Below are 105,677 nucleotides of genomic sequence, written 5' to 3'. Positions count from 1 at the left end.
TCAATGGTTCTAGAACCAAGGCAAGCAGATGGACTTACAGATCAGCCATGATCCAACTAAGTGGCAGAGTGGAAGGGTTCAATGACCTCTTGATTTGAGGGAACCACAAAGTTTTCTCCTACTGGGTTAAAAGGTTGGCACAGTGGGACTGGAGGCAGGTGGGCAAATGAGGATGGTGAGGCCAAGTGATAGAACCGTGAGGAGGCAGATGCCTTGTGTAATGCTGAGTCTAGGAAATAACTATAGGTGTGGGTGTGGAACAATGTGTGTACAGGTTGAGTTGAGAAATCAGGTGTAATCGCTTAGGATGGACTGCTGCTTGGCTGAGAGATTAAACAGGGAGAGCAGGCAGAAGACTTTACTGAAGACATTACCTTGGGAATTAGGAGGATGGTAGGTGGAAGACTTCAGGAGAATAGGAGCAGAGGAGAAGTGAGGGTTATCTAAATGAGAAGCAGGGAAGATAGTCCGAGTCTAGGCCAGGAGATGGGGAGCCACGGTTTGGGAGGTACTGGAAGACAGGTGACTCTGGAAATCGAATTCTCTAATCAAAAAGATCAGATAAGACATGGATGCAAAACAGAAACAAATCAAGGTGAACAAAAATAACCCAACTCTGTAACAGCAACTTTTATTTTTATTGTACACATTCATTGAGGGCAAGCAATGAGAAATCAGTGATTGACTGTAGTCATTGACATTTCAAAAGTACAAAACAAAACAGTATCCCAAATACAATGCCCTTTAAAAACAGAACGAGGATTTCCATGCAGCCCCTGTAGTCGTCTCATGGCTGGGACTGTTCTAAGTTAACCATAATCAGACACTCCACCAGAGCTCAAACTGCACCACTGGAGGCACTGACAAACACCATACACATCATTCACCCTCATTGTGGATCTCATTCAACCCTCAAGCTTGAACATCCCTGAACAGGATGGCAGTGGACGCCAGAAACACAGAGACATTCTTGGGAGGAGAGAGTTTTCCATTCAGCCTGTACACAAATTCACAACGATAGTGCCAGAACAGAAAATTTATCAGGAAAGGCTGGACAACTGTTCTCTAGGAAAGAGAAGGCTGGTAGGCGGGACCTGTTAGATGACTTTAAGATTCTGAAAGAGCATGACACAGGAGTTGTGGAGAAGATATTTTCACTTGTCGGGGAGGCCAGAACACAGAGCCATAAATATAAGATAGTCATTAATAAATCCAATAGGGAATTCAGAATATGCTGATAGAGTGAGATGAAGAGGGGTGGGAGGAGGCTCGTGTGGAGCAGAAACACTGGCGAGGTCAGGCACGAATAAGTGAGGGATAGCTCAATGTCCCACCCCTGTTCTGCTGTTACAGCAAATTGAGATTTTAATGCCTGTACCTGATATTTGCTGGCAGGTGGATTCTCCGAGCCCAAGCTGATTGGCTGGCGCATGGTTATGTTTGTCCTTCATTCTGGGGAAGCAGGACAGAGTAAAGGAAGGACAGACACGGTACGATCGCTGGTCTCCTGTCCCCTCAGTGCGGCCTCCTGGTATAGTCTCATCAGTTCAAAGGGGTTGGAGAGAAACTCCAACCAAACCCCATCCCCCAACCCCTGCATAATTAGCTGGGATTTAACCTGGTTTTCTACCTCTCCCAGGAGAGGATATGGTGGGTGGGGAGTGTCTGAAATGTGAGGCATTGGACATTAGGACTGGACGACCAGGGTCAATTCTTGACTGACATTTCTGCAAGATCTGATTGCGCCAGTCAACACTTATATTCCTCTTAATTGTAAAAAAAAAATTCCAAAGGCAATTGGACTTGCCACTGTGTTTTTGATCCAAAAGGAATTTAATTATCTTCGAAAATTATTTCCTATTTTTTCTTGAATTATTACTGGGAGAAATGATTTGCTGTTTGATCTGTACGATTTTTGGCATCATTGCTGCTTTCACGGGTTCCTGATGCAGAGGTTGCACATCACGCTCCAAGTAGGAAGAATTGAGGCTACGTATTTTTAGTGCGTGTGCGATGTCTTGATGCGGTGAATTGCTTACAAGTCATAGCAGCAGAAGAATTTTTAAAAAGCTATCATTACTCAGCTGAAGATCAGAACTGAGTTATTATTCTTTCACTAAAAAAAAAACGAAAGCCCCAATTGCACCCCATTTCCCAACCCATTCTCAGTGACTGAACGGCAGGAACACCAATGCTGCCTTTTGCATTGCATAACGGTACTTTGTTTATATATAAAGGATACATTATAAAGGATACACTGAATTATCATTCCCCCAAACTGATGAGCTGGACTTTTACTGTGCACAGTGTGAACTGTAACCAAGAGAAAAACACATAAACTAGCCTCAGAAGCTTGCTCTATGAGTCACACCAGCGTGAAACGCTACGTTAATGAGCACAGCAAGAAACCCACCATATGACCCTCCGGTCCTCATTTTCCTCGGCCTCTCTTGTTCTCTGCTGAATCTTGCTTCGGCCGTGCAGAGCGTGCAAATTGCTGTAAAGTCGCTAAGGACCAACATTAGGTACAATTGAAGAGATATCAATGACAACAACTTGTATTTAAGAACTTAAGAAATAGGAGTAAGAGTAGACCATTCAGCCCATCGAGTCTGCTCTGCCATTCAATACGATCATGACTGATCTTCTACCTCAACTCCACTTTCTTGCCTGCTCCTCATATCCTTTGACCACCCAATAGACAAAAAATCTCTCTATCCCAGCCTTAAAAATATTCAATGATGGCGCAGAGAATTCGAAAGATTCATAACCCTTTGAGTGAAGAAATTTCTCATCTCAATCCTAAACGATCAGCCCCTTATCCTAAGACTGTGCCCCCATGTTCTAGATTCCCCAGCTAGAGGAAAAATTCCTCCCGGTGTCTACCTTATCAAGTCCCTTCAGAATCTTGTTTGTTTCAATGAGATCGCCTTCTGAACTCCAGAGAACATAGACCCAATTTACTCAGCCTCACATCCCAGGAACCAATCTAGTGAACTTTCGCTGTACTGCCTCCAATGCAAATATATCCTTCCTTAAATATGGAGACCAAAACTGCACACATTATTTCAGGTGTTCTCGCACCAAAGTCCTGTCCAATTATTGCAAGACTTCCTTATCTTTGTACTCCAATCCACTTTGCAATGAAGTCCAACATGCCATTTGCCTTCCTCATTGCTTGTTGTACTTGCATGCTAACTTCCTGTGTTCCTTGTACGAATACACCTAAATTCATCTGAATGAATTTCACGCCTTGTAAAAAATATTCTGCTTTTCTATTCTTGCTACCTTTAACATAGGCACTATACAGGAGCATAAGTCAGACAAAAATCTGACACTGAGCTACATGAGAAGATATTAGAACAGGTGGCTAAAAGATTGGTTAAAAAAGGTTTTAAGGAGCATCTTAAAGGAGGAGAGAGACGTACAGAGACGGAGAGGTTTAAGGAAGGAGTTCAAGAACTTAGGGCCTAGGCAGCTGAAGACATGATCACCAAGGTGGAGTGATTAAAATGTGAGAATGCACATGAGACCAGATTCAGAGGAGCGCAGTTATCTTGGAGGGTTGTGGAGCTGAAGGAAATTAGAGATAGGTAGGGGAGAGGTTAGGGAGGGATCTGAAAACAAGGATGAGAACTTTGAAAGTATAGAGAAAGCCTCTACATAGAATCTAAAGCAATTTACTCAGAGAAAGGTACTTGTTAAACATGCTGCTCTTCTCTAAGTTTAAACCGGATATGAGCCATGCACGAGTTATTCTTTGGAAAGATTATTTTTGACCACCAGATATATATCCCAGAATATCTTGCTTCCAGGCTGCTGCTGAATAGATATTTACAAGCTGTTAGCTAGCTAATGGAAACAGCTATAAAAATTTCACCCTGGAAGAGCAGTCTGTGTGTGTATAGGCCAAAATGCCCAAGTTCAGAGATTCAATTCAGCAGCTGAATGACCAATTATTCAACCGAGATCGCCAATAGTTAAGTTTCCCTGGATAATAGAAGTCTGCAGAAATAACTAACATTTGGTTAATATCAGACATATGGAATCACACTTTAGACAGCACAGATGAAAAATAGATTGAGTGATTGCAGAGCTGAAGATCTTCATACAGTCTAGAAGCATCGCCCTGTGCTGTCAGTCACTTGCCATTTTAATTCTCAGTCTCACTCCTACTCTGTCCTCAGTCTCCTACGCTGTTGCAATGAAGCTCAACACAAGCTCGAGGAGCAGCACCTCATCTTTTAATTAGACACTTTAAACAATTAGAATCCCCCACTATCAGCATCGACCAGAAACTGAACTGGACTATCCATATAAATACTGTGACTACAAGAGCAGGTCAGAGGCTCAGAATCCTGTGCCGAGTAACTCACTTCCTGACTCTCCAAAGCCTGCCTGCTATCTACAAGGCAGAAGTCATGAGTGTGATAGAATACTCCGCACTTGCCTGGATGAGTGCAGCTCCAACAACACTCAAGAAGCTTGACACCGTCCAGGACAAGGCAGTCCCGCTTGATTGGCACCCCATCCACAAACATTCACTCCCTCCACCACCGACGCACAGTAGCAGTGTGTACCATCTACAAGATGCACTGCAGGAACTCACCAAGGCACCTTCCAAACCCACGACTACTACCATCTAGAAGGACGAGGGCAGCAGATACATGGGAACACCACCACCTGGAAGTTCTCCTCTAAGTCACTCACCATTCTGACTTGGAAATATATCGCTGTTCCTTCACTGTCGCTGGGTCAAAATCCTGGAACTCCCTCCCTAACAGCACTGTGGGTGTACCTACACCACACGGACTGCAGCGGTTCAAGAAAGCAGCTCATCAAGGGCAACCAGGGATGGGCAGTAAATGCTGGCCCAGCCAACAAAGCCTACAGCCCGTGAATGAATTTGAAAAAAGCCATCCGCTCTCAACAATTTGAGATCATAATCCTCTGCCCTCATTTCTTCAGGTAGCAGCTGTTTCCATTTACACCTCCTCTAGACCCATCTTTTGTTTCTCTGCTTGCCCCATTACTATCTCCTTTTGCCTTGCACCATCATCCCTTTTGTCAATTAATCTCTTCAGCCCTCCAACCTATCATAGACCTCCCCTTTTTTGATCCCACTCCCTTTTTTCTTTTACTTGCTTAAAACCTATTACATCTGTAACTTTTCCCAGCTCTGATGAAACACCATTGAGCTGAAACTCTAACTCTGTTACTTTCTCCAGATACTGTCAGATCTGCTGAGAATTAGCAGTATTTTCAGTTTTAATTTCAGATTTCCAGCACCTGAAAGTATTCTGATTATGCAGAAGAAAAATATTTGCTATACTTGCCAGCATGATTACATCACCAAATCTACACTGGTAAAATATTAACTCAGGAATTAAAAATATTTACATGAATTAAAACCCACAGGGAAATTAAACCATGTGTTATGTGGAGAGACTGGGGAAACTGAGATTGTTCTCCTGTGGGCAGAGAAGGTTAAAGGGAGATTTAGTACAGGTGTTTGAAATTATGAAGGGCTTTGAAAGAATAAATAAGGAGAAACTGTTTCCATTGACAGGAGGGCCGGCAACCAAAGATTGAAGACAAGTGAAGAGGGCACTCAGTGGAGTGCATACCGCCACCACACTGTATTAACTCAATCTTATTACACTTACATAGCTCTTCCTTGAGGCTTTTCCCTGACTTGTGGCTCCATAGCTACAAAGCTGAAAAATTAGATCTTTTGATTAAGAGATTCCATCTCACTGAGAAGGCTTCAGGCCAATCCACGTCCAACAACCTGCTCAGAAAACCTGGCTCACATTTTGACAGCTCTGACAAGTTGCACCACAGCAGCTGAGACAATCCACAGCATTCCAAAACAATCAACAACATTCTAAATAAAAGATTAAAAAATGTCAATTTGCCCTATCTTCCAATGTTAACAGATCTTTGAAAAAAATTTTTAGGATCCGCATCGATATCTATGCCAAAACCTAATCAGTTCTTTCTTGGACAATAACCTATATGTGGACCAAGTTTCATTGAAATCTGTCAATTAGTTTTTGAGATATATTGTTTACAGATTTCCTCAGGGTAGTGTCCTAAGCCTAACCACCTTCAGCTGCTTCATCAATGACCTGAAAGGAAGAAATTTTGCAGAGCTATGGGGAAATAGCAGGGGAATGGGACTAATTAGATAGCTCTTTCAAAGTGCCGGCACAGACATGATGGGCTGAATGGCCTCCTTCAGTGCTGCATCATTCTATAATCTGCAATTGTCCTGCAATCTTCTCCTCCTCAACAATTTATTCAAATCCTTTTGAAAGTTATTACTGAATCTGCTTCCACTGCCCTTTCAGGCAGCGCACTCCAGATCACAACTCATTGTGTGTAAAAAAAATTCTCATCTCCCCTTCTGGTTCTTTGACCAATTATCTTCAATCTGTGTCCCGCTGGTTACTGACCCTCCTGCCCCTGGAAACAGTTGTTATTTTTACTTTACTCAAACAGGAAAATAATTGTGACATTGATTAATTACTGATAAGAAGTCCCATTTCCTAATGGTGCTTCTAATTCCTGTTGTTCTGTGAAAGGATACCACCACCATTGGTTTCTCTTTGAGCTCAAACCCATTTACTTCCTTCAATGCTTTGGCTGCTGCCTTCTCATTGGGAAGCCCAACGAAAGCTTGTCCCTTCATCCGCCCTTCTTTCATCAATCGGATATCAAACCTGTGAAGGCAAAACAACAGCTTTTAAAATAACCCATCGTTCAAATTCAAAACTAACAGAAGAGACAGGTGGGATTTTCCAGCACTGCCTGCTGCCGGGATCATCCGGTCCCACCAAAAGTCAATGGATTTTTGGCTGGGCCGCCAGATCTCCCGTGGCGGGTCCTGCCACAACAGGGCCGGAAAATCCCTGCTGAAATCTCTTTTTTGATCAGACAGCCACTCAACATCCCTCCCTAAAGCGCTGAACTATATACGAGCTCGCTGATCTATACTGTCTGTCATAAAACCATAGAAAAGTTATGCCGCAGAGAGAGGCCGTTCAGCCCATTGTGTCTGCACCAGACTGCCAGTCCAGTAACACCTTGATTTTAAAATTCTCATTCTCACATTCAAATCCCACAATGGCTTTGAACCCTCCCTATCTCTGTAACCTCCACCAGCCCTAAAACCCTCCCCATCTCTGTAACCTCCTTCAACCTCTACACCTTCCTCTACCTCCCCCAGCTCGACAATCCTCTAAGATATGTCCACTTCACCAATTTTGGCTACTTGAGCATCCCCAATTTTAATTGCTCCTTGGTATTTTCCTTTTATTTAATTGCTCCACCATTGGCTTCTTTAAGCTGCCTGGGATCTAAGCTCTGGAATTCTCTCCCCAAACCTCTTCTCCTCTTTACCTCTCTTTCCTTCTTTAAGAAACTCCTTAACACCTACCTCTTTGACCAAGCTTTTGGTCATCTGTTCTAACATTTCCTTACATGGATCGTGTTCTTCCTAGTCAATTATTTTGCCTGATTATGCTTCTGTGAAGCATCTCGGGACATTTCTTACTTTAAAAGGTGCCAGATAAAGTTGTAAACAGGAAAATAAATACAATATGACATAGAGGTTCTGTAACATAATAGTTAATGAAGTACTTCTGAAGCGTAGTCATTTTAGTAATCTAGGAAACATGGCAGCCAATGTGCATGCAGCAAAATTCCAGAAACAGCAATGTGAAAATGACCAGATAATCTGTTTTTGTGAACTGCTTTTCTTGAAATAAGCACTGTGGCATCTTTTACATCCACTCGAGAAGGCAGATGGGCCCCTCTATTTAATTTCTCATCCAAAGGTGACACCTCCAACACAGTAGCACTCCCCTCAGTACTGCACTGGGAGTGACAACCTACTCCAGGTGCTCAAGTGCATGGAGTGGAAATTGAACCCAAGACTTTCAGTATTTCAATAGATATTGAAATATCAACAAAGAACAAAGAAAGAGAAAGTACAGCACAGGAACAGGCCCTTTGGCCCTCCAAGCCTGCGCCGATCATATTGCCTGTCAAACTAAAACTTTGCACTTCTGGGGTCGGTATCCCTCTATTCCCATCCTATTCATGTATTTGTCAAGCTGCCTCTTAAACACCACTATCGTACCTGCTTCCACCACCTCCTCTGGCAGCGAATTCCAGACACTCACTACCCTCTGCGTAAAAAACTTGTCCCGCACATCTCCTCTATAGTTTTCTCCTCTCACCTTAAATCTATGTCCCCTAGTAATTGACTCTTCCACCCTGGGAAAAAGCTTCTGACTATCTACTCTGTCCATGCCACTCATAATTTTGTACACTCTAAAGTCTCTCAATACTGCATCAGTGAAACAGAACTCAGATCTCTTACATGTTCCTTTCGGCTTGCGATGAAAAATCAACATATCTGCCAAAGATGAACTTCAAGTCCTGGAATGAGATCAAAGGGTGAAAACAACAAATGCACCAACTTCGCAACTGAGTATCTTACTAAAGCTCCACTGAAAAGAGAAAGCAGCTAGCAACGAGAGGAGCTGAGAGAGAGAGATTACCTTCTCTTCGACTTGCTTGGACAGATTCTTTACGTACAGTCGACAGGTCGGTTCACCTGGACTGTAATTCTTAAACATCGACATGCTCTCCAGTTCTGTTAGAAATCAAACACAAACTGCGTATCAGTAGCAACACAGGAACAGGAAGCCACTATTCAGCCCCTCGATGCTGTAACACCATTCAATTAAATCATGCTAATCGGTTTCTTAACTCCAATAAAAATATATCAATGTCAGTTTTTACATCTCAGCATCCACAGCCTTTTGGGGAAGAGAGTTCCAGATTTCCACGACACTTTGTTTTAAGAAGTGCTTTCTGACATCACCCTTGAAGGGCCTGGCTCCCCATGTGCTGGACTCTCCCGCAAGAGAAGCTACTTCAAGCTTTAAGGTTTTATTCTCAACACTGGCTAATGAAGTTAAAAAAGACAGTTCTATTCTAGCGAACACATATATTTGTTAAACAGTTTCAAAGATCAACATTTTGGAATTCTACCATTGTTATAAAATGGCAATAAGGTATTTTTGGATTTCAAAACAAGACTGCTTCAAGTAAGCTAAACACAACTTAGCACCAGACCATCCACTCCCAGCCCTGGCAAACACACCCTCGCACCACAGCATCCTGCCAGCAAGCCCACAATAACCACCACCACCACCCCATCCAGAAACTCCACATCCCCTTCCCTGCCTCATCCCTCCAACCCCACAGCAAACCCCAACTGACCACCACTCCCCCTGGCAACCCTCAGCAAACATGCAAACACACCCCGCTGTCCCCTCCCCTCACCCAGGCAATCCGAACCCTCCAGTCCATCGGGCACCACACAAAACCCCTCTTCCCCAACCCTGACAAACACGCATACCACACGCCCACCACCCCCCGCCCAACACCGGGCAATCCCAATCTCTCAACCCGCCTCGTCAACCCCACACCCACCCACCTCCACCCCCAAAATCCTGGCGCTCTCACACTGGAGCTGCGACATTTCACCTGGCACTCTGTCTCTCACACTGGCACTCTCTCTGCCCATCACCACGAGATCTTGGCACTTACTACACCTTAACACTGCAGCCCCAGGCCTCATTCCCCTCACACACAGAGGCTGTGACATTTCACCACCCTGACACACATACTCAGGCATTCATTCTGCCCTCACACAGATACCCTGACACACACACACACACACACACACACATACTGCTCCTCACACTTACCGTCTCTGGTGATTCTACCCTTTGCCAACTGTTTCCTGGAAATGAACTCAGAGGGAATCTCTTCCTCTTCCTCCTCCTCACTTTCACTTTTAGAACAGACAGGAACAGGCTGGATTTTTCCAAATCCTGAGTTTTGAGGTTCAGAATTCTCCTGTGGCTCTGTAAATGTGATATCAGGTAAACAGTGTTCAACAACCATACACAAATCACTGTCAATGGCCTCATGTTGAAGCCACTACTTTGTTTACAGTATCTTCCATCTAGAATATGACTAGACTCGTAACTAACAGTGTAGCAACTTGCATTGCCTTAAAAGTAGTAAAACACTCCAAGATGCTTCACAAGACTGTAAATCAGACACAGCCACACAAGGAGGTAATAGGACAGTTGACCAAAATCTTGGTTAACAAATGGCATTTTAAGGAGCATCTTAAAAGAGTATAGAGCGAGAGAGATTTAGGGAGAGAGTTCCAGAACTTAGGGCCCAGGCAGCTGAAGGCACAGCCACCAATGGTGAACGGTTAAAATCGAGGATGAGCAAGAGGCCAGATTTGGAGGAATGCAAAGATCTCGAAGGGTTGCAGTGCTGGAGGGGATTACAGAGATAGGGAGGGGGTGAGAACATGGAAGAATGTAAAAGTGAAGATAAAAAATTTTAAATAGAGATGTTGCTGGAGTGGGAGCCAATGTATCATTCCTGTTATAATTCACATATTAAAGGAGCAATTATATTTAATCAACTCTATTAATTGCATAACAAATAGGTGCTAATTGGTGGTGGGTACTAATTGTATTCAGATGGTGGGCATTATTTTGAGATTTACTTGTGCTCATATATACATATGTATGCAATACATGTGTACACATGTGAAAGAGGGGTTGTTGGTTCGAGATGTATGACATGCAATCTGTGTCTCTGAAAATAAAAGTTTATTACAGTATGTAGTCTAGACTCTAGTGTTCTATTCTTCACTGCCTGACTCTGAATTGTAACACGCAACGCTCCACAAATCTTTTGATGAGAATTGATGCTTCCAGTCAGTCGTTTCAATGAAGGAATTATTAGACGTGACAAAGTTATGAACGAGGGATTCACCTGCAGATGGTCTAAGGCAGGGACAGTGATGCTGTGGAGATAGAAGGTGATCTTCTTTGATGGGAGAATCTTTCTTTACACTTATATCATGTCTCAAAAGGCGGTACACGCCAGCTACACATCAGCAGTTAATTAATTTGCTGCAAAGGGCTTTGACAAAAGCATAATTAAAATCATTTTTTTATTTTTATAACTGGGAAAGGACTTAAACAGCCGACACAGGAATGCGCACTGAAACCACAACAACCTACCTGGTCGACGCTCCCCTCCCTCCAACAAGCTGCTAACGTCGGCAGAGATGTGGAACTCGATTTTCTTTTGACCGTGAGGCTGTGGCTGGTCAAAGACTTCGGATGGTGGCACTGCGGGATGTGAGCTGAGAAGGCACAGGAAGATGCAAATTAGCCCTAAACAGAAACCACTGACTGCGAGTCTCTGTGAGGTCTGAAAGACCATGAGGTTGTTTACACTCAGCAGTTGGTACGGTCTCATTTTCTCAGTTTAGAGGAATGAGAAGTGACCTGAGTGAAACATATAAGATTCTGAGGCGGCATGACTGCATTATTTGTAACTGCTGAGAGAATGTTTTCCCTCATGGGAGAATCTATAACTAGGGCGCACAGTTTCAAAATAAGGGGTTGCCCATTTAAGATGGAGATGAGGAATTTCTTCTCTCAGAGGGTCGTTTTAGAATTCTCTTCCACAGAGAGCTGCACAGGCTGGGTCATTAAATATATTGAAAGCTGAGTCAAAGGTTGCAGGCAGCGGGCAGGAAAATAGAGTTAAGGCCACAATCAGATCAGCCATAATCATATTGAATGGCAGAGCAGACTCAAAGGACTGAATGGCCTACTCCTGCTCCTATTTTTTATGATGTTATGGTCCTCACTGGTTACTACAGGGACATTGGTGTCAACTCAATTAACCTGGCATAGACAGGGTGGGCACTGCAGCCAAGAAATGAAAAGATTTCCTGATTAAACCGCACAGTATGCACAGAGTGCAAGAAAAAGTTAAAACACACTATACACTGACATTCTATTGTGCCTTTTTTCCCAACAACCAGTTCCAAATGATCTGAGCACACTGTGTTCATAAAGTACGGTTGCTTCTTCCCAACCAACATAAAGAGGCATTGAGTACAAAGGCAGGGAAATTATGCTGAACCATCATTAAGGTCACAACTAGAGCATTATCTCCAGTTCTGGTCACCACACTTTGGGAAGGATGTGAGCATCCTTGAGAGGATGCAGAGAAGATTTAGCAGAACGTAGAGTGGGACTGACTGGACTGCTCTACAGAGAGCTGGCATGGACTCAATGGACCAAATGACCTCCTTTTGTGCAGACAATGAGTCTCTGACATAACAACCCCCCACGTTTTGCTCCAGGGTCAGGGTTGGGTCATATGTTGAATCAATGGTTGATCAATCTCCTTCCTTCTAAAGTGCATACCAACACACTTCGAGAGGGATGAGACAGCTGATGGAAGAGCATACATAACAGAATTTATTCATATTCAGCTGATTCACAATCAAGGGTAGATGGTGTCGTAGGTGTAATGTCACTCGACGAGTAATCCAGAGAACCAGGTTAATGCTCTGGGAACATGGGTTCAAATCCCACCACGGCAGCTGGTGGAATGTGAATTCAGTTAATAAATCTGGAATATAAAGCTAGTCTCAGTAATGGTAACCAAGGAACTATCAATTGTTGTAAAAACCCATCTGACTCACTAATGTCCTTTAGGGAAGGAAATCTGCCGTTCTTACGTGGTCTGGCCTACATGTGACTCCACACTCAAGCAATGTGGTTGACTCTTAACTGCCCTCTGAAATGACCTAGCAAGCCACTCAGTTCAAGGGCAATTAGGGATGGACAACAAATGCTGGCCTTGCCAGTGGCGGCCACATCCCATGAAAGAATAAAACATAAAAAAACACATATGATTGGTCTATGCCACATAGAATGCATCTTTATAGTTTCACTGTCTTTGGAGCTCTCCGGCTCCAGACCACATGAAGTCTCATGGCATCAGGTCAAACATGGGCAAGGAAACCTCCTGCTGATTACCACCTACTGCCCCCCTCCTCAGCACTGAGGGTGGCAAGGGCGCTGAATGCATCCTGCGTGGGAGACTTCAATGTCCATCAACAAGAGTGGCTCGGTAGCACCACTACAGACCGAACTCACCGAGTCCTAAAGGACATAGCTGCTAGACTGGGTCTGCAGCAGGTGGTGAGGGAACCAACAAGAGGGAAAAACTGACTTGACCACATCCTCACCAACCTGCCTGCCACAGATGCATCTGTTGATGACAGTAGTGGTAGGAGTGCTTGTGGAGATGAAGTCCCGTCTTCATATTGAGGATACCCTCCATCGTGTTGTGTGGCACTACCACCGTGCTAAGTGGGATTGATTTTGAACAGATCTAGCAACTCAAGACTGGGCATCCACGAGGTGCTGTGGGCCATCAGCAGCAGAAGAATTGTAATCAACCATAATCTATAACCTCATGGCCCCGCATATCCCGCAATCCATCAAGCCAGGGGATCAACCCCGGTTTAATGAAGAGTGCAGGAGGACATGCCAGGAGCAGCACCAGGCATACCAAAAAATGAGGTGTCAACCTGGTGAAGCTATATCACAGAACTACTTGTGCATCATGCGGCATAAGCAACATGCAACAGACAGGGGTAAGTGACCCCGCAACCAAAGTATCAGGTCAAAGCTCGGCAGTCCTGCCACATGCAGTCATGAATGGTGGTGGACAATTAAACAACTCACTGGAGGAGGCGGCTCCACAAATATCCCCATCCTCAATGATGGGGGAACCAACACATCGGTGAATAAGATAACGCCCAAGCATTCGTAACAATCTTCAGCCAGAAGGGTCAAGTGGATGATCCATCTCGGCCTCCTCCAAAGGTCCCCAGCATCACAGGTGCCAGTCATCAGCCAATTCGATTCACTCCAAGTGATATCAAGAAACGGCTGAAGGCACTGGATACTGCAAAGGCTATGGGCTCTGACAACATTTCGGCAATAGCACTGAAGACTTGCGCTCCAGAACTTGCCGTGTCCCTAGCCAAGCTGTTCCAGTACAGCTACAACACTGGCATCTACCCGGCAATGTGAAAATTGCCCAGGTATGTCCTGTACACAAAAAGCAGGACAAACCCAACCCGGCCAATTACCGCCCCATCAGCCTAGTCTCAATCGTCAGTAAAGTGATGTAGGGAGTAATCAACAGTGCTGTCAAGCACTTAGAAATAACCTGCTCATTGACGCTCAGTTTGGTTTCCACCAGGATCACTCAGCTCCTGGCCTCATTACAGCCTTGGTTTAAACATAGACATAAAAGCTGAACCCCAGAGCTGAGGTGAGAGTGACTGCCCTTGACATCAAGACAGTATTTGACTAAGTGTGGCATCAAGGAGCCCTAGCGCCTAGCAATGGAGTCAATGGGAATCGAGGGGGAAACCTCTCCACTGGTTGGAATCATACCTAGCACAAAGGAAGATGGTTGTGGTTTTTGGAAGTCAATCACTCAGTGCGAGGATCTCACTGCAGGAGTTCCTCAGGGTAGTATCCTCGGCTTAACCATCTTCAGCTGCTTCACCAATGACCTTCCTTCCATCATAAGGTCAGAAGTGGGGATGTTCGCTGATGATTGCACAATGTTCAGCACCATTCGCGACTCCTCAGATATTGAAGCAGTCCATGTCCAAATGCAGCTAAACCTGGACAGTATCCAGGCTTGGGCTGACAAGTGGCAAGTAACATGTGCACTACAAAAGTGCCAGGCAACGACCATCTCCAACAAGAGAGAATCTAACCATTGCCCCTCGACATTCAACTCATTACCATCACTGAATCCCCACTATCAACACCCTGGGGGTTACCATGGACCAGAAACTGAACTGGACAAGCCATTTAAATACTGTGGCTACAAGAGCAGGGTAGAAGCTAGGAATCCTGCAGCAAATAACTCACCTCCGGATTCCCCAAAGCCAGTCCACAATCTACAAGGCGCAAGAGTGTGATGGAATACTCTCTATTTGCCTGGATCAGTGCAGCTCCCACAACACTCAAGAAGCTTGACACCATCCAGGACAAAGCTGCCTGCTTGATTGGCACCCCAGCCACAAACATTCACTCCCTCCACCACCAACACACAGTAGCAGCAGTGTGTACCATCTACAACATGCACTGCAGCAAATCAGCAAGGCTCCTTAGACAGCACCTTCCAAACCCACGACCACTACCATCTAGAAGGACAAGGGCAGCAGATAGATGGAAACACCACCACCTGGAAGTTCCCCTCCAAGTCACTCACCATCCTGACTTGAAAATACATCGCTGTTCCTTCACTGTCGCTGGGTCAAAATCCTGGAACTCCCTCCGTAACAGCACTGAGGGTGTACCTATGCTATATGGACTGCAGCGGTTCAAGAAGGCAGCTCACCACCACCTTCTCAAGGGCAATTAAGGATGGGCAATAAATGCTGGCCCAGCCAGCGACTCCCACATCCAGTGAATAAAAAAACTAACGCTTGAAGACCATTCTCCTTTAAAACTGCTTAGTTTGAATAGCACAGGTACGACCTCATGTATGTATTCCTGAATCCTGAGAACCATTTATTTACATAACAGTCTTAATTGTTTACTTCAAAGATACTTCCCTTAACCAAGCTTTCCTGACATATTTCATCATGAATCATTTGAAAAGTTGCTTTGTTAATAGTTCATCTTTTTAAATAACCCATCTGTACCACAGTTCATGACCCCTCCCCCCCTCTGCTTTTGTGATAGTTACACTAGCCATTAAAGCTATGCTGTAATCATTCATGGTAATGTCCTGTGTTATTTTCCTCCTGGGGCACATGGCTCTTTTCCTATTCTAGAAAGTTTTTTTGGCAAATACCAGACAGTTTGTTCATTAATTCATCAGATTAAACAGCCAAGATTCTGGAGCTTGGCTTCATGAGGATAGTACAGGTCGTCCTGATTACAGTCAATGGGTTAGTCCAACATAAAACTGAGATGTTTAAACCTCATTATGAAACAGAGCCTGGTGCTTGTGAGCAGGGATACTAACGGACATACAAATTGGGAGCAGGAGTTCTAAAAGGCCCCTCGAGCCTGCTCCACCATTCAGTAAGATCATGGCTGATCAGAATACAACCTCAACCCCACATTCGTGCCTAACCTCGATAACCTTTCACCCCCTTGTTAATCAAGAACCCATCCAGCTCTGCCTTAAAAATATTCAAAGGCTCTGCTTCCACTGCCTTTTCAGGAAGAGAGTTCCAAAGACTCACTACCCTCTGGGAGAAAAAAATTCTCATCTCTGTCTTAAACAAGACACCCCTTATTTTCAAACAGTGACCCCAGGTTCCAGATTTTCCCCCAAGTGACCCCAGGTCTAGTACAGCCTGCTTTCTGGTTCGCTCCGGAATGAGTTCGAAGATAGTATCCTGAAAACATTCTATGAGCTCCTCATCCACGCCGTGTGGGTGGCAGCACAGCTTCTGCAATCAGCTGCTCCAACAAACTGATATAGTCAGCGCACTTCACATGGATTAATTGTTTCATGGGGTCATCGTAAATGGCATTTTTCACGATCTGGCCAGCTGTCTGGCATCAGTGGAAATGATGTGAGTAGTGGTGACTGTACATCCAGTTTATTGCTTCTTGTTGGATCTGACTGTGTGCTGAATGGCCACTGAGCTTCACCACATAACTGAAGAATTGTGAGACCAAGAACACCCATAATCCACCCAGTTCACATTCTGCCATCTGGAAATCGTCTAAACCAGGATAATGGAGTTGTTGACTAAACATAACAATCAGGAATGGGGAGGGGGTATAAAAATCAATTAACTGCACACGTTCCGACTGCTCCTGCGCTGCACACGTTCCGACTGCTCCTGCGCTGCACACGTTCCGACTGCTCCTGCGCTGCACACGTTCCGACTGCTCCTGCGCTGCACACGTTCCGACTGCTCCTGCGCTGCACACGTTCCGACTGCTCCTGCGCTGCACACGTTCCGACTGCTCCTGCGCTGCACACGTTCCGACTGCTCCTGCGCTGCACACGTTCCGACTGCTCCTGCGCTGCACACGTTCCGACTGCTCCTGCGCTGCACGCGTTCCGACTGCTCCTGCGCTGCACGCGTTCCGACTGTTCCTGCGCTGCACGCGTTCCGACTGTTCCTGCGCTGCACGCGTTCCGACTGTTCCTGCGCTGCACGCGTTCCGACTGTTCCTGCGCTGCACGCGTTCCGACTGATCCTGCGCTGCACGCGTTCCGACTGATCCTGCGCTGCACACGTTCCGACTGATCCTACGCTGCACACGTTCCGACTGCTCCTGCGCTGCACACGTTCCGACTGCTCCTGCGCTGCACACGTTCTGACTGCTCCTGCGCTGCACACGTTCTGACTGCTCCTGCGCTGCACACGTTCTGACTGCTCCTGCGCTGCACACGTTCTGACTGCTCCTACGCTGCACACGTTCTGACTGCTCCTGCGCTGCACACGTTCTGACTGCTCCTGCGCTGCACACGTTCTGACTGCTCCTACGCTGCACACGTTCTGACTGCTCCTGCGCTGCACACGTTCTGACTGCTCCTGCGCTGCACACGTTCTGACTGCTCCTACGCTGCACACGTTCTGACTGCTCCTGCGTTGCACACGTTCTGACTGCTCCTACACTGCACACGTTCTGACTGCTCCTGCGCTGCACACGTTCCGACTGCTCCTGCGCTGCACACGTTCCGACTGCTCCTGCGCTGCACACGTTCTGACTGCTCCTACACTGCACACGTTCTGACTGCTCCTGCGCTGCACACGTTCCGACTGCTCCTACACTGCACACGTTCTGACTGCTCCTACACTGCACACCTTCTGACTGCTCCTACACTGCACACGTTCTAACTGCTCCTACGCTGCACACGTTCTGACTGCTCCTACACTGCACACGTTCTGACTGCTCCTACGCTGCACACGTTCCGACTGATCCTGCACTGCACACGTTCTGACTGCTCCTACACTGCACACGTTCTAACTGCTCCTGGGCTGCACACGTTCTGACTGCTCTTGCGCTGCACACGTTCTGACTGCTCCTACACTGCACACGTTCTGACTGCTCCTACACTGCACACGTTCTGACTGCTCCTACACTGCACACGTTCTGACTGCTCCTGCGCTGCACACGTTCCGACTGCTCCTGCGCTGCACACGTTCTGACTGCTCCTGCGCTGCACACGTTCTGACTGCTCCTGCGCTGCACACGTTCTGTAAATGGAATGATGTATCTGTGCTTCACAATCTATAATATGCAATTTGTTCATTGGGAAGATTAAATCAAAATTACAGGTTAAAATGTGTTTCAAGGTGAGCTAATGTTAGGGATGTAGCAATTTTGAAACACCACCATTTTATCATTTGCAAGTTTATATTCACCTGCTTTCTAATTTTACAATTTAATTTAATTGGCGAGGGTGGGGTGGGGGGTGGTGGTTAGAAATGGATTCTGTGCTGCATGATGTCTTTTTCAGATCATACATTTGAACTTCATGCAGCTTACAAGGTTATGCTGATAGGGTGAGATGAAGAGTGGTGGGAGGAGGTTCATGTCGAGAATAAACACCTGCATGGACCAGTTGGAGCAAGTGGCCTGTTTCTGTGCTCCACATCCTGTGTAATCTATCAATTAATCTACAACAGATAAGAGGCAAGGAAAACACTCAAGTTTGTTTTAGAAAACAATTTTTATGTCTTCTGTCAAAAGATTGAGATGAAAACTCTCTATGTTTACATTTCTACTCACTTTCTTGGGATGTGGGGGCCGCTGACAAGACCAGAATTTACTGCCCATCCTCATTATTCCCAAAATGGTCTTGATACACCGAGCGGCTTGTGAAGACACCTCAGAGGAGCATCAGGACCTAATCACAGCCAGACCCGGTGAGGGGTGTACTGATAAGGGTTATCACAGTGAGCACTTGGACAATGTTGGGGTGTGCTGGTAAAAGATGCCCCAGTGTGTGCACTGGAGAACTGTGAATAGATGGCCCACTGTAAGCCAACAAGTGCAGACTGGGGCTCAGGTGTGAGGCTCTGCTGGAAATAGGAGCCTGTTAGCTAAAATGCTCCTGAACCTGTGACAGGCTTGGTATTACATTTGTTAAAGACACCACATAGGAGCCAGACATTAAATTCTGTATTCATTACACAAGTTGGGGAGATGACAATTTTTTTACACAGCGTGTTGTTGTGATCTGGAATGCCCTGCCTGAAATGGTGGAAGCAGATTCAATAATACATTTCAAAAGGGAATTGGAGAAATACTTAAAAGGAAGAAATTTTGCATGGCTATGGGGAAAGAGCAAAGGGAGTAGGACTAATTGGAAAGCTCTTTCAAAGAGTCAGAACAGACATGATGGGCCAAATGGCCTCCTTCTGTGCTCTATCATTGTGTGATTGCAAATTCCAAGCCGAGACTTATTTTCTTCTTACCTTTGGGTAGGTGCTTTTGGCACATTAATCAGGTCCTTTAATCTGGGTCGTTTTCGGACTGAAACCCGTTTTCTCTTTTGTGTCTGTTTTGGTGGAAGTGAGGTTAATCCCATTAAACGTGTCATTCTGCAGAGAGAAAGGAAATGATTTAGGTATTAAACAGATTCCCAGGAATGAAGCATTACAGTTACTTGGAGAGAATGGAGAAGCTGGGACTGTTCTCTTTAGAGCTGAGAAGATTAAGGAGAGATTTCACAGAGGTATTCAAAATCATGAGGGGTTTTTATAGAGTAAATAAGGAGAAACTGTTTCCACTGACAGGAGGGACCTCGGTGTATATGTACATAAGTCACTGAAGATGGCAGGGCATGTTGAGAGAGCAGTTAATAAAGCAAATAGCATCTTAGGCTTTATTAATAGGAGCACTGAGTACAAGAGTAAGGAGGTCATGTTGAACTTGTATAAGACACGAGTTGGGCCTCATCGGGAGAACTGTGTCCAGTTCTGGGCACCATACTTGAGGAAGAATGTGAAGGCATTGGAGAGAGTACAGAGCAGATTCACAAGGGTGATTCCCGGGATGAAGAACAGTAGCTATGAGAATAGATTTTAGGGGTTAGGACTGTTTCCCTTGGAGAAAAGAAGGGTAAGAGAAGACTTGATAGAGGTATTCAAGATCCTGAGGGGTATGGACAGGGTAAATAGTGAGAAACTATTCCCACTCAAGACAGCATCAAGAACTAGAGAGCACAGACTCAAAATAATCAGCAAAAGGAGTAAAAGTGATGTGAGAAAAATGTTTTTCACCCAGAGGGTGGTTGGAGCCTGGAATGAACTTCCTGAAAGGGTGGTGGAGGCAGGTTCGATCGAGGTATTCAAAAGAGAATTGGATTGCTACCTGAAAAGAGAGAATGTGCAAGTTTATGGGGATAAGGCAGGGGGAGTGGGATTAGGCAGAATGTTCTTTCGGTGATGCAGTGCAGATTAATGGACTGAATGGCCTCCTTCTGCACTGTAAAGATTCTGAGATTCTGTGAGGGTCAGTAAACAGAAAACACAGATTGGAGGTAATTGGCAAAAGAACCAGAGAGCGACATGGAGAATTTTATTTCAATTTTCAAAAGGAAACTGGATAAATATTTGATGTAAAAAATTTGCAGGGATATGGGGAAAGAACAGGGGAGTGGAATTGTTCTTTGAAAGAGCCAGTACAGACTTGTTGGGCTGAATGGCCTCATTCATTCTGTGTTGCTTGACTCAATAAATTAACTTCCTATCCTGTCGGGTGTCAGCAGTGGTTCAGTGGGCAGCGTTCTCCTCCAAGTCAGAAGGATTTGGGCCCAAGTCTCGAGACCTTGAGCACATAATTCAGGCTGACCCTTGGATGCGGTACTGAGGGAGTCTCTTCCTTGGGATCGAGGATGACTTGCTTCCACTCCAGTTCAATGGGTTCTGAAATGGCTGATAAGTCCAATGCAGACTCTGTCACATGCGGGGCAGATGGTGCTTGAAGGGATGGGTGGATGAGTTGTTGGGAGTTTTGTGAACTCCCTCCGACATCTCGACTTGGCCTCTGCATGTTCCGATGAAGTCTCTCGATGTGTTCGGTGACTTCTCTGTTTTGGTCGGTCACAAGCCAGGGACACCCAGGAGTCGGTGGGGATGTTTTACCTCTTTAGGGATGTTTCGAGGATATCCCTAAAGCATTTCTGCTGTCTGCCTGGGAGTTTCCTGCTGTGACTGAGTTCCAAGTAGAGTAGTTGCTTCGGGAGTCTGGTGTCAGGCACACGAACAGCATGAGGGAGAGTTGCACTGTCAGGAGGTACCGTCTTTCAGAGGAGAAATTAAACTGAGGCCCCCTCTGCCCTCTCAGATAGATGCAAAAGATCCTAGTTTCCTACATTACAACGGTACTTCAGAAGGATTTCATTGGCTGTAATGCGCTTTGGGATGTCCTGAGGTCACAAAGGCACTATATTAATGAAGTAACTTTCGTTCCTGTACCATCTGAAGCAACTGTGTGGTTCTACAAACACATGTTGAACATTAATCAAAGGATCCTTGAACCTGCAAAGTGAGAAGTTGCTGAGGTGATCATGTTGAGAAAAGGGACAGATGGCGGATACACAATCAGAATGTTCCAGCACTGAAACCAGGCCCTGGGGCACACGAGTGCTTCCCCATCCCGCCATGCATCACCTACTCAAATCCCACTCCTGCTTCGAATCAGACCACACAGGAGGAGGCTAGTGTCCACTGCGCCTCTTCGAAACAGCTGGCTCATTAGTTACACTTGTTCGAGCTCAGATAGCCAGTCAGTGAAGGCTAGAACACCGAGGGCAAGTTTTTATACACTTACGAATTTGAATTGTAGAGATACACATTAAATATGGTGCATCTCCACAACATCATTAAACGTTTCAGCTGCCCCTATGTATGAACACAAGGTGAGTCCCCACCACCTGAATATCATTAACGCCCAATTAATCATACAATTAAAACCACTCCCCCCATTCTTTTCCCCATTGCCCTGCAATTACTTTCCCCCTCAGGTATTTATCCAAATCTCTTAAAATTATTATTGAATCTACTTCCACCACCCAGGTCACAATAACTTGGTATAAAAACAATCTCATCTCCCCTTCTGGTTCGTTTCTCTTCAATCTGTGTCCCTCTGGTTACCGACTCTCCTGCCACTGGAAACAGTTTCTCCTTATTTACTTTATCCAAACTCTTTCTGATTGTGAACACCTCTATTAAATCCCCTCTTAGCCTTCTCTGCTCTAAGGAGAACAATCCCAGCTTCTCCAGTCTCTCCACATTAACTGAAGTCCCTCATCCTTGGTCCCATTGGAGTAAATCTCCTCCGCACCCTCTCCAAGGCCTCAACATTCTTTCTAAAGTGTGGAGCCCAGGATTAACTCAATACTCCACCTGAGGCCTAACTAGTGATTTATAATGGTTTCACACAACTTACTTACAGTAAGTCCTCACTTAGCGTTGTGGTTGCATTCCTGAAAACTTGTAGGTTCCCATAGGGATCAATGGTAAAGCCAGAAGAGTCTGGGTCTTTGACATTTCTCTCCCAGAAAAACCAAAGTACAAATTGGAATACCGTATCATGCATTGCAACACTGTGCATCCTAGCTGAGGTAACTTGCAAAATAAAGTACATCACTAAACATACAAATTCAATATACGACACACCAATTAAATTCTTTTTAAAAAATTACCGTACCCACCTTAGTATAGTTACTTTTCAATTGACCAGTTTCCATCTAGTAGCAGAAGTTGGCTGGTGCAACTGAAGTCCCAGGACTACCTGCACAAGCCAACTTCTGCCACAAGCAGCAGCCAAGGACTTCAACGCGAGTTCAGAACGGGAGCCAGGAGCGAGGCCAGCAGGGAAGCCAGAAGTTGGGAGCCGCTGAAGAACATACCCCAAGGACTGAGACAAGGGCAAGGGCCGGAGTCAGCAAGGGTGGGAGGAAGAGGGACTGACAGCGAGGATGGAAGCACTGTCTGAAAAGTCATGTGAGCACACAGGCGACAGAAGTTTCCTGTGATAAATGACGTTAATGCGAAACTGGCACTGTTAAATGGATATATCAACAGTGCTTTGTGATGTTAAAGTGAAACAATGTTAAATGGATATGTCAACAGTGCTTTATTTGTGATGTTAAAGTGAAACAATGTTAAATAAGTCGGTGCTAAGCGGGAACTAACTGTATGTTGTTTAATCCCCATATCCTTGAATATTCATCCTTTTTAAGAAACTATCCAATTCTCTCAAAACAATTAAATAATTCTTTATCAACAACTAATTGTGCCATGAAAGCTCCACATTCTCACTGCACTGCATAAAGAATTTTGCTCCAATCATCTCATTGTGATTATCTTAAATTTGTACTCTATTATTCCAGCTTACTAGCAATGGAAGCAATCCATTGTCATTCACATCACCATATCCTAATGTATAACAAGTTCTGTTCACCCATCACCCCTGTGCTCACTGACCCACACTGACTGGAAATATCTCTATTTTAAAATTCTTGTTTTCAAATCCCAACATGACCTTCCCCCCTCCCTATGCCTGTAACCTCCTCCAGCCCCCACATCACTCCCTATCTCTGTAACCTCCTCCAGCCCCTACACCACTCCCTATCTCTGTAACCTCCTCCAGCCCCCATACCCCTCCCTATCTTTGTAACCTTCTCCAACCCCTACACTCCTCCCTATCTCTGTAACCACCTCCAGCCCCCATGCCCCTCTATCTCTGTAACCTCTCCCAGCCCCTACACCCCTCCCTATCTCTGTAACCTCCTCCAGTCCCTACACCCCCCTCTATATCTGTAACCTCTCTAAACCTCTACAAGATCTCTACTCTCTTGCAATTCTAGCCTCTTGTAAATCCTTGATTTCCATCATTCCACCATTGGTGGCTGTGCCTTGAGCTGCCTGGGCCGCAAGCTCTAGAATTCCTTCCCTGAACTTTTCCTACCCTCTCTCCTTCTTTAAGAGGCTCCATAAAACATAACACTTTGAGCAAGCTTTTGGTTGCCTGTCCTAATATCTCCTTTAGTGGCTCAATGTTAAATTCAGTTCAGTAGGGCTCCTGTGAAACACCTGGGGATGGAGAGAATCTCTTTCCCCTAGTGCAGAGTCCAGAACAAGGGGGTATAACCTTCAAACCAGGGGTGATGTCAGGAAGCATTTCTTCACACACAGGGTAGTGGAAATCTGGAATTCACTCCCCCAAAAAACTTTTGGGGCTGGCAGTGGCGGGCAGGGGGAGGGGTGTAATTGGAAATTTCAAAATTGGGAACAATACAACAATGCTTTTTTGTTTGTTGTGGTTTGCAGAACCCATGGGTGGAGTTAAGACACAGATCAGCCATGATCTGACTGAATGGCAGAACAGTCGAGTGGCTGAATGGTCTCCTTCTGCTCCTTTGCATTGCTATATTAAAGGTGCGGGATACATCTGAGTTACTATTGTTGTTTTACTCACCTTTCTTTATCCTCTTCACTCCCACTTTCATACTCCGATTCTTCCTCACTGGAAACGTCCATCTCTTCCTCTGGCAGAGGTGGTTCCTCAGGGGGTAGTGGAGGCATCGGAGGAGGAGCAGGAAAGTATTCATCATACTAGCAGAAATAGTTTAAAAAAAATACTCAATTACCCAGGGAACGGAGATAGCTCAAATTATTAATGATAACAATTTTGTGACCTTAAACATAGCTCCAAACCCTTCCATAAGAACATAAGAGATAGGAGGAGTAAGCCATTCGGCGCCCCAAGCCTGCCCTGCCATTCAATAAGATCATGGCTGATCTGCCCCAGGCCTCATCTCCTCTTTTGTACCAGCTCCTCATAGCCTCAGCTCCAAGATATTTCAAAGTCTATCTACCTCCTCTTTAAATACTTTCAGTGATCTAACCATCAGAACTCTCTGGGGTAGAGAATTCCAAATATTCACGACCCTTAGAGAAGAAATTCCTTTGGAGAGGAACTCAAGCTCAACCTTCTGACTCTCAAGAGGTGAGAGAACTACATCTGACCACCCTTTGAAGAGGCAGCCCTGGCAAAGTAAGTGGCCAATTATTTTTGTGGTTCCTGGAAAAGCTGGAGTGACCCACTAAACTAATCAGGGTCCCACAGGGACCCCCTCCCTTTGCAATCTCAACTGTCCTTCCTCTCTTAATTTAGATAATCCTGGGGTGGGTTTGAAGTGGAGTGTCTTCCCCCCCAGGAACATCCAAGTCCCCAGATCAGCCCCGAAAATCAAACCCGGCAATCATTTTACACCTCATTCTTTGTCTTTTCCCGTGACCATTTGCTCCCTTGCTCCCACCAAACCAACCATCCTCCCCACTCTTTATCCCTCCTCTCCATTCTAACACCCTGTAACATCTCCAACTTCTGAGGAAGAGGTATCAAGCAGAAACATTCACCCAACCTCTGACCCCCTCTGTCTCCCTGATGGATGTTGCCTGACCTGCTGAGTGTTTCCAATACACTCTGCTTTTATTTCTAAAATATTTTCTATCGCTTTTGCACCAAAAATGAAATTAAATTACCCTCAACCCAAATGCAGGGCTGAGCTCCCCAGTTTTGCTGTAATCAACATAGGAGGCCATTCTGCCCATCAGGTCTGTGCTAGCTCTTTGAAAGAGCTATCCAAATAATTAGCTCCCTAACCCCCTGTTTTTTCCCCACAGCCCTGAAAAAAATTCCCCTTCAAGTATTTCTCCAATTCCCTTTTGAAAGTTATTATTGATTCTGCTTCCTCCGCCCTTTCAGGCAGCGCATTCCAGATCACAACAACTCACTGTGTAAAAATAATTGACTTCATCTACCCCTCTGGTTCTTTTGTCAATTGCCTTAAATCTGTGCCCCTCTGGTTAACGACCCTCCTGTTAGTGGAAACAGTTTCTCCTTAACTCTGTCAAAACTCATGATTTTGAACATCTCTGTTAAATCTTCCCTTAACCTTCTGTGCTCCAAGGAGAATAATCCCAGCTTCTCTAGTCTCTTCACATTAACTGAAGTCCCTCATCCCTGTTCACATTCTAGTAAATCTCCTCTACACTCTCTCCAAGGCCTTCTTCAAAGCCTCTCACAATTGGGATAGGTTTGGATACTCCTTGTATTATTTTTACAGTTTTCATCTCTCAGATTACCATTGGAGGGCGAGTCGTGATGGGTCCGAAGGGAGCAGGCAAATTCATTTTGTTCATCAGATGCAGAACCTGTAAGCACAAGTGCAAGATATTCATTACCTATGTGAATGTGAGATATTCAGTACCTGTGTGAACGTGAGATATTCATTACCTGTGTGAACGTGAGATATTCAATACCTGTGTGAACGCGAGATATTCATTACCTGTGTGAAGGTGAGATATTCAGTACCTGTGTGAACGTGAGATATTCAGTACCTGTGTGAACGTGAGATATTCAGTACCTGTGTGAACGTGAGATATTCAGTACCTGTGTGAACGTGAGATATTCAGTACCTGTGTGAATGCGAGATATTCAGTACCTGTGTGAAGGTGAGATATTCAGTACCTGTGTGAACGTGAGATATTCAGTACCTGTGTGAACGTGAGATATTCAGTACCTGTGTGAAGGTGAGATATTCAGTATCTGTGTGATCGTGAGATATTCAGTACCTGTGTGAACGTGAGATATTCAGTACCTGTGTGAACGTGAGATATTCAGTACCTGTGAGAACGTGAGATATTCAGTACCTGTGTGAACGTGAGATATTCAGTACCTGTGTGAACGTGAGATATTCAGTACCTGTGTGAACGTGAGATATTCAGTACCTGTGTGAACATGAGACATTCAGTACCTGTGTGAACGTGAGATATTCAGTACCTGTGTGAACGTGAGATATTCAGTACCTGTGTGAACGTGAGATATTCAGTACCTGTGTGAACGTGAGATATTCAGTACCTGTGTGAACGTGAGATATTCAGTACCTGTGAGAACGTGAGATATTCAGTACCTGTGTGAACGTGAGATATTCAGTACCTGTGTGAACGTGAGATATTCAGTACCTGTGTGAACGTGAGATATTCAGTACCTGTGTGAGCGTGAGATATTCAGTACCTGTGTGAACGTGAGATATTCAGTACCTGTGTGTGAACACAAGCTGCTGTCTCTACAGCAGGGTGGGGAACCTATGGCCGGTGGGCCGGATCTGACCTGTTGCTCAATTTCATCCGGCCTGCAGCAAGATTTCTAAAAATATAGACCTATGACAGTGGGGCCTTCAAAATAGCATTTATCATCATTGTTACAAATGTGCTTTGGATAACAGCATCAGCTAAATGAGTATAATAATATTTAACAATACAATATTCAAATTCAGCCATCGCAATAAAACAGCGGGTGAGTTGAATGTTTCTGTATTCTCTCTAAAAAAGGAAACTTAAATTGAGTTGATTTTTATGTGTGTGTGTGGCTCGCAGCTGATTTTGTCTATGTGTGAATGGACCGTGATAAGAAAAAGGTTCCCTACCCCTGCTCTACAGAATGGCTTGCATTCCATCATCTCAAATGTCCCAAAGAATTTTACAACAAATGAGGTACTTTTTAAATGTAGTACCTATTGTAAAATAAGAAAGGCAGCATTCTGTTGTGCACATTGTGAAGATTGGACAGAATATAAAGAACAGCAAGGAGTGACTAAAAGATTAATAAGGAGGGAGAAATTACAGTGCGACAAAGCTAGTTAGAAACGTAAAGAGTTTCTTCAGGTATTTAAAAAGAAGAGTAAAGTGAGCATTGGTCCTCTGGAGAGTGAGAATGAGGAATTAATAATGGAAAATAAGGAAATGGCGGATGAATTGAACAAATATTTTGCGTTTGTCTTCACTGTAGAGGATAGAAATAACATCCCAAAAATAATTATGAATCAGGAGGTGAAAGGGAGGGAGAAACTTAAAACAATTACATTCACCAGGGAAAGGGGACTGAGAAAATTATTAGAACTGAAAGATGACAAGTCCCCAGGTCCTGTTGGACTTCATCCAGGGTCTTAAAAGAAGTGGATGCTGAGATAGTAGATGCATTGGTTTTAATTTTCCAAAATTCCCCAGATTCTGGAAAAGTTTCGTCAGATTGCTCCTCTATTCAAGAAAGGAAGGAGACAGAAAGCAGGAAACTACAGGCCAGTTAGCTTAACATCTGTCATAGGGAAATTGCTGGAATCTATTATTAAGGAGATTATAGCGGGGCACTTAGAAAATCTCAATGCAACCAAGCGGAGTCAACATGGTTTTGGTTACGGGAAATCATGTTTGACTAATTTAGGTTCTATGAGGAAGCAACTTGGATAAAGGGGAACATGTGGGTGCGCTGTACTTTTCCAGAAGGCATTCGACAAGGTGCCACATTAAAGGCTGCTATGCAAAATAAGAGCTCATAGTGTACGGGGTAACATATTAGCACGGATAGAGGATTGGTTAGCTAACAGGAACAGGGATAAATGGGTATTTTTCGGGTTGGCAAGATGTGTCAAGTGAAGTGTGTCACGATTCACTAGGGATAGCGCGCTGTAATATCAATCCCCACTGCTCCCCGAGCCACGACAAATGTCAAAAGTTTGATCAAACCACCAGATTGCCCCAATTCTACCGAACTGTTTAATTTAGGTTAACAGAATATGAGCACCAGGTTTGTAAACTTAATAAATAAATAACTGTTTATTGAACAAACTGTCGTTAACCAGTGGCAAAAGAAAGAAATATGAACTGCTAATTTCTAACTCTATAACTTAAACTCTACTCCTTCTGAAATCCCTATACACACACATAAGACATAAAAACATGGATTTTAAGGGTGGGATAAAACAGTTCAATTGCACCAATTCTAGAGTACAGGATTCGATGGGATGATTTTGATCAATGTCTTCCAAATTCCTTTCAGTTCTTGCTGACAACATGAGGTGGTCTTCCAGCACTTTCAATCTTTAGTTCACTGGCTGAGCACTTGCCTTTCAAAGTCTCTAACAGTGATTTTCCCCTTTTCCTCTTGACATGGGTTTTGATAGAGACAGAGCAGGTTATAGAGATATGAGGAGAAAAAGCCAGCTAGCTATTATTGTGGAATTACTGGAATCTTTCACAGCCAGGAGAAAATGGTTTTAAGTCTTGTTCCTTTCAGGCTAGGAGCTATTCTGTTGCACTGCCCTCGCACAAAACCTGGTCACCTGGTCAAGAGCCAATTAAAATATTGTTGCCAGGCAGCTCCCTTGGTGCAGGACTCCTTTCTGGCACCATCCTCTCTTTCATGGCATACTCTGTTCCAGGACTGCAACATTGTATATATCTCATCCTGTTCCAGTGGACATGTCTTTCAAACTGCAGCCGTTGTAATTTTAATCCACAGTCCAACAGAAAATAAAAAGATGCGCTCTTTACAAGTGCCACAGGGATCAGTGCTGGAACCTCAACTATTTACAATTTATGTCAATGACTTGGAAAAAGGGACTGAATGTATAGTTGAAAAATTTGCTGATAACACAAAGATAGGTAGGAAAGTAAAATGTGAAGAGCACATAAGGAGTCTGCAAAGGGACATAGATAAGTTAAGTGAGTGGGCAAAAATTTAGCAGATGGAGTATAATGTGGGAAAAATGTGAACTTGTCTGCTTTGGCAGGAAGAATAGAAAAGCAGCAAATTATTTAAATAGAGAGAGATTGCAGACCTCTGAGGTACAGAGGGACCTGGGTGTCCTGGTATATGAATCAGGAAAAGTTAGTATGCGGGTACAGCAAGTGATTAGGAAGGCAAATGGAACTGCAGTTTACTGTAAGGGGAATGGAATATAAAAGTAGGAATGTTTTGCTACAGTTGCACAGGGCATTGATGAGACCACATCTGGGCTACTGTGTACTGTTTTGGTCTCCTTATTTAAAAAAGGATATAACTACATTAGAAGCATTTTAGAGAAGATTCACTTGACTGATAGTTTGGATGGGGGGAAATTATTGCTTATGAGGAAAGGTTGGGCAAGCTGGGCCTCCCTCAGTGTAGCACTCCCTCAGTACTGACCATTTGACAGTGCAACACTCCCTCAGCACTGATCCCCTGACAGTGTAGCACTCCCTTAGTACTGACCCTCTGACAGTAACCATTGAAGTTTAGAAGATTGAGAGGCGATCTTATTGAAACATATAAGATCCTGAGGGGGCTTGATAAGGGGATGCTGAAAGGATGTTTCCCCTTGTGGGAGAGACTAGAACTAGGGGGACACAGTTTAAAAATAAGGGGTCTCCCGTTTGAGATGGAGATGAGAGGAAATTTTTTCTCTCAGACAGTTGAGAGTCTTTGGTACACTCTTCTCCAGAGAGTAATGGAGGCAGGGCCAATGAATCTTTTTAAGGCAGAGGTAGATAGATTCTTGACTAACAAGGGAGTCAAAGATTATCAGGAGTAAGTGGAATGTGGAGTTGAGGCTACAATCAGATCAGCCATGACCTCATTGAATGGCAGAGCAGGCTGGGGGGCTGAATGGCCGACTCCTGCTCCTAATTAGTATGTTTGTATGTACATTCACAGCAAACATCAAGAAACAGCAATGTGACAATGACCAGATTATCCTCACTGAGCCTCATAAGGAGATATTATGCCAGATGATCAATAACAACAAGAAGAACTACCCTGTTCTTCTTCAGAATAGTGACTGCGGCACCTTTTACATCCACCTGAAAGAGATAATTATCCGTTCATTGGCAGTAGCACTTAAGGGAGAAATGATGACCAAGAACCTAGAGTTCACTGTTGGTTAAATCTTGCTGTGGGATATTACAATGTTCCCAAGTGGCAAACAGTGGCCTCAGTTTAGTATCATTGCTGAGGGAATGAATACACTGCAGCAGATTCAATTCCCGTTAAAGCAGCGAAATTCAATTTGTAAAGAATTATGGTTTGACCACACTTGGGAGATTTTGTGCATGGTTCTTGTCTCCACATTATGAAAAGGGTATTGAGGCAGTGGAGAGGCTGCAAAAGAGGTTCACAAGGATGGTACAGAGAACTGAGAGATTCTACCTATCAGGAAGATTAAGGAGGCTGGGGTCTTTCCGCAAGAAAAGAGAAGACTGCTTGAGGTTTTTAAAATTAGAAAAGGGTTTGATAGGTTAGACAGAGAGAAGCTTCCACTTGTGGGAGAAACCAGAACTAAGGGCCATAAATATAAGATAGTCACTAATAAATCCTAATCGGGAATTCAGGGGAAACTCCTTTACCCAGAGAGTGGTGAGAATGTGGAACTCGCTACCACAGGGAGTGTTTGAGGTGAACAGAACAGGTACATTTAAGGGGAAGCTGGATAAATACATGAGGGAGAAAGGAATAGAAGGATATGCTCATAGGATGAGAAGAGGAGGGATGGGAGGAGACTTGAGTACATTGTTATTAGCTGAATGGCTTAATTCTGTGCTGTATATTGTATATAATTTGACTCAAAAATTCAGTAAAAGCAAAATGCTAAGATTTTCTTGCAGCAAAATATTAAAAATATACGAGCTGATTCTTTTACCTGCACATAGAACTTGGGTACACTTGCCATGGCGTTGGCAATATTGGCCAGAATGACACTGGTTGGCGGTGGGTAGAGGTATTTCAGGCATGGGTTCATGGGATAGGTCAACCTGTAACACAAGGACGACAAAGCCTGAGACACACACCTGAGGATCACACAGCTCAGTAACTGGAGACATGGCGACAACCACACGCAGAAACTAAAATCCTCACGTTAACATAACTTGAACTCTGCTGTGGTGACAAGCCTGGTGGTAAATCTGCTGCCATTTTTATGGATTCTTATCACCTGTTTTTTTAAGTGATGTTGGTTGAGAGATCAATATTGGTTCCTGGACACTGCGGAGAACTCCCCTGCTCTTCTTCAAAATACTACTATTGGTGTCATTTGCACACGGCCATGGGATCTTTTACATACACCAGAAAGAGCAGACAAGGCTTTGCTTTAATGCCTCATCTGAAAGCTGGAATCTTAGACAGTGCAGCACTCCCTCAGTACTGACCCCAACGATAATGCAGCACTCCCTCAGGACTGACCCCAACGATAATGCAGCACTCCCTCAGTATTGTTCCCCCCAACAGTGCAGCACTCCCTCAGTACTGACCCTCTGACCCTTTTGTGATCAAGTCTCTGGAGTGAGATTTAACCAATGACCTTCCAAGGAGAGAACGGTACCAAATCACAGCTGAAGACGACACTTTGATCTTGCTGCCAGCAGTGGATTGAGTGAGGATCCTGTCAAGCTGATTACAGGTGACTTGCAATTTGAAGTCATGTTACTAACCCCAAGCTCACTGCGATCCCATCCTCGATAACAGGAACTCGTGGTTTCAGAACCTGTTTCTCATCTTTGTTGTTCGAAACTTTATCTGCACTACAACCATAAGCAGAATAAAAAATATATTAGGAGAAATCCCCACAGTTTAAAAAACATCATGACAATAATGAGCAGTTACATAGTGTCTTTAAGGTAGTAAAACCTGGTGCTTCACAGAAGTGTTCTCAAGCAAATTCCAAGACATGTACGGGTGGGAATTCCAGAGTTTAGAACCAAGGCAGACGAAGGCACAGTCGCCAATACTGGAGGAGCTCAGAGATCTCTGAGGGTTGTAAGGGGAGGTTACAAAGATAGGGAGGGGCGAGACCATGGTGAGATTTGAACACAAGGGTGAGAGTTTTAAAATTGAGGCTCTGCCAGACTGGAGTTCAATGTAGATCGAAGAGTACGGGGGTGACGGGTGGACTGGACTTGGCTTCATCAAGGTGAGGGCCCAGGGCAAAACCATTCCAGTCTCACCGGTCAGGGATAGATCACACAGCAAACAAACAGATTTGCTCTCCTCAGTGAAACACCGATCTCTCTGCTGCCCTCCCACGGATATGAACAGCCACTGCCAACTTGTATGGATGAGGGAGTTTTCATGCTGTAATCCCATTTGGAATGAGATTAAACATCCAGCACAGAAGCGGATAATTTGGCCCCACCGACCCATTTCACGTTATCTTGAATCTTTCATGACCTCAGGATGACTCAAAGCACTTTACAGCCAGGAAGTATTTTGGAAGCGCAGTCACTGGTAATGTGCTAAAGGACACACTGCTGTTTGTGGGAGCTTGCTCTGTGTAAATTGGTTGCTAGGATTCCTATGTTGCCAGTGACTGTGCTTCCAAAATACTTCCCGGGAATCTGCTTTTTAGCAAGTTGGTTCAGGCATAAATATTGGCCAGGACACCATGGAGAGTGAATGGAAAACTCCCCTACACTTATTCATAATAGTGTTATGGAATCTTTTAACCTTTACTTGAGGGGCCAACTCTCCTTCAGCGCTACCCCTCAAATAGTGCAGCGCTCCCTCAGCATTGACCCTCCAACAGTGCAGCACTCCATCAGCACTGACCCTCCGACAGTGCAGCGCTCCATCAGCACTGACCCTCTGACAGTGCAGCACTCTCTCAGTACTGACCCTCCGACAGTGCAGCGCTGACTCAGCCCTGACCCTCTGACAGTGCAGCACTCCCTCAGCTCTGACCAAAGAGTTTAATGTGTGGCCCAAAAATTGGTGTGGAAGCAATGAGTTTCAATTCATTGGGCACTGGCACCATAGCACCAGGAAAGTGGGAGCTGTACTGTTGGGACGGTCTTCACCTTGGCCAGGCTGGAATGAATGTTCTGGTGAGTTGTATAACTAGGGTGGGTAAGAAGGCTTTCAACTAAGTAGTTCGTGTGAGGAATAACATGAAGGAAAATGTGATAAAGTAAAGAGAGAGGACAAAACAAGAGAGCAAGGTAGCAATAAGGGCAATGATGAGAGTGTGACAGCAAGGGACAGAGTGCACAAACATAACTTGTGTGCCAGCAGATAAGGCTAGAGATTGCAAAATTAGTAGAAAAGAACAGAACTAAAGGCTCTTCATCTGAACGAGCATAGCATTCTTAACAAAATGGATGAATGGTCAGCTCAAATTGAAATAAATGTGTATGAGCTGATAGCCATTACAGAGATGTGGCTGCAAAGTGATCAATGCTAGGACCTGAATATAGAAGGGTATTTGACATTTCAGAAGGACAAGAAGCTAGGAAAAGGTGATGGCGTAGCTCTCGTAATTAGGGATGACATGAGTAATGAGAGATGACCTTAGTTTTAATGATCAGGATGTAGAATCTATTTGGGTAAATATAAGAAATAGTAAAGATAAGAATTCACTTGTGGGAGTAGTTTCTATGCCCCCTAAAAGTAACCACACGGTAGAACGGGGTATACAGGAAGAAATAATGAGGACTTGAGACAAAGGTACTGTGATAACCTTGGGCGATTTTAATCTATGTATGGCTTGGACGAGTCAGATTAGCAAAGTTAGCCTGGAAATGGAGTTCAGAGTGTGCTTTCTGGAGTTTCTTAGACCAGTATGTTCTAGAGCCAACCAGAGAGCAGGCTATTCTCGACCTGGTAATGTGCAACAAGACAGGATCAATTAATGACCTCATAGTCAAAGCCCCACTAGGTAGCAGTGATCACAATATGATTGAATTTCATGCTCAATTTGAGGGAGAGAAAAGTGGGTCTAACACTAGTGTTTTAAATTTAATAAAGGCAATTATAAGCATACGAAGACAGAGGTGGCTAAAGTGAACTGAGAAAATAGGTTAAGGGATAAGTCAACAGAAATGCAGTGGCAGACAGTTGAGCAGATATTTCATAACACTAAGCGAAGATACATTCCAGTGAGAAAGAAAGACTAGGGGAAGGACACACCATCTGTGGCTAACTAAGGAAGTTAAGGATAGTGTCAAATTGAAAGAAAAAGCATACAATTCCACGAGGATTAGTGGCGGGTCAGAAGATTGGACAGAATATAAAAAACAGCAAAGAATGACTAAAAATAAATCAGTGCAAAATTAGAAGAGAGAAAGTTAGCTAGAAATGTAAAACAGATAAGAGTTTGTACAGGTATTTAAAAAGGAAGAGAGTAACCAAAGTGAGCGTTGGTCCTCTAGAGAGGTTGGAGAATTAATAATGGTAAATAAGGAAGTGGTGGATGCATTGAACAAATATTTTGCATCTGTCTTCACCGCAAGGGATACAAATAACATCCCAAAAATAACTGTGAATCAAGAGGTGAAAGGTAGTGTGGAACAAAAAGTGCTGGAAAAACTCAGGAGGTCTGGCAGCACCTGTGGAGAGAGAAACAGAGTTAACATTTCGAGTCCGTATGACTCTTCTTCAGAGCTAAAGAGAAGTAGAAATGTGATGGATTTTATACTGTTTAAGGAGGGTGGAGCAGTTGAAACCGGATAGAAGGTCAGCAATAGGTGGGGGCTAAGGAGAGATTGACAAAGATGTCATGGACACCAGACAAAGAGAGTGTTAATGGTAGTGGTAAAGACTAAAGAAGGTGCATAAAGGTAAGAGCAAAACGTATTAATAGCAGAACAGGGTCAGCGCTCTGAGAAAGCACAACATAGAAACCAGTGACAGGTGGCCCTGTGGGGAATGGGGAAAAAGGATTTTAAAAAGTATAAATAAATAAAAATAAATAAAACATAAAAATTAAAATAAAAACAAACAATCGGATTTTAAAAAAGTGGTAAAGATAGAGGAGAGAGCTCATGGTCTGAAGTTGTTGAACTCGATGTTAAGTCCGGAAGGCTGTAAAGTGCCTAGTCGGAAGATGAGGTGCTGTTCCTCCAGTTTGCGTTGAGCTTCACTGGAACAATGCAGCAGGCCAAGGACGGACATGTGGGCATGAGAGCAGGGTGGGGTGTTAAAATGGCAAGTGACAGGGAGGTCTGGGTCATGCTTGCAGATCGATCCAATTGTTTTTTTTTAAATTTTAATTCTTTTTAATTTATTTTTATTTATTTATGCTTTTTTTAAATCCTTTTCCCCCCCCAACATCTCCCTCACACAGCCCATAGGGCCATCTGTCACTGGTTTCTATGTTTTGCTTTCACAGAGCACTAAACCTTGTTCTGCTATCAACACATTCTGCTCTTACCTTTATGCCATTATCAGCACATTATTTAGTCTTTACCACTACCATTAACACTCCCTTTGTCTAGCTCCCAACTATCCATAACCTTCTATCTTGGTCCACCTGCTCCACCCCCTCTTAAACAGTATAAAATCTATCACATTTTTACTTCTCTTCAGCTCTGAAGATGTCATACAGACTCAAAACGTTAACTCTTTCTCTCTCCACAGATGCTGCCTGACCTGCTGAGTTTTTCCAACATTTTCTGTTTTTATTACAAAAGTGAGGATGTTATGCTTCAGTTATACAGGGCATTGGTGAGACCACAGCTTGGATATTGTGTGCTGTTTTGGTCCCCTTATTTAAGGAAGGATGTAAATGCGTTGGAGGCAGTTCAGAGGAGGTTTAGTGGATTGATACCTGGAATGAGTGGGTGTCTTATGAGGAAAGGTTAGACAGACGGGGTTTGTTTCCACTGGAGTTTAGAAGGGTGAGGGATGACTTGATCGGAGTATATAAGATCATGAAAGGTCTTGACAAGGTTTTTTTAAATTCGTTCATGGGATGTAGGCATCACTGGCTAGGCCAGCATTTCTTGCCCATCTCTAATTGCCGTTGTTCAGAGGGCTTTTTTTCAAAGAGTCAACCACATTGCTGTGGGTCTGGAGTCACATTTGGCCAGACCAGGTAAGGGTGGCAGATTTCCTTCCCTAAAGGGCATTAGTGAACCAGATGGGCTTTTACAACAATCGGCAATGGCTTCATGGTCATCATTTGACTTTTAATTCCAGATTTTTTAATGAATTCAAATTTCATCATCTGTCGTAGCGGGATTCGAACCCGGGTGCCCAGAGCATTACCCTGGAACACTAGTCCAGTGACAATACCATTATTGCATCGCCTACCCACAAGGTGGACGTGGAAAGCATGTTCCCTCTTGTGGGTGAGTCCAGAACTAGGGGACATTGTTTCAAAATTAGGAGTTTCCCATTGGGACAGAGATGAGAATTTTTTTCTCTCAGAGGGTTGCGCGACTTTGCACTCTCTGCCTCAGAAGGCGGTGGAGACGGGGTCAAGGAATATTTTTAACGTAGAGATAGATAGATTCTTGTTAGGCAAGGGAATCAAAGGTTATCATGGGAATGTGGAATTCGATACACATGAAGATCAGCCATGATGTTATTGAATGGCAGGGCAGGCTCGAGGGGCTGAATGGCCTACTCTTGCTCCTATTTTGTATGTTCACAACCCGCAAAGCCTTCAGTTGCAGCTCCAAAACATGACTGAATTCAAAGTACATACGGTTTGCTTTCATTGGAGATTAGCTTCTGTTCCAGTAGGTCGATGTGCTCTTGCTCTTTTGCATACTCCACCACCAAAGTGTGCCCCAGGAATCTTAACTGGTGCAGCCTGGTCAGAGCCTGAAAACAGCACATTGGAGGATAACTCAACACCAGCTTCATTCCCACATATCAGACGGCAGATATGATCAGCAAAGTCTTATCCTTTCTCAATAACCCAGAGGACTGAAAGTCGATTATGTCAACTTGCATTTATATAGCACCTTGAACAGAATAAACACCCAAGGTGTTCCACAGGAGTGCCAGGCAAAATCTGACTCTCAGCCACATAAGGAGATATGAGGACAGGTGAGAAAAAGCTCGATCAAGGAGGTAGGTTTTAAGGAGCGTTTGAAAGGAGCAGAAAGGGAGATGGGGAGGAAATTCTGGAGCTAAGGGCCCAGGCAGCTGAAGGTACAGACGTCAAAGTGAAAGACAGTGAGGAATGGTAATCTCCAGAAATCCTTTCAAGAGATCACTCTGATTTAGTACTTTGTAATATACAACGTTCATCAGCTGTAGGGAATTAACCTCTAAACAAACTCCAGCCGTGAACTATAAGGTCACCAAAATGACAAACGCATCTAATTCCTGATTGTTGCTAAACAGAAACAGGCCATTAGACCATCGAGTCAGTTGCTAGTGCTATTCCTTCAGGAGTCACTGAATCTAATTACGTTTTAATTTTCCACGTTTTATTCAAGTATTTGGAATCATGAATCTCACAGCACAGAGGGATGTCATTAGGGCAACGTGCGTGTACCGTCTTTATAAAACAGTGATCCAATTAATCCCACTCCTCTTCTCTTTGCACATAGCCCTGCGAATGATAACATTTCTTTTGAAAGTTATTGTTGAATCTGCTTCCACCGCTCTTTCAGGCAGCGCGTTCCAGATCACAACAACTCACAGTGTAAAAAAAATTCTCATCTTCCCCCTGTGGTTCCTATCTTATTGTCTGATTATGCCGATTCTCTTCAATCTGTGTCCCTCTGGTTACTGACCCTGCTGTTACTGGTAACAGTTTCTCTTTGTTTACTCTATCAAAATCCTTCCCGACTGGGAAATCAGTCAATAAATCTCCCTATAACCTCACTGCTCTAAGGGCAGCAATCGGTGTCTCTAGTCTCTCTTCTTATGGTATTACTTCCTGACCAGGCTTGGCTTCACAAATGACCACTGGTGCCACTGCCAAGCAGTTGCCCTCTCTGTCTGCGCGCAGATACTGAGTGACATGGCATCCAGTGTTTACAAATGCAGGCTGCCTTTCAATTATCCTTTCAGAGGATAAGCATGCCCAGGCAAGGCCAGAATTTGTTGTTCATCCCTAACTGCTCTTAAAAGTAGCAAGCTGCATTCTTTTGCATCCGCCTGAAAGAGCAGAAGGGGCCACAGTTTAGAGTCTCATCTAAAAGACTATCCCTCCAACAATGCAGCAGTCCAATAATACTGACCCTCCAACAGTGCAGCACACCCTCCGCACTGACCATGCGACACTGCAGCGCTCCCTCAGTACTGAACCTCCAACAGTGCAGCGCTCCCTCGGTACTGAACCCCCAACAGTGCAGCGCTCCCTCAGTACTGAACCCCCAACAGCGCAGCGCTCCCTCGGTACTGAACCCCCAACAGTGCAGCGCTCCCTCAGTACTGAACCTCCAACAGTGCAGCGCTCCCTCAGTACTGAACCTCCAACAGTGCAGCGCTCCCTCAGTACTGAACCTCCAACAGTGCAGCGCTCCCTCAGTACTGAACCTCCAACAGTGCAGCGCTCCCTCAGTACTGAACCCCCAACAGTGCAGCGCTCCCTCAGTACTGAACCTCCAACAGTGCAGCGCTCCCTCAGTACTGAACCTCCAACAATGCAGCGCTCCCTCAGTACTGAACCTCCAACAGTGCAGCGCTCCCTTAGTACTGAACCTCCAACAGTGCAGCGCTCCCTCAGTACTGAACCCCAAAAGTGCAGCGCTCCCTCAGTACTGAACCTCCAACAGTGCAGCGCTCCCTCAGTACTGAACCCCAAAAGTGCAGCGCTCCCTCAGTACTGACCCTTCAACAGTGCAGCGCTCCTCAGTACTGAACCTCCAACAGTGCAGCGCTCCCTCAGTACTGAACCTCCAACAGTGCAGCGCTCCCTCAGTACTGAACCCCCAACAGTGCAGCGCTCTCTCAGTACTGAACCTCCAACAGTGCAGCGCTCCCTCAGTACTATACCTCCAACAATGCAGCGCTCCCTCAGTACTGAACCTCCAACAGTGCAGCGCTCCCTTAGTACTGAACCTCCAACAGTGCAGCGCTCCCTCAGTACTGAACCCCAAAAGTGCAGCGCTCCCTCAGTACTGAACCTCCAACAGTGCAGCGCTCCCTCAGTACTGAACCCCAAAAGTGCAGCGCTCCCTCAGTACTGACCCTTCAACAGTGCAGCGCTCCTCAGTACTGAACCTCCGGCAGTGCAGAACTCTCATCAGTTTGATCTATGGGTAATTACTTGTTTCTTTTCATGTATAACCAACCTACCTTAGCTGCTGCATGGGCAGATGAAAAAGTAGCAAAAGCTGTATGTTTCTGTAAAGGAAGAACAGTGTAATGTTAATAGAGTTCTGAGAATAGAATGCTTTATTGCTGATTAAAATCAGGAAAATTAGTGCCTCATCCCCCAGGAAGGATTTTCCTGGACACCACCCCTGAGCAGGGTGAAGTTTCCCAAAACCAGTGTCATAGGAACATAGGAAGAACATAGCAGCAGGAGTAGGCTATTCGGCCTGTTGAGCCTGCTCCACCATTCAACTAGATCATGGCTGATCATCGACCTCAATGCCACTTTCCCGCACTATCTCCATATCCTTTGATGTCACTGGTCTCCAGGAATCCACCGATTTCTGTTTTGAATATGCTCAATGATTGAGCTTCCACAGCCCTCTTGGGTAGAGAATTCCAAAGATTTACCATCCTCTAAGTGAAGAAATTCCTCCTCATCTCAGTCTTACATAGTCTACCCCTTATCCCGAGATTATGTCCCCTGGTTTTAGACTCACCAGCCAGGGGAAATGTCTTTCCTATTTCCATTCTGTCAGGCTCTGTAAGAATTTTTAAAGTTTCAATGAGGTCACCCGTCATTCTTCGAAAAGCTAGAGAATACAGATCCAGTTTCCTCAATCTCTCCTCATAAAACCAAGCCCGCCATCCCAGGGATTAATATGGTGAACCTTCGTTACACTCCCTTTTTAGCAAGTATATCCTTTCTTAGATAAGGGGACCAAAACTGTACACAATACTCCAGGTATGGTCTCACCAAGGCTCTATACAGCTGCAGCAAGACATCTTTACTCCCGTACTCAAATCCCCTTGCAATGAAGACCAATGTACCATTTGCCTTCCTAATTGCTTGCTGCATCTGCATGCTAGCTTTTAGTGACTCATGAACAAGGATACCCAGATCCCTTTGGACATTAACACTTCCCAAACTCTCACCATTTAAGAAATACTCTGCCTTTCTGTTTTTCGACCAAAGTGGGTAACTGCACACTTATTCAAATTATATTCCATCTGCCATGTTCCAGCCCATTCACTTAGACTGTCCAAATCCTCTTGAAGCTTCCTTGCATCCTCCTCACAACTTACATTCCCGCCCAGTTTGGTGTCATCAGCAAATTTGGAAATATTACAATTGGTCCCCACTTCCAGATCATTTATATAGATTGTGAACAACTGTGTACCTAGCATGGATCCTTGCAGTACCCCATTAGTAACAGCCTGCCATCCTGAGAATGATCCATTTATTCCTTCTCTCTGCTTTCTGTCTGTTAATCTCTCGATCATCAGTAAAGTAATGGAGGGGGTCATCAACAGTGCTATCAAGCGGCACTTGCTTAGCAATAACCTGCTCACTAATGCCCAGTTTGGGCTAGTCAGCTCCTGACCTCATTACAGCCTTGGTTCAAACATGGACAAAAGAGCTGAACTCCCGAGGTGAGGCTAGAGTGACTGCCGTTGACATCAAGGCAGCATTTGACCTAGTGTGGCATCTAGGAGCCCTGGAAAAACTGGAGTCAATGGGGATCAGGGGGAAAACTCTCCGCTGGTTGGAGTCAAAACCTAGCACAAAGGAAGACAGTTGTGATTGTTGGAGGTCAATCATCTCTGTTCCAGGACATCACTGCAGGAGTTCCTCAGGATAGTGTCCTCGGCCCAACCATCTTCAGCTGCTTGGTCAATGACCTTCCTTCCAACATAAGGTCAGAAGTGGGGATGTTCGTTGATGATTGCGCAATATTCAGCACCATTCTCGACTCCTCAGATACTGAAGCAGTCCATGTCCAAATGCAGCAAGACCTGGACAATATCCAGGCTTGGGCTGACAAATGGCAAGTAACATTCGCACCACACAAGTGTCAGGCAATGACAATCTCCAACAAGAGAGAATCCAACCATCGCTCCTTGATGTTCAATGGCATTACCATCACTGAATCCCTCACTATCAACATCCTGGGGATTACCATTGACCAGAAACAGAACTGGACGAGCTACATAAATACTGTGGCTACAAGAGCAGGTCAGAGGATGGGAATAGCATGACGAGTAACTCACCCCCTTACTCCCCAAAGCATGTACACCATCCACAAGGCACAAATCAGGAGTGTGATGGAATGCTCCCCACTTGGCTCCTACTACACTCAAGAAGCTCGACACCATCCAGGACAAAGTAGCCCACTTGATTGGCACCACATCCACAAACATTCACTCCCTCTACCACCGATGCACAGTAGCAGCAGTGTGTACCATCTACAAGATGCACTGCAGGAATTCACCAAGGCTTCTTCGACAGCACCTTCCAAACCCATGACCACTACCATCTAGAAGGACAAGGGCAGCAGAGAGATGGGAACACCACCACCTGGAAGTTCCCCTCCAAGTCACTCACTATCCTGACTTGGAAATATATCGCCGTTCCTTCGCTATCGCTGGGTCAAAATCCTGGAACTCCCTTTCTAACAGCACTCTGGGCGTACCTGCACTGTGTGTATCCGCACTGTGTGCAGCTCACCACCACCTTCTCAAGGGCAACTAGGGATGGGCAATAAATGCTGGCCCAGCCAGCAACGCCCACATCCCGTGAATGAATTAAAAAAAACAATTCTCAATCCATACTAGTACATTACCCCCAATCCCATGTGCTCTAATTTGATTTACTAACCTGTGTGGGACCTTATCAAAAGCCTTCTGAAAACCCAAAAACACCACATCCACTGGTTCTCTTTTATCTATGCTACAAGCAACGTCCTCAAAAAACATGATTTCCTTTTTATAAATCCATGTTAACTCTGTCCAATTTTACCATTCCTTTCTAAATGCCCAATTATGACATCCTTAATATCAATTTCTATCATTTTCCTTATTACTGATGTCAAATGAACAGGTCTGTAGTTCTCTATTCTCCCTCTTCCTCCCTTCTTAAATAGTGGTGTTACATTTGCTACTTGTCAGTCCGCAGGAACCTTTCCAGAAACTAAAGAATTTTGAAAGATAACCAGCAATGCATCCACTATCCCGATAGCCATGTCCTTCAACACTCTGAGATGAGGCTCATCTGCTCCAGGGGATTTATCAACCTTCAATCTAGTTAACCAATTAAGTACAACCTCTACTAATTTCTTTTAGTTCCTCAGTTTGACAAGTCCCTTGGTTGCTGAGCATTTCCCGGAGGTTTTCTGTATATTCTTCTGTGAAGGCAGGTGCACAGTAACAGTTTTTTTTCTCTGCCATTTCTCTGTTCTTCATTATAACTTCCCCGGTGCCCACCTGTAAAGGGCCCACATTTGACCTTGCTAATCATTTCCTTTTCACATACCTAAAGAAGTTTTTACAGGCCACCTTTATGTTCCTCGCTCATTTGCATTCATATTTGGTCTCCATCTCACTCAGGCATAGTCTCCTGTCTCTTCATGTGCCCCTTAGGGGTCAGTGCATGTTATGCAGACAAAGTGGTCATAGCCACCTTGAGCCACTGGTAACGCAGTGACTTGCTGGCCCGCTTCAGACAGCAGTTAAGAGAGAACCATGTTTGTACTGGACTAGAGTTCCACACCAAGAAAGGTCAAACTATCAAAATATTGTGCATTTTGCAGTTCGGGACATTGCAAAGTGCGATGCAGCAAATGAAATATAAGTATAGTTACTGGTGTAATGTAGGAAATACCACAGCCAATGTGCACGCTCCCTCAGCATTGACCCTCCAAACATTGGCACTTCATTAGTACTGACCTTCCGATGGTGCAGCACTCCCTCAGTACTGGCCCTCCGATGGTGCAGCACTCCCTCAGTACTGGCCCTCCGCAAGTGCAGCACTCCCTTAGTACTAAAATGGGAGTGTCAGTCTAGATTTTTGCTCCAGTCCCTGGAATGGCAATTGACCAAATAGCCTTCTGATACCAAGAGGAGGGAGTGTCTCACTGTCTCAGAGCTGATCTGAATGGCCCAGGTAGAGTAAGGATGGGGCAGGTTTCATTCTTTCCAGGACAATGGGATTTAATGACAATCTGACAGCTTCATGGTCACTTTCCTGAGACCAGCTTTTTTTTCAGGTTGATTTATTTTCCTTAAAATCTGAATTTAAATTCATGATGGGAGTTGAACTCGTTCTCTGAACTTTTAGTTCAGGCTTCTGAATTACGAATTTAGTAACATGACCCCTGCAATATGCTGCTATACCTGAAGATCCATGAGGGATTAAATGTTAAGGAAGTGTTTGAGGATGTGAACACAATACCATTACAGCAGTAACACAGTTTTTACTGTGCCCTTACCAGCCTTCCTTTGTCCGATAATACTCGCACGAACAGCGCTCCAAAATATTTCAGCAGTTCCACCTTCTCATTTCGTGTTAGTTCAGATGGAAGATGGCGAACCAGAATTGTCTTGCTGCTTTTGGTTGGAAGGGCAACATTCTCTGTGGAGACTGCAGCAGCCATAGTCCTGGAAAGGTGAAGAAACAAGTGGCGTTAGACAATAAGCCAACATAACTGAAGGATACCAGGTCCTGTATTTAAACCAGTCAGTGGACACCGGGAACTGGAATTAAACCGGGCCCTGATATCAAGCCAGACTCTGGTCACCAGGTCCTGTATGTAAACTGGGCCCTGGACACCAGGTTCTGTATTTAAACCAGACGCTGGACCCTATATTTAAACAGGACACCAGGCCCTGGAATTAAACCAGACACTGGACACCAGGTCCTGTGTGTAAACCAGACACTGGATACCGGGCCCTGTATTTAAACCAGACACCGGGTCCTTTATTTAAACCAGATTCTGGACACCAAGTCCTGTATTTAAACCAGACACTGAACACCGGGTCCCATATTTAAACCGGACCCTGGACACCAGGTCCTGTATTTAAACCAGACGCTGGACACCATGTCCTGTATTTAAACCAGACACTGGATACTGGGTCCTCTATTTACACCAGACAATGGACACCTGATCCTGTATTTAAACTAGACACTGAGCCCCCAGTCCTGGGATTAAACTGAGCACCAGGCTCTGGAATTAAATCGCGAACTGAGCCCTGGAACTAAACTGGAACTGGGTCCTGGAATTAAACCAGATCCTGGACATCAGGGCTTTGAATTAAACTGGGCACTGGCCCTGGAATTAAACTGAGCCCTGGGCTCTGGAATTAAACCGGGCACTGATCCTGAGATTAAAGTGGATTGGACAGCACAGGCAGGGAGATTGTAGCAGGCATGGGTTGAGGGCCCGGCCTCTATTCTCCGCAGAACCAGATGGGGGATGGGAATGTGGGTTAGGATATGGTGGGCATAGTGCCTCTGTTCTCCCCTCTCTCCTTCAAGGCAAATAGGCATTGGGGAGAGGATAGTGAGGTAGCAGGGGATTGGGGTTGGTGCAGAGCCTCAGTCTCTGTTCTCCAACACTCATCCCGAGCTGGAATAGGGACGAGAAAAGGGGTTTAGTAGGTACTCGGGGCGGGGCAAGGGGGGGCTGGGTTCAGCAGGTTTAAAGATTTAGGTGGCTTAAGGATTTAGAGGTTTAAGCATTTGTTAGGGTTTTAGGGGGTTGAAGGGTTTAGGGTCCAGGATATAGAATATAGGTTTTAGGGTTTAAAGTTTGATTATTGGGGATTTTAGGGTTCGGGGTGTTTGATTATTGGGGATTTTAGGGTACGGGATGTTTGATTATTGGGGATTTTAGGGTACAGGATATTTGATTATTGGGGATTTTAGGGTTCGGGGTGTTTGATTATTGGGGGTTTTAGGATTCGGGATGTTTGATTATTGGGGATTTTAGGGTTCGGTATGTTTGATTATTGGGGATTTTAGGGTTCGGGATTTTTGATTATTGGGGATTTTAGCGTTCTGGATGTTTGATTATTGGGGATTTTAGGGTTTAAAGTTTGATTATTGGGGATTTTAGGGTTCGGGGTGTTTGATTATTGGGGATTTTAGGGTTTAAAGTTTGATTATTGGGGATTTTAGGGTTCGGGATGTTTGATTATTGGGGATTTTAGGGTTCGGGATGTTTGATTATTGGGGATTTTAGGGTTTAAAGTTGGATTATTGGGGGTTTTAGGGTTCGGGATGTTTGATTATTGGGGATTTTAGGGTTTAAAGTTTGATTATTGAGGATTTTAGGGTTCGGGATGTTTGATTATTGGGGATTTTAGGGTTCGGGGTTTTTGATTATTGGGGATTTTAGGGTTCGGGATGTTTGATTATTGGGGATTTTAGGGTTCGGGGTGTTTGATTATTGGGGATTTTAGGGTTCGGGGTGTTTGATTATTGGGGATTTTAGGGTTCGGGATGTTTGATTATTGGGGATTTTAGGGTTCGGGATGTTTGATTATTGGGGATTTTAGGGTTCGGGATGTTTGATTATTGGGGATTTTAGGGTTCGGGATGTTTGATTATTGGGGATTTTAGGGTTCGGGATGTTTGATTATTGGGGATTTTAGGGTTCGGGATGTTTGATTATTGGGGATTTTAGGGTTCGGGATGTTTGATTATTGGGGATTTTAGGGTTCGGGATGTTTGATTATTGGGGATTTTAGGGTTCGGGGTGTTTGATTATTGGGGATTTTAGGGTTCGGGATGTTTGATTATTGGGGATTTTAGGGTTCGGGATGTTTGATTATTGGGGATTTTAGGGTTCGGGATGTTTGATTATTGGGGATTTTAGGGTTCGGGATGTTTGATTATTGGGGATTTTAGGGTTCGGGGTGTTTGATTATTGGGGATTTTAGGGTTCGGGATGTTTGATTATTGGGGATTTTAGGGTTCGGGATGTTTGATTATTGGGAATTTTAGGGGTTCCGCGGTCCCGCCGTCCTGTTTTCAGCCACTTACCGGAAGTTGATCCGCGAAGCTCTGCAGCCTCTACACATGCGCACTGCAGTTCCGGTGACGCGTTGAGCTGAACAGCCAATGGGAGAGAGGGAGGCGCTGGCCCCGCCCCCCAGTAACTGCGATCCCCAGAGCGCCTGCGCAATGTTTCCAGCGGCCCGGGGCAGCGCCAGGAGGTTGCGGAAGGCGCTATAGCAATGCAACTTTCCCCTTTTCATTCCATATTGGACATTTTGTCACTTTAAAAGCCATGAGGTTGATTTGCATTGTTAACATTGCTTGAAATAATTGTTCTTTCCCTGTAGGGTGTAAATATTTGACAGTTTTACATTTCTTTGCAGAGTTTAGAATTTGAATTAACTCAGTACAAAACCCATTCTCTCTTTTTAATCATTTACTCCCCTCACCTTCTAAACTTTGACACTGCTCCCTCTGGATCTATAACTCAAATCATCACTAGCCAATTTCAATCACACTGAAAATCTGCCCTTAACTCCTAATCTCCCTTTCTTCCCCTCTAACTAATGTTTAACCATTTCTATCCTCTCTCTAATTCCACACTCACCAATGTTCTCCAGTTATCTGCCGTGTGGTACTTTGTCAAATGCTTTCCTAAAGTCCATGCACTTTGCTAAAGTCCACCACACAAGCGCAATACGCTTTCTGCATCCACCATCTCTGCTACCCCTTCAAAGTCTTCTGAGCTTTGTCAAACACAATAATCCTTTGTGAAATTCATGCTAATTAACTATTTTTCTTTTCCCAGATACACGGCAATTTCTGTATTCATTAACTACTTATTTTTCCTAGCTCAGATGTTAAGCAAACTGCCCTGTAATTAGCTCTGTCCCCCTTCTGTTATGATCCTAGACCAGAGCCCCAAGAGTTTGGTAAGATCAGGTTAGGGACCGATAATGTTTTGCTTAAAGTAGACAAAGTTTGAGATTCAAGACACTTGCTCAGAAAATAAAGCCATAAGATTTCACAGGTTTTGAATAAAACAAAAATAAACTTTACTATACAAGTTCAGAAAGATAAAACAATTTACAATATTTATCTTATACTCTGACATTCAGGGTTAACATTGAGGTATATGTGCATTAACAGGCAAACTGTGGTTGAACACACCACTGCACAATAAATAGCAAATGTGACCAAGACAGATCCAATAAATTTCTCAGCAACCCACCCAGACGTAAGTAAACACTGTAAATCAGCCATTCCCATTGAAACTCTGTTTCCCACATGAGGAGTTAACTTTTTACTTTTGAAGATCAAGCCTCTGAATTCCCTCAAAACCACTTCAACTTGGACTGCACACCCCTCAGGGTTTCAATCTTGTCTCCTGAGTCTCCGTCCCCTGGATTTCTGAGCCTGCATTCCAGCCTCTACTTATTGGCACAATTTCTGCCGTTTAATAGCTGTCTAGTATCACTGGGCTGGCACTGCCCCTGGATTTCACCAAATTCCATTCTCCCCAGCTACACCAAGCTATAAATGGCTCCCAGTGCCTCTCCTGGGCCCTAACCCTTTCCAGCATGCAGCCGGTGACCTTCTGCCACCTTCTCAGCTCCCCAGGACTTCTCTTAAGCCCTAACTGCACAGAGCCAGTTAACAGCAACACTTTTTTGTCTGGAGCCTCCTAACAGCAAGCAGCACCTTTTCAGTATAGCCTTTTCCCCTGCTGCAGAACACTCCCTCCCCCAGCAAACATACAGATAAATTGAAACACTAGAACTTCCTTAAGCTCTACCCATCTCCATGATGATGTAGCCTTCCAGGACTCACTGAATGCTTTTAAGTTAATTGTAGCTTTAACTCACCATCCTGACTTGGAAATATATCACCGTTCCTTCACTGTTGCTGGGTCAAAATCCTGGAACTCCCTCCCTAACAGCACTGTGGGAGTACCTACACCACAGGGACTTCAGCGGTTCAAGAAGGCAGCTCACCACCACCTTCTCAAGGGCAACTAGAGATGGGCAATAAATGCTGGGCCAGCCAGCGAAGGCCATATAGAAACGTAGAAACTAGGAGCGGGAGTTGGCCATTCGGCCCTTCAAGGCTGCTCCGCTATTCAATATGATCATGGCTGATCCTCTATCTCAATGCCATATTCCCACTTTCTCTCCATACCTCTTGATGCCCTTAATATCCAATAAATTATCCATTTCTTTCTTTAACAGACTCAATGACCCAGCTTCCACAGCCTCTGTGGGAGAGAATTCGACAGGTTGACCACCCTCTGAGTGAAGACATTTTTCCTCATCTCAGTCCTAAATGGCCTGCCCCATATCCTGTGACTGTGGCTCCTGGTTCTAGACTCCCCAACCAGGGGAAACATCCTCCCTGCATCCAATCTGTTCAGCCCTGTTAGAATTTTAAACATTTCAATCAGATCCCCTCTCATTCTTCTAAACTCTAGTGAATACAGGCCCAGTCGAGCCAATCTCTCCTCATACGACAGTTCTGACATCCCCAGCATCAGCCTAGTGAATCTTCGCTGCACTCCCTCTATGGCAAGTATATCCTCTCTTAGGTAGGGAGACCAAAACTGCACACAATAGTCCATGTGTAGTCTCACCAAGGCCCTTGTATAACTGCAGTAAGACATCCCTACTTCTGAACTCAAATCCTCTCGCAATGAAGGCCAAAGATCCACAACCCGTGAATGAATTTTTAAAAAAAAACTCCCAAAACAAAACAACTCTTTGGGCTACATTTCTTTCTAAACAGTGTAGACTCCCCTTCAATTCTCCAGCCAAGCCCACTTGCTGTTTTATGATCTTACCTTTCTTGCTGTTAACACCTTAATTCAATATGGCCCCAGCCTTTAAGTGTAATAGACTCCAAGCTGTTTTATTTCCATTTATCCCATTTTCTACAGTCAAACTTTAATCTTCCCAAAACTAACAATTATCTCTAAAAATATTAATATGAACCATGAACTAGGTATTTGTAGCGATTCATAAAAATCAAAAACTCATAGAATCATGGGATGATTACAGCAGAGGAGGCCAATCAGCCCATCATGTCCATGCCAGCTATCTGCAAGAGCAACTTAGCTCATCCCATTCCCCCTGCCTTTCCCTGTAACCCTTCAATTATTTTCTTCTTGGATAATGATCCAATTCTCTTTTAAAGCCACAATTGAATCTGCCTCTGCCACACTCTCAGGCAGTGCAGTCCAGATTTTAACCACTTTGTAAAAAAAGTTTCTCCTCGTATGGCCATTGCTTCTTTTGCCAATAACTTTAAATCTGTGTCCCTCTGGTTCTCAGTCCTTCCACCAATGGTACCTATCTACTCTGCCCAGGCCCCTCATGATTTTGAACACCTCTATCAAATCTCCTCTCAACCTTCTCTAAGGAAAATGGACCCAACTTCTCCAATCTTTCCAGGCAACTGAAGTTTCTCATCCCTATAACCATCCTTTTCTGCACTCTCTCTAATGCCTTCACATCCTTCCTAAAGTGTGGTGCCCAGAGCTGGAGGCTATACCCCAGCTGAGGCTGAATCAGTGTTTTATACACGTTTAACATCACTTCCTTGCTTTTCTCGATCCTTTCATGGGATGTGGGCGTCGCTGGCAAGGTCAGCATTTGTTGCCCATCCCTAATTGCCCTCAATCTGGGTGCCTTGCTCGGCCATTTCAGAAGGTGTTAAGAGTCGGCCACATTGCTGTGGGTCTGGAGTCACGTGTAGGCCAGACCGGGTAAGGGCAGCAGATTTCCCTCCCTAAAGGGTATTAGTGAACCAGATGGGGTTTTACCACAATCGACACCGTTACTGAGACTAGATATTTATTCTTAACTGAATTTAAATTACACCAGTATCTCTCCATGTGGAAAGCTGTTCTCAGTGATGGAGACCGTGACATCTCATCATCGGCTAGTGTCAAAACCCATCTGGGGACTATGGAGGGGAGGGGTGGGAGAAGGGGGCGGGGTCTGGGGAGGGGCGGGGACTGGGGAGGGGGCGGGGTCTGGGGAGGGGCGGGGACTGGGGAGAGAGCGGGGTCTGGGAAGGGGCGGGGACTGGGAAGGGACGGGGACGGTGGAGGGGGCGGGGACTGGGAAGGGGCGGGGTCTGGGGAGGGGGCGGGGTCTGGGGGTGGGCGGGGACTGGGAAGGGGCAGGGACTGGGGCGGGGTCTGGGGGTGGGCGGGGACTGGGAAGGGACGGGGACGGTGGAGGAGGCGGGGCTGTGGAGGTGGCGGGTTCTCGGGTGGGGCGCGGTTGCTCTGATTGGTTTCCAGCCGGATCGTTGTACATGCGCAGTGACCGTAGAGCGTCAGTGCCGCTATCTCCATAGCAACCGGAAGCTCCGCGATATCGGGAGTCCCTGGAACAACACCAGGACATGGCGCACGCCGGGAACAAGGAGCTGCAGAGCTGCCATTTGGTTAGTGAATGTTAGGGGCAATGGCTGGGAAGGGGCCTTAGTATGGGAGGAGTTTCAGTGTGGGAGGCATCAGCGGGGGCGGGGCCTGAGTGCGGCGAGAGTCTGTGTGGGAGGAGTCTCAGTGGGAGGAGTGTCTAGGTGGGGGGAGTGTCTAGGTGGGGGGAGTCAGTGTGGGAGGAGTCTCAGTGTGGGGGGAGTCTAAGTGTGGGAGGTGTGTCTAGGTGGGGAGAGTCAGTGTGGGAGGAGTCTCAGTGTGGGGGGAGTCTCTGTGCGGGAGGAGTCTCAGTGTGGGAGGAGTGACTAGGTGGGGGGAGTCAGTGTGGGAGGAGTCTCAGTGTGGGGGGAGTCTCTGTGCGGGAGGAGTCTCAGTGTGGGAGGAGTCTCAGTGTGGGGGGAGTCTCAGTGTGGGGGGAGTCTCAGTGTGGGGGGAGTCAGTGTGGGAAGAGTCTCAGTGTGGGAGGAGTGTCTAGGTGGGGGGAGTCAGTGTAGGAGGAGTCTCAGTGTGGGAGGAGTCTTTTGTGGGGGTGGGCTCTGTGTGGGAGGAGTCTCTGTGGGAGGTGTCTCAGTGTGGGAGGAGTCGCTGTGTAGGAGGAGACTCTGTGCAGGAGGAGTCTTGTGGGAGTGGGCTGTGTGGGTTGAGTCTCAGTGTAAGAGGAGTCTCTATGTGGGGTGTCTCAGTGTGGGGGGGTGTCTCAGTGTGGGAGGAGTCTCAGTGTGGGAGGAGTCTGTGAGGGAGGATTCTGTGAGGGTGGATTCTCAGTGTGGGAGGAGTCTAATAGAAACAGAAAATGGGAGCAGGAGTAGGCCATTCAGCCCTTCGAGCCTGCTCTGCCATTCATTATGATCATGGCTGATCATCCAACTCAATAGCCTGCTCCCACTTTCTCCATGTCCTTTGATTCCTTTCGCCCCAAGAGCTGTATCTAACTCCTCCTTGAAAACATACAATGTTTTGGTCTCAACTACTTTCTGTGGTAGCGAATTCACCACTCACCACTCTCTGGGTGAAGAAATTTCTCCTCATCTCAGTCCTAAATGGTCTACCCCATATCCTCAGACTGTGACCCCTGGTTCTGGACCCCCCCACCATCATCGGGAACATCCTTCCTGCATCTACCCTGTCTAGTCCTGTTAGAGTTTTATAGGTTTCTATGAGATCCCCCATCGTTCTTCTGAACTCCAGCGAATATAATCCTAACCGACTCAATCTCTCCTCATATGTCAGTCCCACCATCCCAGGAATCAGTCTGGTAAAACTTCGCTGCATTCCCTCTATAGCAAGAACATTCTTCCTCAGATAAGGAGACCAAAACTGCACACAATATTCCAGGTGTGGTCTCATCAAGACCCTGTATAATTGCAGCAAGACATCCCTGTTCCTGTACTCAAATCCTCTGGCTATGAAGGCCAACATACCATTTGCCTTCTTTACCGCCTGCTGCACCTGCATGCTTATCTTCAGCGACTGGTGTACAAGGTCTCGTACATTCTCTTCTCTTAATTTATAGCCATTCAGATAATAATCTGCCTTCCTGTTTTTGGGAGGAGTCTGAGTGTGGGAGGAGTCTGAGTGTGGGAGGAGCCTCAGTGTCAGGGGCTTCAGCAGGGGTGGGGCCTGAGTGCGGCGAGAGTCTCTGTGTGGGCGGGGCTTCTGTGTGGGGACTTCAGTGTGGGTGGAGTCAATGTAGGTGCTACAGAGTGGGAGGAGTCTGAGTGTGGGAGGAGTCTGAGTGTGGGAGGAGTCTGAGTGTGGGAGGAGTCTGAGTGTGGGAGGAATCTGAGTGGGGAAGGAGCCTGAGTGTGGAAGGAGTCTGAGTGTGGGAGGAGTCTGAGTGTGGGAGGAGTCTGAGTGTGGGAGGAGTCTGAGTGTGGGTGGAGTCTGAGTGTGGGAGGAGTCTGAGTGTGGGAGGAGTCTGAGTGTGGGAGGAGTCTGAGTATGGGAGGAGTTTGAGTGTGGGTGGAGTCTGAGTGTGGAAGGAGTCTGAGTGGGAGGAGTCTGAGTGTGGGAGGAGTCTCTGTGCAGCAGATGTCCCAGTGTGGGAATCGAATGATGGAATGGTTACAGCAGAGAATGAGGCCATTTGGCCCATTGTTCCCATGCCAGCTCTCTGTGAGAGCAACCCACCTAGTCCCCCTTACCCCAAAACTCTGCAAATCAGATAATTATCCAACTCCCTTTTGAAAGCTACAATTGAATCTGCCTCCTCCAGACTCTCATGCAGTGCATTCCAGATCGTAACCACTTGCTGTGTGAAAGAGTTTTCCCTCATGTTGCCTCTGGCTCTTTTACCAATTACCTTAAATCGGTGTTCTCTGGCTCTTGATCCTTCCCTCAATGGGAACAGTTTCTTCCTATCTGCTCTGCCCAGGCCACTCATGATTTTGAACACCTCGATGAAATCTCCTCTTAACCTACTCCTCCAAGGAAAACAGTCCCAGCTTCTGCAATCCATCTACATAACTGAAGTTTCTCATCCCTGGAGCCATTCCTGTAGCTCTTTTCTTCACCTTCTCCAATGCCTTGACATCCTTCCTAAAGTGTGATGCCCAGAACTGAGCACAATACTCCAGCTGAGGCCAGTTTTTTTTTTTTACAAAGATAAAAGCAAAATACTGCGGATGTTGGAAATCTGAAACAAAAACAAAAATTGCTGGAAAAACTCAGCAGGTCGGACAGCATCTGTGGAAAGGAACACAGTTAACGTTTTGAGTCCGTATGACTCTTCATCAGAACTCAATGATGAAGAGTCATACGGATTCGAAACATTAACTCTGTCTTCCTTTCCACCGATGCTGTCAGACCTGCTGAGTTTTTCCAGCAATTTTTGTTTTCATTGTTTTTTTACAAAGGTTCACCATAACTTCCTTTTTTTGCACTCTATGCTTCATTTATAAAGCCCAGGGTCCTGAATGCCTTTTTAACCACTCTGCAACTTTCAATGACTTATGCACATAAAGGCCGAGGTCCCTCTGCCCCTGTATATTTTATATTGTGACTCCTTGTTTTTCCTTTCAAATGTATCAGTCTGCAGTTCTCTGCATTAAATCCACTCAATAGTCTTGCCCTCTGTCCTGATCGTAATAATATCCTTTCTGCTTTCTCTCTGACTGTTTGATGATTTTGTATATTCCACAGGTCTCCACAGGTGTGAGACGTCAGGTAGACAGAAGTCACCTTGTGTCTCCTTCAAAATCATTAATCCTGTCGTGTGGAGAGATGGACAGTGCGTTCAAAGAGAAGAAACTGGAGAAGATTGTAGTGGTAAACTTGCCTGGACATTATCTGAAAAACCTGGGCAACTTGTCTAATTGTTCTGCTCTGAAGATTTGCATCCTGTCCAGGAATTACATCACTAAAATCGATGCTCTCTCAAGCTGTCCCAATTTAATCAAGCTGGATCTCCACGGAAACCATGTAAGTGATATAGGATGTGTGTTCAATAAAACAAGTGTCACACAATTGGAAATTTCAGAACCTGACAGATCTGTGTCCCGAATGTTAAACGTTTGTAGAAACAATACAGCTACGAATCAGTGCATAGTCAGACTCATTGCTTTCCTTGGGAACATGAGTTGTCAAAGGGACTTGTGCCTCACCATGACCCCTGTACATCCCAAAGTGCTTGACCGGCAATACGGTACATTTTATAGGCAGTCACTATAAAGAATTCCTTAGAGGGAGAAAGTGCCCCAGGACATCCAGGACTCCACAGGCTGGAAGGGTCTGATGTGGACCATGGCTTTCAACTTGGTGAATTTTGCTCCCAGCAGTGCCAGTCAGGTATGTTGAGTGGAGGCCATATGCTTAGAGCATTACTGAGCAACACAGCTCTTGTCCACTAAGTGGGTAGCCCTCTTTTTGTCCTTTATTCTTTCATGGAATGTGGGCGTCGCTGGCAAGGCCAGCATTTGTTGCCCATCCCTGATTGCCCTGCTAGACCATTTCACAGGGCAGTTAAGAGTCAACCACATTGCTGTGGGCCTGGAGCCACATGTAAGCCAGACCAGGTAAGGATGACAGATTTCCTTCCCTACAGGGCATTAGTGAACCAGATGGGTTTTTACAACGATTGACAATGGCTTCATGGTCACCATTACTAAGACTAGCTTTTCAATTCCAGGTTATTACTTTAATTCAAATTCCACCAGCTGCTGTGGTGGGATTTGAACCCCTGTCCCCAGGACATTAGCCTGGGCTTTGGATTACTAGCCTGGTGACATTACCACTACGCCACCATTTCCTCCCTCTTGCCTCTGTCAGAAGTTTGAGGGCCCGGGTTCCACTCCAGAAACTGGAGCACAGAATCTAGGTCAATGCCTCCAGTGCAGTACTGTCTGCCAGGGCCCAGGAGCCCCCTCCAAGGAACCACACTGGTGAGTCAGCCTGGATTCCATGCTCAACTTCTGGTGTGGAGCTCAAACCCATAACATGACTCGGGCGGTCTTTCAGCTTGTGTAGGGAATTTGGTAAGTGAGAAAATTTTAAGGGTTGATCTCTTTCTAAAATCTAGCCAAGTTTGCCTTTAGCATTTAATTTAACTGTAATGTAACTTGCTGTTTCGTTCAGCCTTAGTCAGTGAAAAAGAAGCTTTCTGCTGAAAGGCAGCTGCAGTTATTAGTTAGGTCGCTAGTTAAAACTGGTTCCCTAGCCAGCAGTAGCTGATTCAGGCCACTGAAATCACATCTAATATAAATACAGGAGGTTTAGCAGAGTCACAAAGCAAGTAACTCAAAGGTGCAGTTTTGTCTGAGTGCAGCAAGGATGAGTACTTCACTATGGGAATTTGGGAAGTGAGGGAATTTTGTGCAGTGAGGGAGGAGGTGCTGTCTGGACTTTTACTAAAAAAGAGTGGTCTGATAGAAGGAGCTGAAGACAGCAAGACCTGAGGGCTGACACCCAGAGGCATTAATTAGGTGAGCATGTAGGTGACTGGTGAGGTTTAAGTTTTTATTCTTTCTCTACTGGGACAGTAGTTTAAACTGGCACTGGGGAGATATAAATAATTTATTTAAGTTGATAGCATAACTGGCTAAAATCCATAACATAACTACAGAAAATTGTTATTTCTATTTCCCATTCCATCTCCAGAGCCCTGTAACTGGCTGCAATGCACTAATATAATTGTTTTGTTTATTTTTCCTCCATTATCAGATTTCCAATCTCCCAGATGAAGACTTTTGGTCTGATATGAAGTCTCTACAGATCCTCTATCTACATGACAACATCATTGGGAACATGAACAGCGTTGAACCCCTGTTTTCCTGCCCAAACCTCGTTGTTCTGACCCTGTTTGACACCCCAGTCAGCCTTGTCCCAAAATATAGGCATAATATTGTCAACTGCATCTGGTCCCTCAAAGCCATGGATAACTTTGTCATTGGAGATGAGGAAGTCATTGAGGATTGGCCGAAAAGTGATGAATTCAAAGCTTTAGGTCTACATTTCTTCCTTGATCTTCCCATATGTTTACAGGTTGGTGCCCATATCTATTGTAGAGCGGCTGAAACATTTTGGTTTCCGCATGGAAACAGGCTGAAAATCAGAAGTAATAAATGCTGGAAACATGCAACAAATCTGTCAAGATTGAAAGGAGTGAAAGCAAAGTTATTTTTCTCATTCATGTAATGGGCCAGCATTTATTGCCCATTCCCTAATTGCCCTTGAGAAGGTGGTGGTGAGCTGCCTTCTTGCGCCGCCGCAGTCCCTGTGGTGTAGGTACACCCACAGTGCTGTTAGGGATGGAGCTCTAGGATTTTGGGCAAAGTTTTAAAATGCAAGGAGAAGGGTCAGGTTCCTGTGGTGGGCAGAGTATGGGAATAGGGTGTAATTGTCAGCAAATTGGAAACCAATCTGCTCACTTTAACTGGTCCACGTTTGAAGGTGCATGGGAGGTGTCAGCTGTGGCTCAGTTCATAGCACCCTCGCCTTTGAATCAGAGGGTTGTGGGTTCATGTCCCACTCCCGGAAAAAAACCAAGAACTGTGATTGTACTCGAAAGAGTTGCAATCTGTGACTGTTGATAACTCGAAAGAGTTTGAAGGTGCATGGGAAACCTCTGTTGGTCATTTGAATATGTTATGAGGCAATTGTTTGTAAATTTGACCCAGCATTCTACCTTTAACAGATTGCATTTGGGTTTCCTGAGCTGTGTGAAATTTCCCAGGGTCAACAAGGTCAGAGCATTGTGGAGATTGACTCTGTGAAATCAACAGGCTAGAAAGCCTTTAAGGCTTGAGACAGCCTAGGTGAAAGGCTTTTATTCACAGGAATTGTTCTGAATGCGCTTTCACTGTTTTACAACATTGGTGATTTGGTGATGCTGATTTCCATCATTGTGGGAGGTCATTTCTGCTATTTTGGACTTTAATCACCTTGAGCTTCACTACCCAGCTGTCTGCCTTCACTGCAGCATGGGATTAGCTTATACAGCTATACCTTGGACCTGTGACGTGGAATAGGAGTAACAGTCCCAGCAACACCAGCAGCAGCAGCCTTCTCCTCAGCCACATGTTTCTTCACAGGACAGAGCGGATGGACATAGAGAATCAGCTTCATCAACATGTCAACATGTCCCAGGGGGCTCAGGCTTTCAGGCCTGTTCCAATCTGCAGCCTCCTGCAACAAGACCTCCTTCCAAGTGGTCCAGGTGGGCATTGCCTGTAGTCATCAAGACCACCGTAGCACTAAACTCCTTTGCCTCCAGCCCCTTCCAGGGATCGACTGGTGACATCTGTAGGATTTTACAATCTGCGACCCACAGGTGACTGCCATTTGCCAAGGCGCCCTTACATCCACTTTGCTACTGATGAGGCCAGTCAGAATGAGTGGCTCCTCCGATTTGCTGCACTAACTAGATTCCCACAGATCCAGGGATCCATAACCTGCACGCATGTGGTTACCAAGGTGTCCTCAGATCACCCAAAAGGGATTTTATTCATTAACCAAAAGGGATTCTACTCCATCAATGTTCAGCTGGTTTGTGACTAGCAGAAGATTTTCTCCTATGTCTGGATGAGACATCCTGGAAAGTGCAATGATGTCTTCATTCTGCACCAGTTACCCACAGGTATTCACAGCTCCAAGCAGAGTCAAGTGGCTCCTTAGAGACAGGGCCTACTCTCTAAGGATGTGGTGGATGATTCCAGTGAGGAGCGATTCCACTGATACAGAGTGGAGCTAAAACCAGAGCCACATGAGCACCAGAGCAGTCATTCAGCAAATCATTGGGCTACTGAAGTTGTGAATCAGGCTCCTGGACAGATCTGGGGCCATCCTTCAGCAAGAGTATCCATAATGGTTGTGTCTCACACAACATGGCACTGCAGAGAGGAGTGGGACTGAAGGAAGAGGGAGGCAAGGACTGCACCACATCTTTGGAAGAGGAAGATGAGGAGGAGGCCAATGTGACCAGGGTACCTGAAGCCCATGGCAGACCCATATGGGCATGGTTCAGCTAAACTGAGTGTGAACCTTTATGACACACCAGTGCTGAACCCACTGTTGCCCCCTCAACAACCCACAACACAAATAATTCCCACAGTCAAAAACCCTTCCACTGCATTAACACTCGTGGCTCATTGTCCATTCTGATTATTGCATTCTCCTCAAAGCTATGGCCATTTTGAAGATGGAATAGTTACGATTCATTAACATTTGCAAATACATTACGATGGTGACATTGAAGACCCAAGTGTATCCCATGTGCAACTTAAAATGCTCTCTCTTCCTTTTCCTATTACTTGTACATGGTGCTACCCTGTGGGTTCAGCAGAGCTTGAGGCAGGCAGTATATGCCCTTGCTTTGACCTCTGAGGTGCCCCTGGCTGAGCTGCTCTAGGTTTTGAGGCCCGTGAAGATGCCACTGAAGATTGTCCCTCCTATCTCAGTGCAGGGGCAGACTTGGCCATCAGGGCAGGAGGCAGCATGTGGAGTACTGACAGGGTGGGGGAAGGGGGTTGGGGTGGAGGAGTAAGAGGGGAGACATAGGCAGAACCTTTCTGTAAAATGTGGTTGTGTGGCATAGGTGATCATTACAAGCATATTGTCCACCCTGAAAAGGTAATAATGGGTCCTCTTCTTGAACCAGTGCAGTATAACCTGGTGGTTATATTCCTCCTACAATGTTGTCAGGTGGGTAGTTCCTGAGAAGAAACATCCAGCAGTGCAGTTCAACCTTTCTATAAAGCCATTGTCATGACCATGCGAGAGGAGTTTCCTTCAAGTGATCCATTAACTAACAATGTGTGTGCGTCCTTTTTAATGTATGAGTGGTTCAATTTCAAAATAACAGAGTAGACAAGCTTTAGTCTTAAACAAGATTACAACACTACTACCAAAAGTTATTCAAGTAAGAAGTGATAGTTATTAACTAAAAATACAAAAATTAAAACCAGATATATAAGAAGATACCTAAAAAATTAGATTTCAAATCAGTTCCTGTGAGATATCGTGTCGGGCCCGTTGTTTGAGCTCCTTCTTTCCGAAATGTAGGGGTTGAAATTTGAGGTTTGGTTAGCAGCTACGATGGCTTCTGCAATTGACCAATTGGTGTTTGCCTTTTTCAGGTGGATTCAGCAGGATTTTGGGAGAGAGAAGGTTTCCTATTCCTCACTAATTCGGCGGTTATGGAACTTGCAGATTGCCTTGATGTTTTTGACAGAAACAGCATTTGATACCTTCCTTTTTATCCCCTCTTGGCCAGGAACCCTCACTGAAGTTATTTCTCAGACTTCTTCCTGGGGTTCTGCATGCAAAATGGCTGCTTGCAGCCTGTTTTTATACAGTTCTCAAACTTAAAATGGCTGCTATCCCAAACTGTTGAACCATACTTCCATGTTAGGTAGTGGGTTGGCCTGGGGGCATAGTCACATCCATTGTGTTTTTAGCCAAAATAATTATGTTAGGAAATAGTTTAAGTAAGCTATATTGGTATTTGTGGGTGTTAGGAATGAGTTTTAGCTTTAATGTTTAAGTTTGATTTGTATTTCTGTATCTGTGTGTTAAGAAAAGGTCAAGTTGAGTTCATTTCACTTTAAAAGGTGCCTGCATTTCTAATGAGAGTTTATGACAATGTAAGTTAAGCAAACACCAAGAGTAGAAAGGTCTGGGCTGTGACCTGGCAACAGGGGTCCCGAGAGGTAGGCCCCTCCCACAGACACACACACACACACACACAAGAAACTAGAAAGAGCAGTTTGATTTGGAAGCTGTTTGAGTTCAGTTGGTTTTGAAGACAACTGTCAGGCAGAAGCAGCCTAGAAGGGGCAGATAGCCAGTTCTAAGCTAAAGAAGAAAGTTTGCAAGAATCCAAGGGAGTGGCACAGGAGAGTCCCAAACAGACCTTCTAGTCAAAGGAAGGACAGGAACCTGGAAAATGTCCTGTTAAGTGAAGTTAAAAGTGAGGGGCAGAGAAGGGCTCCAGGCTGCAGGAAACAGAGTCAAAGCAAGATAAAGGCTTGGGAAAAGTCAGAAGGTCCAAAGAGACAACTGAAGGTCTGTAACTCTACTATGGGCATATGAAGCAGTGGTGTACTGTTGACGGCTGAGTCAGTGAGAGAGAATGTGTGGAAGACAGTTTGAATGCATTTGGTGACCCAGGGAAGAGGAACATTGGAGGGAGAGTGTGAAACCCTGGAGGTGAACCCTTACGGAAGGCGTCTGAGAGAAAGCGTCAGTTTGGGAGAATATTCCAGCGCGAGTTCTGGGAGATTGGAAACTCTCATGTGAAAGACAGAGTTCAGTGAGACTAAAAGCAAAATACTGCGGATGCTGAAAATCTGGAACAAAAACAGAAAATGCTGGAAAAACTCAGCAGGCCTGGCATCACCTGTGGAGGGAGAAACAAAAGTTAATTTATCGAGTCCGTATGACCCTTCAGCTCTGAAGAAGAGTCATACAGACTCGAGACGTTAACTCTGTTTCTGTCTCCACAGTTGATGTCAGGCCTGCTGAGTTTTTCCGGCATTTTCTGTTTTGGTTCAATGAGACCGATTGGCTCACAGTATGACAAACATCTGGGGGGAGTTGAGGAGAGACCCATAGCATCTGGTTAAAGTGGCATCTGTCACTTGGTTTAAGAGTGCGATGTGTCTGACCACAGGGTGTCTATTGGTTTACATGGATTGTGTACTTACTGTGGACATTGGAGTATAAGATAGATTTTAAATCTGTGTATATCTGTAAAGGTATAGTTGTGGGTGAAGGAGTATTGTAATATAGTTCATCTTTTCTTGCTGAATAAATGTTTTATTCTTTTGTTAAAAGTTCATTAGCTGACTCTGTTTAGTAGCCACTCTCCACATATTTAAACAAACAAATAAAAGTTTGGATCTATCAAGCTGGGTTCCATCCAGGGATCAGGCTTGTCCAGCATCAGCTGGGATCATAGCAATTAACCTTTTAAATGTCTCAATCATTAACTTGAATGGTTTCCATTCCCCCGGGTTTGAGGGATAGGAAAGAACTATTCACATCCCCAGGGAGACCAAAATGAATTTCTGTTTAGCCTTGGGAAAATGCAAATTGAATTTCAAATGTCTTCACCTGTCTGGATATGTCTATCTGCAACCACTTGAAATTTTCTGCAAGCTTGACCACATGACGGTTGAAAAGGTCAGGTGACTTTTGGAGGCCACCTTTAAGGCTTCTCATGTCCATTTGAAAAGGAAGATTGGCTTTTTTTCACAAAGTCTAGAATATCACAACAACACAATGTTTGTGACACTATCCTTAATCCTGCTTCTTAACAGATATCATTGCAACTTTTCTCCACTATCCTGAGTGAAAGTAAGTTTTATCTGATCTCGGTCTTTGCTAGAGGCTTGTAAATGTGTGAATGGGAGTATAGTAGCACCGTTGTTGATTAGTGGGCAAGTAATACAGGGGCCTGGATAACAATTTGGAGACAAGAGTTCAAATTTCACTAATGTCCTTTAGGGAAGGAAATCTGCCTTCCTTACCTGGTCTGGCCTACATGTGACTCCAGCCCACAGCAACATGGTTGACTCTCAACTACCCTCTGAAATGGTGTGGCAAGCCACTCTGTCATATTCAAGAAGATGGCACCTTCTCAAGGGCAATTAGAGATGGGTAATAAATGCTGGCCTTACCAGCAAACATACATTCCATGAATGAAGTAACAAAAAAACTGTAGTTGGTGTATACTCCTGTGCTCATTGATAACATAAATAGCTTGTTTACTTCTACCCCATCTGCATCTTTCACTATTTACCATTTTGAGTGTTGATGCTCAGCAGCTAATAAGTAGTTTAGGGGCTTAACTCTGCTGCCTGTATCCTAACTTGCGTCAAGTCTAGTTGATCCATCATCCACTTGTGCTCTCTGACCCACTGGTTAGCTCCCGGTACAGCAACACATTGATTTAAAAATTCTCATCTTTGTTTTCAAATCTTCATGGCATTGCACCCTCCCTAGCTCTGTAACCTCTTTTGCCCTAGTCCTTTTGAGATGTCTGCACTCTTCCAATTCTGGCCTCTTGCACATCCCTCAATTTTCGTCGCCTCACCATTGGTGGCCAATGGTGCCTGTGGCTGCCTGGGCCCTAAACTCTGAAATTCCTGCCCTAAATATTTCTATTTCTCTTCTTCCTCCTTAATGATGCTCTTTCAAACCTCCCTCTTTGACCAAAAGTTTACTCATCTGTCCTATTATCTCCTGACGTGGCTTAGAGTCAAAATTTGTGAAATAAATTGGATGATTTACAACGTTAAAGGTGCTGCATATTTGACAATTGTCATAAATTCTAGCAGGAGTATTTGACATCGATTGGCCATTCCATGTTAAATGAGATAATAAACACCCTGGGGGTTACCATTGAGCAGAAATTGAACTGGACTAGCCATATAAACACTGTGGCTATAAGAGCAGATCAGAGGCTGGGAGTTCTGCAGAGAATAACTCACCTCCTGACTCCCCAAAGCCTGTGCACCATCTACAAGGCACAAGTCAGAAGTGCGATGGAAAACTCTACACTGGATGAGTGCAGCTCCCACAACACTCAAGAAGCTTGACACTGTCCAGGACAAAGCTGCCCACTTAATTGGCAACCCATCCACCACCTTAAACATTCAACCCCTCCACCACCGACACACAATGGCAGCAGTGTGTGCCATCTACAAGATGCATTGCTGGAGTTCACCAAGGCTCCTTCAACAGCACCTTCCAAACCCATGACCACTACCATGTAGAAGGACAAGGGCAGCAGATAGATGGGAACACCACCACCTGGAAGTTCTCCTCCAAATCCCTTGCCATCCTGACATGGAAATATATCGCTGTTCCTTCACTGTCACTGGTCAAAATCCTGGAATTCCCTCCCTAACAGCACTGTGGGTGTACCTACACCACATGGACTGCAGCGGTTCAATAAGGCAGCTCATCACCACCTTCTCAATGGTAATTCGGGATGGGCAATAAATGCTGGCCCAGCCAGCGAAGCCCACATCCCGTGAAAACAAATTAAAAAACTTGTTTCTCAAACTCACATGGATCAATGAAAATGAATAGTGTTAGCTGATGAACCCTTGCTGTTGTTGCTGTATAAACAAGCGCTTTGATCTCTCATTGAAATTGTCATAAACGCTTTAATCACGGCAAACGGTTCATCTTCAAGGACTAAGAACATTCTGGAAGAATTTGTGTTTTTTAGAAGACACTGTCCCTGAAAGGGTTAATACAAGGTCTCTGGTTGCTGCTGTTCCTGGAAAAGACAGCATTTTGCAAGAAAAGGTAATTAAGCAGTTTTAAAGAAGCTGGAAACCTCTTGACCCTGGTGGACAGTTTACAAAAGGGTCACATGATGGTTTATGGCTTTGAAAAAACACAGGCCTTGAAATCTGTTTAAAATCTGGTCGGCTGGTTTTGCTTTGGGGAGAAAACGAGAAGGACCAGCTGCTTGGGTGAAGAAGACAACAGCTCCTGAAGCTCCAGACCTAGTCCGAAGCAGAGAGTGAACGGAAGTTGCTCCAAAGTCACTCTGCGTTCTGAAATTAACTGACTGCAGATTTTCCTCGTAGTCTGCCTGGAAAGTAGTGCAAGAGTCATCAAATGTTCCCCAGGCTGTGACAAATGGCAAAAAGAAAAGAGAGAAGAAAGCTTACTTTTTAAAAACGGAGATTGGGCCTCGGAGTTTGAGAACTACAGTTCCAGACAGGCCTCAGCAGCCTCTGTGCATACGCTGACCCTGGAAAGGATGCATGTGTGCAGTGCGTTCCTTTTTCCAGTCTTCGGCGTCTGCGCTGTGCCGGCGGGAGCCTAGCCGCACATGACAGTGGGTGCGTTTTCTTGGTTACAGGTCAGTAAATGGCCCTGTGCAGATGCGCGCTTCGTTTTTCTTTTATACTTTTAGATGGAAACTGTCCCTGAGATCCTGCGCAGAAGGAAAAGAAGAGGAAGAACATGAAACAGCAGGAAAAGAGGGTCAGGTGACCTAGAAGAGAACACCAGAAAGTTCCAGAAGAGGCAGAATGGGAGCAGACTTGGAACAAAGTGGGCTTGCAAGAAGCTAGAAGATCTGAGGAGACAGCCGAAGGTCTGTGACTCCTTACTGTGGGCCTTTGGAGCAGTGGTGTCCTAGTTGGCACAGCTGAATACCTGAGAGTATGTGTTTTAGTTAGGGTTAGAAAGAGTAAATATTATACTTTCATATTTCATACTGTATGTTAATAAGCTTTGCCTTTCTATTTGATAAGTCTGGTTTTATAATCTAATAATTTTGTTGTTTATTGTATAAACCTGGGAATTGACTGGTCATTCTGAGATTCGTACGCAAAGCACATACTTGGCTGTATAGCTAGCTGGAAAATCATTTAAATATATGTTGTGACCATGGAGCAGTGGAACTAGAGACAGACAGTGCACACCTCCCATCCCAGTCGTAACATATAGCCGGAGGCTCATGGGATATAACCTAAAATGAAAGCATGTAATTGTAAACGGATTAATAATTGGGAATGGATAAAAGAGTATAAGGAAAAAAAAACAGGTTTCTTCTGTGTTAAAGTTCATATTAGCGGAATGGCTACTTTTGATGCAAGTTGAGTTTTTTGGAGCAGCCTGGGTTAAATTATGATTCTTTATTGATATAAACTGTTGCACAATTGACGAGTGTGGCGGAAGAGTTACAGATAGAAGTTACAGCGAGAGCTAAGAAAGCAAACCTCTGAAAAATAGTGGCCAAAAATGGAAGAGAAAGAATCAGAGGAAGCTGGAGAATCTGAAGGAGTAAAGTTTACATGGGCGCAGTTTCAGTTAGAACAAGAAGTTAGAAATAGAATTTTGGGCAAAGGAAAAGGAAAAAGAGAAAGCATTTCACAGTACAGAGAGTAAAAGGGATGTGAGGAAAACCTTTTTCACCCTGAGGGTGATTGGAATCTGGAACAAACTTCCTGAGAGGGTGGTGGAGGCAGGTTCGCTCAAGGTATCCAAAAAGGGAATTGGATTGCTATCTAAAAAGAGAGAATGTGTAAGGTTACGAGGATAAGGCAGGGGAGTTGGACTAGGTAGAATGCTCTTTCAGAGAGCCAGTGTAGAATTGATGGGCCTCATGGTTTCCTTCTGCACTGTAAAGATTTTGTGAATCAAAGGGAGAAAACAGAAAGGCAGGAGGGAGAAAAAGTGCGAGATCGGGGCCTGTTTTTTAAAAATTTAAAATGACAGCGCTTCTGTTTCTTCTGTTTGAACTCAGCAGCATACCTGATGAGTATATTTTCCTTTTCCTCTGTTGAAACAAGACACTCATGGTCTCTGGGCAAGGGACAACGCCGGACTCGATCCCACCCTCGTTGCTAGTTTTCCGGACAGGTTTCTCATTCGAAACTTCGAACTTTAGTTACATGCTTTCATCAAGCTCCACAACGAGACGAAGGACTCCCACCCTGAGGTTCCCCATGCTTAGAGCTGATTCGTTCACACTGTCACGTGATACTATACAGCACAATAAGTCTTAAAGTTACTGTCGCTACATTCCTTAGAACTACAATTACTACAAAGAAGATAGAATTCGAATTTAAAAGGGCTCAAGTAGAAAGGCAGGAGAAAGAAAAGGTGAGAGAAAAAGAATGTGAAGATTAAGGGACAAAGAAAGGGAATACCAGCTTAGACTGCTGGCACTAAAACAGGCTGGCCTTGATTCTAGAAAATACTGATGGGGTAGGACACCTTTGAAAATGAAAATGACTCTAACCTAAGCCCCAATGGTGAGCTGTTTGAGTTTGTGCAAGACCTCCCGAGGTTCGAGGAAAGGACGTAGAGGCATTTTTCATTTCTTTTGAAAAGACGGCTAAGTAGATACGGTGACAAAAAGAAAACTGGACATTGCTCATTCAAAGCAGATTGACTGACAGAGCTCATGAAGTTTATGCCTTGCTTTCTGACACATCTTCTACAGATTGTGAGATAGCAAAAATAGTTATTCTCACTGCTTATGAGTTGGTCCTTGATGGTTAGAGGTGGAAATTTCAGAATCTCCGGAAACAGCCTGGACAGACTTACATTGAATTTGAGAGGGGAAAGCAAACGAACTTGGATCGTTGAGTACAGACACTAAAGGTAGAGGCCACACATGAGACATTTAGGGAGATTATTCTCCTGGAGGAATTTAAAAATCCTCTCCCTCCAGTAGTAAGATCCCATGTAAAGAACCAGAAGGTTTCAACAGCGAGACAGGCAGCTGAGATGGCAGATGATTACGAGCTTGTGCGCAAGCCCAAAGCATTTTTTCTTCATCCCCACAAACCTGAGAAGGATAGAAGGTGGGAGAGGGACAGGAAGGCAAATGCCAAGGACGAGAAGGGACAGCTGGAAATGTACTGGAATGACCAGAAAGGAAGTTCTGAGGGTGGCAGTGACACCTGAAGGACTAAGTATCCCCATTGCTACTAGGTAGGATACCTTGCAAATTGCTGAAAGTTACGGGGTAAATCTATGGGACTTATCAGGGTACACAAGATTGATGCAGAGAAAGGGGCCCAAACCAAAAATACTATTGACCAAGCTGCAGCTCTGACTATAGCTGTAAAGTCAAGTAGAAACATTGCTGAGTGCAGGGGAGGTGAACAAGATACCGGAAAGCTACAGAGAATTCTTGTGAAAAGGAAATGCAACTCCTTATCTCTCAAGTGAAGCAGGTAAACCTATAGATAAAAGCAAAAAACTGCGGACGCTGGAAATCCAAAACAAAAACAAAAATACCTGGAAAAACTCAGCAGATCTGACAGCATCTGCGTGGAGGAATACAGTTAACGTTTCGAGTCCGAATGACTCTTCATCAGAACTAAGGAAAAATAGAAAAGAGTTAAAATATAAGCTGGTTTAAGGGGGGGTGAGACAGGTAGAGCTGGATAGAGGGCCAGTGATAAGTGGAGTTTGCCAAAAGATGTCATAGACAAAAGGACAAAGAGGTGTTAACAGTGGTGATACTAGCTAAGAAATGTGTTAATGGTGACATTAAGGGTAGAAAGCAGGACGAGCAAGGTACAGATAGCCCTAGTGGGGGTGGGGTGGGGGGAAGAGATCGATTAGGCTAAAAGGTAGAGATAAAACAATGGATGGAAATACATTTAAAAATAATGGAAATAGGTGGGAAAAGAAAAATATATATAAATTATTGGAAAAAGGGGGGATTGGAAAGGGGATGGGGATGGAGGAGCGAGTTCATGATCTAAAGTTGTTGAACTCAATATTCAGTCCGGAAGGCTGTAAAGTGCCTAGTCGGAAGATGAGGTGCTGTTCCTCCCGTTCGCGTTGAGCTTCACTGGAACATTGCAGCAGGCCAAGGACGGACATGTGGGCATGAGAGCAGGGTGGTGTGTTGAAATGGCAAGCAACAGGGAGGTCTGGGTAATGCTTGCGGACAGACCGAAGGTGTTCCACAAAGCGGTCACCCAGTCTGCGTTTGGTCTCTCCAATGTAGAGGAGACCGCATTGGGAGCAACGAATGCAGTAGACTAAATTGAGGAAAGTGCAAGTGAAGTGCTGCTTCACTTGAAAGGAGTTTTTGGGCCCTTGGACGGTGAGGATTGGGGAAGCCCCTTTATTTCCATTCTGAGATTCGGTAAAGCACGTATTTGGCCATATAGCTAGCTGGAAAAATCATTTATATACATGTTGTGACCTATGGAGTAGTGGAACTAGAGTCGGACAGTGCACTCCTCCCATCTCGGTCATAGCAAAATGGAATCAGTACTAATCCGTTTACCTCTGACATAGGTCTCGTCCTGGCGGAGTGAGTTGAGGGGCATAAGGAATCTCATCTCTACCATCAACAAAATTCTTGCCCATTACTCTCCAGTGCTGATCATTCAACGATGGTTTCGTGGATTCTTGGTCAGAAAGAAGCTGAGGTATTGATTCACTTACATGTTTTCTTATTTCAATAGCTCTGTTCTATAAATTCGATTGACAAATGCTCCCTCTTTAGTTTGATAACACTGACTGTTAAACTATTTTCTTTGTTAAATCCCCTACTGCTAAACTGTGACACAAAAATACAAAATCTATTCCTTATTTCGATTGTTTAATTTTTTTCTATTTATAACCCACCCCCTAAACTACATTTTCACTTCTTATTCTTCATTTGTTGCTGCTCAGTTTGACTTTATATTGTTGCAGCCACGTCTTCTGCTTTTCAATCTTATTTTAGAATTAGTGCTATTTTAATGCTTTTGGTTTTTAACATTTTGTTTTTGGTATTTATTTTCCTTTCTCTCCTGAGGCATTGACCCTGTGCTGGCGTGTGTTTCATGGGGACAATTACCCCCCTTGTGTGGATGTTGTTCTGTGCCGAGGTGTGTTTCACAGGCACTGGTCCCTCTTTGACTTCACTGCCGTAATTGGCACTCCTATCTGATGCCAGTGGGTAGTGATCTGGCTGTTACCAAACCTCCTGCTGTAGTTTGTCTCTATTTAATTTATCACAATCAGCATGATTTTGCACACCTCTATCCAAACTCCCGATGTAGGTTTGTCAGTCGTGTGACTCAGAGACTCAGGGTTGATAATGGATCTCCACATGCACCAGGGCAACCAGCTAACCAAAAGCTACCTGTGGCTCAGATTGAAAGCCAGCAGGCCACAATGCTGTCAGCTTGATTTCCAACATCACCAGTAACATTTCAATAAGATTTTTTTTCATCAATGTTGCCATCACCCTATTAAAAACTAGACATTGTAGTAACCAGTACTGAAATACTAATGTTAACAGTATTTTCTATTTTATTGTACTAAACCAGAGCTATATTAACTCCATGTAAACAAGCTTTGCCGGAAAGGTGGGTGAATGGAGAATTATGCAGCCGGGGTATCCATGTACTGGAGGATGGCAGTATGTGGGTGAGTCAGCACCATGCTGGGAATATACATCAGGGATTATTAGAAATTAAAATGTATGTTTTTACCCCCAACAAAATAACATTAGGATTCTGTTTCATCACTGGTGATGCTATGTATCAGGCCACTGGGTGGACTGTTTATAAGAACAATGCGTGGCTCTGTATATCAGAGCACTGTGGATCAGAGCACTAGGTGGGACTGTGTATCAGGGCACTGGGTGGGACTGTGTTTCAGGGCACTGGGTGGGACTGTGTTTCAGGGCACTGGGTGGGACTGTGTTTCAGGGCACTGGATGGGACTGTGTTTCAGGGCACTGGATGGGACTGTGTTTCAGGGCACTGGGTGGGACTGTGTATCAGAGCACCGGTGGGATTGTGTGTCAGGGGAACGGACGAACTGTGGATCGGGGCACCAGGCAGGACTGTGTACCAAGGCACTGGGCGGGGTTGTGTATCAGGGCACTTAGTGTTATGACACAGCAGTTGGTAAAGCTGAGGTACTTAAAAATCCGAGGGGGAAACTTTAAACAACTGTCATAACCTATATTTTTAAGTGGTATGTTTGAGATGTAGCTCTAAATTCAAGGATCAGATCATCAGTTCTCGAGAGATTTTATATCAAAGTACATGAAACACTTATTAATTTACACAAGTTAAATATATTACACATGGCTACAAATTACTACTATCATAACTTTTAACAAATTCCCAAACTAATCTTCATGAAGGCAGCAACAACCCATAGAATTTAAGCAGACACCAGGCAAAGCATTTTCGCCTTACAAATTCAAAATGAGGTTCCTTTTACTTTGGTTCCTTTGCAGACAGTTGTAGGCTTACAAGCTTTGATGTTACATTGTCTGTGCCCTGCACACACACAACTGCCGTCAGTTATACCCATCACATCTCACTGAATGTAAATTCTCATTGTCTCACCAGCCCCTTTTGAACTCCACCTCTTCTAACAATAAAACCCCTTTCAAAGTACTAATTTTACTAGTAATATAAATATTGCTTGGCCTCTGCTAGCTAGGTGCCAGATTTCACTCCCCTTCTTAAATGCTCTATTCAACAAAATGCAAATGCACTCTACTCTCTTACAACTCTAAACTAGTACACCTCAAAGTACTCAGACTAGCTGGCTTTAATCCAATTAAGACACACCCATAGACTAAACCTCTATTTTTAAAAAAAATAATTTTCAATAACGATATATACATTAATAGCTTCATGACACCCCCCCCTTGTCAAAAAATGAACCATCACCGGTGCATAGGGGAAGAGGTGCTCTTTTCATTTTTTCCTTGCTATCCAACTTCTTAAACCTTCAGAGCGTGGTTTGCCCTGCTGCAGCAGTAGAGGGTACAAGGGAAAGGAATGACTGGTAAGCTGTGGGTAAGGTCGGGTAAGTATTAACTACTTTAATCGCTTATGGTTTAAGGTCTTTTTGTGGTTTATAGTTTGTATATTCTATAGTAACGAGGATCAAGAAAGAAGGGCCCTAGAGTAATTGATTTAAAAGGTTTAATTTAAAGGGATAAGTCAAGGCAGGAGAGCTCAAAGCCATAGTGTGCTCCTTGTGCTCCATGTGGGAAGCCGGGGACATTTCCAGTGCCCGGGACCAGCATGTGTGCAGGAAGTGTGTCCAGCTGCAGCTCCTGGAAGCTCAGGTTTCAGAGTTGGAACGGCGGCTGGGGACACTATGGAGCATCCGTGAGTCTGAGAGCATCGTGGATAGCACGTTTAGAGAGGTGGTCACACCGCAGCTGAAGGGACTTGAGGAAGGAAGGGAATGGGTGACCACCAGGCAGTCCAAGAGAAACAGGCAGGTAGTTCAGGAGTCCCCTGGGGTTACGCTCGCAAATCGGTATTCCATTTTGGAGGCTGGTTCCTCCAGGGAGTGCAGACAGAGCCAAGCTTCTGGCACCACAAGCAGCCTGTCCGTACAGGAGGGGAGGAAGGGAGGAAGAGCAATAGTAATAGGGGTTCTATAGTCAGGGGAACAGATAGGCGTTACTGTGGCCATCAACGTAACTCCAGGATGGTGTGTTGCCTCCCTGGTGCCAGGGTTTGGGATGTCACTGAATGGCTGCAGGGCATCCTGAAGGGGGTGGGTGATAAGGCAGATGTCATGGTACATGTTGAACCAATGACATAGGTAGAAAGAGGGATGAGGTCTTGCATCAAGAATTCAGGGAGTTAGGCAGCAGATAAAGAAGCAAGACCTCTCGGGTTGTAATCTCTGGATTACTCCCAGTGCCACTTGCTAGCGAGCTCAGAAATAGGAGAATAGCGCAGATGAATATGTGGCTTAAGAGTTGGTGCAGGAGGGAGGGTTTTAGATTCCTGGATCACTGGGACCATTTCTGGGGAAGGTGGGACCTGTACAAGTGGGACGGTCTACATCTGAACCAGAGCGGGACTAACATCCTTGCGGGCGGGTTTGCTAGTGCTGTTGGGAGGAGTTTAAACTAATTTGGCAGGGGGAGGGGTACACAGAATGTTAGCAGAATATGGACACATCATAATATAGTAAAACAATCAAGTCAGAGGGAGTACAGCTGCATTAAGCTTCAAGGGAGTAAGGCAAGGCTGGATGGCCTCTACATTAATGCCAGGAGTATTACAGTAAAACGGATGAGTTAAGGGTGAGGATTGACACGTGGAATTGTGATATAGTAGCCATCACTGAGACATGGTTGAGGGAAGGGCAGGATTGGCAGCTCAACATCCCGGGATATAGAATCTTCAGGCGAGACAGGGGAGGGGGTAAAAGAGGAGGAGACGATGCATTATTAGTTAATGAGTCAGTTACTTCAGTAAGGAGAGATGATATCTTGGAGGGGGCATCGAATGAAGCTTTGTGGTTAGAGTTTAGGAATAAAAAAGGGGCAGCCACATTATTAGGATAGTCAGATAGTCAGCAGGAAATTGAGGAGCAAATATGTGCACAATTTGTGGAGGTGTGTAAAAACAATAACAATAGAGTAATTATATCAGGTGATTTCAACTTTCCCAACATTAATTGGGATAGACATAGTGTTAAGGGCTTGGATGGAGTGGATTTCTTGAAATGTGTACAGGAGAACTTTTTAGGTCAATGTGTAGAGGGTCCAACAAGGGACAGCGCGTTGCTGGACCTAATTCTGGGGAATGAAGCCGGACAGGTGGCTGAGGTGGTGATGGGGGAGCATTTTAGTGATAGCGACCACAACATGGTACAGTTTAAGCTTGTTATGGACAAATAAATAGACAAGTTGCAAAAAAATGTTTTGGGTTAGAGGAGAGCGGATTTTAGTAAAATAAGGCAGGATCTGGCCAAGGTAGACTAGGAACAGCTACTTGTGGGGAAATCTACAGAAGAGCAATAGGGGGCATTCAAAAAGGAAAAGGGGAGGGTACAGGCTCAACATGTTCCCTCTAGGGTGATAGGAAGGAGTAACAAGCCCAGAGAACCATGGATGACCAGAGATATTCAGGATACGATGAGAAGGAAAAGAGGCTTTTAGCAGATACAAGGGAAGCAAATCAGCAGAGGCATTAGTGGAGCACAGAAAGTGCAGGGTGGCGCTTAAGAAAGCAATTAGGAGAGCAAAGAGGGGATATGAGAAAGCTCTGGCTGGTAAAAGTAGGGAAAATCCCAAGCTATTCTATAAGTATATCAATGGGAAGAGGATAACCAGGCAAAGAGTAGGGCCCTTAAGGGACCAAGGGGGCAATCTATAGGTGGAGCCAGAGGACATCGGTAGAGTGTTGAATGAATACTTCACATCTGTCTTCACCCAAGAGAATGAGGATGAAGGTATGGAACTCAGGGAGAGGGACTGTAAGGTTTTTGAGCAAATTGATAAAGGGAGTGACAAGGTATTGGAGGTGTTGGCAGGCTTAAAAGCGGACAAATCTCCAGGTCTGGATGATTTGTGTCCCAGACTGCTGAGGGAGGCAAGGGAGGAGATCGCAGGGGCTCTGACCCAAATTTTTAATTCCTCTCTGGCCACGGGGGAGGTGCCAGAGGTCTGGAGAACAGCTAATGTGGTTCCGCTATTTAAGAAGGGTTGTAGAGATAAGCCAGGGAACTACAGGCCAGTGAGTTTCACGTCAGTGGTAGGGAAACTATTGGAGAAAATTCTGAAGGAGAGAATCTATCTCCACTTGGAGAGGCAAAGTTTGATCAGGGACAGTCAGCATGGCTTTGTCAGAGGGAGGTCATGCCTAACAAATTTGATTGAATTTTTTGAGGAGGTGACCAGGTGTGCAGATGAGGGTAGGGCAGTTGATGTAGTTTATATGGATTTCAGCAAAACCTTTGACAAGGTCCCACATGGGAGATTTATAAATAAGGCAAATGCACATGGGATACAGGGTAATTTGATAAGGTGGATTCAAAATTGGCTTAGTTGTAGGAGGCAGAGGGTGATGACAGAAGGATGCTTTAGTGACTGGAAGCCAGTGTCCAGTGGCGTACCACAGGGATCTGTGCTGGGTCCCCTATTATTTGTCATTTATATAAACGGCATAGATGACTATGTGGGGGGTAGGATTAGTAAGTTTATGGATGACACAAAGATTGGCCGGGTGGTTAACAGTGAGGTTGAGTGTCTTAGGCTACAGGAAGATATAGACGGGATGGTCAAATGGGCAGATAAGTGGCAGGTGCAATTTAACCCTAAAGTATGAGGTGATACACTTTGGAAGGAGTAATTTGACAAGGAAGTATTCAATGAACGGCAAGGCACTAGGAAGTTCGGGGGAACAAAGGGACCTTGGCATGTGTGTCCATAGATCTCTGAAGGCGGAGGGGCATGTTAGTGGGGTGGTGAAAAAGGCATATGGGACACTTGCCTTTATCAATCGAGGCATAGATTACAAAAGTAGGGAGGTCATGTTGGAGTTGTATAGAACCTTGGTGAGGCCACAGCTGGAGTACTGTGTGCAGTTCTGGTCACCACATTATAGGAAGGATGTGATTGCACTGGAGGGGGTGCAGAGGAGATTCACCAGGATGTTGCCTGGGATGAAACATTTAAGTTATAAGGAGAGGTTGGATAGACTTGGGTTGTTTTCGTTGGAGCAGAGAAGACTGAGGGGCGAACTGATCGAGGTGTACAAGATTATGAGGGGCATGGACAGGGTGGATAGGGAGCAGCTGTTCCCCTTAGTTGAAGGGTCAGTCACAAGGGGGCATAAGTTCAAGGTGAGGGGCAGGAGGTTTAGGGAGGATGTGAGGAAAAACTTTTTTACCCGGAGGGTGGTGACAGTCTGGAATGCACTGCCTGGGAGGGTGGTGGAGGTGGGTTGCCTCACATCCTTTAAAAAGTACCTGAGTGAGCACTCGGCACATCATAACATTCAAGGCTATGGGCCAAGTGCTGGCAAATGGGATTAGGTAGGTAGGTCAGGTGTTTCTCACATGTCAGTGCAGACTCGATGGGCCGAAGAGCCTCTTCTGCACTGTGTGATTCTGTGATTCTGTCATAATTCTAATAGAAGGCTTCATTTTAATAATCCATCTCACACTATCTTCTAAGACAAAAGCAAAATATTGCGAATGCTGGAAATCTGAAACAAAATCAGAAGCTTTGAAGAAGAGTCATACAGACTCAAAACATTAACTCCGTCTTTCTCTCCACAGATGCTTTTTGACCTGCTGAGCTTTTCCAGCATTTTCTGTTTTCGTTTCACTCTATGTCCTGAACTGATTACACTATTACATTACCAGCTGCATGCATTAACATAACAATATATATACACAAGTCCTAGGTATCAACAGAAATCACTCCAGTTCAGTGTCTAGAAAAATGTCTTATTTTTCTTTAAGCTTCAAACTCTTAATAAAGCATCTGTGAACAGATTTTTTCTTCCAGCTATATGTATAATGCGTAGATTAAATGGTAATAATTAACTCCGTTTGAAAAGTCTTGCACTTCTGTCTCGAAATTTGTCCAAAAACTTCAAAGGATTATGGTCTGTTTCAACAGTCGTTTCTGATGAATTGTTTGCGACATAAGTTTCAAAATGCTGCAATGCCAGTACCAAACCCGAAGCCTCTTTTTCGATCGTTAAATAGCATCTCTTTTGTACTTTCAGCTTCTGTGAAAAATACCCTATCGGTTTTTCAATTCCAGTGTCAGGTTCTCGTAACAGTGCAGCCCCAATGCCTATATCACTTGTGTCAATTGCCAACTTGAATTGCTTGGCATAATTGAGCACTGCCAAAACTGGTGTCGTAGTTAATACAATTTTCAAACTATCGAATGACGTCTGACACTCCAGTGTCCATTGAAACTTTTTGTTCTTTTTTAATAGTTCAGTCAGCGGAGCTACCACTTGGCTAAAATTTAGTACAAGTTTCCAGTAAAACCCACTCATGCCCAGAAATCGCAAAACTTCTCGTTTTGTTGTAGGCACTGGGAAATCCACGATAGCCCTGACTTTTGCATCTCTCGGAGCCACCTTACCATGTCCAATGGTGTGGCCTAGATACGTAACTTGCGCTTTTGCAAATTCATTTTTAGACAAGTTCATCACCAAATTAGCTTCTTGTAGTTGAGTAAATAATTCTTCCAGATGCTGTAAATGCTCCTCCCACGTCTGACTGAAAACGATTTGATCATCAATATAAACAGCACAATTGCTCAGACCCATAATTACTTTGTTTGTCAGTCTCTGAAATGTCGCAGGTGCATTCTTCATACCAAATGGCATGACTTTAAACTGATAAAGTCCACTTGGTGTTACAAAAGCTGATATTTCCTTTGCTCTCTCCGACAACGGTACCTGCCAATATCCTTTTATCAAGTCAATCTTTGTGATAAATTTCGATTGTCCCACTTTCTCAATGCAATCCTCCACCCGTGGTATAGAATATGAATCCGCTTTTGTCACTACATTCACCTTTCAATAGTCCACACACAGTCTTTGTGTTCCATCCGGTTTTGGTACCAGTACAACAGGTGAACTCCAGTTACTGCAACTAGACTTAATGACATCATTTAGACTCAATGATGTCATTTTGAAGTGTGAAATCAATTCCTTTTGTACTTGTGATAAATTTGCCGGATTTAATCCATAAGGCTGTTGTCTTATTGAAGATGATATTTTCATACATACATCATGTATCACTAAATTTATCCAGCTTATTTCCACAAATATGTTTGCATGACTGCAATAGCTTTTCCAAATCACTTTGACACTTGCTTGGAAGGTAACTCAATAGTTCATTTAAATTTTCCAGCACCCCCTCATTATCCAGTTTGATTAGAGGAAAATCAATTTCAGAGTCCTGCACTTCTACCCCTTTCTCATCATCCACCATCACTAACACCTCTTTTTGTTCTTCTTGCCTATGAAAGTATTTTTTAAGCATATTTACATGCCCCATCCTCTGCTTCTTTCTTTTATCTGGAGTATTCATTAAGTAATTTACTTCACTCAACTTCTTTTCAATCCTGTAAGGCCCGCTAAATCTTGCATTTAATGAATCACCTAATACTGGTAACAAAACTAATACTTCCCCTCCAGAAATAAAACTGCGAGTTTTAGCTTTCTTATCTGCTTTCACTTTCATCATTTGCTGTGATGTCTTTAAATGTTTCCTAGCCAACTCACATGCTCTGTTCAATCTTTCCCTGAAATTTGATGCGTAATCCAGGAGAATAGTTTCTGAATTTTGACCCACCAATTTCTCATGAATCAATTTCAGTGGTCCCCTTACCTCATGACCATAAACTAGCTCAAAAGGGCTAAAACCAGTTGATGCATTAGGAACATCTCGAATAGCAAATAAAAAAAATGGAATTCCTGTTTCCCAATCCTGTGCATAATCCTGACAGTACGCTCTCATCATAGTTTTTAAAGTTTGATGCCATCTTTCCAAAGCTCCTTGTGACTCCGGATGATAAGCTGTTGACTTAAGTTGTTTTATCCCCAAACTGTTCATTACTTCCTTAAGCGGCTGTGACATGAAATTTGACCCCTGATCGGATTGTATTTCCTTAGGTAAACCACATCTTGTAAAACATTTAATTAAGTCCTCCACAATCTTCTTAGTTATAATATTTCTTAAAGGTATCGCTTCAGGAAACCCGGTAGACGCATCCATTATTGTCAATAAATAGTGATTTCCACTTTTAGTCTTAGGGAGTGGTTCTACACAATCAGTCATGACCCTGGTAAAAGGTTCTTCAAATGCTGGTATTAAAGGCACTAGCTTAATCACTGCCTGTGGTTTCCCTGTTATTTGACATGTATAACAGGTTCTACAGAATTTGACTACATCCCTATGCAATCCTGGCCAAACAAAACCCTCTGAATCTTTTCCTGTGTTTTCCTAATTCCTAAATGCCCCCACTTTGGAATTTCATGAGCAATCTTCAGAATCTCATACCCTAATGGGATAACAATCTGATGCACCTCCCTCCAGCTTTCATTTGCTGAGACATGATCCAACCTCCACTTTCTCATCAAAATATCTCCTCGAAGATGCATACTGGAATACATTTTGCTGCTGTTTCTGAATAAGCTTTCTGATATAGCTGTTTTCATTGCAAATCATTTTTCTGTAACTCCACTAACCTCTTTGAGTTAAACACTTCAGCTGAACTGTCCTGTATTCCTTCCCCCTTAACAATATTATCAAACACAGTGCCAGCTAATTGGATTTCGACACCTTCTTCTTGCCTTTGAACTGCCTGCTGATCTAATTTTTCTTGTTCGTCCCTATGAGTCTTTGATCTCATTACAACACAATCAGGAAACAATCCAGGATGTTCCTCCTGTAACACCTCTGTTGAAAACACTTCTGCATGCTGCTCAACTACAATAGGCATCACCCAAATTTGCGATCCAGCTATATCATTACCCAGAATAAATTGTTTCCCTGCAATGAGCAATTTTTCCACCACTCCAACTATAACTTCACCTGTCTTCCATCTGCTCTTTAAATTTACCTTCCACAATGGAATAGATTTAGCATATCCATGAACCCCACTTATTTACCTGTTCCTGCAATACTCCATTTGAACAACAAATATCACTATCCCACAACATTAAGGATTGACTAGCCCCTGTGTCTCTTAAAATTTTAACATCTTTACCTACTCCACCCTGTACACATGGAAAGACTTTTCCTTCACACACAAAATCTTTAAACATTTCTGAAACCTGCTCCTCAGAATGCTCTTGAGTAAACTGTGAACACATTCCCACTTCTTCACCTTTCACTGATTCTCCCTGTTTCACCTGTACACAAACCACTGGTTTCCCATGTGCTTGAACTTCAAACCCCACAGTACTTTTACTTCCAGAGCTTTTCTGTACCCCAATAATTCCTACAGATTTTTCCTGCAATCTCCAACACACCGACTTTGTGTGCCCCACTTTATTACAATGAAAACACCTCAATTATCAAATGTCACTTCAACCTTCAGCACCTTCCTTTTTGTCCTGAGGAAAAATTTCCTGGGAACTTCCAGCTACTCCTCTTCCCTGACAACCTACCTTCCTTTCACCTTCCCACTTTTTATCCTTTTCCAATTTGATAGGGTGACAAAAAAAATGTTTAGCTCTATGAATTAACTCATAATCGTCAGCTATCTCTGCTGTTTGTCTTACAGAATCAACCCTCTGTTCCTCCACATGAGTTCTCACTACCAAAAGGATTGAATCTTTAAATTCTTAAAGATTCCCTAAGTGCTGCATAGGTTGTTGCTATTTTTAACGCCCGGGACTGTGTATCTGGGCACTGGACGGGACTGTGTATCTGGGCACTGGGCGGGGCTGTGTATCTGGGCACTGGGCGGGACTGTGTATTTAGGCACTGGGTGGGATTGTGTACCTGGGCACTGGGTGGGACTGTGTATCTGGGCACCGGGTGGGACCGTGTATCTGGGCACCGGGCGGGACTGTGTATTTGGGCTCTGGGTGGGACTGTGTATTTGGGCTCTGGGTGGGACTGTGTATTTGGGCTCTGGGTGGGACTGTGTATCTGGGCACCAGGTGGGACTGTGTATTTGGGCACTGGGTGGGACTGTGTATTTGGGCTCTGGGTGGGACTGTGTATCTGGGCACTGGTGGGACTGTGTATTTGGGCTCTGGGTTGGGGACAGTTGAATTGCAGTTTCAATCCCATGGGTTTAATTGTGTTATTTGAATCTGTGTGCGTTTCTCTGCCTTTACATTTCACAGCACAGTAAGCGGAGCTGGTGGAGATGGGAAACAGCCCGGGATCTTTTCATCTCCAGCAGGTTTAACTTGGAGAGTTGCTGGCGATGTAAAGTTTGAATTTATTTCCCGTTGGGATTGTTTAATTTAACTGGTATAGTTACAGAATTGAGATTGAGAAATTACAAAATCAAGTCCAGTCTTTATCTCCAGATGTTTTTTCAAAATGCCTGAAATGATTTATTATGAATGTTTGTTTAATTGTAGATTTTTTTCAGTAATGAAATTGTCTTATTGATTATCTAGGCAGCGGGGAGCAGCAACAAGCAGGATGACCGGTGCAGTGCTGTCCATTTAGAGATAGATAAAAACAAACTGAACATTGAGTTGCTGGAGGTACATCTGATTTCATGAGCTGTTTATCTGTCTGTGCTGTTTGATGCAAGAGGCAAGATTTTGAGTTTTGGTTCGGGACGCCATTGTTGGGTTAGATAGGAGTCACGACTCATCACTGTGTGGGAAACAGTCACCAGGCAGTGATTTTCCCTGAATTGGTCAATTACTGTCCAGAGGTTAGGCTCTCGAAGGTGCAAGGCCACTATGAGGCTCTCCAGTTCAGCAGTACATGAGGGCCGCAGTTCAGGTAAGGGACAGAGAGGGTGGCGCTCTCTCTACAACATTTGAAAGTTTTCAATGGAAAAAATAGGCTCCGCCCTGGGGGCTGCCACCATGGCAGGGTAATTCCGCCCAACATACCGCCGCAGCTGTGACCAGGCAGGAGGCATGGGGGCCTCAAAACCTGCCTGGAATGCTGGCCCCTTGGTCTACTACCAGGAGGCTGTCCCCAGGCAGCTGGCCTAGTCCCCGATGCCTTGGGCCTACTGGAAAATTCCAGGTGAGTAGCCCGTCTGACCTCATCCCACCCCCAGGAAAATGGTCTGGGAAGGGGCTGGTGCCCGCAAACCGACACGCCAGACAGCGGCGCAAATTCCCCCACCTGTCTGCATCCATATTCACCACCATATGGGGGGATAATTCAGCCCAAGGTGCTCGTTCAGTTAGATCCCGCTGAGAAAGCAGATTATTAATTACACTGCCAGTAACAATCCTCAATTTTAAGGAGAAATTGAAAATAGTTCAGGGCCTCAATTTCTCCATGGAAACAGATTATCTCAGATCTTGCAATTTTATATTTACTGAATTCAAAGAATTAATTGAAGTACGAATGTTCTATTGTTCAATTTCTCTGCACAATTCCAACTTAAAAAGCTCTTGCTGAGTTATCTGGTGATGGTATTACAGGCCGTCCCATTGGGGTCCAGCAGTGAAATGCTCCATGTGATGTTATGCTAACTGGCAGGGCCCCATGTCTGTTACCTGGAGAAAGCTGTTAGCTACAGCAATGTCAGGAGTTATGTTTGGCTTGAAGAGTAGAAAACTGGCCAGAATTCCAGCTCCTGACCTGCACACCTGTGTTTGTGTGTGTGCGTCACTGTGTGTGTGTGTGTGTGTGTGCGCGTCACTGTGTGTATGTATCAGTGTGTCTGTGCTTCCGTATATGTGCATCTGTGCGTGTGTGTATATCTGTATCACTGTGTGTGTGTGTGTGTGTGTGTGTGCGCGCACGCGCGCATGTGTGCTTCCGTATGTGTGCATGTGTGTGTCTGTGTGTGTATCTATATCACTGTGTGTACATGTGTGCGTGTCTGTTTATCTGTGTGTGTGTGTATCACTATGTGTGTGTGCATCACTGTGTGCATGTATCAGTGTGTCTGTGCGCACATGTGTGTGCCTCACTGTGTGTGTGTATCAGTGTGTCTGTGCGCACATGTGTGTGCATCACTGTGTATGTGTGTGTGTGTATATCTGTATCACTGTGTGTGCACTGTGTATATGTGTCACTGTGTGTCTGTGTGCGCACGCTTGTGTGTGCTTCCGTATTTGTGCATCTGTGTGTGTATCTGTATTGCTGTGTGTGTGTGTGTGTGTGTGTGTGTGTGTGTGTATCTGTATCACTGTGTGTGTGTGTATCTGTGTGTGTATATATCTGTATTTGTGTCTGTGCATCACTGTGTGTGCCTGTGTATATTACTGTGTATCTGTATGTATCACTGTATGTGTGCATGCGTGTGTGTGCACTGTGTGTGTATCCCTGTGTGTCTGTGTATCACTGTGTGCTTGTGCTTACGTGGGTGTGTGTATATCTGTATCACTGTGTGTGTGTGTATGTATGTGTATCATTATGTATGTGTATGTGTGTGTGTCACTGTTTGTGTGTGTGCATGTGTGCATGCGCACATGTGTGCTTCCGTATGTGTGCATCTGTGTGCGTGTGTGTGTATCTGTATCACTGTGTGTGTGTGTGTGTGTGTGTGTGCACGCACACATGTGTGTGCACGCATGCATGTGTGTGCTTCCGTGTGTGCATCTGTGTGTGTATATCTGTATCGCTGTGTGTGTGTATCACTGTGTGTGTATGTGTGTGTCACTGTGTGTGTGTGTGCACACACGCATGTGTGTGCTTCCATATGTGTGCATCTGCGTGTGTGTGTGTGTGTGTGTGTGTATCTATATCACTGTGTGTGTGTGTGTGTGTGTGTCTGTGCATCACTGTGCGTGTGCATCAGTGTGTCTGTGCACACATATGTGTGCATCACTGTGTGTGTGTATGTCTCTGTGTGTGCCGTGTGTATGTGCACGCACGCATGCATGTGTGTGCTTCCGTGTGTGCATGTGTGTGTGTGTATCTGTATCACTGTGTATGTGTGTGTTTATCTGTGTTTGCCGTGTGTGTATCACTGTGTGTGCGCGCGCACATGTGTGTGCTTCCATGTGTGTGCATCTGTGTGTGTATCTGTATCACTGTATGTGTGTGTGTACCACTGTGTGTGTGTACATCTGCGTGTGTGTGTGTATCAGTGTGTGCCATACGTGCGTGTGCGCATCACTGTGTGTGTGTCCGCATCACTGTGTATGTGTGCGCACGTGTGTATCACTGTGTGTGTGTCCGCATCACTGTGTGTGTGCGCATGCGTGTGTATCAGTGTGTGTGTGTGTGCATGCGTGTGTGCATCGCTGTGGGTGTGCATGAGTGTCTGCATCAGTGTGTGTGTGCATCACTGTGTGTGTGTGCACGCGTGTGTGCATCACTGTGTGTGTGTGTGTTTGTGTTTGTGTGCGTGTGTGTTTGTGTGTGTATCTGTGTGTGTGTATATGCATCTGTATGTGCGTGCGTCCACGTGTGTGCGTGCAATATACCAGTATATTGGTAGTGCCAAACTGGACCGTTACAGGGTTACAGCATTTTTTGTTCCTATTTCAGATTGCCAGCATTTGTATTTTTCTTTTTATGTCTTCACTTAGCTCTTTATATAATTTGGCAAGGTATTCACTGTGGACAATTATACACTTAAACAGCTTATTATTGTTGTATTCTGTTTGCCTAGGATCGGTGTGAAATCAATGAAATAACCTCTGGCATTTATCCATGCATTTTACGATGGAACAGGTGGAAATCTCCAAATTTTAAGCAAAAGCAAAACATTTTCAGGCACAGAGCGTTCAGAGAGCCAAACATTGTTTCATTCCCAGGTAAGCTGGACCTGTCTATGAACATACCAAAATGACGGACAGGAAAGGAGGAATGCATTTTCGGGCCGTCCCTAAGGTGGGGGCGGGGGTGGGGTGGGGCAGAAAATACTGACACCGAGTGGGCGTGTCAGTTTAAAGGCTCTGATCTCAGCACAGGCACTAATCACCAGGTGGGAGGGAGGGCAGGATAGGAATCCCACTCTCCTCCCCCTTGAGGCTAGTACAATAAGCTGTAGAAGACTTAGAAAACTTCCCAAAGGTACTTGAAAATCAAGAGATGAACGGGATGGAGGAACTTAAAACAATCATCATCACCAGGGAGAAGGTGCTGTGAAAACTATTAGACCTAAAGGCTGACAAGTCCCCAGGACCGAATGGCCTGGCCTAGAGTCTTAAAGGAAGTGGCTACAGAGATAGTAGAGGCATTGGTTATAACCTTCCAAATCCTTAGATGGTAGAAGGATCCCAGCAAATTATCAAAGAAGGGTGGTAGACAGAAAATAGGAAACCATAAGCCAGTTAGCCTAACATCTGACATAGGGAAATTGCTAGAATCCATTATTAAGGAGGTTATAACAGGATGCTTAGAAAATCATAATGTGATCAAGTAGAGTCAACATGGCTTGGTGACAGGGAAAGGATGTTTAACTAATTTAACTAAAGGGGAACCTGTAGATGTGGAATGCTTGAATTTCCAGAAGGCATTTGATAAGGTGCCACATCAAGGGTTACTTCACAAGATAAGAGTACATGACGTAGGGTTTAACATAGCAGCGTGGATAAAGGATTGGTTAGCTAGCAGGAAGCAGAGAGTAGGGTTAAATGGGTCATTATCTGGCTGGCAAACTGTAACAAGTGGAGTGCCACAGGGGCCTCAATTATTTGCAATTAGGGGAGGCGATGATGTAGTGGTATTGTTGCTGGCTTAGTAATCCAGAGACCCAGGGTAACGCTCCGGGGACCTGGGTTCAAATCCCACCATGACAGATGGTGAAATTTGAATTCAATAAGAATCTGGAATTAAAAGTCTAATGATGAACATGAAACCATTGTCGATTGTTGTAAAAACCCACCTGGTTCACTAATGTCCTTTAGTTAAGGACTCTAAAGGCAGTTAACATAAAAGAGAATCCCAAAGTCTTCGATCGGCATATGGGTGGTAAAAGGAGGATTGGGCTGCTTAGGAGCCAAAAGATTTACACATGGAGGCGGGGGCATGGCTAAGGTATTAAATGAATGCTTTGTATCTGTCTTTACCAAGGAAGGAGATGCTACCCAGGCTGTGGTAAAAGAGGAGGTAATTCAGACACTAGAAGGATTTAAAATTGTTAAGAAGGAGGTATTGGCCAGGTTATCTGTACTTAAAGTTGATAATGCACTGGGACCAGATGAGACGCAACCAAGGATACTGAGGGAAGTGAGAGTGGAAAGGCCACAATTTTTGAGTCTTAGACTCGGGAGTTGTGCCAGAGGACTAGAAAATTGCAAAAGTTACAACCTTGTTCAAAAAAGGGTGTAAAAAGTTTAACTTCGGTAGTGGGGAAACTTCTAGAAACAATAATTCAGGACAAAGTCAAATAGTCACAAGGACAAATGCAGGTTAATTAAGAAAAGTCAGCATGGATATCTTAAAGGAAAATCATGTTTAACTAACTTGCTCGAGGTTTTTGAAGAGGTAACAGACAGGGTTGATGAGGGTAATGCTGTTGATGTGGTGCACACGGACTTCAAAAGGCATTTGATACAGTGCCACACAACAGCCTTGTGAGCAAAGTTATAGCTCGTATAATAAAAGGGATAATAGCCACATGGGGCAGGATCTTCCGGTCGATGAGTGGGGGCGGGGCCCACTCACTGATGCGTAAAATGACGCGGATGATGTCAGGTGGACCTCCCGATGTCACCCCGCGTCATTTCCATTTTCAGGTCGGCGGGGGTGCAGCCGAGTCAGCTGTGCGCCCGCCGACCAATCAACGGCCTATTGAGACCATTGAGGAACTAATTAAAATCATTAATGGACCTGCCCGTCCAACCTTAAGGTTGTCGGGCAGGCTGGGAGCCCTGGCGGGCTTCAGAGAAAGCATGAAACCTCATCCATGGGCAGGATGAGGTTTCATGAGGGTATTTAAATTTTTAATAAAGATTTCAGTTAAAGTTATGGACATGTCCCAACTCATATCACATGTCACATGAGGGGACATGTCAGGGAAATTTTTCTATCATTATTATTGCAAATTTTAATTTGGAGCCGATCTCCCTGAGGCGGCACTTAGCCGCAGGGAGATTATTGCGCCCTTTCGCGCACATACGTGAAAGACCGCACTCCCGGCTGAGGGAATGCCCCCCCCCGTTCACACAGGGACGCTTCCTAGCGGATGGCACACAGGGCGGACCTTAATTGGCCCGCCCACGTAAAATGGTGGCGCGCCCTCCCGATTGGGGGCGCTGATCGGAGGCACGCCCGCTCCACCCTTAGCCCTCCAACGGGGGAAAAATTTTTCCCATGGCTAGGAAATTGGCTGAGTGACAGGAATCAGAGTAGTGGTTAATGGATGTTTTTTGGGCTAGAGGAAGGTTTGTAGAGGAGTTCCTCAGGGGTCAGTGTTGGGACCTTCGCTTTTCCTGATATATATTAATGACCTAGACCTTGGTGCACAGGGCACAATTTCAAAGCTTGCGGGTGATACAAAGCTTGGACGCATTGTGAACTGTCAGGAGGACAGTGTAGAACTTCAAATGGACATCACAGAATGAAGGAGTTGTTACAGCACAGAAGGAGACCAATCGACCCATTGTGTTTCCACCAGCTCTTGGAATGAGCAATTCACCTAGTGCCTTTCCTTTCTTTTATTCGTTCATGGGATGTGGGTGTCACTGGCTGGGCCAGCATTTATCGCCCATTCCTAATTGCCCTTGAGAAGGTGATGATGAGCTGCCTCCTTGAACTACTGCAGTCCATGTGGTGCAGGTGCGCCCACAGTGCTGTTAGGGAGGAAGTCCCAGGATTTTGACCCAGCGACAGTGAAGGAACGGCGATATATTCCCAAGTCAGGATGGTGAGTGGCTTGGAGGGGAACTTCCAGGTGGTGGTGGTGTTCCCATGTGTCTGCTGCCCTTGTCCTTCTAGATGGTAATGGCCATGGGTTTGGAAGGTGCTGTCTAAGGGAGCTTGGTAAGTTCCTGCAATGCATCTTGTACTGCCACAGTGCGTCAGTGGTGGAGAGAGTGAATGTTTCTGGATGTGGTGCCAATCAAGTGGGCTGCATTGACCTGAATGGTGTCAATTTCTTGAGTGTTGTGGGAGCTGCACTCATCCAGGCAAGTGGAGAATATTCCATCACACTCCTGACTTCTGCCTTGTGGATGGTGGACAGTCTTTGGGGAGTCAGGAGATGAGTTACTCGCCACAGGATTCTGCTCTTGTAGTCACAGTATTTAAATGGCTAGTCCAGTTCAGTTTCTGGTCAATGGTAACCCCCAGGTTGTTGATAGTAGGGGATTCAGTGATGGTAATGTCATTGAATGTCAAGGGGCGATGGGTAGATTCTCTCTTGTTGGAGATGGTCATTGCCTGACACAAGTGTGGTGTGAATGTTACTTGCCACTTGTCAGCCCAAGCGTGGATATTGTCCAGGACTTGCTGCATTTGGACGTGGACTGCACATGTAACCCTGCACATTCTTCCTTTTCAGATAACAGTCTAATTTCCTTTTGAATGCTTTTGTTCAGCACCTTTTGCACCTCCTCAGATACTGAAGCAGTCCATGTCCAAATGCAGCAAGAACTGAACAATATTCAGGCTTGGGCTGACAAGTGGCAAGGGAAAGGGAGGGAGTTGGAAGTTGGGAGTTGGGGGGGATCGGAGGTCGGGGGTGGGGGTGGTTAGAGGTTGGGGGTTAGAGGTCGAGGGGTGGGGGTGTTAGAAGTTGGGGGTGTGGGGGTTGGGGCGGTCGGGTGCTTTGGGGTTGGCAGGATCGTAGATCGGGGGGGTCGGAGGTCAGGTGTGGTCGGGGGTGTGGGGAGTATTCTATGGTGGGGTCAAGTGTGTCGGGTGGCGTGGGGGTTTGGGGGATCAGAGGCCCGGGGTGTGGGGAGCATCTCATGGGATCGATCTGGGCCTTTACAATAGTTACCCAGAGGTTAGAAGAGGTTTTAATTCTTCTAACTTTTTCTGAGTAACTACTGGTGTAACCCTGGTGGAACCATCCAAAATTTGTGATTCAAACCGTATTTTTGGAAGGTTCCCAGCTCAGGGCAATTGACCAGAGGAAGTGTGTGCTTCTGGGCAATTGCTGTGCAAAACCTTTTCAAGGAACTTCCAAGAGGGATTCCCCAGCGCATCTTTGGGGTATCCCACAAATCCGATGCTGGGGAGGTCGGAGATTACGGCCCATTATTATGTTGTGATCACTATTGCTTAGGTGTTTCCCTAAACATAATTGTCTTATCTGTTTTGGTACATTTCCCATTATTAGTCCAGTAGTGCTTCCTCTCTTGTTGGACTTCTTACATTGTGGGTAAGAAAGGAATCCTGCACGTATTGTCAAAATATCATTCCCACTACACCTTTCACTTCCTCTTCCTGCCAGTTTATTTAGGAATCATTAAATCTCCAATGATTATTATTCTATGTCTTTTATTAATTTCACACATTTGCTTACATGTTTCTTCCTTCACCTTCCTACTGGTCTGTTGAATACCACTTATCAGTGTGAGTGCTCCCTTCTTAACTTTTATTTCCATCCATCTAGAAGGACAAGGGCAGCAGGTACATGGGAACACCACCAGCTCCAAGTTCCCTTCCAAGATACTCACCATCCTGACTTGGAAATATATCGGCCGTTCCTTCACTGTCGCTGGGTCAAAATCCTGGAACTCCCGCCCTAACAGCACTGTGGGTGTACCTACACCACATGGACTGCAGCGGTTCAAGAAGGCAGCTCACCACCACCTTCTCAAGGGCAACTAGGGATGGGCAATAAATGCTAGCCTTGCTAGTGAGGTCCACATCTGTGAAAGATTTTTAAAAATTGGTTTCCATTTCTAACTTTCTGTTAGTTACTAACCTTAGTTTCTAACCTTCTGTTAGTTTGTATGTAGATGGTCACTATCTGTATATGAGCATACGAACTAGGAGCAGGAGTAGGCCCCTCAGCCCTTCGAGCCTGCTCTGCCAATCAATAGGACCATTGCTGATCTGAATGTAACCTCAACCCCACATTCCTGCCTACCCCCAATAATCTTTCACCCCCTTGTTAATCAAGAATCTATCTAGCACTGCCTTAAAAATATCCAAAGAGTCTGCTTCCACCGCCTTTTGAGAGAGAGTTCCAAAGACTCACGACCCTCAGAGAATAAATTTCTCCTCATCTCTGTCTTAAACGAACGACCCCTTATTTTTAAACAGTGACCACTAGTTTTAGATTCTCCCACAAGAGGAAACATCCTCTCCACATCCACCCTGTCATGACCCCTCAGGATTTTAAAGGTTTCAATTAAGTCGCCTCTAATTCTGCAATTAGTACAACTACCCCGCTCCGACCCCCTTGTCCTCATCCTTTCAGATTATGTTGTAACCTGTAAGATTTAGTTGCCAGCCCTGTTCTTGATGCCAGCTATCCTTTCTTTCTCTCTTGTCTTTACCCACACTACATGAGGTTGCAGTGATGCTGGTTGCTGATCCTTCATATCAACCATCTTTTTTTTTGGATTTGGCGGGTGGTTTTACAGACAGCTGCCATTCCTTCTGCTAGCCCTTCCCGTTTCTCTGTGCTGGGGACCGGCAGCAATGCACCGTTGGCTTGCCTTGCACCAGCGGCTGGGTTCTTTTGCAGCCAACAAGTGCTAGAGTGAAGCCAGGAGCTTGCAGCTCAGAAGCAGGACAGCTACCCGCTGAGCCAGTATCATGAAAACATAATAATTTTCATAATATTATTGTGATTTATTGTAAAAGTGGGTTAATAGTGGGGTATGGATTAGTTTCTGTGTGTGTGGAATTTAATTGAATTGGAGACAGCAGGTCTGGAGGTTTTGAGTTATCAACAAGAAGCTAGGTTTGAAATGCTAAATACATAAACATGGCTGAAGTTTTAGAATGTGAGGTGTAAGGAGCATTTGCATTGTTAGATAACTTAGGTTAGTTTGAATTTCAAAGAGATGGTAAGATGTTATACTTAGCCAGAAGAAGATAAACCAAACAGTGTGTTTATTTTTCCCAAGGTTACTGATAAAATTAGTACTATGAAAGATTTATATTATGAGGAAAGTAAAGTTGCAAAAACATATGGGAACAATGGAATTCGCATTAAAAAGGGAGAAACATGTATAAAAGAGAGGAGGCGGAGAAACAGGGGAAGGAATTCTAAGATCTAACAAGTGTGAAAAGCCTCCAGCATCTGAGCATCAAGCTGCTGTCCACAGCCGAAGCTGAGAAAACTCTGTCCAGAATATCACTGTCCAGGGTATCATGCCTGAATCTGTTTAAATCTATTTGTTTTTCTACTGTTTCCTTAATGGAGGTGTAACTGGGAGCCAGATTAATTAGAGGTTTCAGGAGTTATTATAGTAATAATTTGTAGACCTATGTATGTGCTTGAAATCTTTTCCTTTGTTAATAAATGTTTAATTTAGTTTTCTAAAAACTCTCAAGTCATGGGGGTCTTATTACTCCTGCATTCAGGGCAAGCATCTCGAAATAAAATACAAATTGCAAAACAATTGTGACCGCGTGGTCAAGTATCCCTTGTGGATTTGATTTGCCTGGCACATATCATCTGCCGCATCATAACAGCCAGTCCCATTCCTCTGTTCTTCATGTTAGCTATATTTCAGTTATTTCTACTATCTCATGATTATTAACATCCATCAGTATCCAGTTCATATTTTGAGAAAGGGCATACTTTATTTCTAGTGTTTTCTCTTTTGCATAAAGGTATATTTGAACTGGAACCATTAGCCGGTGAGGAGGAAGAAGAGGAGGAGGAGGAAGAAGGCAAAGAAGATGCTGACAAAGATATCCATGAAGTTTTGAAGCTGTATCAAATTAACCACCGACCAGCTCCTGCACATGAAATGCTGCATTCTCGCTTGGCGTCTGGGGAGGACATTCGCCAAGGCATTCAGCAGATCCATGAGATGCTCCGGAACAAACCACAGCCCAAGTTTACCTACCAGCCGCCAGTAAGCTTGGATATGAGGCTTTACACGAAATCCTACGGCAGTGTGAGCCTGGCACCATTCCTGGCGATTCAGAAAGCCTATGGAGACAGGGAGAAAGCAGCGAAGCAGCAGCTGCTCGCAGACCAGACCCGCAAGCTAAAAGCAGCTGAAGACCAATCGAGGAGCAAGCTCCACAGCCAGGCCCGCCAGAAAGGTTACGATCCTTTCCGAAAGTATAAAGAGGACAAGCTCCACGGGGAGCAGGTCCTGCTGCAACGTAAACGAGATGAAGCCAAGTCGCTAATGTTCATTCGCCACAACAACTATCTGTTCCTCGCAGAGAAGAGCCGCCGAGAATTGGACCACCAGTTAGTCAAGAAATTTAGCTGCAGCTACACCATGTTGTCAGAGGCCTCGCTGAAGCGTCAGATCAGGGAACAGAACGAGAATATCCGACAACAGAAACTTGACTTAGCGCAAGGCATCAAGAGAAAAGCAAAGCTGCTGAAGAAAGAAATAAGAGACTTCATGATGCATAAGTGAGTTCACAGCTATCATCTTTCAAATTCAGTCAAGCTTAGACTCATAGACATTTACAGCACAGAAGGAGGCCATTTGTCCCATCGTATCTGCGCCGGTCAACAAAGATCTGACCATATCGGGGACAGTGATCACATTTCAGTCAGATTTAGCATTACCATGGAAAAGGACAGAGATAAGGCAGCAGTAAAAGTCTTGAACTGGGGGAAGGCAAATTTTGCAGAAATGAGAAGGGACTTGGCTGAGGTGGACTGGACAGCACTGCTGGAGGATAAAACAGTGGAAAACCAGTGGGAAGCACTAAAAAGCGAGATCCTAATTGTCCAAAGTAGACACGTCCCCTACAAAAATAAGAGTGGTACTGCCAAATCTAGACCTCCCTGGTTGTCTAGAGGAATACAGGGGAAGATCAAACAGAAAAAGAAAGCGTACAATAGGCACAAAGAACTAAGCACTGCAGATAGCCTAGACAAATATAGGAAATGCAGGGACGAAGTAAAAAAGGAAATAAGGAAATCAAAGAGAGGGCATGAAAAAAGATTAGCAAGTAAAGTTAAAGAAAACCCAAAGATGTTTTACCAATACATTAATGCAAAAAGTTAGTTAAGGAAAAAGTGGGACCTATCAGAGATGAAGATGGAAATTTGTGTGTAGATGCAGAGGCTGTGGGAAGGGTTTTGAATGAATATTTTGTCTCCATGTTTACAAACGAAAGGGAGGATGTAGATATAGTAGTCCAGGAGGAACACTGCGAGATATTGGATGGGACAGTCATAAAGAGAGAGGAAGTACTCGAAGGGTTGAAATCCTTGAAAGTTGATAAGTCACCAGGGCCAGATGGATTGTTTCCAAGGCTGCTGAAGGAAGTCAGGGAGGAGATAGCAGATGCTCTGAGGAAGATTTTCCGATCTTCACTAGATACAGGGGATGTACCGGAGAAATGCAAACGTAGTTCCATTGTTTAAAAAGGGATCAAAGGAAATGCCAAACAATTATAGGCCAGTTAGTCTTACATCGGTGGTGAGCAAATTAGTAGAATCAATCCTGAGAGATAGGATTAACTGTCATGTGGAAAGGCATGGACTAGTCAGGGATGGTCAGCATGGATTTGTTAAAGGAAGGTCTTGCCTCACAAATTTGATTGAATTCTTTGAGGAAGTGACAAGAAGGGTTGATGAAGGTAATGCAGTGGATGTTGTGTACATGGACTTTAGCAAGGCATTTGACAAGATCCCACATGGCAAATTGGTCAGGAAAGTAAAAGCCCATGGGATTCAGGGTAGTGTGGCAAACTGGATAAAAGGTTGGCTTTGTAACAGGAAACAAAGGGTAATGGTCGATGGATGCCCTTGCAAATGGAAAGTTGTCTCAAGTGGTGTTTCACAGGGCTCGGTGTTGGGACCCTTGCTGTTTGTGTTATATATTAACGATTTGGACGTGAACGTGGGGGGCATGATTGGGAAATTTGCAGATGACACAAAGATTGGCCGAGTAGTGGATAGTGTAGAGGATAGCCATAATCTCCAAAACAATATAGATGGGTTGGTGGAGTGGACGGTAAAGTGGCAGATGGATTTTAACATAGACAAGTGTGAGGTCATACATTTAGGGAGGTCAAACAGTCACAGGGATTACAAAATAAATGGGAATATACTAAGAGGGGTAGATGAAGTGAGAGATCTTGGCGTACAAGTACACAGGTCCCTGAAGGCAGCAGTTCAAGTAGACAAGGTTGTAAAGAAGGCATATGGAATGCTCTCCTTCATTGGCAGAGGTATAGAATATAAAAGTAAGGATATAATGTTGGAATTGTATAAAACACTGGTGAGGCCACAACTGGAGTATTGTGTGCAGTTCTGGTCACCACATTACAGGAAGGATGTAATAGCTCTGGAGAGAGTGCAGATGAGGTTTACAAGAATGTTGCCAGGGTTAGAAAAGTGTAGCTACGAGGAGAGATTGGATGGGTTGGGGTTATTTTCCTTAGAACAAAGAAGGCTGAGAGGTGACTTGATTGAGGTGTACAAAATTGAGGTGGACAGGATAAAATTGTTTCCCTTGGTGGAGAATTCTAGAACCAGGGGACATAGATTCAAGACAAGTGGCAGAAGGAAGAACTTTTTTAAGCAGAGGGTAGTGGGTGTCTGGAATTCGCTGCCCAAATTGGTGGTAGAGGCAGAAACTTTAAACTCTTTTAAAAAGTACCTGGATCTGCACCTAAAGTGCTGTAAGCTGCAGGGCTATGGGCCGGGTGCAGGAAGGTGGGATTAGAAATGGCACCTGGGTGTCCTCGGGCTGGCATGGACAACTGTTCCTTTCTCCGTATAGATTTGCTGAGCACTGTTCCTTTCTCCATATAGATTTACTGCACACTGTTCCTTTCTCCATATAGATTTACTGTGCACTGTTCCTTTCTCCATATAGATTTACTGCGCACTGTTCCTTTCTCCATATAGATTTACTGCACACTGTTCCTTTCTCCATATAGATTTACTGCACACTGTTCCTTTCTCCATATAGATTTGCTGAGCACTGTTCCTTTCTCCATATAGATTTACTGCACACTGTTCCTTTCTCCATATAGATTTACTACACACTGTTCCTTTCTCCATATAGATTTGCTGCGCACTGTTCCTTTCTCCATATAGATTTACTGAGCACTGTTCCTTTCTCCGTATAGGTTTACTGAGCACTGTTCCTTTCTCCGTATAGATTTACTGCGCACTGTTCCTTTCTCCGTATAGATTTACTGCGCACTGTTCCTTTCTCCGTATAGATTTACTGCGCACTGTTCCTTTCTCCGTATAGATTTACTGCGCACTGTTCCTTTCTCCGTATAGATTTACTGCGCACTGTTCCTTTCTCCGTATAGATTTACTGCGCACTGTTCCTTTCTCCGTATAGATTTACTGCGCACTGTTCCTTTCTCCGTATAGATTTACTGCGCACTGTTCCTTTCTCCGTATAGATTTACTGCGCACTGTTCCTTTCTCCGTATAGATTTACTGCGCACTGTTCCTTTCTCCGTATAGATTTACTGCGCACTGTTCCTTTCTCCGTATAGATTTACTGCGCACTGTTCCTTTCTCCGTATAGATTTACTGCGCACTGTTCCTTTCTCCGTATAGATTTACTGCGCACTGTTCCTTTCTCCGTATAGATTTACTGCGCACTGTTCCTTTCTCCGTATAGATTTACTGCGCACTGTTCCTTTCTCCGTATAGATTTACTGCGCACTGTTCCTTTCTCCATATAGATTTACTGCACACTGTTCCTTTCTCCATATTGGGCAAATTTTTCCCCTCGTCGGTCAGGCTCATGAGTGTGAGTGGGGCCCGGTCCGGAATCCGACCCCCAGCTGCTATTGGGCCGCGTCCATGATTTCATGCTGGCAGGTCATTTCACACAATCACAGAATCACATAATCACAGTGCAGAAGAGGCCCTTCGGCCCATCAAGTCTGCACCAACATGTGAGAAACACCTGACCTACCTACCTAATCCCATTTACCAGCATTTGGCCCATAGCCTTGAATGTTATGATGGGCCAAGTGCTCATCCAGGTACTTTTTAAAGGATGTGAGGCAACCCGCCTCCACCACCCTCCCAGGCAGCGACTTCCATACCGTCACCACCCTCTGGGTAAAAAGGTTTTCCTCACATCCCCCCTAAACCTCCTGCCCCTCACCTTGAACTTATGCCCCCTTGTGACTGACCCTTCAACTAAGGGGAACAGCTGCTCCCTATCCACCCTGTCCATGCCCCTCATAATCCTGTACACCTCGATCAGGTTGCCCCTCAGTCTATCCAACCTCTCTTCATAACTTAAATGTTTCATCCCAGGCAACATCCTGGTGAATCTCCTCTGCACCCCCTCCAGTGCAATCACATCCTTCCTATAATGTGGCGACCAGAACTGCACACAGTACTCCAGCTGTGGCCTCACCAAGGTTCTATACAACTCCAACATGACCTCCCTACTTTTGTAATCTATGCCTCGATTGATAAAGGCAAGTGTCCCATATGCCTTTTTCACCACCCTACTAACATGCCCCTCCGCCTTCAGAGATCTATGGGCACACACGCCAAGGTCCCTTTGTTCCTCAGAACTTCCTAGTGCCATGTCGTTCATTGAACACTTCCTTGTCAAATTACCCCTTCCAAAGTGTATCACCTCACACTTTTCAGGGTTAAATTCCATCTGCCGTTTATCTGCCCATTTGACCATCCCGTCTATATCTTCCTGTAGCCCAAGACACTCAACCTCACTGTTAACCACCCGGCCAATCTTTGTGTCATCCACAAACCTACTAATCCTACCCCCCACATAGTCATATATGTTGTTTATATAAATGACAAATAATAGGGGACCCAGCACAGATCCCTGTGGTACGCCACTGGACACTGGCTTCCAGTCACTGAAGCCTGCCCAGCGTTATTACTGCAGATTGTTGGAGATGGGGCCGTTGGGAGCCTGTCGCCCTTCGGCTCCAATGGCGACCCTGCGGCCGGTTCAAAAACAGCACAGGCAGCCCCAGGGAGGCTGCCCATGTCGGAGCTGCAGCAGCGATGTGGCTTCAAACCAAGATGTAGGCGCGAGGCGAGGTCAGCTGGGCACTCGGCCCTCCGTTTTTCCGATGAGTGCCTCACCGCCCTCCTGGAGGAGGTGGCTGCCAGAAAGGACACCTTTGACCCCAGAGATGGGGGCACAATGCCCTGGCACCTCACAAAGGGGGGCATGGGAGGAGGTGGCAGCCCGGGTGAGCAGCCACAACGTGGTGCAGCGCACATGGTTGCAGTGCCGGAAGACATTTCATGGCCTGCTGCGCTCAGGAAGGGTGAGTACCATGTTGGCGTGGGTTAATGTGCTGAATTGTTTTGGGCTGGCCATCAGCCTGTGCAGTTCAGGGGCGTTAGAGCCTGAGTGCCAACTGGCAATGATGCCGGAGCTGGCGAAAGGGGTGAGCCCTGGCTGCTTGGACTGAGTGCTTTGTGGATGGAGGGCCACGACCCAGATGTGCCCTGGGAGGTGTTTCTCAGCTGGGGTTGGCTAGGCTGCAATGGTATCGCAGGTAGAGAGTGGACTCATCAATGCTCCTCTGTCCTTTCAGGAGAAGATGACCCATAACAATATTGAGAACTCACAGACTGGCGGAGTAACCCCACAGCTCCTGATCCCCTCCTGGTAAGAGCAGGAGGCCTTGGAGCTCGAGAGGCGCCATGCACCTCGGACAACCAGCCTTGGTGAGGCTGGGGTGTCAAACAAAGGTAAGAGTGTAGTGCACAGAGGTGAGAGATTCGGATGGTGCAAACATTCCTGTGTAGGCTCATCATTGATGGGAGTCTCAAAACTGGAGTCCCCATTGATCACTGAAAGATGATGGCACCATGATGCAGATCGCCATTGTCTCACCAGGGTGCCGGGCATGCACAGTGACAGTGTGGTTACTTAAACTAATGACATGTCCTTGTTCTCCCTTATATCTGCCACCAAGCAGCCAATATCAGGACCTCCAGAAGCTACCCCTGACACTGGAGGACCCCCAGGCTCCAGAAGCACCTGCGTCACACCCACTCTCTGAACCAGGCACCAGTGCAGTTACCAGCATCCCGGTGGGCATTAGTTCGGCGGCTAGTGTCTCGGTACACATTGGTGAGGGCACTCACACTCGCCTGAGGTGCAAGCGGAGGCAGAGAGTGCCCAGGGCGCTCAGTCAAAGGCTGATGATGAGCCTTTGAAGTTGTCCATTAGACAGCAGATGCTGTTTGTCTAGTGAGATGTGCAGGAGGATCTGGCGGAGATCCATGAGGGTCTGCATGCCATGGTCTCTGTTGTGGAGGAGTCCATGCGGAGAATCAGCACTGCATTGACCCTCATGGCCAAGTGCAGTGCCTCCTCCATGGAGAGAGTGGCAACTCTCATGGAGAGGCAGCTCCAGGGACAGATTCAGGGGTTCCTGGAGTTGTGCTCGGACCTGCAAGCCCTCACACAGGCACTGAGTTCAGGTGGTCAGTGCCAGTGTGGGAGATGGATGAGGCACCCAGTATCCCCGCTGTCCATCAACGGCGAGCAGGGAGGTCCACAGTGACCTCACGTTGGCGCACGAGCTGTTTGTTGTCTCTGCGGGCTCCTCTCAGGGCACTCTGGCTGATGGCAACAGCTCCTCTGCCCGTCTGCCAGTGACCATGGCATCTGATGAGACTATTGCGACTGGGGAAATGCCAGCGGTGGCACTGGCCACTCCTTCCACTGGCCAGAGAACAAACACCAAGGTCATCAAGGCCAACAAGACAGCAGAGTTAGCAGGCTGTCTCCAATGTCGGTGTCAGCGAGGGGGGAGCACCTCGATGTAGCACCTGTAAATGTAAATTTAAAGCACCTTAAGCACAAGGGGGACTAGTCACGGGTGATCTTTTGTTCTCCCATTTTTCTTTCTGTTTTTAACGGTGTGACCATCAACACCTCATATTGTTCTGTTCATTATCTGTGAGTGCCAACATTATATTACATTTGCTTTTGTGTTATTAGCCTGAATATGCCTCATTTGTTTTGTAGGTGCAGGGTGTGCCAGTCTGTAATGCTGGACGTGGGTGGCTCGAAACTTTATTGCACAGGCACTGAGTGTATTTTGGGGGCAAAGGAAAGTGTCATTTCTGATATCCAGGATGTAGGCGGCAGCCCTGGCACATGTTTGAAGCTGATCTTTGGTAGCCGAGCTGAAGGATCGTTGGATCAAGGCGACCCTGCTGTCCCTGCCTCCCTGGAGGCTACCAAGGTCTGGCTCCATGCCCTCAGTGTTCTCCTCACCGTGCTCCTCTTCTGGATTCATCATCTGTGGCCTGTGGAGCTGCATCAAGAGCCTCTTCCGCCAGTTGGTTCCCCCCTTGCTAGTGCCAGACTGTGGAGAGCGCAGCATACAACCACTATCAGTGATGCACTATCTGGGGGTTATTGCAGTGCTCCTCCTGAATGATCCAGGCTTTGGAAGCACATCTTGAGAAGACCTATGTTTCTCTCTACCACCGCCCTTGTGGAGGCTCCTGTTGTCCCGCTGCTTGGCCTCTGTTCTTGGGTGGTGGAGAGGCGTCATGAACCACCTTTTCAAGGGATAGCCCTTGTCACTCAGCAGCCATCTATCCAGTCAGGCTGGAGCACTGAAGAACTGCGGCACCTGGGGGTGTCAAAGGATATACACGTCATGGGAGCTGCCAGGGTACCTTGTACAGACTTGCAGAATCTGCATCCTGTGATCACACACTATCTGCACGTTCATGGAGGGGAATCCCTTCCTGTTGATGAAGGCACCTGACTGACCCGCTGGCGCCTTGATGGCCACATGTGCAGTCGATGGCACCCTGGAAGTGGGGGAACCCAGCAATCACTGCAAAGCCTCTGGCTCGCTCAGGCTGGCTGGCCTCGTCCATACGGAAATGAAGGAAAGTCAATACTTGCCTGAACAGAGCTTCTGTCACCGGCTTAACACAACTATGGACAGCTGATTGGGAGACCCCACGAAGATCCCCCACTGACCCCTGGAAAAGAGTTGGAGGCATAGATGTTGAGGGCCACTGTGACCTTCTGAGCCACTGGCATGGGGTGTCCACCCACACAGTTGGAGCTGATCTCAGGCCCAATTACCTGACAAATGGAGGTCACTGTCTCCCTGGAGATGTGGAGCCTCCTTTGGCTTTGCACCTCGGACATATTGAGGTAGCTGCATAGCCACCTGTAAACCCTGGCAGCAGGATAGTGACGTCTTCTGTGGCCCCTTCCGCCTTGGGCTACCTGCTGGCCCTGCGCCGCTTGTACCTGCACCTCCCACAGGTCCCTCCCCTGGAAGCTGCACTGGGGCACCTGGCCTCCTCCCCCTTCTGGCCCTCTCTTCCTCCTCAAGGGAGATGCCTCCAGCGGAGATCACAATTCCTATTACCAGGGTAAGGGAAGGCTGTCTGATACCTGGAAAGGTCTACATGGTCCGAATCCTCCGGGGGCCTTGGAGACACCAATGAGTCCTGAAATGACATGTGGAAATGCTAAGAATGAAGCCCCGAACAGAGATGAAGCTGCTGAGTTCCAAGAAGCAACCAGCAGCAAACTATCTCCAAAACCCCTCACTACTCACACACTGGCAATGCTGCCGGCCTTTTTTACCCCACCCATGGTTGAGGTTTTGCAAATTGCGGGCTGCCCACCTGCCCGTTTTGCCCATGTGACGAGTAAAAAATCCCAAGGGCTATGTTAACTTGCCATCAGTTAGGTTGTCAAGGATCTTAAATGGCCTCATAATTAATGGTGGGTGCAGCTCCGACTCCCGCACATGCCCGGCAACCAGAATATCGCACGAGTGCACGATGACGTCAGGAGGCTCGCCTTACTTCATCACGCCTCATTTTACGCTCATTCGGTTCGGGCACGCGCCCGCCTGACAAGCGGAAAATTCTGCCCATAGATTACTGCACACTGTACCTTTCTCCATATGGATTTATTGCACACTGTACCTTTGACCACATAGATTACATGTGCTGTTCCTTTATGTAGATTTACTGCACACGGGAGGGATGAGGTTTCCTAAAGTAAATAAAAATAAAGTAAAAAAATTTAAAATTTAATTCATTACATGTCCCTGCTCATGTGACAGTCATGTGGGGGGAAAATGTTTTATAACATTTTTAATTTCTTTATTATTTTTTTAAACCCTTCATCTCCGTGAGGCAGCTCTGTGCCTCAGGGAAATTTTCAAACGCTCACTCGCGCGCATGTGCAAAGTTCACGCTTACCACCCCCCCACCCCCGCCAGCACAGGCAGTGCTGAGCGCTCATGTTTCACACCAGGCAGGCCTTAATTGGCGGTCCAGCCCCGATCGCAGGCGACAGTCGGTTTCCTGACCTCCCCTGCCTGCCCCCGCTGAGCCCACCGGACAAAGGCGAAATTCTGCTCTAGTGGTCACAAATATGATAGTCACTGATAAATCCAAAAGGGTGTCGGTTATAAACGGTGAGATAATTCTAACCAAGCAGGAGTGATTATTTTAACGCGCAGGTGTTGATGTGCAGAGTCAATGTTATTAGGATGTTGACCTCTATTAATCCCAGTGCTGCATTTGACTCCGGTGCAATTTGATTTCTCTCCCTCCTGAAGGCAGTTGACCATGCAAGCAGAGAACACTGCTGCGAGGAAAGCTGCAAACACCATCCTCTCACAGGCATCGAGAGACAGATTGCTGCAGGCCAGAGCCAGGGTGGCAGCCCAGAAGGCGCGGCAGCATACTGCAGAAACCACTGGCCCAGCGACAACTGAACAGAACGCCTCTCACCCAGAGAAGCTGCCAGGAATTTCTCCCCAGCTCACTTTGACCCAGCCTGAGGCACATGCTCCAGAAATTTGACAGCCAAGAGATCTCGAGAAGTCAGACCCCGAGGTACAGCCACAAACCAGGACTGGTAATCGGCCTCGCCTGTCACTATATTGTATAAGTCAGTAATTATTTTAATCATCAATGAATATAGACTGTATTTCAAAGCTGAAGGTTTTGTAAAGTTTGAACGTATATAAACAAAGTGGTGGATTCTAAGTTATTCACAAGTCCCACCCTGAGACTGTTTGGACTGTGTCAGTATTCGCTCCTGTACTATACACAATGGGTAAATGGGAATGATGCGCTCCTATTTGGGACTCTCCTACTTAAGTGTCAGAGTCAGTTCCTTACAGTACACAGTGGGTGAAAGGGAATGATTCACTTTCGCCTGGTGTACAGCTTATGTGTGCATCATTGTCAGCTCCTATACATATACAGTACACCCATGATATTATTAACAATAGATTCTTGCATTATATTAAACAGAAGCTCTGAACCTTAGGTGGTGTTAACCAGGTCCTTGGATTGAAGGAGTTTAACCTCCTCTATTGATTCCACGCAAGAGCCAAAGTGCGCTGCGTTAGCCTGACCCTCTCAGTCACGACCCCTTATCCAGGCTCACCCGTCCATGTGTTTTTCCCCGGGAGTGACAGTCCACCAGCTGCTTCCCCGCTCCCATTGCCAGCAGCAGATCCACTCGCACCGGCTCATGACGCCGCGTGATAACTTCACAGCAAAATGTTTTGTCTTGGGTTCAGGGTCCAGGTGGGGTTTCTTTAGGGTTACCTGTTATTACCTGTCAGGCTGTTATTTGTTAAAAAACCATTCATGCTTATTTACAGATCTATATACATCTCAGGACTCGACACAAGGTTGTATTTCTCTTTCCCACCAGACCTCAGTCTCTTAAATCATGTGACATTGCATCACAGCTATATTAATAGTTACATCAGTATCAGGTGCTCCTGGTGTTAACCCTTTACGCTACATCTCCCTCCAAGTCTTTATCCCATCTATATACATCCTCCTACATCTCCCTGAAAGTCTCAGAACTAACAAGGTTAGTCTTTGAGGTTCCTTGACCAATCTCCTTGATCTGGTCCTGATTTCATTTCGAGGTTGAGGATGAACTGCAACTCTCTCGTCATTTGATTGAAGTGTCTTCCACCTGGGTGGTCGTAGAGTTTCTACTTGTTTCTGGTTCCTTGTCTCCATCCAGATCTAAATAGTCTGTTCTAGCTTCCACTGGTTTCCTTCCCAATAATATCTAGGCTCTTCAGTTCCTTCTGATATTTCCCTGCTCCGTCTCAATTCTATAAGATCTCGGCCGTGAAGCTCTTTCTATTCCAATGACTTCTCTCTGTTGATCTCGTATTCACACTCTCTCCCCAGGCTGTAACACATTCAAGTCTCGTGCTCTGTCCCTGAAGTTGTAATTATGAGCTTGACTGTCTCTTTGTTGCTCCTCACGAGTCCTAACTTTCTCACGATCATCTGAGGTAATGTTAGGTTGTAGTGTTTGTTCTGGAGCTGGAAGTTGTGTTCATAGCCGCCTTCTCATTGATAGTTCTGATGGTGAGAATCTGCTTTATCGCAGTGAGGTTCTGTAGTTTAGAGGGGCTAAGTTAATATCTTAGTTCTTTTTCAATTCCTTGCTTGTTCAAACTCTTCTTTCTGCTGCTCTGTTTGACTGAGAATACCTAGGCAAACTAGTCACACGCATGAAACCTATTCCCACACAAAGTTATGGAAAAGCTCATTAACAAATTGAGGACTGTTTTCTGGCACCATAATGCATGTGTCACAAAGATTAGTCTTAGTGATATAATGAATTTTTTCATTCATTCTTGGGATGTGGGCATCATTGGCTAGGCCAGCATTCATTGCCAATTCCTAATTGCCCTCGTTTAGAGGGCATTCAAGAGTCAACCACCTTGCTGTGGGTGTCTGGAGGTAGGTAGGCCACACACCAGTTAAGGACAGCAGATTTCCTTCCCTAAAGGGGAAGATAGGTTTTTAACAACAAGTGGCAATGGTTTCATGGCCATCATTAAACTTTTAATTCCAGATTTTTTTTTTAAATTATTGAATTCAAATTCCATCATCTGCCATGGTGGGATTTGAACCCAGATCCCCGGGGCGTTACCCTGAGTATTATCCAGCGACAATACCACTACGCCACCACCTCCTCTATGCTGAGCTACTGCTTCTGCTGTGATGCTGTGCAGTCTTCTCACTTCAATTCATCTGGAGTAGTAATCAATGATAATGATGAAAAGTGCCTTTGAACTCAAATAAATCCATTCCCAGTCACTGCCATGGCCTCGAAGGAAAAATGGAGAGTGCCAGTGATTTGCTCTGGTGTTGGCTATTGTTATGACCACAAGCAATGTTAATTGCTCTGCAAACCAAATCCCAGAGAGACACTTGGCTTACGGACCATACCCTTTATCTTTTTATTCTGAAACTGGGAAGAAGATGTACTGATCTCAGCAGCAAGGATTCCAGTAACAATTTTGGGATTTTATAGCATAAGACATAGGGGCAGAAATTAGGCCATTCGGCCCATCGAGTCTGCTCCGCCATTCAATCATGGCTGATAAGTTTCTCAACCCCATTCTCCCGCCTTCTCCCCATAACCTTTGATCCCCTTACCAATCAAGAACCTATCTATCTCGGTCTTAAATACACTCAATGACCTGGCCTCCACAGCCTCCTGTGGCAATGAATTCCATAGATTCACCACTCTCTGGCTAAAGAAGTTTCTCCTCATCTCTGTTCTAAAAGGTCTTCCCTTTACTCTGAGGCTGTGCCCAAGGGTCCTAGTCTCTCCTACTAATGGAAACATCTTCCCCACGTCCACTCTATCCAGGCCTTTCAATATTCTGTAAGTTTCAATCAGATCCTCCCTCATCCTTCTAAACTCCATCGAGTATAGACCCAGAGTCCTCAAACGTTTCTCATATGTTAAGCCTTTCATTCCTGGGATCATTCTCGTGAACCTCCTCTGGACCCTCTCCAGGGCCAGCACATCCTTCCTGAGATACGGGGCCCAAAATTGCTCACAATATTCTAAATGTGGTCTGACCAGAGCCTTATAAAACCTCAGCAGCACATCCCTGCTTTTATATTCTAGTCCTCTCGAAATAAATGCCAACTTTGCATTTGCCTTCCTAACTACCGACTCAACCTGCAAGTTAACCTTAAGAGAATCCTGGACTAGGACTCCCAAGTCCCTTTGCACGCCAGATTTCTGAATTCTCTCCCCATTTAGAAAATAGTCTATGCCTCTATTCTTCCTAACAAAATGCATGACCTCACACTTCCCCATGTTGTATTCCATCTGCATTAAAATTAAAATACATTAAAATTAAAAGTTTTATTAACAAGAATAAAAGAAAACCTAAACACACAAGATTACAGTTGCACAATTAAGGTTAATCTTTCAACGTATTCCCCTAAAAAGACTATCTACTTGGTCAGAACCACAAGTAAATACCTTCCAGGCAACTCTCCCAAGGCAAACTGCTGCAGCTTCAATAGAGGCATACCACATGACCTTTAACTCTCTTCCACTGCTATGGAAAACCAAGACTTCAAAACAAAACTGCTCATTGCAGCCCAAGACTTCTCTGGCTTGACTAGGTGACTGATTCAAACCTGCATCTTCCCCCAGCTCAGAGCTACCAGTTCCAGCAGCTCCAGCTCAATAACAGCTATAGCTGCCAGTGACAGTAAGTCTAAAACACTGTTTTTCCCCTTTCATCTCAGATTCCATTGTCCTCACACCTCTTTGAAACTCAAATTCTTCCAAATACAAAATCTTTCATGTCTCTATTCTGTCTTTGCTTTCGGGTCAGTAAAATATAATATGCCCAGCTGTATTTACTTTTGGAACAACTGCAAGATGCAAACATGTTTTGTGCACCTTTGACTCCCCTTTGATATTCAAACAAATTCTCAACTTACCTAAAAATGCAGATATTAGATCCAACCTGCACCTATTTACTTGCACCTCAAACCTAATGCCTCTATCCTTTTCATGTTTTAAATCCCTCCAGACAATATGTTAATCTCTGGCCAGCTTAATTAAATCACACAAACACACACACAGCCGTCTTCACAGGATAACACAACATATCCCAAAAATATTTTTCAATGAAAAAAATCATCCATTTCTCACACTATTCACTGTACATGTAAGGCACTTGGTGATCCACTGTTAGTGGAGTGACTGATACCTGGCATCCAGACTGACTGTTGGACTCTGCCTCAAAATTCTCCAGGAAGTCCACTTGGGAATAGTGAAATGCTGAGCAAGAGTGTTTTTGGGAAGATTAGTCTGTTGTTAAACACTAAGAAATCATCAATGATTATGAGGTTCGAAGTATTGGTGAAGTACTGGGTTGTTAGGAGTATAATCCAGCCATGCAATCTGGCAATATGCTTTAATTTTGATGCACTCGCATGCTGCTGTTGTGCTTGCTTAATTTCTTGTAATCTCTTCTCAGTGGCTGGTGAGTGTTTAGTAATGAGCGAAGTGTATGCTTCTACTTCCTTAATACAATTTAAATTTTCCAGCTTAACTTCTTCCCCTGGTATTCTTGGCAATATATTCACAGTCACCTGGTACTTCTCTTGAACGCACTCAGTAACTGAATCATATCTCATGAGTCTCAATCTAAAACATTGAATTCTAGGAGGCATTTTTGCAATTTTCTTTAGGTTAAGACGAATAACCACAGGTTTGTGATCAGTTTCAGTGTTAAACCTTAATCCCATGACATGATCAGAGAACTTTCCTCAGGGCCATGTGGCTGCTAATGCTTCTTTCACAATGGTGGTATACCTCTCCTCTGAATCCATGAGCGATCTTGAGGCATAATAAACTGGTCTTCTTTGTCCATCTTTTTGAACCTGAAACAGCACTGTGCCCAAGCCTACAGGTGATGCATCTGCTGCTACAATTGTTGGAAATTCTGGATCATTGCACCCGAGAATTTCTGGTGAAATTGGAGATGTTTGATCCTGTTAGAAGAATTTTGCTGGTCCAAGTTCCAGCACCGCCGATGACCCTGCCTCAACAGCTGTTGTAACGGCTCATTGATTTTCGCCAAGTTTGGTAGGAACTTGCCTACATAGTTGACCATCCCGAGGAACCTTTGTAATTCTGTGATGTTTTCAGGCTGTGGGAGCCCTATAATGACCTTGGCTTTCCGTGGGCAGGCCATAATTCCCAAAGTTTGCACAATGTGCCCTAAGAATTTTATCATATGCTTTGCAAATTCACAGTTGTCATTTAATGTCAAACTGGCTTCTTGTAGGACTTTGCAGACTGCTCTCAATCGATGGTTATGTTCTTCCCTCGATGAGCCTTGTATGTCAATGTTGTCTATGTGGCATATTACTCCTTCCGTGCCTTCCATGGTCTGAGACGTCATTCTTTGGAATACCTCAGGTGCAGAAGCAATTCCAAATGGTGAACCGCTA

General features: G+C 45.1%; 2 protein-coding genes across 2 annotated transcripts; one reads left to right on the top strand and one right to left on the bottom strand.

Annotated features, from left to right (window-relative positions):
* Positions 1 to 615: 615 nt before the first annotated feature.
* rnpc3 (RNA-binding region (RNP1, RRM) containing 3) lies at positions 616 to 46,670 on the bottom strand. The gene is made up of 16 exons (XM_078560627.1): positions 46,633 to 46,670; positions 44,078 to 44,246; positions 39,792 to 39,839; positions 37,240 to 37,358; positions 32,249 to 32,338; positions 31,462 to 31,573; positions 26,093 to 26,161; positions 24,420 to 24,556; positions 19,409 to 19,534; positions 11,136 to 11,260; positions 9,789 to 9,947; positions 8,571 to 8,665; positions 8,390 to 8,448; positions 6,593 to 6,725; positions 2,414 to 2,497; positions 616 to 2,313 (listed from the first exon to the last, which is right to left on the bottom strand). The coding sequence occupies exons 1-15, from the start codon at positions 46,668 to 46,670 to the stop codon at positions 2,432 to 2,434; spliced, it is 1,545 nt and encodes a 514-aa protein (XP_078416753.1). The 3' UTR covers positions 616 to 2,313; positions 2,414 to 2,431.
* Positions 46,671 to 50,949: 4,279 nt separating this feature from the next.
* On the top strand, positions 50,950 to 100,395 carry LOC144692128 (uncharacterized). Its single transcript, XM_078560626.1, has 9 exons — positions 50,950 to 51,033; positions 54,170 to 54,448; positions 56,186 to 56,506; positions 68,261 to 68,394; positions 69,283 to 69,382; positions 79,849 to 79,938; positions 82,989 to 83,133; positions 90,065 to 90,830; positions 99,971 to 100,395. The coding sequence occupies exons 1-9, from the start codon at positions 50,992 to 50,994 to the stop codon at positions 100,215 to 100,217; spliced, it is 2,124 nt and encodes a 707-aa protein (XP_078416752.1). The 5' UTR covers positions 50,950 to 50,991; the 3' UTR covers positions 100,218 to 100,395.
* The last annotated feature ends 5,282 nt before the right edge of the window (positions 100,396 to 105,677 follow it).

Source organism: Cetorhinus maximus, chromosome 17 (genome assembly GCF_964194155.1).
Source record: "Cetorhinus maximus chromosome 17, sCetMax3.hap1.1, whole genome shotgun sequence".
In the NCBI taxonomy this organism is placed as follows: domain Eukaryota; kingdom Metazoa; phylum Chordata; class Chondrichthyes; order Lamniformes; family Cetorhinidae; genus Cetorhinus; species Cetorhinus maximus.
The sequence above is the reverse complement of the archived record's forward strand: the minus strand, read 5'-3'. Positions and strand labels throughout refer to the sequence as shown.

Excerpts from the sequence above, each read along its gene's own strand:
- LOC144692128 (XM_078560626.1), top strand. The coding sequence starts at position 50,992 with ATGGCGCACGCCGGGAACAAGGAGCTGCAGAGCTGCCATTTG. Across the intron at positions 79,939-82,988 it reads TGAACATTGAGTTGCTGGAG|GATCGGTGTGAAATCAATGA; the intron begins GTACATCTGATT and ends CTGTTTGCCTAG. Across the intron at positions 90,831-99,970 it reads AGAGACTTCATGATGCATAA|GCAGTTGACCATGCAAGCAG; the intron begins GTGAGTTCACAG and ends TCCCTCCTGAAG.
- rnpc3 (XM_078560627.1), bottom strand. The coding sequence starts at position 46,670 with ATGTGTAGAGGCTGCAGAGCTTCGCGGATCAACTTCCG. Across the intron at positions 31,574-32,248 it reads GGGATCGCAGTGAGCTTGGG|GTTGACCTATCCCATGAACC; the intron begins GTTAGTAACATG and ends CTTGTGTTACAG. Across the intron at positions 26,162-31,461 it reads TACCCAAGTTCTATGTGCAG|GTTCTGCATCTGATGAACAA; the intron begins GTAAAAGAATCA and ends TTGTGCTTACAG.